Source organism: Homalodisca vitripennis, chromosome X (genome assembly GCF_021130785.1).
Source record: "Homalodisca vitripennis isolate AUS2020 chromosome X, UT_GWSS_2.1, whole genome shotgun sequence".
In the NCBI taxonomy this organism is placed as follows: Eukaryota; Metazoa; Arthropoda; class Insecta; order Hemiptera; family Cicadellidae; genus Homalodisca; species Homalodisca vitripennis.
Window position 1 is genome coordinate 24,239,554 of NC_060215.1, and position 128,791 is coordinate 24,368,344.

Below are 128,791 nucleotides of genomic sequence, written 5' to 3' on the forward strand. Positions count from 1 at the left end.
AAGTGAAAGGGATTGCCAAACTTTTCAACCACCACCTCATCCGACATTGTCACTTAATTCTGAGACGGCTTATATCCGCTGGAAGAAAACTAATCATTCTTTTGACAATGCAGTTGTTGATAATTGGAAACCCTCGTTACCTAAATTATCCTATGAATGACATAATTTTTGATGGACCTCAGAAGGTATGTTGTAACCATTCAGCAATCGAAGACTCATACACATCCGCTAAAACCGAGCCATGTGAACAGTTAACTGAAAGGCAATCTTATTCAGATGAACACAATCATCAAAATTTGGAAGAATCAAGAAATATATCACAGGTTAGTGATAAACCCTTCTTCACACACTGCAACTGCAACAAAACACTTTAATTGCCGAGCAGAAAATGGGTAAAGGATGAAGAAATATGGGAATCGATTGTGTCCCATCTAAAATGTATGAAGACGACTTCCGTAGAATGGAAGAACTAGTTATTGGAAATTAATATGCCAATGGGAATTGTAAATAAAACAGATTATCAGGATAGCTGGCCTAACTATATGACAAAAAATTCTCAGCATTAGTATATACCGGGTTGGTAATCAATCCCATTGCATAAAAAGTTGCTGAATACGTCCAAAGTTCAGGTGTACAAAGAACCTAATGTTAATTTTTGCCTTAGGATGGTTGATGGCACAAGTTCATGCCCTGCAAGATATATAATCTTTTAAGTTGTAGGAAATCAATGACACAATGGGGATGCTACGTCTGTCCCCAAGTTTACTGAAGTCATATTTGGTTTGAGTTTGATTAAAGTCTTAAAGTTGGTTAATTTCACAATTCTATGCAGGTTAATTCGATATTTTCATGAAATATAGGAAAATACCACTATAAACATTACTGATTTTACCATGACTGGTATCAGACTATACCAGTTTTGGGATATGCCATTTGGGTCGACCTCAACCCCTGCTACTTTTGCAACGACTTCTTGATCAGATATTGTGAGCAGAACTTGAACTATGAACATTTACTTATCTTGACAACCTTACACTAACAAGCAATTTGTTTTCTGAACAAGTTAGATTTACTGAAACTTGTGTTCAAATGCTTAAGGAATGTTGGATTAGAATTAAACGCTGATAAATGCCATTTCTTTAAAACTGAACTTGTATTGAACACATAGCAAACAGGAACAGAATTGATACAGATCTTGAGAAAGTAAGTGTGATTCAAGAATCCTAAAGCCAACTAGTTTAAAACTCTGAGGAATTGTCTATGTTTAGTCCCTCCACCCAGCAGGGATCACTTCTGGCTGGTTTAGACCTTCCAGTTGAACCTACCACTGGGCACAGCAAAAACCGATGTGTCACTTAAATCTGGGCAACCTTATGAATGTCCAGATGCGACAAATCACTAACCACAAATGTTGAGATTCTGGGGTTCAAGGGTAATTCGATAGGTCTAGTCTACCCCTGTTGAAACTGGTGGGGTTTGTTCCCTAACATCAGAGGTACTTGCTAGCCTCAACAAGGGTTTGCCTATGCCTGCTTTGACTGGAGAGGCTGGTACAGAGCTGGCCTCCCCTTCTTTCAGGGATACATGACTTTGAGATGTAATTCTTCTTCAAGATCCATGGATCTTGATAGAAGGCGGCCCCTACTCCTTAACCTTGCCCATCCTGAATATCCTGTCACTCTGGTAGCAGCACTAAGGTTCTTATAGGACTAAATGCAATTTATAAGCTTCTTGTCCTAAGAGAACAAAAAAATGTTTAGTCCCCTAGTATAGAGTATTTATAGACAATTTTTCCACCATTATTGCACCTCTTGTGAATATTTTGGAGAAGAATCAGTGTATCAATGTATTTTTGACTTAGAGGAGCTAAACTCTAAAGATTTACGATATCATATGTAGTCAGGAATATTTTATACAATTTTTTGCTAGGGAATTACCAACATGGTCTTGAAACTCGTTTTAGCACCTGATGATATGCTCAAGGCCCTTCAAATGAAATCAAATCAGCTTTATTGCAGCGACAATATTACAATGTATAGCAAACGTCACAAATTTTAATCTAAAATTTCTTACATTCATGCCACAAAATTCTCATTTACACATACAATTTTACACTTATGCACCTTTCATCCTTCGCCAATATATCCCACTTTAAACAGCAGAATCAGTCGTGTAATTGGGCGGTCTCCCAGTTAAATGCTAAAAACTCCCCTGCATTATAAAATGCTCGTGACACCAAGAGGTGTTTAAGGCGCTTTTTGAACGCCTTGGGCGTTAGGGAATTTTTCATTGAATTTGGCAGTCTGTTAATAAAATTAACACCTGCCTGTGAGGGCAGGTGTTCAAAAACCACTGTTCTGTGGCTTGCAGTTCGTAGTAATTCTCTACCTCGTGTCTCATGCGTATGTATGTCCCGGCCTCTGGTTAAGGCACACTTATACATACAAAACAAAGTGGTTTCTAAAATGTACAGACACGGGAGAGTTAACAGCTGTAATTCCTTAAAAGCTTGCCTGCACGACTCTCTGAATTTTATTTTTGCAATTATTCGAATAGCTTTTTTTTGGAGCTTCATGAGTGTCATGACTGCAGGACACTTGGAAGTTTAAAAACATATTGCGAGCGTAGGATAATGATATTATTGTCCAGTTTGTAGACAACAAATCAAAGAGTACGTACGATATTTACAAAGTGGACTGAACTTGCTCAAATTTTAGCAGCCACCAAAAAGGTAGTTACATATAGTTGTAAGGTCATATCAATATGGCAATCCAGACTAACATTAACTAGTGTATTGAACACAGAGTGATGGTTCCTAGCAGTCTGTTGTCCAATCCCGTCGAGAGACAAAATACAATATACACAATTTGTACGGAACGATTATAAGATGTGGTATGAGCTCTCTTCAGAGAGTCAGGAAGACTGTTGATAAAGACAACACTGGCCTGAGAGGACAAACATGTAAAAACTGCTGATATGACCTGTGTTGTCCAATTCTTAAATGACCCCTGCCTCTAGTATCGTAAGTGTGTACAACTTGACCTCGTATGACACTAGCTTTAGTCATACGGTATAGAGTAGTTTCAAGTATGTAGAGGCAGGGTAAGGTCAATAGCCTCAGCTCTCTGAAAGCTGGCTTGAAAATGAAAAATGAAAATGAAATATGCCTTTATTCAAGAGGCGGAGTTAGGGCTATTTAGCCCTCTCTACCACTCAACCTCACATAATATACAGATATATATATACATATTTACATTTAATGACCTTAAAAACTATAACAAATTCCATTTTAAATTTCAATTTAACCAAAATATATACTACTATGTAATAATTAAAAATCAAATTTATCAGCTGAATATGTAGAACATTTTCAAACAAAGATAAATTAAAACTTAAATTAACAATTTACTTTTTAAATAATTTCTTGTTATTGCTACATTCATTATCTCAAACACACAGCCTGACCACAAGCACGCCACGAGCACCGCCATCCGCCACCCCTACAGCTATAACCCACAAAATTAAGAAGAGAGTGTGTTGGGCTTGCACACTCTCTTGGTTACAAAATGTTTAATGACCCGGACAGCTCCTTTTTTGCAGTCTAAAAACCTTGCGAATGCTGTGCCTGAACAGCCTCTGCAAAGTGCAACCCCGTACGGGAGGTAGGCATAAATAAGCAGCTAATAGTACTTGTCTTGTGCAGAACTTGGAGAACTTCCTCAAGACAAATATACCCGTGGAAACTTTTGCAATCAAACTCTCCACATGGTCATCCCAAGTCAACCCTCTATCTAGTGAATGACAAAGAACTTACACAGTTGTCCCCATGACACTAGTGTCATCTATCATTACTTTCAAGCCACACTCAAGAAAACTCGGTCTAAATCAGAATTTAAGACATTTTGATTTGGTTTCATTAGTTTTTAAGATTTTTCATTAAAATGGATGCAGCTGATCAGTTCAATAAACGTCAGCTTCTGTAAAGAATCATCATCAGAATTGATGGAGAGTTAGACAGGAAAGTCGTGTCATCGGCATACTGCATGAGGTGCCCTGAGTTCCGTTGATCACAATTCTAATAAATTCACACCGGCAAAACTATGTTTATGAAGAGAGCTCAAAGATCCAAAAGCAATAAGAATTTCCATTTTGTAATCCCCATGAGGAACTATGAGACATGGTCACGTACGGTTTGATCAAATGGATAAGGCACTTTCATGTGCAGCTATAGCTCAAGCACTAGCCTCTATCTGAACTTGTCCTACACAAGATTATCAATAGCCATAAAAAATATACTGTATATTTCTCGAGATACAGTTCTACAACAAGAATTGCTAGAACAACCATAATTTATTGCATTAAAGAGGTATAAAAGTGCACTGGATTCTTCGTTAAAAATATATATAATTTTAGAAGGTTTTAATTTAATGTAAATGGTTTGTATTTGTAACTATATTATTAATACCTATTGATGTTTAACAAATTTACTTTTATACAATAAATAAGAGAATACAATTTGCATTCTTCGTTGAAAGTTTGTTTTAGGCAATGCAAGTTATATGAAATAAAAAGGATTCTTTCGGACATTTGCCAGCTAACTGTTATGATTTTTACTTTAATCTAGATTGTACTTACGAGTTAGACTGAAAATCCACCTGTAGAAGAGATCAGATTGCAGATCTCGGAACCTATTTAATTTTCATATTTTAATTTAGTGTATGTAATAGTTTACAGGTGCTTTATATTTATTTCTTTATATTGTATTACATGTTTATAAGGATGGTTGATATTTATATTATATGTATATGAATGAGTTAACAATAAACCACGTTGAATGCTGCACAATACTTAAAACTTTGATTGATGATCGAATATAGACATAAAATGTTTAATGTCTATACACACTGAAAGTCAAATAAAATTGACAAAACCATGATATTTCCTTTCTTTGATTATACACCTACCTTTTTTATAAGCATTTAATCCAAATATAGTACAGAATAAATGTAAACAGTTATTACGTAACTTCCAATATATCAGGCTTGATTGGGATGTGTACAGGATGCTACTGACAGTAAAACGGTTCTGATCCTAGGATTCCATTGTGTAATATTATTATTATTATTATAAAATTCATAGTAGTATGTGGCCTGGAGAGTAGCCATGATCAAGTGTGTCAGTCAACCTCATTGCCTCATTAGAACTTTGAACTCCAAAATCATTTTGAGATATCACCTCACTTAGAATTAAGGTAATTTTTTCTTAGAATTAAGGTAATTAAGGTAGAGTTTTGACTAAAAACTCTATTGAATATAAAATAAAAACTATCACTTTTTGAGAACAGCTTGCTACAATAATAAATATGTTTTAAAATAGAATAATATGCAACTTACAAATATACTTAAAGCTATTATGTTATACAGTTCTTGTTTGACATCTAATTATTTCTCACAAAAATACAAAATCATACAAAAAAAATAAAACAATATTTAACAATTTTATTCTGAAAAACTATCAGCACAAATAAAAGAACAGATCATCCTAAAACAATAAAAAGAAGCAGAACGAAATTAACTTAACACGTACAAATACCAGAGGATAATGATTTTATTCACACTGATCAAGAAATAAAATAATATTTTCAAAGTTAAAAATAAATTGCAGTTAAAAATTAAATTCATAATTAGTTTCTATCTAAATTTCCAAGCAAAATTTATATAAATCCCTAATTTTCGCCAATCCCTACCATTTAAATACTCTTCAAATTTCTGCCTATCTATCTCTGCTTTCATAAAGACGTTTTTCTAATATTTAGCCAATAAGGACATCTAGCAACTTAATGATATACATCTTCTAACTCGTGCAAATAACAAAGCGAGCAATTATAGTTTTTACCAATTATCCACGGTTTATAATTTAAATCCACTATACCCACTCTCGCATTGAATATCTACTGCATAATATCAATGCCAACATTACCAGTAAGATAATGGCTCCCAGTTCAAGATCAAGCGAGGTGTATAAGGAGTGGTAGCATGACCCCTGTGCGGCTTGCAACAAAACTTCTTTACTCGTTCCCATCTCAGCCTCAACCACTCGCAACAGCTGAGTATGTAAACTGGCCTCCACCACCTCCCCAACACACCTCCATCCAAGATAGTTATACCATGTTTTTGGTTTAAAATCCCCTTTCTTTCCACCAAAATAGTTTTTCATTATAACTTTACGAGCTAGCATGTTGAGTAAACGTCTTTCAGGCGACAAAAGCACTTTAATTAGATAATTTAAATGTGCGGTGAGTGTATAAATATATTCCAAGTTAATGCCTGTTTCTAGATATAAAGCTTAATTAGGTGTGTTATTTTGCAGATGAAGCAATCCAAATATTAGTGGAACCTTATCATCACTGTATAACCTTTTCCAAATGCTATTAATTACAAGTTTTGCAGACGAATACTAACTTCTTAAATAGGTTTTCCACATCAGTTTTGAAGTAAATGTTATCCTTAAATATTTATATTCATTGAAAACCTCAATAACCTTCCTTCGAATCACTACCTCTCATTTGTTTTTAATTCTCCTCCCTTACGAAAAACAATTATTTTCGACTTATTTCAATTAAAAATAAATTCCAATTATCACAATACTTCTCGAGGTTATTAATCATTATTTGTAAACAGTTTGCTGAACTCGCTACCAATACAATATCATCCGCATAAAATAATAATTTTATTCTCTGTCCTCCAAACAAGCACCCTCCCTCCAATACATCTGCAATGTCATTAATAAATAACAAGAATAGGATCGGACTCAACTGCAACCTTGCCTTAAACCTATGCCAGTTTTAAAGCAATGAGTCACTCCACTTCTACACCAAATGCCTGCCTCAGTACCATTGTATAGATTTCTTAGAGTTGAGATCAAAGTACTGTCCACTATTTCCACGAGAAAAACCTGCTTAGATTCTTTTATACACACAGGTTACAGATTAAAAGTTGTTTTTAATATCAAATAATGAATTTTTTGTTACCTTTATTAACTGAAACCAAAGAAAAGCTTGGATGTATCTTCATTTAAAACCACCATAGATTTGTTTAAAAGTATGTTTTGTTCCCCTTTTAAAAAAATTACGTGGAAGGTTATCACACTATGATGTAGGAACTCCATTTAGTCCTATCATATAAGAAAGTATCATCACTGAATATAAAACCTCTTATAAGATTTTACCTTGCCCCAGTAAAATCCGGAAGACGATTAGACATGTTAATTATTCATATTCTTTGTTTTGAATTTTTTACATAAGAATTACCCTTTGTTTAAAGTTAGTTTTTTATGATAGAAGGATTGTGAAGGAAACAGGATTTTCCGGACATTTGCCATTGTTCAGTGATACAATACAACCAGTAACACTACATTTCGAGATCCGTAATCTGATCTCTTCTTCAGGTGAATGACTAAACTAGATAGTAGTCATGCATTAGTTTAGTTATTCAGCTGAGGAAGAGATCAGATTGCAGATCTCAAAACATAGTGTTACTGATTGAATTGTATCAGTGAATAACGGTAAATGTCCGGAAAAATCCTGTTTCCTTCAAGAATTACCAATTTTGTGAAGGGGGAATTTATTATTTTAACCCATTCAAGACCAAAAAAATTAGCCTGTTGACTGTACCACGAGACTGAATATTTTCCATGGTTGAAAATTTTTTTTAAATCAGGTGATTTTGGTCCAAAACATGTGTTTAACATTAATTCTTGTTTTTGAATAAAGACAGTGTTCTTAAAAAAAAACATATATTTACACTACTTAGCATTTATTTTTACAGCCCTTCATCATTCATTTCTTTGTTTAAAGTTTGTTTTTGACGAGGGAAGGATTGTGAAGGAAACAGGATTTTTCCGGACATTTCCCATTGTACTAACTGTTACTGATTTTTTGTATCACTGAATGATGGCAAATGTCCGGAAAAATCCTGTTTCCTTAATTATTCATACTATGAGACATTTCATGATTATTAATAATAGTACATTCTAATTTACTTTTACTTTGTTCACTGCCACTTTCATTCATAACATTTTTAATACACACTAAATATTCATTCGAATTTACTAAAGCACTGTATAGTCACGAGAAGCCATCTTGAACGTTATATTTATTAACCAACAGCTGCATAGAGTGAGCGACCTTTGCATTACATGAATGTTGAAATGCGATAAAAATAATCTTTATTCATGCACAAAGAATGGTGTCAATGTTAGATATTCTTCATCTAATAAAACAATCTAATCAATGTTTATCAAGACTACATATACAACAATATGGAGTACAGGTATGGGATGCCTTGCATTCATTAATACTTAGCAAGACTAGACATTCTGCAATATAAGGTACTTATATGCTACCATATAAAATAGTATAATAGAGGTTAAAAGAAAATTAAACATCAAATCACGTTACTCACTTTTATTACCAAACATGACAATTTATTATGAAGAACAACCCATAAGTATGAGAACATAAAAGGCACTTTGTTACATATTATGCAAGCTAATATTGTTGGCAGTACATAGAAAACAATAAAATTACGGCTTAGTAGTTAAGAGAACATTTACTTCTCTTCATTGGTCATATACAAAATATATAAAATTTGCAATCTATCACTGATTTTATTTTCAACCACTAGACACAAAATAAATAAGTTATTGGAGGTTATATTGCTTAAACCAAACACAAAAATTATCAACAAAAATTTCGTTGGGCTAAACTTACATCAACAAATGAACAAATACCTAAACTTTTGTTAGGTTTGTTATTTCTATACATGAACGAAAATACTGAAATAGGCCAAAAGCTTACTGAGAATATTTAATATTTACAGAATAATTTAAGAACACATTTCTTGCACAATTTAAATGATGAATTAACTGAAACCACTAACAACTTTTCCTTTAAAATGTTACATCATAGCTTCACATTTTGTATAAATTCAATACATTTTGAGTGAAAACAATTTTAACATCAAGGGACACAGGAAATCATTTCCTACATTGCTTAAAAATAAGTTAAACATCTCAAAACTTATACAGTACTAGAAATGGCTAGTAGATTTCGATTCATAAATTCAAGGTGTTAAAATAAATTGAGCTGGATTATTCAAATAACTTGGATAAAAAACGTACTCTATGAATTTTTGAAATTCTGTTTAGTTTAGTCTAGCTGTCATTTTGTATTTTTAGTAAAACAATTATAATTCCAGAATTTAACTATGGTACACAAAATTGGAGGTAATAGGTTTCTCTAAATATTACTTCATTAGTAAAAAAAAACGAAGTGACAACTAAGAGTTAAACTGAGTGGAATTAAAAAAAAATACTCATCAATTTAATTCAGATTAAGTGAAGAATTAAAAAAAATGTGTAACCAGCCTGACATTTTGTAACACTCAGTATTGATTTATGATTATTATGATTTATTATTTTATTTTTTTTGTCGATAATTTTGTAATAAACATACTGCATAATTTATTTGAGTTAGGATAGAAAAGAAACCAGTATCTTTATCTATATCCCAGCAGGGGTTCTCCAAGTAAGAAATTTATCTTTCAGCGTTCACCAGCACTTGTTGCCGAAAGTACAATACCGTCCGTTTCCTATTTCAAAACCACTTTTGACTGCCATTGAAAGCTGCAGGTTATCACTGACAAAGGGCTGTGTTTATCTGCCAGATTTCGAAATGCCATTATTACTGGGGAGTAGAAAAAGTGAAATAGCGAAAGAGAGTTGCTCCTAATACAGATTACAGTACAGTGATAGGACACTGCATGCAAATGCCTCATCATAATTTCTTTTATAAAGAACAAATCATAAAGGACTTTTTCATCATTAAAGTACGAATAACAATATTCAAATCCTAGGATGGCATAAGGGCAGCATGAAGCTAAATATGCCTCTGGCCAAGTCATACTTTGAAGACAGGTCGCAGATGACAAGGTTGGGAAATAAAACCTCAACTGACCTGTTTCACAGGAGTTACCTTGGACACGTACTCTTTAATGTGTACACATCTAAGGCATTTTTAATATTCTCTTGTTATCAGAAAGAAGTAGAGATAGTACCTATGAATCTGTTTGCGGGTATTAATCGAATGTATGAGTCACTAGGGGACCTCAGTACCTGTGTCAAGAGATTGGGTCTGACCCTGAAAACTGTCCTGACTTCTGGTAAGTGAGACTAGAGATTGGCCAGGAGAAATTTTTCTTATTATAGGTCAAAAATGCTTAATGTCGTTCCTAAGAGCTTCAAAATGTTATCTAATCTAGGTCTAAGCATGATTTCAAAATTAGTTTTAATATAAATAACTAGATATAGTTCTGGTTTGTTCTTATAGTTAAGTACACCTTATAGTAACAAATCCATGAACAATTCCAAGTGCATAATAAGTGAAATTACAGTTCAAAGGCTGTAGCTTTGATAGTTATTCAACTATCAATATGGACGATTTCTTGAATGTGATCAACCTTTTCATCTGCGTGAACCCAATCTCAAAGTCATCTCTGATGTTTGTTTGGCTGACTCATAAAAAAACCCTAAGTTTTACAATGTAATGATTACACACTGTTTTTAAGACAATATTCCGAAATCTGATAAATTAAAAACAGCCTTTGTCAGAAATGACCTACAACTCTAAAGTTGCATTTAAATGTTAGTTATATAAAAAAGTGATAACCATCTTAGCATGTTCATCCATCAGCAGTGCTGTCCATCACTGAGAGGGAGGATTTTCCCCTTAAGTGTTATAAGTATAATATGATTTATTTAGCATAATTATTAATCCTACAAGGAAATATTCTGAAAATTTCTCACCAATAGCAATTTAAAGCAGCTAAAAATTTCAGAATTGGTACAAAATTGTTTAAGAGGGATCAAACTTGACAGAAACTTTACAAATCAACATGAATAATAGTTTTTACTGTAAAAACATTTTGTTTTCGGCATTAGTTTTGATATAATTTTAAACAAAAATTCTCATACATTGAGATTCTGAGGTGTGGTCCAGTGTTTTATAAATATGTGTATAGAAATAAACAAATCTTATATTCATAGTTATTACTTGTCAAATTCCAATATTTAGAGATGTTACTTGTTTCAATGTTACTTGCTATGAGGTTACTATATACTTGTATTGCACTTAATAGCTCAAATATTCCCTTCCAATTTTGAATTCTGTGTATTTATTATATATTACACTTTATTATATTACGTTATATATACAAAGTAATTGATATATTCCAGTATAAAAAACCATATTCATTTATATTACTTTTAGTTTTAAAATATCTTCCCTTACCTATATCAATATTTCTTTCATACGATGTTGTAATTGTGAAAATACAATCTTAGATCATTAAACATCAATTCTCACATACGCTCGCTTCACTTCTCTAATGCAACTTGTATCCACAAAATAACATTCAAGTGGTTTGGAAAAATGCAAGTATTTACTAATAACACAGTTACAATAAACTGGATCACATTACAAATACAGAAGCCTACTGTAATATTCATTTGTGTCTAATGCAGCAAATTGAGATGATCAACCAAGATATACTTAAAAATTCAATGTTCCATTTTGAGTGATGCACAGAGCATATTATTACTTGAAACACTACATCAAAGATCTAAATAAAAGAACATTTTGTGATAGCCAGGAAACACAATATTGTGAATCTATTGAAGAGTAGAACATAATCTCTCCCACTTTTCACACAAATTACTCATTAATGACATACTATAATGCCACCTTGTTCTCTTGTCATCTTTAGTATGTTTTTATTTCTTTATACTGAACAGTCAATGAAACATATCATTACATTCCACTAATAGATTGAGTCAGTAGCATAAGCAACTACTTAGAGAATAAAACATTACACAAATGTGTTTTTTAGCATTACACAATTTGCAAGATCTAAAATTTCTGCTGAAGTCAGCAACAGTTTCAGTAGATACCATCATTCTTAAAAACTTACTATGGCCAGAATTCTGCATGATTGAGCTGAGACGTTGTGTATTCATTCATTCACTCACACAGCAATGAATCACAAATTCCCTCTCACCTTCGAACACATTGTATCTTTTACTTTTCAAATATTCTTCATAGTTAAAAAATAAGTTTTATCAAATTAATTTTACATTGATTTTTTTTAATCCTCACCAAGTGAACTTAGGATCATGGGGTGGTTTGATGATAATAAGGTGGTATAGTTGTCCGAGGCACAATTCATTAATTTCCTGATGTCTCCAAAAGGTGACAGAGCAAGTACATGATGCTTATAAAAAAAATAAATATAACTCTTTTAAATTACAGGGCTTTTTGTAAATGTAGAAAAGTCAAACTTTTTGCACATAAAAAAGTACCTAAAAGAATGACCTTTTTATGTCATAATGACTCTTTACCTTCTCGTGGGAATTGCCGATAAGAGGCCTGTGGAATTAACCAAGTAACCATAGCCCAAGTTGCATATTATAAAATATTGTAAAATTGAAACGGAATGGGTTTTTAGATTTTCTGGTAGTGTATCTATCTATCCACATGAGCTAGTACATCATTTATTAGGTACCAGGATTTGCAGTTGTAATTTTACTCCAACAATCCCTAATTTCTGAACTATTTGATAGCTAATGTGTGAGCAGTAATGTTTATTTATACTTGTTTAATTTATTATGTCATAGTACTGTGTTATAGTATATAAATGTTAATATATGAAAATACAGCTAGTTTATTGCACTGAAAAAATTAAAAAAAATTCATTGCACTTGACAAAGAAAGCAAAATAAGACTGTTAATTACCCTTATGTTAGGTTATGATTGAATTAGATTAGGTTCAAACTCTCAATCTGGAGATGAACAACTTCTTAAATCTGAACCATTACCAACAGGACAGGCTAAACATCACCAAGGCCAGGACCATATCTGTGACCACCCGTCTAATGAGTAACCACACTCATGAATCCATGATGTCTACTATCTACTAGCATACAATTAAGACAAGTTTTAAGCAATTAAAACACTTTGCCATTAAAATACTTAGTGTTAATCTGATTTAATAGTACGATTTGTTATTTTAAGAAAAGCTCATTTACGACTGTAATAAGTAAAACTAAAAATATTGACCATAAAATCTAGGGTGCGAAATATTAACCCTTTTAAGAACCGTGCGATTTATCGCTTGTCGTAACTTACACAAAAAAGACCAGCCTTACAATCTATTGCCGGCGGACGTTTATAATTTTTCGAAAAATATATTAATGATTTACAAGTCACAACGTTACTAATTTTGTACTCTATATGTATCCCTTTACTTGTTTATTTCATCTGAAAGACAGTCTCATATTCACGCAGGTATGTTTTCAGCTTTGTTTTCTTAAGTAGGCTGTAAGGTTTTATCTGTATTCATGATAAAAAAACTTTGTTTTAGCAAATATACCTGATTGGATTACGTATTCACAGATTATTCATTTGAAATATTAGAGCTTTAAAATTCCATACATTTATAAAAAACTACATGAAAAATCAAAATGTTACATTATCCATGTAGAAAACATCTTAAATTCAATGGTTTTTCAAACTTACATTTTCACACATTAAATTGATTTTTTCTACATACACACAATATATATAATGTATATATACACTCATTAAATTTTTATAAGTGGCAATAGCCAATTTAATTACAATAAACATTGAATCACAAAAGTACTTGCTCCGCCGAAACTCAAACCCGGATGTCTCTCTAGCCGGGTGACTGTGCTACCACTACACCACAGAGCCCTTACTTTTTACGATTCAATTATATATATATATATATATATATATATATATATATATTGTGTGTGTATATAGAAAAAATAAATATACAATACTATATATAAAAGTATTGTATACGCCTAACGCCTAAAACCAGAGCTGTTCGAATAAACAATTATGTTGATATAATTATTTTCCCAAAAGCATACAAAATCACACATTTTCCATGTATAAAATTTTTGGAATATTAAACAAAATATTAAAAAATGTTTTTTTTACACATAACATTTTGGCCTGCTCCTAAAATGGTTAAAGAAACACTCTATTATACAACTCCTTATCCTTATCTATTATACTGAATTGTTCAGTTAAAAATTTAAAATAATTTAAAAAGAAAGCACCAAAATGTAAGTAAAAATGAAAATATTATGTCTTTAGCACCTTCTGATAAATGAAAAATTAATTAAATTGACAACCCTTATAGATGGATTACAGAAAGTAAAATATGGTATAAAATTCGTCATAAGAGTGTGAGTGGGATCACTGGTTTATCACTATCTCCTGCGGCTCTGCAAGCAAAAGTTTAATTCAGCAGTGACTTGAATGGGCATAATAGCATCACTAAAGTCTAATTTATGCTCCAAGTAGAGTGTCCCTTTATATATTTCAACTTTAATTCAATTATTGATTTGAAATCAGTATCGTTTTAGAAATATAAAAAGGGATATATTTAAATTAGTTTAAATTTAGTTTGGATTAGTTTAAATGTAGTTGGAAACATTTATATCACTTTTTTATGAATATCTATTGTATTGAAATACAGATTCAACACAATACTGTACATCAAGAAACCAAAGAATAGAAAGTGATACTCAGTTTATCTATTCTCTTGTGAATTCAGAAAACCCAACTTAAATCTTAATTTTTCATATGTAGGCTGTTTTACTTTTGTATTGCAGAACACAATATATTTCAATCGAAAATTTATATTCCAATAATAAATAATTTCTTTAAAGGCATGATCGTTTCTAGTAATTTGACACTTCTTTTACAATATACAACTTTTAAAACAATAACAGTTCTCCACTGAAAGTAAATGACTAGATACTTAATAACTAAATAAATGAGAGTTTAGAAACTTAATTACATATAAAATGATAGGTATGTTAATTGATTGGTGGTGCATATTAACACATTGCTCTGGTACTGTATGAGTTGGTAATTGCACAATTTGTAAATTTAGTTTTTATTAAAAAGCACAATTTATTGCTGTATAGAATGTGTTCATTCTTGGACATGACAATTAAAATCATACCAACTTGTCAGAGAGGTTAACACCAATGAGATACAGGTAACTAACTCATGATACAATTAAGTTCATTATTCCGATTCTCGACACAGCTGTATGGAAATAAATTACAATCCATGCTAACTTATTGTATAATGAAATATAATTGAACATGTTACTTAGAACTGTTTATTAGATAACATAAAATTTGTTCTGAGTACTCTTTGGGATTCCTCTGTTCTAAAATTGTGGTGGAACTAAAGATTTTAAAATTAATACCCTTATTTTGTAACATTTGCCCATTCAAAACTGGGACTATTCACATTGGGAATATACAAATATATTTCTTGTTTATATTTATATATCTATAACATTAATTAAACAAAAATGAAAACATAAGAAATATCTTTATTGGACACAATAAAGTTTAATATGGAATTGATTTTGTCTCTCTTCACAAAGTAGAGTGGTCACTAAAAATTATGAAATAACCCACACATTGTGTTCCATTAGGTGAAAGAATACTAAACAAGTTCAATAACCACTTAAAAATTTGTTTCTTTTCAAAATCTTTTCGTGATAAAAAATAACAGTTAATTAAAAGTGGTCTATTCTGTTTGGTTTAGATATGTGGTTTATAAATAATTGTTACACATTTTAGGAATTGGATAACTTATTTCTATTTTGACATGATATTTAGTCCGATAAAAATCCATTTTAGAAGTACAAATAGAAAGCTTTTATTTGATTATTTTTAATGTACATTTTATTAGCTATGATTTGTAAGATGGATCTTTAATATTTACAGTAAAATATGACACTTCAAACTTTATATAATTATCATTTTTGGCTACAAGATAAGTGTGTCTTTCTAGAAATACAGGGTCTGTATAATAAGTAACCGGACTGAGCCTGCCCCGCTCCGTCAAAGCGTCTGCTAACTGGTATCTGGTGCTGTAGTGGTGGTGGGGGGTCTAGTGAAAGGGAACCGGGCTGCAGCAGTTGCCTCCAAGCGCTTGGAGAGTTAGTATCGAGCGAGAGCGAAGTGCATGTTCAGTTACCCCGTCGGAGTGAAAATGGAGAGTACGATCGAGCAACGTTTTAGCATTAAATTTTGTGTCAAACTCAAGAAAACGGCCCCGGAAACTCTTCAAATGATTCAAGAGGCTTACGGTGAGGATGCTCTGTCCAGAACTCAGGTGTTTCATTGGCACAAAAATTTCCGGGAGGGCAGCGATGACGTCCATGACAAACAGCGCGTCGGTCCTCCATCAACGAGTCACACAGACACAAATGTGCAAAAAGTACGTGATGTGTTGAACAGTGATTGTCGTCTGAGCATTCGGGCTATCTCAGATAAGGTCGGAATTGATAAGATGACCGTTCAAAACATTATTAAGAACACTCTGGGCATGAGGAAGATCTGCGCGAAGCTGGTACCCAAACACCTGACTGATGAGCAAAAGAAGCGTCGTGTTGCTGTCGCTTCGGAAATCCTTGATCGACTGCAAACCGAACCAGAGTTTTTCAACCACGTTATTACAGGAGAAGAGACGTGGGTTTTTGAATACGATCCTGAGACGAAGCGGCAGAGTTCGGAGTGGCACACACCGGTGTCACCACGACCGAAAAAAGCGCGCATGAGCAAATCGAAGGTGAAGTCGATGCTCATTGCTTTCTTTGACGTGAAAGGCATTGTTCACAAAGATTTGTACCACCCGGTCAAACTGTAAACGGCCAGTACTACAGAGAGGTGCTCCGTCGACTAACCGCCCGGGTTCACCGAGTCCGTCTGGAGATTGCCGATTCGTGGATTCTCCATCACGACAATGCACCGTCGCACACCTGCCTGCTCGTCACCGAACAGTTGGCAAAACAGTCGAGGGCAACGTTGCCACAGCCTCCTTACAGCCCGGATATGGCACCACCGGACTTCTTTCTGTTCCCCAAGATCAAGAGACACCTTAAGGGGACGCGGTTCGGGACTCTGGAAAACGTTAAACGTGCTACGATGAGGGCTCTAGACAACATCGAGGTTGCCGACTTCAGGGAGCGTTCAGGGATTGGAAAATATGGTATCAGCGTGTTATCGACTCCAATGGGGACTACTTTGAAGATTTCTAAAGAAAAATTGTACATATTTTGCCAATAAAAAATTTCCTGAAGTCAGTCCGGTTACTTATTATACAGACCCTGTAGCGTAGAATTTAGTTTTAAAATATAGTGTTGTTACCTCCCCCTCTATTTAATAAAAGGAGACAAAACCAATAAAGGAATTTAAAAACAAATAAAAACCTTTCTAAAAGAATTAGATTTTAACTTAAATATTAATAAGTGGAGAAGGGAATTACTTTACTTCCACCACGCATGTGGCTAAACAACTGCAACATAAAAATATAAGTACAAGCTCAGTATAGACTGGAAAAAACTTAATCCTTAATTCTACAACCACAAAAACTAAAATATAAAAATTCTGAAATCTTTGATGAAAAAATAACATAATTTTGTTATTAAGTAAGGATTCCTAACCAATTACAGTCACAAGAAGTACAATACACAATTCATGTAAAATAAATAAGTAAATAATACACAATAACCAAAACACTGACTTTGCTAATAAGAATGATATACTTTATTATCTACAGGTACTTGACTACGAAAGGAACTTTTAAGACTAAAATACATACATAAAACTATTCGTGCATTCCAGTATTAACCTTTTGAGTGCAAGTATCCAGGGTCATGTGATCAAATATGAGTCAAAATACTGCCAAAATCGTATATGTTTTTGAACACATGCTTGTCTAAAATATTAATATTTAAATATCAATCACATTGGTTTTTATGTCTTTGCTGAAGTCTGGATTTTATTGCTGTTTTTATCAATGTATTTTTCTGTCTGCTATTGCTCAATAATACAACATTACTTTATGACATTATGATACCAAACTGACATTTCAACACTAATAAGTCATACTGGGACTTTTTACAGCCTGTACAGTCTACCAAGGCCAATAATTGTATAAAATACAAGACTTATGTGAATATGCTCATTTATGAAAACATTAAACATGTTGAGACAAAATAAGAATTTTATCTGTTTATAACATGTTGATAAGTTGCACATTTTAACTCTTACATTTGCTTTTGGAGTATTATTTTTCTTTTAATTGCTTATAGAAATATTACAAAAACAATCGTGTTAATATTATAAAAAAGGAATTCTGAAAATATATTTAGATATTTTTAGTTGAATTTTATTCCAAATTTATAATGTATATTTTGTAAAGCAACATTAAAACTTAGTTTCTAAAACATATTGTAAAATAAAGTAGTTAGAAACTTTTACAAGATTTTACAGAAAACTGAGCACACTACATGGAAAAGTTACATTTACATTTACAGCACTCAAATGGCTAAATTAAAACATGACCTTCAACTTCAGAGCTGGTTGTAGTGGAAAGACCAGGAGTTTTACCTCATAAGAACAATAATAAACCTCAAACATTTCAACGCTCTTATTTTTGGCCATAGGTTTATGGAAGAAGTCTCATTTTAAAGATATAATAAATACACACTAAAAAACCTTTTAGTTTTTTTATAAACTTTATATTTTTTTAATTTTTAAACAATGAAGTGTAAACATGTTTGAGATTTTTTTAGTAACCTATACACATATTAAAAACCTAAAAATGCATTTGCATGTATATATATAAGATCTTTAAATCTGTTCTTAGCGTAAAAGGTGGTCAGAAGACATTTTGTATGGTAATATAAATACTATACAAAATCAGGAAACATTGATTCTCAACTAAAGATTTTTATAACTACCATTTCAGAATCATTTCACAATAATGTCTCTGTTGATTCAATACTGATTGTTCCTAAAATATTTCTGAATTTATTTACTGATACACATTTCTGGGTCTTGATCAATTTTGAAACAGATGATTTGTGAATTCTTTCTTATAAAAATGTAATTGTAAAGAGCTCATTCACATTAGTTCAGCCAGGGCATCTTTAAGTCTGATTACTGATAATTTATATAATTGCTTATGAATTCTTACATATTCATAATACAGTACATTTTTAAAACTATAAACTTATGTAGAGATTCATCCAATGATCCTGATCCAATTAAAACATGATTACATTTCCACTGAGTAAATTAATTTATCAGTCTACTACCACACTTTCCTGAACAAATGTTTGTCCCTCCAAGTCACCATCAAGGGAAATATCAAGTGATGAAATACAATAAAGATGCAGCTCACACACAGTATGCTACCCAAAGCATAAAGCATTTACAACCACAGCCACTATACTAAAGAACCACCAGTAATTGTTGCACACACATGCTGTAGCCTACATAAAATACTCGTGCAGTACCCTTGATTATGAATACTTCTGAGAAAATATATCATCCCTGCGGGATAGGTGTGAACAGACAGTGTAAGTGGTTCACCTACCCACCATCAGAGTCGCAACCATCGTTTCACCCATCAGCCCTTCCCTCCCCTAACTCCTCAAATGTTTGGGGTTGGTCGGTGGTAGTCGGAACTGCTCGGCTCTGTCTACCCGTTCTCTCGTTACGAGCCGTTGCCCATTTAAGGTCTCTGAAACAATATCCTGAGACACTCGTGCACGATTCTTGTGAATTGAATAGCTCACCCAGTCGCCAAGTGGCATTCCCCAGTCTGTATGTGTAAAGCGTAAGCCCAATTGCGCAATACCACATTTATTACACTGTGGCCACTGATGGATTAAGTAAACTAGATCTACGACACTCCGCTTGCCACTGCTCGCCAGTCACTAATAGCGAGTGTTTTTAGCGCTAGTCGCTAGGTGGCACATTCGTAGAGAGATTTCAAATGGAAACAACTTATAGCATTGAAAAGTTTCTCTGAAGGATTCATAATCAAGGCAGTACTCAGACAGATCGTTCTCCTTGAAGTTGTCAGAGGAAAATAATAAGTCCTCACGTATTTTCAGTTCAAAAATCTAAATAAAAACAAACATACTGAATTAGGAATGATAAATGTACGTTGTTAACTTCCACTCAACTCTAAGACAAAGCTGAAAATTCCTGACATACATGTAACCGGTTCAGTAACAAGCTCAGTACATTGAGCCAGTCTGTGCATCAAGTCTCGATACTTGTGGTAGTCAAGAGTAGTAGTAGTAGCAGTAGAGGCATATAAAACAGAATATTATTTAACCTTATCCATTTAAGCGTTTTTCTGACTTCCACCGAACCATGCATATGAATCAGTATATTGGAATCATATTAAAATACTTGTATCGATATTAAATTTTGGTAAAACCAACATCTGTGATATATGATTGCCACCACACTGAGATATATGACCTATAGAAATATAACTTTGAGCTTCCCTGACCTTATTAAGTTTAATATATATTTTCTACTGGATAGACAAAAATTAAACATGTACGTATATAACTCGTATATTAATATTTTTTTAAATGCTGGTCTTATCTTGAGGTTACAAAATCATATATTATCTTGCAACTGTATGTTTTGCACCGGCATCAATCAACTCATGCCAACTGGCTGTGCATTGGCTTTACGAGTAATTCTGTTTTGTCTTGCGAGTGTGAAATTATGTTAGGGATCAGTTCCATCACCAACTCTATTTTTCCAGTTGAGAAGTGGCATTAAACATCAACTTTACCACCAATTCTGTCTTACTGGTTATAAAGTGGTATTTGGGATCAGCTTCAACAACTGTTGCCACCTTTGCTATTCAATGTCTAAATTATCATCACAAACTCTTACACACCTAACAACACCAGTGGCATAGGTAGAAGGGTTGTGTGAGTCATAAAACTCCTCATGAGGTCTCAATACACAGCAGCAATCTGTTGCCAACAAGTTAAATTTTGTATTTGACACAATACAACTTATAATTCTGGGTTTTATTTTTATTGGGATTGTTTCATTCTCCATATGTAGAGACTCACGGAAAAACACCCTCTTTTGAAAATCCTCGCTATGCCTTTACTTAAATTGAAAAACATTAACTGTTACTAGGGCTGATATATATCAGTGGAGGGGTTTGTGATTTGTTGTATCTTCCTGAAATGTTTATTTTCTATCTACACTCAGTTACTCAGATGTGTGAATATATTATGAAAATTGTTGATCTGTGTTGGTAGCAAGTTATTATAAATAAAAACATCAAATACAATTAGATACAACTTTTATTTTTTCATTGAAGATGAGCTATTGTACTATTATAATGTATTTTTGTTAAACATTGTGTAATGGCTTTTAGTAATGAGAGGCTGTTAATCAAAAAGCAGTTTGTCCCACCCTCACGCTGTACTTATTTTTAGGAGTAGTATTACTAATTTAAGATGAATTTAATTTGAAAAACATGTTAAAGTACTTGTTATTTGTTATATACATAGTATTTTCATTCAATAAGTAATCTAGTAATTAAAATGTTCAATGCCACTGACTACAAATAGCAACATTATATAGGCTAGAACGTACCTTGTTCTATAGTCCAAACCTAAAATCGCTTACGTGTTTCGGTATGAATAAAATCAGTTACTTTGATATCATGGGGAGGCCACTATTTTTGGACGATTTTTCCTTCATTGGGGACCAAAATAAACTTCATTATATGTTACTAGTAGTTTCCATGTTTCATAATGAATCGAAAAATACACGATAAGTCATACTTCCTGTCACCAAACCACCTCCAAATAGGCCTAGATGAGCGACCCTTTGTTTTCATTGATTAAAAATAACAGACTTTATTTAACCTATTTCGAAATTTCCAAGTCATTACTGGAAGGGTAGGTACGGAGCTGACCTCCTCTTGTCTAAGGAGATTAATACCCAAAATCCTTTGTCATTTATCTCAAGCAAGAGGTGGCCTCTACTCCCAACCTTACCTATCCAAAATATCCTGTCACTCTGGAAGCAGTGCAAAGGTCCTTTCAGGACTATTGCAATTTCTCAGCTTCTTGTCCTAAGAGAACAAAAAGAAATAATGAATTACTTCTGTACTAATAATGAAAAAGAAATACTTCTGCAGGGAGACTGCTATACACAAAATTGTTGACTGTGAAACGATTATCCTGATCAGGAAGACAACTGCACACAGGATTTCTAAAACCTGCTGAGGTGGAATATTTCAAGATGACTGGTTGTCTAGATTTTAAGGTTAAGTCACAATAGATCCTCAGGGTCACGGTGACAGGGGATATTTTCTTGTCCTTTTGTCCCTTTAGTATTGTATCGTAACACAACACATTATTAGCCCTACAATATTAAAGTTTTACAAAACTCATGGTTTACACGTTTATCCGTTTCATTACTAAAAATGAAAATTAATAGTATAAACCTTTATAAATTCTTTGTTTGAAGTTTGTTTTTAACGATGGAAGGTTAAAAAAGATCTATAGGTATGAAATTAGAATAGCAAAGTTGTGAGCCAACAATAATTTTATAACTACTTCTGACAACAAGTGTAAGGCAGCTTGGAAGGTCATAAATTCAGAACTGGGGAGAGAGAGAGTAGCAAAGAAAATCATAGTTTTCCTTTCTCAGCTGAAAATTTTAACCATTACTTTGTAAATATTTGTAATGATATTATACCAAATGCAGACCCAGCCAATATTGTAAATGCAGACAAAATGCTAGAAACAACACATGTTAACATTGTAAATAATTTTAAATGGAATAATGTAACTGTACTTGATGTAGAAAGATGTATTAAAAAACTCAGTAGTTCAAAGTCCGAAGATTTTTATGGTTTATCAAATTATGTATTAAAGCAATGTTACAGTGTTTTGCTATGTCCTTTGGCCTATTTGATAAACTGGATGTTTTTGAGGGTATTTATCCTAAGTGTCTGAAACTTACCATTACAATACCTGTTTTTAAGAAGGAGTATTTAGTAAGTAGTAAGGAGATATTTACTCTCAAAGTAATTATCGTCCAATATCACTAGTCCCAGTTATGTCAAAAGTTGTAGAAGCTATAATTAAGGAACAACTCAATAAGTACTTTGAAATAAATAGATTTCTATCATAAAGTCAATGTGGTTTTAGGAATGGTCTTTCTACCATCAATGCTATAGAAAATATAGTGTCCTATGTATTTCAAGGATTTGAAGAAAAAAATTATACTCATGCAACCTTGTTGGACCTAAATAAAGCATTTGACAGTATGTCTCATGATATTCTTATCACAAAACTTTAATTTTATGGTATTGTGCAAAATGAGCTAAATCTATTAAGGTCATACTTGATGGATAGATATCAAATGGTTAAAACTGGTGAACAACAATCAAGCCTGCAAAAAGTATTAAACGGGGTTCCCCAGGCCTCAGTACTTGGACCATTTCTTTTTATTATTTTTACTAATGACCTCCCAAGTTTCTTATCCAGTAATTGTGTTTTATATGCTGATGACACAACATTGTTAAATGCAGGAAAAGATCTTAATATATTACTCGAAGACAGTGAAACCACATTTAAAAAGTCTTGCATATGGCTTGAAAATAATAAATTATTACTTAATAAAAATAAGACTGAAAGAATTGTTTTTTGGCTTAACAACACTGAGAATAGATCTGTTAAACTCCTAGGAATAAATCTAGACTGCAAGCTTAGTTGGAATGAACATACAAATAAATTGTGTAAAAAATTGGCTAAAGTTCTTTTCTTATTAAGGAAACTAAAAACATGTACCAGTAGGGAACTTATTTTAAATGCTTATTACTCTTTTTTTCACTGTCACCTATTATACGGTACAACTCTTTGGGGAAACTCCTCTGGGGCTCAACAGGTTTTTATATGGTAAAAGAAGTTGATTAGATGTATAGTGGGAATTGGGGACACTGAATTATGTAGACCGCATTTTATTGGTCTAAGTATTCTAACGTTACCCTGTGTGTTCATGTTTCAATCAATTATGTATGTTAAAGACCATTATGCAGAATTTAATTTAAGAAGCAGTAAACATGTATATAACACCAGAAATAAAAACCTTATTGATGAGAAATTTGTATGCCTAAGTAAGACGAAAAGTAATTACATACATATTGGCATAAAGCTTTTTAACAAATTACCTCTAAATGTAAAGTCTTTGTCTGTAAATAGTTTTAAATTAGTTCTTAAGAAATGGTTTTTAAAAAAAGCTTTTTATAGTTTAGACAAATTCTACAATGTTTCATTAGATGACATAATATTTTAGGTGTAATATTTATAAATCATAATTTATTCTCATATTTTGTAATTTTTTATTATTTGTTGTATTTATTGATTGTTAATTTTATTAATTGTTATGTTTGTTAATGTTATATTTGTTCATTGTTATATTTTGTTAATTGTTATATTTAGATTAAAACACATTGATAAACAACAAATTATTTTACATCAAATTTACACTGAAGTCAAATGTCTATTTTATTTATATAATTGTGCTACCATTTAATTGACTTATGTGACAAAGCCTATTTGTAACATATGTTATTTAACGGCAATAAACTAATTGAATTGAATTGAAACAGGATTTTTCTGGACATTTGCCATTGTACCGTTACTGATTTTTTGTATCACTGAACGATGGCTAATGTCCCGAAAAATCCTGTTTCCTTTATGAATTATACTTTTTCATCTGATTCTAAAAGGGAATTAGAGCCAATTGAAAGGATAATTTTGTCTATAACTTTTAAAATTAACTTCACACTTAAAAAAATGCAACAAACATTATATGAATGCTTAAATTTTTATTAATTCTGAACGACTTGATCAAAGCAGCTATCAACTAATACTTAAAAATAGAATTGGCAAGTCAAAACATTCCACACCAAACTGTCACAACACCCAGTAAAACTATCTATAAACAAAAATAAAAGCGAAGCAATGTTCTAATTAAAATAAATAAAATCATATACCACAAACAATATAACAAGATTTGTAACCAGACTGAGTTAGGTAACAGTGTTGCTCACCAAATCATCACATAAGCATATCTTTGTTACACCATTAAGCCACTAGTAACAAATCCGTGGAAGTGAAGACAACAACAAGCATAAACACCAAAAACTACAAAGCTATAAAATTAAGTTCATTCATGGCTTTGAAAAGTGTTTCGTACAGTTTATTACCTTGTTGTTGGACTGGCACTTTATATTTATTTCAATTAAGAGTTTACGTTGTTTATGCACTGGATACTGCATTCTCTGCAGCGAGTCTGGACTACACTCCAAACAGCCTTTGGGTATGTTTGAACCCTTTTCTTTCTCTTCTTTTCTTCTTTCTATTCTCTATTTTGGTATGTACTAATACCTCCCACTACCTACGAAGAGGATAGATTCAAACCCTCGAAATGTTGTGTTATGCCTTTTATAACCTATAAAGATGGCAAATGTCCGAAATCCTGTTATCCTTTCGAACCTTCCACTGTCAATAACAAACTTTAAACAAAGAACCGTCCTTAATTGGCAGGCATATTCTTTTTCTGAATATATGTAATTACAATGGACTCTTGAGTCTGATGGTTACAAGATCCGGATCGCCGAAAACATCAGTTTACCCAATGTTAGCTTCATTTTATTGAATTTCACTGCAAAAGTGAAGAAAATTCTATTTATGATGTACTGCGAAGTTCACTTCAACAATCAGAAGTAAAAGTAAACAATTAGGTGTTGTTTTTTACAAAAAGAATTGATTCAATCTAAAAGTTCAGGTTTTTGCGCTGTACTAATGGCTCATATACGAGAGATGGCTCGTAGCATCGAATTATCAAAAGATTTTAAATTAATGTTTCCATTTTAATGTTGTGTTTTTTCAATTCCTTACAACAATAGAAACTGATGTTAACCCTCTCCCGCTCGCAAGGCATGAATCGGCACGGCCACCACATAGCCACTGCAGCTTAAACGGCACAGATCGGCACGCACTGCTTTACCCACTATAGCCGATAAGTGCTGCTCTCGAGTAGCAACATGTTGTACTACTACGGGTTGTTTGCTATCAGGAGACCATTCACTTTACTTTTACAGTAGATTTATTCCATTATTTTGCTATTTGTATTAGTTGTGCGGAAACAATGGCGGGTTGTAGCCGTACACTTCGTGACAGTGAAATCGATCTCGTTATTAGTAGTTATTGCGACGATTCAAGTGAGTTTAGTGATGTACCAGAGCCTTGTGAAATGGTTGGTGGCATTGAGAATGTAGTTCGGAGTGATCACAGTGGCAGTGACGGCGAGCCAGACAATGACCTTCACCAAGTAACTGCGCAACAAACAATCCCGCGCCACCGGCACCCAGCTGTCCGTGTGCCCCCTCCCTGGTCTCGTACAGTCAACTTCATTGAACCAATATATAGTAAAATAATGAATATGTATAATTATAGTTAATTACAATGACAGAACGTATGTAAGTTGAGGCGTCACGTATTTTTACCGAGCGCGACCGGCAGAGCGAATTAATTGAGGTTAGAAGCACCGTGAGCGCCTGGAAACAATGCGAGCGGGAGAGAGTTAAAACATTCGGTTTTACAGGTCTGGAATATTTATAAAAATGTGACTATGTGGATAAGTCTTATACATTATAAAGTGGCAATATTATTTAGTCCCAGGTACCCGATTTGGAAATATTCCCTAATACAAACATTAAAATTTATAAATTCAATCACTCACTTATAACAAAATCGAGTTAAGCGATTTCATATCTAATTCGGAAACATTTAAAAGTAAAAATTCAACATAACGTTACTAAAACAAAAATTTTACAATAAATTAAAAAAGAAAACAAAAGAGTGGTTGTATTAGGTGTATTAAAAATATTTTTTAGTTTAACAACTTTTGTTTATTTACAAAAATACAATAGAAAAACTACACACTCTTTTGCTTAATGGACTGTGGATGAACCGTTTTTATTTTTATTTACATCAGTAATAGTTGACCAAGTTTTATACAATGGATAACAAACCCATTTGAAAATAAGGTTATAGAAGATTAATGAGTTCATCACAGTTTGATAACATTAATAAATTATTATCGGTTATGATCAGCAGTGCCTTGAGAAACTGGTAAAATAGCACTCAAATTCAAAATGCTTTCCCTATCTCATGGTTTGTATGAATGTTTTTCAATAATATCCCATTATTATTCTCTTTAAACGAGATTGCACATACCGAACATAGATTAACATTAGAACAGATACAGGGTTATCATAAAAGAAAAAAAAGGCTCTATTATGTATCTGGATATTATAAGCATGTAATTTGAGTTTTGTATGTTAAACTCTGTGAACTGTTGTTTTTGGAATACCTAACTCAACGCTTCAACAAGGGATGGACATCCCAGGACTTCTAATTGCTGATAGTTTAATTAGTTCAACCGTTTCTTCTGGTAAGTGTGGTATGCCGGTTAACTTCTGTTTCTTAAATGATCCAGTTTCTTGAAATTGTTTAACAATAAAACACACTTTGATTTATCTTTATCTGAGAATAAAATAACTCACTAAACTCACCACAACAACAATACAAGGACTGATTTTAAGGTTAGAACAGCTTGTAAACAAACTTTTGGGTTGGAGGCTTTCATAGATACTATTATAACATCTAGAAATTTCCCTACTATCTTCTTACGAATTACTGAAACCTGATTTCTTTTATAATAACCCTGTATAATAAATATGACACTCATGCTGTTAAAAACACAACAAATAAAGACTATTGTTAGTGTTGGCATTTCAGATCAAGGCACACACAACAAATGAAAGCTTTCCCCGTTATTTACGCTGAAAGAAAAATTCTTTGGAATGAACGTTTTAATTATAAAATGTAATAAACTCACATACAACAAATACATATTTATTTTAAATAAATATCACAATAATTAAATAACAAAGAATTTTTCTTCACAGATAGAAAAGTTATGTTGTTATTAAAAACATTAAACTTTTAAAATACTTCAATAATTTATGAAAACATGACAATGTTGATAACTTGAAAATTTTGATAATGAAAAATTGGGATAACAATGGTCCCTGGAAACTAATGTGAGATTGCGTGCTGTAGACTAGGCTTCTACAGGTCTACTTCCAGTTTGTGTCGTTTGAGATTCGCCTTGTCTGATCTCTTCTACAAACTGCATCGGCTGTTTTGGCTCCGGATCTGCTGTCTCCTGGTCTCTTTCCTTACGATCGCTCACTTGTTCTGTTTCTTCTATGGATTCTATCCCTGCACTCTCTGGAACACAAGAAAAATCACATCAAGATTAGTTTTTCAAATTTACATTTAATTAATCAGTAAGTAATTCAATTAAAAGGATTGGAAGGAAAATTTCTGGTAAATAAAAATCAATCAAAATTTGGAGACTTTTTGCATTTTTAATTTTTGTTATTTTAATATTTTATTTACAATGAAAAGATTCTTGGTTTTTACTGACAGTGTAATAAATTATAGTATAGTAAGCTAATCAATTCTGCTATAATTAAAATCAGTAAAGCTTATTTTAAATACTTCTGAAATATTTTCTTGTGAACCTGAAATATTAGAGCCATGACCTGAAGTTTGGTAAACTTTTATTTTATTTTATTTTTGTTATATTTCATAACATTTCTGGTTGAAACTTTACTAAACATGAATTGAATAACCGTTTGATAATTTCTCAAAGCAATGTCTGTAGATATATCCAATATTTGTTACAGAGAACACCTCTTGCTAGCGTTTTGCAAACTTCATAAAAATCTTGTAATTGTTTATTGTCTTGCTGCACTTTATTTATATAGTAAGAATTAGGACAAAGGTAAGTGTTTCTTACATGATTTCTACTTGTTTAAAACCTTTTTACATTACAATACAATATTAAAAATAAAAAAGTTATGTTTTTAATGATAAAACACAAAAGTTTTTTTAAAAGAAATTAGTCAGTGAAATAAATCATATAAAGACATTTGACATTTTCACACTATATGTACATATGATTTTATTAGACCATTCTTAAATACACTAAAAATATCCCAGAATGTTTCACAAAACATTTTTTTGCTCATGGCATCAAAAGGGTTAATACTTCTACTTTAAAGGGTTTGTGCAATATTTATATGAGTTGAATATGATTATATGAATGTAATGATGTGTAGTAGGATGAACTGAAGTCATCTCATTCTAAAAAAGAGTAATTAATGATAAGTCCAAACATAAAAGAAGTTAAAGAACTCCTAAAGTTTACAAGCATTCGAAACATGTATATATAAGTGAGCAATATACAGAAAGTCTTAATAGAATAATTTTAAAGTAATATACCTTTAAAGTAGGATAATTTTAACTTTGTTTAGTTTATACCTTGGAGGCTCCCCCAAAACAGAAAGAAGTAGGGGGAGAACAACATGATGTAAATGTGGCAAATAAAAAAAGAAAAGTGAAGAAATACATTTGGGGAAGACCAGGATAGAAAAGGTAAATGAACCATACTAGTGCAATCAAGGAAAGTGAAACTGCAATACAGAAGTGAATACTTCTATTGGCAGTTGTGGGAGTGGGGACATCAGTAGGTAAAGGTATAGAAATAATTACAACCAAGTTAGTGTTCATTCATTTATTTGGTTTTAAATATCGTACACAAGTTTGTGTATCACAACAATTGTGCTGTAAGCTCTCTGTCCAGACACTTTTCCATAACCATAATCATCTTCAGTTAATTGTTCCATTATAAAGACATTTCTGGAATACAGCTATACAGGATGTATTTGGTCTGATGAAAAGGATCTGCGAGTTCCTTCATATTATTTAATCTAGTGTATTTCGTGCACGCACGTCAATCAAGTTTGAGCTGTGTTAAAGAGATGAAAACACTTTGTCCGTGTATTCCGCTGAACACTAAACGCCGTAGCTCTGTTGAGGTTTTTATTCATTTTGTCACAGAATCGAGTACCGAGATCTTTCCATTTTATCTTGCACCCTACACCAACCTATAATTGGGTAAGTGATGTGCCTGTTAGCTGGAAATACCACTTCAGCTGTTAGTTCTCCATTGATAAATACTGTATCCTCTAAGAGAGCACTAAATTACAATTTACTCCAGAAAGTCTGCAACGTAGCTATACCACTGTCTCAGCATGATATATGAAGTTGTTGAATGAAATGAAATGAGGAAATATTACACAGGATCAATATTTAGTAACTCAGTGTCTCTGTCTCTCTTCATTGACAGACAAAATAACTTACCTGCGGAATTATCCAACTGTCTGATAAACTCGTCAAAAGGAATGGGAGTGGGAAATTTATAATCTTTACGTACAGACCTCCTCTTTTTTTGTGCTGGTTGTTTTGGTGTACTTGTAAAGATATTGCCAACTTTTGTAAAAAGACCTAACGACTTTTCTTTTACTGGTTCTGCAATTAAAGCAACATAACTTTTATTCAACAAAAATAAATCAATTAGATCATAACTAGTAAAACAGAGTTGTTTAAAGTAAACCATTCAACTCAAACAATATTTAATAGAATTTCAAATTTGGACTAATTTTATTGGTTGGCACCACCAACTAGTTCAATATTTATTTTAGTTAATAGCTGGCTCAGACTGTTGTATATTATTGAAATATCAATAGTGTTTAGTCTTTTTTGCAGACAAAGTAAAGAGTGACATAAATGTCACTTGATATTTAATGTGTTCAAAATAAACTCAAGGCTAGTCCAAAAAGTAAGTGCTGTTTTGTTGTAATGCTGCCGAAGTGCTCCTGTCAACACTACAGCTAAGCATACTTGTTTCTTTAGTTCATCAGCTCCACATTGACGTCATTACAGTTGATTAGTCTTGTGTTTACTATGGCCATTTCAAATGTTCAAAATAATTATGATGGTAATCCCACTGGCTGTGAGAATAGATGTATTTTTTTGGTTTTCTAATGCAAGGAATGTTAAGGCAGACAAAGTCCATAATAATGGAAGGATTGTAAAGGAAACAGGATTTTTCGGGACATTTGCTATTGTTCAGTGATAAAAAACAATCCATAACACTACAATTTGAGATCTCTAATCTGTTCTCTTCTTCAGGAGAGTACCAAACCTAACACATAACTACAATCTAGGTTATACTTCGCCTCTGATCAGTTCTGTGGTTGGTGAGTGGTAGCAGACAAATTGTGACCCGTTTTCTGTAGTTCAGTTTTAATAATTAGTGTTTTGATTTTACAAAATGGATGTTTTAGTTAGTCATGGAGTTGACACACAACATGGCTGTTGTGATTACTGACGTACACGTGTCACAATGCTCAGGTATGATTTGGTTATTTTAACCTAGTTTGTAGTTATATATTACGTTAGTTACTCGCCTGAGGAAGAGATCAAATTCCAGATCTCAAAACATAATGTTGCTGATTTTTTGTATCAGTGTACAATGGAAAATGTCTGGAAAAATCCTGTTTCCTTCACATACCTTGATTGATATTATGAAAAACTTCATTAATATTTTGTAATATACATTATTCTGTTTGACAATTAATAGTGTAGCAGGATATGTGCAGATCTTATTTAAATTTATTAATAAACAATTTAATTTAAGTAATGTCTTAGAACAGTATAAGGGTTACTTTCATAAAATGTCCCTGTAAGATATTTAATTAATTCTCTTCCTACTCCTTTCCAATTATTATCATGTGTGAAGACATTACTTTTATTTAATAATCTCAGATAACAATATGTAATAAATGTTAAACTGCAAGTCACTCACTTTCTCCAGCTAACACGAGTTTCCTATAACAGTTTGGGAAAATTAAATTAGTATGGAACAGTCAACAATTTAACTATGAACATCCATTAATAATATCCATAATTTATCCATTAATTATCAATTATGTCCGTAATTTTTCTTTATTTGTAAGGTAAGAATATATTTAGTTACTGATGAGTCACCTGTTCAGTGTATATTTTATATACTACATCATGTAATGTTATAAGACAATACATTTCTGATTCCGATATTACATCGTAAATACATATTACAAACGTAACAGTTGTAAAGCAATTCTAAAGATAGCAAAATTTAAAAGTTTGCATTGGTATTTAAGTAGCCATCTTTAACTCCCGACCCTTTAAAAGTTGATCTATGAAAAGTTTAGTTCATGAAATCGTGGTTGGTAAACTTGGTTACCACAAATTTTGTGCCAGGTGAGTTCCGAAAATCCGAACGTATGACCACAAAAAAAAAACAGAGGCTTGCTGCAGCACTGACATTTTGGGAAGACTATGACAAGAGTCGAAAACTAGTTATCGTTTGTATTGTAACCGGAGACTAGACTTGGGTAAAGCATGTCAACTGTAAAACAAAACACCAGTCAATGGAATGGGGACACACACGTTCGGCCAAGAAACTGAGTAAGTGTCTGCAAACGCTGTCAGCAAGAAAAATCATGAGTGCGGAAGTGGCGGGGTCTTCATACCCCAACACATGTGCCAAGCCAGAGCGTCCACGAAGCACACGCACAGCCACCTTCTCTCTTCTAAAGTGCTGTACTTTTCGTGCGCGTGCACCTGGGAACTGCCTGATCCAAACCTTGTCTTCTTTGATTATTCCGATCAGGCTGAGCTGATCTGGTGGCCTTTCCTTAAACTATCCTCACAACATTCATTTTTCTTTTCTTACTACTCTCACCTGTCGGGTAATCTTCGCAAAAATCTATCTATAACTATTCTAAATCTAGATTTCCTTTGTATCCAAGCCAAGGTGGAACAGCATTATGCCCAGGGGCTGCGTGATCAAGGGAATGCTTGGTCGTTAATATGCGAACTCTGGATACCTGGCAACCTCCAGTTTAAACCTAGCCTTCCTCAAGTAGAGCGGGACAATGCTTGGGGTGACCTTTAGATCTCCACTACTTGTGGGAACAAAAAATGAGTAAACAAATAAAAAATAATTAAACCAAACCAAAGAGTTCTTGTAGCACTCAAAAAGTGGATGAAAATTCACAAAACATAGAGGGATTGATGATGGGTTCCGACCCTAGCAATACTGAACAAACCCAAAAAACAGGCGGACTTCCTAGTAGAAGTCCTCAAACCTCCGACTCGGCTAGAGTCGAAACTGATGAAGAAGACTTGCGTCTACTGGAGGGCGATCACCAGAAGGAAGAGGGAGCAAAAGCCGAGAGGCTGCTCCCAGTACTGCCTAAACTATGTGGAGCCGCCAGGAAACGTATGATCTGGTTTCGGAAAAGAGGTTATTCTCAGGAAGAAGCCAGGGAATCGACCTTAAAACCAATTCCAGAAGAAAAAAATAAACAACTGATCAATCAAAAGGAGGGGAAATAATCAAAAAGACCTCACTCCGATGGATCAACACCGGAAGCTCATCGGAGAAAGAAAACAAAGAACGAAGAAAGACAGGGGGAACATAAGGAGCAATCTGCATAACCCCAGAAACCTTCTTATAAACAAGCAGTAGAAGGTATAAGGGTGGGGGTTCTACACTCCAATTTTCCTGAGACCCTACTCACGACGGAACAGATGGAGAAGATCCAGAGCTTCATCCTGGAAGCTATCTTGGAGGAACAGGAGGGTCCCTACTCTCCAAGATTCTAAAGTATCAACACGAGACAAGGGGTTCTGATCTTCACCTGTGAAAACACCGAAACAGCTGAATGGCTTAAGGGAAAGCAAGATTCCCTTAAGCCTTGGGAAGGGGCCAGTCTGAGGATTGTACCAGAGGAAGAAATTTCCACGTGCAAGAATTGCGACTGTCTATCTTCCTGATAGTATACATGAAACCACCGACAAGATAATGAAGTTCTTGAAGGTACATAACAAAGAGCTCTCTGTCAGAGAATGGAACGTTCTGCGTAGAAGCGACGAGAGAAAGTCAGTACTACTTACCCTGGCAGTTGACTGCGCCACAGCATACAAACTTGAGAAGGAGGGTCCATGGATTGGCTACAAGTTTGAGAAAATTCAGCTTAGACTGAAAAAGAAACACCAAGGTAACACAGAAAACCCTACAATGGTAGAGGAGATTTCAGAGAAATCTGAGACGGTCACCACTGAAAAAAGCATCTCTGAAGAGATGGAAGTGGAGGAGACCACGAAGGTGTCAGAGCAATCTGTACATACCTTACCTGAAAGGTCTACTCCACAAGCCAGTGCAGCGGTCGAAAGTGAAAAACCAACCTGTTCCCTCTTCTTGAAGAGGGGACCCTCTCTTAAAGGACCATCCGTCTCAGCCCGAGGAAGAAAAGGGGACAGCGTCTCCAAACAATCCAAAAGAAGGGACGGGGATGGACCACCAGGGGGAGGTGGGGAAAAAGGCGTAAGTATGCGCCTAATACAGATATTAGGCACCTTCACCATGCTAAGGGCTGATTTATCTTGGGAAGGAGGTTTATCTCAACAGACCTGGATATCGCCCTAATCCAGGAACCTTGGATCAATAGAGGTTGCATCAGAGGATTGACGACTCAGGTAGGTAATCTCATATATGATCGATCAATTGAAAACCCCAGAACTTGTATTCTAACTTCAAAACTAATAACAGCCTTTCCTATTACAGATCTTATAACAAGAGATCTGGTGGCGGCTACAGTGAAAGTGGCATCACTGCAAGGGGTTAGAGAGGTTACTATAGCCTCAGCCTATTTCGCCAACTCGTCAACAAGCTGCCCACCAAAAGAGATAGAAAGACTATTGCAGAGCTGCAGAGACAGAGGTTCAGCCCTCATTCTCAGTTGCGACTGAAATGCTCACCATACATACTGGGGAAGCACAAACATAAACCAAAGAGGTGAGGAACTTCTACAGTTTATGTTCAGCAATGATTTAGTATTAGAAAATAGAGGTTCAAGTCCAACCTTTATAACTAGAACTAGGAAAGAAGTCCTAGACATAACCCTGTCCACAGGACTCAAAAACATAAACATTGTAAGGTGGCACGTCTCTAAGGAGGCCTCACTATCGGACCACTGCCCTATTAGGTTCGACATAGAGGAGATAGGGGAAAAATACGTGACCCACAGGGTTCCTAAATCTACCTACTGGAAAGGATACCGAGTGTCCCTAGTAGAAGAGTAGGAAGAAATAGGACCCTTCCAGAAGAATGAATTTGAATTACAAAGGTCTGCACAAATAGTAGAGCAAGCTATAATAAAGGCCTACGAGAAAAACTGCCCTCCCAGGCAAAACAGGTTGAAGATGGACGTGCCGTGGTGGACTGGGAGGTTGGAGACATTAAGAAATAAAACTAGGAAACTATTAAAATGGGCAAAAAGGACAGACGATTGGCTCCCTTATCTACATGCCCAAAATGAATATAAAAAAGAACTTAGAATGAATAGAAGAAGAACCTGGAGAAATTTTTGTAAAAACATTAACAGCCTTCCTGAGGCAACCAGGCTTCAAACAACTCTCCAAACGGAGCACACTAACCCTATGGGGACCCTAGTAAAGGATAATGGTGACCTAACAGTGAACAGGAAGGAGATCTTAGAACTGCTTCTGGAGACGCACTTCCTGGGGGGTCACCTGACTCGAAATGAGGATACTTATTCTCTAATCGGGGGGGGGGGGGAATCCAGCTGGGGGGTTGCTAAAGCCAGACAGCGGTCTAACAGACTATTTACACATGAAAGAATTAAAAAGGCTATAAGATCATTTAAATCTCCTGGGGCAGATGGAGTTTATCCAGCCCTTCTTCAAGAGGGGCTGGACATACTTTTAAATACTCTTAGCATTCTGTTTAGAAGTAGTTTCGCCTTAGGATACATACCAAAGAACTGGAGGACAGCACTAGTGGTGTTTGTACAGAAAAACGACAGGGATCCGACAAAACCCAACTCGTACAGACCCATAAGCCTAACCTCCTTCATGGTGAAAACTATGGAAAAAAATAATAAACAGACACATAAGGGACATAATATTACTAGATCACCCATTTAGTCCCACACAACACACCTACATAGAAGGTAAATCAACCACCACTGCTCTCCACAGCTTAGTGGGAGAGGTGGAGAACACCTTCGAAAAAAAGGAAGCCCTAGTCAGCGTCTTTATGGACATTGAAGGAGCTTTCGACCGAGTAGCATATCAATCCATGGAGACTGCGATGGAACGTTTTGGAGTTTCCCCAGATGTAGTCAAATGGATAGTAGCCCTCCTAAAAAACAGACAAGTAAAAGCAAAGTACGGAGACGAATCTGCTGCAATCACGAGCCAGAAAGGCTGCCCCCAGGGGGGAGTTTTTGTGATGGTAGTGGATGATCTCCTAAGCAAAGCAGAGAAGAGGGGAAACTAGGCTACTATGTTATGCGGACGACCTAGTGCTTATGATCAAAGGAAAAAACAAAGGCATGCTGGAACGCCTAATACAAACAGAACTGAACTTCATAAGCAACTGGTGTCATGGGGAAGGTCTACGGATCAACGCATCTAAAACAAATATGATTACCTTTACCAGGAAAAGAAAATTCCAGCTAACACAACCTGTTCTGGAGGGAATCAGCATCAACCAAACAAAGGAAAGTGAAATACTTGGGTTTAATTCTGGATGAAAAGCTCACTTGGAACTTCCATATTGGAAACAGGATATCCAAAGCAATAATGGCCCTTGGGGCCTGTAAGAGACTTTTTGGATTTAAATGGGGACTTAAACCCAAAATAAGATATTGGATTTACAAAACCATAATAAAACCAATGGTCACATATGCTGCCTTAGTGTGGTGGCCGAAAGTAGAACAAACAACAGCTGCTAAAAGGCTACAGAGTCTTCAAAGGCTAGCTTGCTTAAGCATCACGGGAGCGATGAGCTCCTGCCCAACACTAGCAATTGAAGCGGTCCTGGGTTACACTCCTCTTGGGCAGGAGGTGATGAGAACAGCCGCTATAAGTGCAATGAAGCTTCTAGGAACAAAGGTAATAAATGCTACCTCCTTAGAAGGCCACATGAAAATATTGCAAAAATTTCCTGAGGCTGAAATGCTAACCAAAGTGTCAGATGCAATGGTTAAGAAATACTCCTATGACAAACCATATACGGTCTCTATCGGAAGTAGGGAGAAATGGATTAAAAAGGAGGCCTACCCTACAAAAGGAGTCCTGAAGTTTTACACTGATGGTTCACGCCTTGACTCTAGGGCAGGATACGGAATACACGGACCTGGAGTTGACATGGCTGTGCCCCTAGGAAGACATGCCACGGTTTTTCAGGCGGAGGTCATGGCAATAGACTCATGTTCCAGAAGACTCATACAAATGAGGACAAAAGGATTATCATACCTAATACTTTCTGATAGTCAGACTGCACTGAAGGCACTGAAGGAATGCTCTAGCAGAGCTGACAATGAATAACAGAGTAACACTCGGTTGGGTACCGGGTCATGAAAGGTATTCATGGGAATAAAAAAGCAGACATCCTCGCCAAAAAGGGAGCGGAATCCACATTGGTGGGGCCTGAGCCAGGTTGTGGGATAGCCTTCTCCAACATTAAAGCTCTGGTCAAAGATTGGGAAAAGAGGACACGACACAATAATTGGAGTAGAGCCTCAGGATTAAGACTATCCAAATTGTTTATCTCTCCTTACGTTAAAGGGTGGACAGCTCTCCTAGACCAGAATAAGGAGGATATAAGACTGATATTAGGAATGTTGACAGGACATGGCCCTCTGAGGAAGCACCTTATGAAGGTAGGCCTCAGTCAGAGCAGCGAATGTAGACTCTGTGGAGAAGAGGAGGAGTCAGCGGAGCACATTTGGTTAGATTGTCCTGCCATCGTAGAGACTCGGGAAAGATTCCTGGGAGCATATCTCCTCAGCCCCAAGGACATTAGAGAACAGGAGCCCTTAAATCTGATTGGTTTTTGCAAAAGCCTCGGCACAAAATTAAAGTAAGGGAGGCGCAAAGGTCCTTTTAGGACTAAGCGTGGGAACAAACTGTCCTTTTCCCTCAGGAAGGAAAAAAAAAGAAAAATCATGGCTACTGTATTTTGTGACACTCAGAGAGTGATTCTCATTGATTTTGTTGATTGTGGCCAAACTGTTGAACTCAAGAGTGGTATTACCAAACACTCTGAAACTTAAGACATGTGATACAAAACGAGTGTCATGGAAAACTCAGTAAGAAAGTTCTGTTTATCTATAAAAACGCTCATCCACACAGCCAATCGTACTCAAAAGCTCTTGGATGGCAAGTTTTCAATTGTCTGCCGTACAGCCCGGATTTGGCCACTAGCGACTACCACCTGTTCCTAGCAATGAAAACGTGGCTAGCTACGCAATAATTTGGCACTGACGCTGAACTGCATGCCGGTGTAAACTGACAATATTATCTTTTAATATTAGTGTTGTTATTTTTTTGGAAGATTATTCCACCAATACAAGTTCACCTGCTTACAACAAAACAATCTAAAAGTATTGAAAACTCCCTACTGTCTTTCACTGTCATTATTGAAAAACAAAAGCTTACCTCGCCATTTTCTATAGTCTCTTGTAAATCTATCTACATGAGCTAGATCATCATCACTATCACCACTATAATCACTACTATCACTATCATCACTGTCATCTCTGTCATGTTGCTCTGTGATAGATTTATTAGAGGACCTACTATTTTTAAGTGGTACATTAGTTTTGGAGTTCCGGGCTAAACTTTTCTGTCTTTGGGTTTCTGTAATGAGAATGTAAACATACACAATGAATAATTAACTTTAGACATTTGCTGGTACATTATAGGAATTGTTACAAGAATATTATGGAATGTTCTTGTGGCTAGATCTATTTATTGCCAGTCATGTTTGGTAACTAAGCCTCTAGTATTATTCACATATTCCTGAGTATATGTGAGGAAAAGTTGGGATGTTTCCAGATAATCAAAATGTCAAAGAAAACTACAATGTGTATAATAGGATATACCCATCATCCCAACCACAGAATCATGCAGTTACTTCTTCACTGCATCTGGACTCAGCTGACAGATGTAACAAGCCTACTCTGCAGTGCTCATGGAAGATTAGTGAAAGGAATTCAAGTTCTTTAACTGACTGGAAACTGAACTGGCAAGATGTGTATAATTGTTTTAAGATTGATGATTTATTTATATTCTTTCTTAGTATATTATTGTGCTCTGTCAACTTTGCCTTTCCTGTTGTTACTAACAACTGTTGTGTAAAATATTCTACTAAAAAACGGCTCTCACTCGAACAAATAGTTTTGAAAAAAACTTGTCTCCATTGCTTTGTAAAACTACAGGATCCCATATTTTGAAAGAAAGATATAACAAATTTAAAATCCTCTAGTGCAAATAATAATAATAATAAAAGAGGCAAAGCTTACTGGTTTGGCAGACATTAAGAATAACTTGAGTGTTCAATGCAAGATCACTAAACTACCACAATAGCTTACTGACTGCTGAAGGATTTAACAGTTATTTTGTAAATAGCATAACAAATTTGATGTCAATATTCCAAACCGTAATCTTGATGTTGGTTCTTATCTCTCTATCATACCAAACACCACTGTGAAATTCTTTTTCTTATGTATTGGTTCCATAGGTTCATAAACCAGTAATGTCACTAAGTAACAGTAATTGCCTAGATATCTTTGACTTTACCAGTAATATAATCAAACTAAGTAGTTATTTTACATCTGAATTATTAACTTACATTATCAATAAATGTATAAGACACTGGTGAATTCTCTAGCAAATTAAAAATTAAATTAAAAACTATAGTGATACATAAGAAAGATAATAAAGACGTGTATTGCAACTACTAGTCGATTGCTCTGGTTCCCACACTCTTGAAGGCCTTTCTTTGAGAGACTAATAAGAGAGCAAATCATTACATACTTGGGAATCTAATAATCTTCTTTTATGATTCATAAAAATTCATACTACTTGTGATGTCGTACTTGTTTTTATAACAGACTGCTTAGATGGCCTTGAAAACAACCTTTTTGTGGCTGCTAAGTGTTTGACCTCTCAAAGACCTTCTACACTGTATTACACTCTCACCTACTTATTAAGATCAAGGCATTAGATTTCCTTGAAATTCAAAAGACCTGATTAATTTGTATCTTACCGATAGATCTTAACTTGTGTATTATAGAAATAAGTACTCAAGTGTAAGGTTAGTAAATCAGGGTAAACCTCAGGGAGCTATTTTAGGACCATTATTTTTGTGAATGATTTACCTTTTGCATAACGATGTGGTTAAGCATTACATGTATGCGGATGATCTAAAAAAAAGTGTAAGATCTAGTCTTTCTTCAGCTGGTAATGTCCCGACAGCTAAACCCAACTTAGTTATTGACTGGTGTTATGCAAATTTGCTCTCCTTAAACTTAAATAAAACTCAAGATCTTCTTGTATCTCTTTGTAGTAATAGTACTGTACAAACTGTTACGTTTCTAAGGATTATGGTACAGTCAAACTTAAAGGGCAGTCCCAGATAGAATCTGTAATACCAAAGCTAACCAGAGAGATTTTCATGATTAGGAGACTAGATAAACCCATATCAATGCACTTACTACTATCTATTTAGTGGAGCTATATACATTGTCATTGTCACAGTATAAGGTACCAGTTTCAGATCTTTATTCATTCGAAATAATATTATGACTCACCCTTTTTTTATATTTTTCAATGTACACCAGGAAAAACTTGAATAATTTTAAATGTAATAACTATATACATAATAATGATACCAGAAATAAATTGAAGTTGAGGACCTATTATCTAACTCGCTGCTCTGGCCAGGATAGTTTTAGGTACACAGCCATAAAAATTTACAACAACCTACCTATTAATATTAAGAATTTAGATTATAATAGTTTCAAGTCTAGGCTTAGGACCATTGTTACACAATGTTGTTTTTGATAAAATAGATGATTTTTATAAATCTAAGTTAGAATAGCTTAACTATATGTTTAAACTTAATTTTTTGGCGTAGCAGTTAATAGTTTTGTAATTGTTTTTTCACAATAAAGATTCTTGACTTTTTGTGACGAAAGATCTTAAACTATTCTAAAAGATGAAATAAAAAACTGTATAGAGTAATTACACAAACATATAAATCGCAAATAGCTAATCTCATACTATAATTCCACGTATAAAATAGATTGAGGATATATATTCTCAATCTACTTCATACATGGAATTACAGTATGAGATTAGCTTACATAACATTATGTTGGAGGCTGAAAAGACTATTCACACTGTGATAGAGGAGACGGAGGAGTGGCCTCCCCATGAGATAACGTTCCGTCCATTTCCGGAAACATCTTTTGGAATAGCTAATACTGTTTTTGGTCCCTTTCAAGAGTAGTTTAAATGTCACATGTTTTACTATGAAATCACAGACACAAAGGTATTTGGAGATTGAGATTTCTCCAAAGATCACCACTAAACCAATGAATAATCGGGATGCCGTTTGAAACTGGTTTTGTACACGAAGGTATTTGGAGATTGAGATTTCTCCAAAGATCACCACTAAACCAATGAATAATCGGGATGCCGTTTGAAACTGGTTTTGTACACGAAGGTATTTGGAGATTGACATTTCTCCAAAGATCACCACTAAACCAATGAATAATCGGGATGCCGTTTGAAACTGGTTTGTTACACTCCTGTTACATTACAAGTAAAGTTAGCAACATTGTAGATGGCTACAGACTGGCTATAAAAGAATAACAGTAATATTGTTAAAAGAAAGTAAAAAAATCCTAAGCCAGAAAATAGAAGAAAGAGACGCAAGTTACTTTTACATTAAGATGGTGCAATTTATGATTAGTTGGGACTTAATTAAAGATTAGTCAAACTTTTAAATACATTTCCTGAAGACAGGAAACATATAAACAATATTTTGCATCATTCAAAGATGAATTGTATGCATTACAAGTGTTATTTGAGGGCATCTTGTAATCACACCAACAGAAAAACAGCTGAAGATAATAAAATGAAATTTTCACAGTATTTATACAAAAGATGAATGATAAAAATATCATGTTTTTTATTTCACAGTAAATTTTCTTAATAATATTTTACTATGAAATACACAATTTTCTTGAATTGTATTTCATTACAATTTAATTTCTTTGTCATAAATTATTAAAAAACATATAATTCCTTGAATCCATAAAAATAAAGTAAATAATTCACATACTAATCATTCAGCTATTTTACTCGGGCCTGGCTACAGCACTATTTACAATCCCTACAATTCCTCTTCAAGTAATAATTTTTTTTTAACACCGAGGAGTAACTTTAAAGGACTGTAAATTAAAGAGGCATTAACTCAACCAAAACAATTGCACCATCTTAATTCCAGTAAATGGCCCAAGATTAAGAAAGAAAATTATAAGATTAAGCTGACATTATTAAACAGCTTCTACACACACAACACGTTTATAAAATCCACACAAAACACAACATAAAAATTACTTAAGGCTTCAAAAATTTGTCATTAAGTACACAAAATTAAAAGTTGATTTGGAATAACCTGATATAAAATAACTGTTTAAGTTGGGGTGAAATAACAAACCTTTAACACAAAAGTTGCTTAACACTGCCCGACTGAAAAGTAGGAAATAATCAACTACCATTGATCCTACACAGTGTCACATTAAAATGAAATCTCTTACCATCTTTAATAAACATCTAACTACAAAACTTACAAAACAGTGAATAACCAAGAAGAAAGCTCAAATAAAAATCTGAATTGCAGAGACAAATCCAACCATAGCAACTACATAGAGACCAACGTAATTCATTCTCTTTCATCTCCATTATTTTAGTGTTGTTTCTTGTCTAGTACTGTATGGGAATAATATTTGTGGTTAAAGTAGTTATTTTCATTGCAAAATATTTAAAAATTAATCTGTTTGATTCTCTGTACATAGTTTGAAGTTTGTCATTGATTATCGTGAAAATCCTTTGACATACATTTATGTAAAAAAACTTGTGGAACATTTCCTAAGTCAAACTTATTATACGCTTTATGCAATGGCTAGTGACTGTAATGCTGCAGCAGAAAAGTGGTTGTCCACTGCATCTTATTTCCACTACCAAGTCCCTTGGCACATAACGTTTTGTAGACAACAAAATGAACTGAGTAATGTTCAATTCTTTCATGTCAGTCCCAATGAACCATATGGTGTATCCTTTGACAGGTGCACTTATGCAGATGAATTGCTGTATTTTTGTAATCTTTTTTTTACTTTGATGGAGTAACACACAAATTGTCCATCTGCGACACCTACAAAATTATGATCTTGGCTTGGTTCTTTTATTCACCAAAAGCCGTTTGGTATTTGATTTATTTAATTTGAGAAACAAATCTCATAACAACCTGTAAACATGGTAGTTTTATAAATGGTTCAAATTTTTCAGAGCATTTCAATACTATTGAACCTGTTTCATTCCTTGGCATTTATAAAGTCAATCAGTTGTTTCTGTAGAAGTTTTGAGATTTAACATCAGTATCGCTACTGTTTCTAAATAATGTCACACCAATAAAATCTTTTCGTACAAGCAAATGTTTAACTGGGGTGTTGATAATTCGGAGGTGTCTTCAAATTTTCAATATTAAAAATTGGAAATAACTTACCTCGCCACCGTTTATTAAAGTCTCTCATAAAATTATCTAGAACAGCTTTTTCGTCAACCTCACTATCGTGATGCTCTGAAACTGATTTGGAAGAGTTGGTATCAAAAACAGCTGATTCACATGATGTTTTAATCTCTTGCATGAAATCTGTTTTTGTTCTGTGACTGAGAATTAACAGGTCCTCTTTCTTTAATTGAATGCCTGTAATGGAAAATAAGAGTGAATAAATAAATATACGGTTCTTTATTACATTTATTATTGACAATTGATGATTTGAAAGGATAACAAGATTCATGACATTCACCATCTTTACGTAAACAAGAACTGAAACAACATTTTGAGAAATTATATCAGCCTTCTTCTTCAGGTATCAAATCCTCAAAACTAACTCTCAGGATTTGTAATCTTAAAAATAGGGCATATAGATATATGTTCTCAAAACATGCTTTAGTTGTTGTAACATTTCAACAATGACAAATGTCTGTAATCATGTTATAGTTTTTAAATATACATATTGTATAAATTCTTTCCGAAACTGTCTTAATAAACTTTTACTAAACTGGAGAAAAATCAAGAAATGCCCTGCCTGTGGAGATGAAGAAGACAGAGGAAGGGAAAGGGAAGTTAAGTGCCCTTCCCTTTTGGTGTTGCATTTATAATGTTGCTTAAACCAAACCAAACCAAACAAATATATTATAAAAAACTAGAAACTACGATTTGTACATTTATTAGGCGTAAAAAATTGAAAACTAATTTAACTTAAACTTTTTTACATAAAATGGGTGATTCTCTTTTGTTGGTAATATTGTTCTTGCTACATTTTTCCTAATATTTCTGGCTCTGGAAAAAAATGTTTTTGACTCATTTCAATTTAAAAAAATCACAAGTTAACAAATTAGGCCAAATTTAATGTCTTTATTCATTTACAGTTTGATATCTGCATACTAATTAGTTTCCATTCAATCTCTGAATGGGAGGAGAAATTTATTGCTTGAATGAGCTATATTGATTTGTAAAGAGTGTTTATAAAAGTCCAAAAGAACACTTATTGGATTATGGAAAAAAAACAGGTAGTTTGCGTACTGGCGATCTATTGTTGTCCACAACGCAGCAGACTCGCAACAATGCACTAAGATAAATATATAAAATAAATTACAATACAAAAATTATTTGTTAAACTACAGTAATATGTTAATTTTGTTATCTATCTAAATTTTTTCAAACAGAAAGTAAAAAATGTACAGCCGAACAGCTGTTGTCTGCGAATAGACTTATTTGGATTCAAGATTCAGCTTCCATACTTTATAAGTTGTAATATTGTGAAATTGTAATTTTCAAAGTGTATTTTCAACTTTTCTGTTTGTATCAAAATCATGTGAAAAGAGTAAAAATCCTTCCCTAGTAAAAATTCCAAGATTATAAAAGTTCAAGCATAATCCACGTTTTTCCTGATTATCATCGTTATTTGCAACCCTGGTTACAGTTCTGTGACAGTATCTGGGTCCGAATATATGCCACTGCTGACCAACACATGAAGAATGCATCAGAAAGTTATCTGCTACAGAAATTACTTAAGTGCAGTTAATTTATGATCTATAGAATAAGTAGACACCAGTACAGAACAGAACTTTCCATAATTGCCCCAGAATACGAACACGATTAGTGTTATCAATTATTGGCTCTTAAATATTTTGTGTTGCCCTTTAAAATAATACAAGAATAGAATCACGACAACACAAGTACAAAATGAATAAATACAAGAAAGGCTGTGGTTTAAGTCACAACGTGGTTACGTTATAGTCATAGTCATTACCAAACAACATTTGCTCCTCATATACATTGGACAATTTTTTTGAACAGTTCAAATATGGTCTGACCGATCGTCACGTATGCGAAGAAGTTGTTCAGATGAATAGTTAATCGGAGAACTCATCGGACTTCTACCAGTCGTCGTCCAGCCAATACCACTGTGACGACGAAAACTGATGTGCCTTATAGATTCAGACGGGTGGCCGTCTGCAGACTCGCGATAATATTAGACTGAATTTATACTGACAAGTAGTAAAGTTGTGAGAGAATTTTTTCAACTACTGTCGCATAATGTGGACAAGATATGTAACACTACTAGCGAGAACTGTCGCAAGAACTTTATGCGGGTGAATTGCTGGTTGTTGCAGGAGTCAATACAAAGTCTGTTTATACAAGGCAGCGATGTCTCTGCAATGTTTATAATTGAAATTTTAATGGCCGACACTGCTCTCTAGTTCTTGCAAACAACTGTTAAGACACTGGTTACGGCAGCGGTCGCGAGAGCTCTTGCACCTGTTTAGACAAGCAATTATTACTGTCAGACAGAAAGATTGAGCAACTTTTTGCCAGTGCAAAGGCAACTAGTTCAGTCGAGATTTGGACATGACCATGATAGCAAAACATAACATAACTTTTTTTGTTTTAACCTATGTAATCTGACACACAATCGAAATGTGTGTGTGTGTATGTGTGAGGAGCAATCATTCATAGACCAACAAAAGGTCTCGGCCACGATACAAGCGGTTAAGTGTTGGGGGATGATTTAAAAGTTTAATGTTTGTACTGCACAAACGGAGAACGCTCAACACTAGACACAACAGTCATGAACAACAGGACGGTATCATATAGTGCTACTGATCCGCTACCAATTCCAGACATTAAATTTTTCTTCTGCCGCTCAGCCCTCTGCTCATTCTGTCATTGCTGTGTTTCATGTCAGACCCAAACATCCCCTCTCAGCATTACTTGTTGCAAACCCACTATATTCTTCTCCAAAAGGTGTCTTATTAGATCTGGTAAAAATTCAACTAACATTCTGGTGTACTCAAAAACCCGGGAAGCATCAAACCAAATTTTTATTGCTTATTGACAATTACATGCAAAATTGTCATAACCGTATAGTATTTATACAAACGATATTATATGTAATATTATTTATACATGCCATTTCAAATTTAATCAAATCTGAAAAAATTAGCATAGCTATTCAAAATACATTTTAATAAACTTACGCCGTCAGGAAAAAGCCTTCCAAGAATTCCTCCAAGGTATAACAGGCTCGGCTCATGACATAATTGTTTAGTTCTTTTTAATATATTGAAAGGGTCTCACTCGTTTTTATAAATTCTGGTAGAGCATTAAAAAGTTTTGGCTCAAGTTATGTGGTTGTAATTTAAAAAACTCATGGTGCTGCATTGTGCACCGTTTATCCCACTCGTACAGTCAAACAGTAGCTTAGTACCGAGGTCGCTTATTTTACTGAATTTTACTTGTTGCCTCGGTGACTACCAGGGAGCGCGGTGGTAGGTTGCGTTGACCAAACCGCACGCTGCATGAACCACGGCGCAGTCAGTGTTAGGGCAGGACCAGTACTAAATAAAAAATTGAAATGATTTTTAAACTGAAGAAAGTACAATAATTACTCCTGCAGTCAAGTAAAATCATAATCCCATTAAAATTGTACTAAAAGTAAATAAGGGTGAATGTTAATAAACAACATATATTTATAAAAAAACAAAAAAGTGGGACTTGATGATTGATTATCCACATATACTATACATTATTTTCTTTCTTAAATCATATCTAAGTAGTTTAATACTAATAAAATATATTATTATAAAATCTTAGTGGATATTATTTCAATTGAATTATGAATCGGATTGAATGTAAGGGAAATTACTTTACTCTTACAAGCAAAGTCTGATAAAAGTTTGTAGATATAACACAGTAGAAACCCATTTAATATTCTAAAAAAATAGATCATCCAAATGAGGTTTTCAACGCATAGTCTTCTACTTTGCAATAAAAGAAAAATAGTGTATTAACTCACCTTTCAAACCTGCGTAACTTATCATAAATTCATCAAAACTAGTATCAGGTTTAGCACAGAGTTCATTTCTACTACATGCTACATCTACTTTTGTTTCATGCATCTTATCTGTAAAAGAAAATAGAATAACCTGTTAAAAAAAAAATACACATGCAGGGGGTTTAAAAACTGATAATGTGGCCATTTACAGACACAAAAATGAGAACTATGAGATAATTTTAAGAAACTTGGGGTTAGACCTAGTTAGTAGCCATCACTCACCTACAGTAATGACAAACTTCTAGTTTCATTATTCTTAACCCAAAAACAGGGAATGGCAAATGAGGAAACTTGTAGATAGACCAAAATTACAAAGCAAGCCAAAATGTGTACGTTGTCCTTACCAAAGTCAAAATACAGGGGTTTCACAAGACTTTCCTTGTTTTCATTTTTTTGAGTTGCACATATATTGATTTATGTAAGGCTCATATTTTCCACGTGTCAATAAAAAAACCAACGCCCCCCCCCCTGTGACACACAAATGCATATTTACGTATTTATTAACATGAAAATGTGTTTTTGAGAGTTAAATAGAATTTAAATTCAGTACAGTATAAAAGGATACTTTGCATAAAATAAATAATGTAAAAAAATGTTCTGTATGAAAGAGAATTTAAATGCTCAAACTGAATATTGCTAAACAATGCAGGCCAATATCAAGGTCATTACGTGAAAGAGTAACACTTTTTAGTTTCAATAACTACAGGGTATCCTGTCTATATGAAAAGTGAAATTGAGTAAGAGGCGTCTTTAATTTTATGTATCATTAGTCCAAAAGATCCTTAATGAATGTGTTATCTCGTGCAATATACATACCTTCTTAAGATAACTGACCCTGGTTCCAAACAATCCACCATCTAAAGTCAGTATCCAATATGCACTCCAACAATAAACATGGCGTTAAAAAAGGAGTTGTTAGTTTAATATTCGACAGTAATGTGCTAAGTCTTTCTAAAATATACCTTTGAATAGGATTTACACGGCATGTTTTAATTAATTAAAAAAAGAGTTGTGAATAAGTGTTAAAAGTAAAAAAGGTAATTTTGTGATCCAGAAAATGAGAAGTAAAGTTGCTTTTATGTCAATTTCTTAAGTCTTTTTCAAACAACAATTCATACTACCTAGCTCACAGTTTTTATAAATATTAGTAACAGTTTCAGAGTTTTAGTTGTTTAATGACATTTCCACATAACCTTTCCAAAGAAAAGTTAGCTAGTGGTTGTTTTCATTGTCTATTGAGAATGCAGAGGTCTACAAAATATGGGCGGACAATCTGACGTGTTCCGCCAACCCTCCTTCCATCATCCATTATCACTACAAGAGGCCAATTTTAATGGTTTGCAATCCTGTTAATCTTGTTGCTTATATATACTATTGAAACCTTTTTTTCAACTGCTAATCTTTATTGTTTTAACACTAACTATCTACACAGCCAATTCGCCAACCTCACTATTATGATGCTCAATTAATTCAGAAGTGTTGATATCACAACTAAATAATTCAGTTGATTTGTTGATCAAGTTACCTGATTGTGTGTTATCTGTTCTTGTGTTACTGGAAACTAACATTTCCTCTTTCTTAATATGAATGCCTGTAATGGAAAATAAGAGTGAATAAATAAATATACAGTTCTTTATTACATATTTTGTTATTGGCAATGGATAATTTGAAAGGATAACAAGATTCATGACATTCACCATCTTTTTGTAAACAAGAACTGAAACATAACATTTTGAGAAATTATATCAGCCTTCTTCTTCAGGTATCAAATCCTCAAAACTAACTTTCAGGATTTTTAATCTTAAAAATAGGGCATATAGATATATGTTCTCAAAACATGCTTTAGTTGTTGTAACATTCAACAATGACAAATGTCTGTAATCATGTTATATTTTTAAATATACATATTGTATAAATTCTTCCCGAAATTGTCTTAATATTAACTTTTACTAAACTGGAGATAAATCAAGAAATGCCCTGCCTGTGAAGATGAAGAAGAGAGGAAGGGAGAGGGAAGTTAAGTGGTGTTGCATTTATAATGCTTCTTAAACCAAACCAAACCAAACCAAACAAATAAATTATAAAAAACTAGAAACTACGATTTGCACATTTATTAGGCGTCAAAAAATTGAAAACTAATTTAACTTAAAACTTTTTTACATAAAATGGGTGATTCTATTTTGTTTGGTAATATTGTTTTTGCTACATTTTTCCTAATATTTCTGGCTCTGGAAAAAAATGTTTTTGACTCATTTAAATTTTTTAAAATCACAAGTTAACAAATTAGGCCACATTTAATGTCTTTATTCATTTACAGTTTGATATCTGCATACTAATTAGTTTCCATTCAATCTCTGAATGGGAGGAAAAATTTATTGCTTGAACGTGCTATATTGATTGTAAAGGGTGTTTATAATAAGTCCAAAAGAACATTATTGGATATTTTGTTGTGTGAAAATAGATTTTCAAGTAGTAAAATATCAAAATTTCACTATATGAATCACTGCAGCCATGTCAAGTAACTTGAAAAGATCCTAGTCAAAACAGAGCAAAGACAATCAATTTCAAATACGGTACAAATACAATAAATGGATACTGTACAATATACATATACCCTTAATTTATTCTCTTAAAGATGTGTTTTAGAGAGCATATCATTTATACTACTCAAAAGGTGAAATAAAAATACTGATACGGTATTGTACAAAATAGAACATTTCTCAATCTATAATATCAATCTAATAGTGTCCCCCTCATTGTCAGATTCCCATGAAAAATCATCAAACACACCCAAACTGTGTTAAGGATGGCTGCACCTTAGTGGCTAAATTTATTTTTCACTTGATTTAAATTTGTTTAAACTCATTTTCAAAGTGAGACATGCAAAGAATTTTATGTAGGGAAGCATAAAAATTGTTTTATTTATAGTAACAAAATGATTGTATATAACTTCTATTCAAAGTTGAACATTTGCAAGAAAACTATATTGTGGGCAAGAATTTTTCCAGAATTTTGATATTTTTTTCTTTCAAAATAGTTTGATCAGAATTTTTTTACCGGTTATTTCCTGTATATAGCCGCGCCGTGCCTCCCAACAGTCCTTGATTCTCACTTAGCACAACTTAACAACTGCAACTGGTAACAATTTTTACTAGTACATATTAGCATACACGTCGACCACAGCAATCAACAGCATCTCCACAAACTCCGTACCAGATCACAGCAAGTTAAGGGCCAAAAATAAGTCTGAGGCCTTCCACTTACATAACAAAATATGATTCAGGAAGATTGACAGTCAACATGTACTAGTGTGTATGTTTTTGCGAGGCGGAGTACAGGTCCAGGTTATATAAGGGATATCTCCGTGTCAAATGTGAACTAATACACAAGTATAAGATCACAAATAGTCAAGTCGTAGTCTTGGGCTTTATCAAATATATTGTTTGTAGTAATTAAGGTCTGGTGGATTAAATATAATATCTTGATGGGATCGGAATGTTACGGTGTTTGAGACGGAGGGGTGATAAGAGTTCAGAAGCCATGAAATAACTTATTGATTATTGTGAAATGCAATTCTTATCAAACCGTAAAAACCGATCTTAATTATAAATATCCCTTCCGGCTTAGTTTGAGGTAAGGTAGTTTTCACATGTGGCTGTCATCTCAAAGTGTCAAACTATAGATGCATTATTAATCAACACTTTTAATATATACATGAGACTGGTGGTAGGATGACTAAAAGTTTTCATGTTAATGTACTGCAAAACGATCAAATATTTAGAAACCTTACAAGATAACAATCATGATAAGCTTATAAATGTTCATGTAAAATTATGAAAGTGATTCAATACAATCTATCCAAAATTTTATCCGTAAAAATATTCAATTATAACAAGTTATTGTATACTTTTAGAACCTTTGAACACCCACCATCTTGAAATCTTAGAGTCATCACACAATTTGTCACAATAAACATTACTTTAAAACTAACAGTTTTATAAAAGGTTTTATAACCTTATATATGACTTAAATTGAAATAGTATAGTGCTATAAATTAAATATTACGTCAGATTAGAATTTTCAAAGCCGTTGGTATCAAATAATTTGAGACAAAAATGTTTTATTTGAACGAAAACATCAACCCTTTATTTGAGTACATACACCACTACTATAAATAAAAAAAAGCAAAAATATTAATTAATTAATTAATTTTATTTGTTTGATGTTTTTGATTAGAATTTTAAAACTAATAAAAATATGTTATTCTTTCACACATTCGCAAACAAGGGAACTGGAGGCGGAGGATTATGACACTCGTAATACCAGGCACTGGTAGCCAAACTAACATTGTATACTACAGCTACAGGCAGCATACTAACATACAAGTTCATTTAACAGTTTTGAGAAAGTGAAAAATCACTCACTAATAAAATAAAACAATTATATTTCAGTTTTGCTGCGCAAAAATTCAAATGGATACTGTTAGTAGGAATTTATAGAACTCCAAAGTTTGAAAATTCACAGTTTTTTAAATCGTCTCAACCATCTGATTGAATCATTGATAAGGAACGAAAAGCATCTGATTATTGTGGATGTCTTTGTCAGGTGACATTTAAAAATTCACCTGAATGGAAGGAGTTCAAAAATATTCTTTTAAGACATGGAATGGCTTATTTAGTTGACTTTCCAACTCGAGTCATGTCTACCTCTAAAAACAATTCACAGATAACATACTGATGAACATAAGTAAGGATCTAGTAAAGATTGAAGGAGTCATAACAGCATGATCAGACCATGATCAGCAAACTTATGGAATTATATGTTTTTCCGAGTAAAGTAAATTATTCTAAATTAAAATGCTGGGATAGAAATTTTTCATCAGAAAACACAAAATTATTCAAGTCACTACCTGAAAAGGAAAGCTGGATAACCCTTTTTAATTATGCTGTAAAAAGTAAATATTATGATGTTTTTCATAATATTTTGTAATTATTATTTTAATTTATCTTTTCCAAAAGTACATACAAAAATTAGGAAAGACCAAAATAGCTGGATTACTGATCATAGGAAGGAAAAGATTGACCTTATTCATCTGAAAAAATTAGCCAAAGATTCGGGTACGGAATCCCTGAAAAATCAGTTAAAAAATAAATATCAACAATATATGTTTAAGGTTATGGATGCAAAACGAAAACATTACAATATAAAAATTTAAAATCTGAAAACGTAGAAAAGACTGCATGGGACATCATTAATAAAGAGACAAAGAAAGTCACTACTAAGTTAGAAAATAAGTTTGTTCTGAATATTTATAATGACTCTGTTTCAGATCCTTTGCACATTGCCAATAGTTTTAATTATTATTTTGTTAATATTATTGAAGACATATTGTACAAAATCTCATCAACCAATCATGTAAATATAAGAAGAGAGCAGATTCCCAACTTTAGGTGTCCCCCAGCTTGATAAAGAGGAGTTGAACAGCATTTTTGACTCTCTTAAAAATTAATGGTCTAGCGATTATGATGAGGTACCAATAAGTACGAGGGGTATCCAAAAAGTAAGTTTCCATTAATTATGAAAAAGTTAAAAAAGACTCAAAAAATAACTGAAACCACATTTATTCAACTTTTTACATCATACCTTATTTTTTCTACATAGTTACCATCCCTTTCTAAGCACTCTTGGTATCTAGGAAGTAGTTTTTTTTATTCCAGCATCACAAAATTCACCCGCCAAATTTTTAAAAGCCAAGTAATAATAATAATAATACTTTTTATTGTGTCAACAATTATAAAAATTGCCTACAATCGTCAAATTAGATTATTTTGAAATATGTACATCTATTTTAAATTGCACTCATTCATACCCGGTCATATACAGTCCACATTCATTCCTAAGACTCATACTTACAGCCATACGTTTTAAAATCTTCTAAATTTTACCACCAGAAATAGAGGATGATCCAATTACTTTAAATTTCATCCCAGCGGCTCATCATGAACTCTTCCACTGAGTAAAACACCCTCGACACCAAAAAGTGTCTCAATCGAGCTTTAAATTTTGTTGGTTCATTCAAATTTTTGATTTCATCAGGGAGCTTGTTGATCAGCTTAACACCAACCTCGGATGGCAAACGTTTAAATGCGGTTGTTTCTGTGAGGATGTAACCGAAGGTTGTCCCTGCCTCTTGTCCCGTATTGATGGACGTCCCTGCCCCGGACCAACTCGCACTTAAATCGGCAGTACAGGGCGACATCGAGGATGTAGAGACAGGGCAAAGTTAGCAATCCAAGCTCCCTAAAGGCATCTCTGCATGAATTTTGGGATTTCAATTTTGAAATGATGCGGACAGCTTTCTTTTGACTTCTAAATACTCGCTCAAAAATTTGTATTTAGAACAGCTGCCCCATAGCCTCAACCCGTACGTTAGATGGGGGTGTACAAGGCCGAAGTAGGCCATTTTTAGTACATCCCGGGAGCAAAATTTTTGAAAGGTTCCGTAGAGCATAAATGGCCGGAAGAAACCTTTGAGCAGGTACTTTCAATGTGATCGTCCCAAGTCAGACCTCGATCAAGGTACATTCCGAGGAACTTGGTGGAATCAGTTTCCTCTATGAGGATATCGTCCGCCATCACAGCAGCGCGATCCTCAATCTCTCTTTGCCGCAAACAGAAATTTAGTGTATTTGATTTGGAGTTGTTGGTCCTCAGATTTAATTTAGAAAAAAAACTGAATGCACGAATTCAGTTCTAAAAAGGAAATTATTTCTAATTCATGTTTTGTTGGAGCTTTAATACAAAGCGTTGTATCGTCAGCATATTGGACCATTTTCCCTCTCAGGAGCGATGAGTTCAGCCTGTTGACGTACACAAGGAACAAGACTGGTCCAAGTATAGATCCCTGTGGGACTCCATAGGCCATTCTAAACTTTTTCTGACAGGGAAATTCGCAATCTGCACACACTGGCTTCTATCCCTGAGGTAAGACGAGAGCCATTCATGTGGCAGACCTCGAACCCCGCACGTCTTCAACTGGTACAAACAATGTATCATGATGTACACAGTCAAATGCTTTAGATAGGTCGAGAAATATGCTTAGCACATGTTCTCCTGCTTCTCCAATCCATCGACAACTGTTTCAATCAAATTTGTGACGGCATCGATAGTGGATTTGTTCTTCTGAAGCCGAACTGCTCATGACAAAGAATTTGATACCTGCCAAGGAACAGCTCAAATCTCTTCAGAAAAACCACTTCAAAAATTTTGCTCATGACCGGAAGGATTAAAATGGGGCGGTAATTTTCCGCAAGGCAGGGATCATCTTTTTTTGAAAATGGGTTGTGACTTTCGCCAATTTCAAAAGGGAAGGGAAGATGCCTTGAGCGAAAGACAAGTTGGATAAAATTTGTGAGTGGTGTCAAAATATGCTTATAGCAACGTTTGAGCAGCCACACAGACATGCCGTTAATGTCACAAGATTTTTTTGGTTTGAGTCCCTGTGTCCCACCTCATTTTTTGAAGGTCATCGCTGTTGGCAAATCGCCGACCACCAAGGTGTCTTTTCAGCTCCGGAAACAGATGAAAAATCGCTAGGCGCAAGATCTGGTGAGTATGGAGGATGACCAAAAAAAATCCCACTTAAATTTCCTCAAAAGTTCCATTGTTGCACGAGCAGCGTGTGGTCGGGCGTTATCTTGAATAAGCAGAAACCGTGCGCGACAAAAGTCTGCGCCGTTTATTCTGTATTGCCCCCCGAAGTCTGGTGAGAAACTTCACAATACCTTTCTGCATTTATGGTTTCGCCACGAGGAAGATAGTCAATCAATAAACACTCCACGGCAGTCCCAAAAAACTGTAGCCATTACCTTTCCTGCCGACTCAAAAAACTTTGGCTTTTTGAGGAGCTGCCTCTCCTTTTTTTTGCCACACCATACTCGGGCGTTTGGTCTCTGGAGTTGAGTGGTGCATCCATGTTTCATCACCAGTGACTATTCTACTGAAAAGGTTTTCATCTTCATCGTCAAAACAATCGCAAGAAAGACTGGGCAGCAGCCATTCGTTGTTGTTTATGGGCATTGCTCAATAAGCGAGACACCCATCTTGCACACACTTTTGCAAGCTGAAGATCTTCTGTCATGATATTGTGCACAGATGACCGGCTAACTTCAACACTTGACGGCAGTTTTATCCATAATTTCATCGAGAGTCACTCGCTTATCATTGTCAATAACTGCTCGTACACCATTAATGACGTCAGGTTGCCGAGAAATTGGCCGGTCGGCCACTACGCTCAATCGTCATGAACATTTTCTCTTCCTTCCAAAAACAATGCACGCCAACGACGGACCATCTGAACGGACATAACATGTTCACCATACACTTGACACAAACTGACGATGAATTTCAAACGGCAGTTTCGTTTTTGGCGGTCCAAGAAACGAATAACACTACGGACTTCGCAACTGGCGGCAGAACGCAGTGGAGTCTCCATGATGTTTGGGCAGCAACTGGACTGAGAAGCGTGACAATGGGCCAGTGACCGGCGCACCTGTTGCCAACCGAACCGCGCTACATATCCCCGCCCACAGCTGCACGCTGTGTTACGTACGCGTCTTTTTACAGAACAGGGAAACTTACTTTTTGGATACCCCTCGTATTATTATACTTACTAGAGAATAATTATTAAAGCTCATCATGCATGTAGTAAATGCTTCTTTTATCTCTGGAATCTTATCTACATAGCTGAATGTTTCTAAGGTGATCCCAAAATATAAAAAGAGAGAAGAAACGAACATTCAAAATTACCATCCAATTTCAATTTTGCCCTCTCTATCTAAAGTTTTTGAGCTGGCCATGCATTTAAGGTTAGCAAAATATTTGGAAATATATGATTTCTATGATCATGAACAACATGGTTTTTCAAAAGGATAAATCCACAATTACTGCCCTAAAAGTTTTATTGAATCGTTAGGCAAAAAATAATTGCTATGGCTAAAAATACATAACTATGGCATAATAATGTAATTGCAATAATGAGATAGTTTCCGGTTCTCAAACAGATGTGCAATGAAATTTATTTTATCAGTTGACGGCATCTGAACAATTTTTTAGCAAGAGACGAGGATCGCTAATGCCAGGAGCCACGGCGTCGCTGCAGTAGGCCGGGCAGTGACGCATACTTAAGAGATCAAAACACCAGAACAAAAAAAAATGGGATTCTGATTGAACCACTAATACCCAAACAATGACTAACTACAAATTTTCATTGTTACATTCAAATAGAAGTTCTGTACAGTAATTTTGTTATTATAGATAAAATATTTTTCTGCTTCCATACATCAAATTCTATGATAGGGGCTACAAAAAAGTGTAGTTGGCATAATGCATCAACTGCCGCCTGGCACGGCGCGCTGCGCTGCGGCCGACACAGACCGTTTGACCGTCACAGTGTTGTACTGTACAAACCTCAAACTAACGTAGTTAATTAGTTAGCTCAGTCCTCATTGGCTGCTCCAAGGTCACGTGCCAAATAGGCCCCTTCCTCTACTGCACTCTCTGGTGATCCATACTGTAGTTTACAAATCACTTTAAAAAATTAATACTGTCGAAAAATAAGGGGAAAACAGAAAAATATATCTGCTTCATTTTGGTGCTGCTCCATGGTGGCTCAGTTTGGAAAACTCCCGGCACGTTTAGTCATAATGATCAGAATTAAAAGACCAAACCTATCATGGCTGTGAAAAAAAGTGGGTGTCTAAAACACGTAAATGAAGAAATTTGTGTGCGTTACTTACAGTCTCAAAGGTAAAGAATTAACATTTATTATTTTAAAGGTGAGAGTAAAAACCAAATAGGTCTATAGGTAACCTCTTCAATGTTAACCAGACAGATTTATTAGATTAAGCAGAAATTGTTAAATTAAAGTGATCTTTAAAACAAACTACACAGATACAAAAATTGTTACAAAAATACAACAACAATAATTTACACAAGACATCAAAATGTATTTAAAGGAGTGTATACAAAAAGACAAGTCTCTCTGTCACCTCTCATAAAAAATGTAACCAGAAAACCAAAAGAACAAGAAAACTCAGATGTAGAAATATCATAAACCTACATGAATAACCATCCTCCATCTCTACTGTTGTTGGTTGTAACTCCCCTCCCCCTCCCACTCCCATCCCCTCTCCCCCTTCTTATTCATTTCTTATGAAAATGTCTGATAAAAGTTTGTAGACATGATACAGTAGAAACCCACTTATAATTCCCCACTTTGACGGCCCACATCAACGCTGTAAGCGGAAAACTTTGTAGGTGACAAAGAGTGTTCTGCTGTTCACTCTATCGTGCTCTAGCTCACTGCCGCTCTTGACACGACTACAACTCACAATCCAAATGACTCATCTGACACTGACCCTCCAATGTCTCCGATACGCACATATCCGCCTTACCCCAGCATAGCTCCCATCCCGTTCCCTGGTGAACTCCCGACAATGGCAGGTTGGTGTCCTTGGTGGGGCAGCTGCCATCATAGCAGGTAGCCCTCGTGCTGGGGCGACACCGCCCCGCAATCCTGCCATCCCACCACCTCAACCTTACACAAGTCAAGTGTACATAACACACAGAGTTTTAAATATGTAGTGATTTTCAGTGTAAAATATCACAAATGATCAAAATATTTTGTAACAAGCACTGCATAAGCGGGAAAGCTTTATAACAGTCTTTTTTGCGCTGAAATAGCCTGATTTTATTCGGAAACACTATAAATGAAATGTTACAGCACAGAAAACGTTGTATGTTGGAGATGTTATAGGTGGGTTTCTCTGTATAAATAATATTGTTTTGATAAAATATTATTCCAGCGTTGGTATGATTGTTTATATAAAATGAAATAAGTTTTACTAACAAAAATTTCATACTGATCACATCTGTAAAACACTATTATTAAAAAATATATCATCCAAATGAGGTTTTGAATGCATAGTTGTCTTCTGCTTTGCAATAAAAGAAAAAGATGTACATTAACTCACCTTTCTTCCTTATATAATTTTGCAAAAATTCTATAAATTTCTGATCTTGTCTACTACGTGCTATGTTTATCTCTGTTTGACATGTACTATCTGTAAAGGAAAATAGAATAATCTGTTACATACATGCACATGCAGGGGGTTTAAAAATGATAATGGCCATTTACAGACATAAAATCAGATATGGTGATAATATTGAGACACTTGGGGTTAGACCTAGTCAGTAGCCATCACTCACCTAAAGTAATGACAAACTTTTAGTTTCATTATTCTTAACCCAAAAACAGGGAATGGCAAATGAGAACATTTGTACCCAGACCAAAATTACAAAGTAACCCAAAATGTGTAGGTTGTCCTTACCAAAGTCAAAATACAGTGGTTTCACAAGACTTTCTTTGTTTTCAGGTGAGTTACACAGATTATCGATTTATGTAAGGCTCATGTTTTCCATGTGTCAATAAAAAAAAACCAACCCACCCCCTGTGACACACGCACGCACACACCCACACACACGCACGTGCACGCACGCACACACACACACACACACACACACACACAAATGCATTAAAAGTGGCACTCAAGGCACTCCAAAAAATGTAGCTGGCATAAAAAGAATCCTTTTCAATGCACATGTGATAGAAATAATTACTGAAGGCTCAACAATGCTAGTCTGAAATTTATCCGATGTTTTGAAATAATCTGCTTTTAAATAAAACTCAAATGTATTAAGCTAAAAATCAATTTAAATTAACCCTTTCTGATCTCTCTCGTGTCGCACCACAACCACAAAACATAAAGAACAGATAACTCCTTTATACATAAAATAATGTGAAGGACGATGGTTCCTGGTACCTAGGTGGAGGAGAAGAGTTTTTTTCTTCATTCCCAACTTTACTGATGTTGTTTACTAACCTCTTTCTTTCAGAATGACTGGTGAATCACACAAAGTAGCTTTTGATGTACATGTATTAACTAAAACGCCACCTTTTACCGATGAAATGACATAGCCATGACTGCCATTTTTGGAGATCTACACATTGAGATAGGATGAAATATTAATTTGTTAAGTGTAGAATTCCAAACAGAACTCAGAAGAAGTTTGTTTACAATGTGGTGGATTTTTAGTTCGTACTGAGCACTGAAAGTTTACATACATTTGCCAAGGAATCAATTCTTTTTTACTCTAAAAAATGTGGTGTTACATGTCATCTTGTAATATAATTAAACAATATTTTGTTTGACTGATAATTACATGAAAACAACTATGTGATATTTTTCAAATTGGTGTAATATACCTAAATATGAAAAACACCACAAACCTACTTCTATAATAAAAATATCCAGATTACCCTTTTTTACCTTGTAATAAATAGCTTTTAATCGTTTTATTTCACTTGCCTGATGATAACAGTCATTATTGTTTTAACTGGTAGTTTTTTATTTTAACAATATGCGATAATTTTACTATTTTGATTCAGTTGTAAGAAATAGGTGTTTTTACTGCTTCAAATAAAAACATTGTTATACAAGCACAGACTTTGTTAATTTTAGTAATTTATCTACATTGACAAGATTAATGGTAACTAATGTTACACTTTTCAAAACCATTTTATGACTTAGTTAAAAACCACAATAAATGTGGCTGAGAGTTGATTCTTGAATTCCACTTTCCTCCTTGTTACTGTTTGATAAGATCCTCACGCAGGTCAATGCCATGAGGACGGACACTCTATCTTACACAGATTTAATCAAGTATGTATTCAGCTCAGATTTAGATTTGTTACATTCAGATTTTCTAATCAAATTTCAGACGTGATTTTAGAGAGCAAAGCTTCTCTAACTCCCATATTGCTATAATCTTATCCATGCAATTCAGTTGAAGATTAAGAGAGTCAACTTTAAAAAGCTTCCCTGCAGCTTAGTAAATGTTAAAATTACAAAAATTAAGTACCAGGAGTCAGGGTTAAAATTAAGTTGCTGGCAACCCCAATTAAGACAGGATGGGATACATGTAGGGCCACGCACGTCCTCCAAACATTAATAAAGATATGTTACTTGAATTATACTTTCTTGTTTTTATTGGTGACTAGTTGAATAAATGACTAATGACGCATTTTCAACAAACTTATTTATTTGTTGTTATATATATTTAAGAGAATTTCTTTTTTTTCCAGACCAATCTTGTACAGTTTTTATTTGCCTGATAAAAGTTTCTTTTTACATACACTTAATAATTTTTGCCTTAAAAGCCAAAAACTTATAAAGCAAAATATAAATACTCTTCATAGCGCAGAGAGAATCAACAGAATTTCTAACAAGTTCTGGAATTCACTCACGTAGATTTGTAAAATTTCTAGTCACCAGATCCAAATCATTTCTGTATTAAACAGTAATATTTTCATTTCATGGAGCACTACTCTACAAATTCTATTGAAAAATAAGCAAAGTGGTCCTCTGTCAGTGTCATATTTTAATTTCGTGGAGCACTACTCTACAAATTCCATTGAAAAATAAGCTAAGTGGTCCTCTGTCAGTGTCATATTTTAATTTCGTGGAGTACTACTCTACAAATTCTATTGAAAAATAAGCAAAGTGGTCCTCTGTTTTATTTTTCTTGGGAGCTACTCAACTAATCCCGTTATCTAATAGCAGAGCAGACTTCTGCAGGAGCATGGTATTCCTTTTTTGTCTGGAGCACTATTCCACCACTTCCAAGCAGAGAAGTACTCTGTGAGAATGTGGTTTTTATTTTTTTGGAGCAGTTTTCCCACTGTAAAATAGTAGCAGAACATTCCTCTCCCACGATATATAATGCTATACAGTAAGTATAGTGCTTTACTGGCTAATGATAGATTAACATTAAGTATCTATTAGCTATTAAGCCTAGAGCTTTTTTTTCCAACTAGTTGTATTAAGCTAAATTAAGCTGAGCTCTGCCAAATTAAGTCACTTCTTACTTTGGGAAGTATTATTCCTCAAACCGTTCGTGATTTATTTAAATTAATATAGAGTGGCTTTGATGCAACATATTTGAAGACTATCTCTGTTTTTTGGCATGTTTAGATAATTTACGAGATTGAGGCTAACGAAATCGATCCCTGGAATGATTCCAGTGGGCAGCTATTCTGCAAGTCAGCTAAGAGATCAAACCAACCCAATTCTATAGCTATAAGAAGAATATCACACATTGGGCATTATTTTGTACACCTATTAAAATACTCCCTAATGTCAAAAATGGTAAAGTGAAAGCTTTTGTTTTCTCCAACATAGCCGACGTTCTCGTTTTAATGCTCTTAGATCTACTCCCCTTCAAATTTTGAGTTCTTGGTTTTAATATCACCCTGCAATTTAACTTTTGTGTGTTTTATAGCTCACACACCATCATAGCCAACATATTCTTTGAGTGAGAAAACCCTTTTTTCTCACTGAATCAATGGCTTTTTACGTAGAAAATTCAACATAAAAGGTATTTTTAGGACTTAAATGCCGCTATACCTGTCTGAAACTCAAAATCTCATTTCAATTGCTGTAAGAGAAGAGTTTGAAAGAAGGAAAAAATCTTGAAAGCAGATGAAGACAAAGATCCATCTTTCATTATTATGTTTACTGACACTGTTCAATTCAATTTCTTTGTCGGTGACACAAGCTGCAATGCTGTTGTACTACATACACCAATCACGCACTAATTATACACTATTAACTCACGTGAAACAACCAAACTAGTTTATAATAACACAAGACAACACTGATGTGACACACTAGTGCCAAATTACACTGGCATATTAGAGCAATGAGCGCAGTAGTGTTGGGCCTCTTTTAAGATTTTACTTCTGAGATTATTTGTCGGCTCTGCTTGACTATGGTATAGTATTAGATATGGGTTACCAAGTTAACTGATGGGTTTGATGTATAAGGTTAAAAATTAATCTTTTGAAATGAAAGAACAAATCTACACCAAAATGAACTGTCTATCCCACACTATCTGACTAATACTACTGGAGGAGAACTCCCAAGACTTTATACACCAAAAAATATAGCTTTTCTTGAAAATATTTAACTGCAAACCTGCTTTTATTCTAATAAATTTGATAATGTGCCTTCTAATCATGAAACAATTATAGTATATGACTAAAAAGTAAATTTTCTATTCTTTAAATATTAATTTGCATTTTCATGTTAATTTTGTTTATATGCCTCAAAGGAATTAAGGTAGAAAAATTTTATTTAAATATCAACATGAATGAATTTTGTACAATTTAAACCTTCAAGGCGGGAGTATTTAAATGCAAGCCGGACCCTGCTGCGGGACTATTTTTCCAGATCGCGCCATATTTTCGCAAGCAAAACAAAAACCTTTTTTTCTCGGGCTGTAGACACTTTATCAACACAATTGTTTTATTGAATTACAAAAAGAAAAATTCAATGCAATAACACTCCCGAAAATAACCTCACTCTAACCAAACAAAGATATATATATATACCCAACACGTTGCTGCACATTTCACAATAACCTACATTATAAATGTAAGTTATACACACTCCTACGTGATTCTAAAGTTACAACACTGATTGGGATAACTATAAAATGTAGCTTGCCATTATATTATTCAACAAAATAATATTAAAAACACAAGACAACAATCACAGAACGCATTGCATAGCAACAAGTTGCACCGGCGCGAACGAACTGAGTACGCACAATGTCAAGGTCAGATGCTCAGTTTTGTAAACAATACAGCTGTCTCTGTCGCACTCATTTTCGACTGCAAACAGCTGCAAAAGATCGACCAACTCATAGACAACGTATTCCATATAGCCCAAGTCCGATATAGTTCACCAAAATAACGACAGGTTTCACCACATGACGGAATGTCGTCATGACGTTAAATACACGTCAAACCGCAGCTGAATACACTTTTGGGATGACGTTTTATACACGTCAAACCAGCTTGAAGGGTTAAACACCATTAATTTTTTAAAAAATTAATTAAAAATTAAATAAAATTTGTGTAAGTGTAAAAAGGTTTTTTTAAAAATCTATTTGTCTATATCTATTAGTACCTGTTAGATTGGCTTCTTCAGTCTTATTTTGCGTAGTACTCTCCAAGTTTTCCAAATGTTCCCCAGAAGCTAAAACGTTAACATTATTATATAAGTAAATGGTATATATCCGGCTGATTCTGAATACATGGTTTAGGTTAGATAAATATGCAAATAAAGTAAATATACAACAGGGACTAATGAATACTACTGTCATTGAAAGCTACATGGGACGCCACCAGCACATTCGCCATGGAGGTGCTGAAAGAGCTAAGGTCTATTGAAAGGCAGAGGTACAAACTCCGCAATAACTAGACGAGAAGAAATGACTTCAACCACCTGATGAAAGAGCAGAAATGCTAGATTCTCTCCCTGCGATGTAATGCCTAACGGCGGTTTCCACAGGGATTCAGAGACTGGAGTATAGGGGAAGTTTTTTAGTCGGTATTAGCATTGGCTACAGTCACCAGCCAATGTTCGAGCCCGACATACCCAGGCAAAACACCTAAGCCTGGCATGCGGAAATGCATTTTTTTTTCACAACCCCTAAAAAAAAAAAAAAAAAAAAAAAACACACACCTTAAAAAACTTATAGCTGATAAGACAGATATGCGATCGAAAAATCATCTGTTGCCATAATCTAAATTTTGCCCAATGAACTAAGATGGTATTCAAGGGGAGAAGGATAATTGGAAAAGTTAGCTTTTGTTGTCAAATGTTCATACGTTTTAGTTCTGACATTTGTCTCTCTTCCCATGTACTTCATATACAGTAATTATCGGGATATTCATAATTAATTTTTCTATCAGTTCAGCCATTACGGTTAACCCACAATATGTATGTCTACTCTTGGATAATCAGTATTTAGAAACATATCAATGTTCAATTTAGTACATTTACAGACAGTAGGAGCGCACTAGTTTCTTTTTGCAGGTTGTTAAAACCATGAATAACTTAAAATGTATTTGAGTAAAAAATCATACTTGATTGTATATGCTGTGACGACTGGGGAGGTTGGTCATCTGGTGTCTCACTTTGCAGCTGAGCAGGTTGAACATCTTGTGTCTCAGTTGGTGGCTGAGCAGGTTGGACATCTTGTGTCTCAGTTGGTGGCTGAGCAGGTTGAACATCTTGTGTCTCAGTTGAAAGTCTAGGTGCCAACGGTCTCTTGGTGCGTGATGCATTGAACTCGAGACAGTAGCAGCAAGAGTAAGCTGAAATATGTTTACTTACATTACTCAACAGAATAAGGATATAGAAATGCTAAAGCCTTACACTTACAAATGCACGTTACAAAATTACATTACAAATAGAAGGTAAGATAGAGACGCCAGTGGAATTTTGTAAATTCAAAGTGAAAATTTTTAAAACATTAGTGAAAATTACATTCACGTTTTTTTAAGGTTCAAGTACACTAACTCCCGTAAAAAATAATCAAAATAAACGGTCTTTATATTCAAAATACCCGTTTTGATTCTGTTCACAATCAAAAACTTGCAAAGTAACTGAATAACAACACTCAAATAATTTGCAAATTATAAATTGACACAAAAATATTCCAGAAAAATTACAAATATGAATAACCTAAGATTATTAAAGCCCATTAACACTTTAGGTACGAAGCAACTCAGTGGATCATACTTGAAGTATCACCAAATATTACTACTGTAAGCTACGACAGCAAATGTGTAGTATATCAGTACCATTCTAGCAGTAGTATACAATGCTAACACTTTTGTTACCGAACAAGTCAATATCTCTTAGTCAAATACAGTAAACATATTGTTTTCCCACTGATACGGCTCCTGCTCCGACCATGTAAGCAAGAAACTCCATAAGCAAACTCGGGACTTCCATTAGCTTTTTCTCATCAAATGACTGTTTTAGACATTTTAACCCTTAAAGCGCCGTACAAAATTAGCTAATTTCCCTTTAGAGCTTATTTATTGAAATAAAGCCACAGTTAATTTTTGCGAACATCTTTTTTATATTTGTAATCTTTATGAAAAGTTAGAAAAAACATAAATTTTTAAAATATTTCTGGGTTTAAATGCCTATATTTTGTTTTATTACTATTTATTTTATTATTGTTATATTATTTTATAAAATCGTTGAACTCAGGATCATCGGAGTTTAACATGGTTTTGACGTGGTGTGAACCGGTAAACTTAGATAAAAGTCATGGCAATGGCCACAGAAGCCATATGGCTGACCATTTTATTTTTCTGAAGTGGTTAATTGAAACTGGAACTGGTACGTCTCAATGCTCTACAGCTTTAATAGTTTTTGAACCTTTGCAGCATAAAATTTAGACAGTTCCATTTAAAACTGCTGTGACAAAGCAACAAGGGGTATTGTAAAGCAACCTGCTGCAGAAGAGCGATAAATGAACTGCTGAAATAACCATAGCAGCAACAAATACAGTGAATAATTCTATCTTCTTTCTATTTAATAGCAGCGACAAAGTGCTATCACAAATAAACAAAGCATCCAGTTTCCAATATAGAGCTTGGTTTTATTTTCTCTCTGATAATATGGCAAAATGTTATGTACTACTACTAAATAGTACATTCTCGTTTTATATTGCACACACTTGATAATTGATTCTGCACCCTTTAAATTTGTTGGTACAAAAATACAAGTAATAGTGTACATCATTATCAACTAGAGTTCTCATGCCATTTTATTACCAGAGGTATTGAACAAAATGACCAATCAACTTTTCCGAAAAAAACAGCCTAGATCAGCATGACTATACTGTTCACCACTACTTCAAGAGGTTACTTTCTGAACTATATTAACAATATGGTTTTAACTGTTGGGTAACACCAAAAAAACACTTAATTTCAATTTATTATTGATAAAAAAGCATAAATCACCAGTAAAATTTGCACCTAAAAATTAATTACCACTAAAAACACTAAGCAGAAAACTAGAGTACATTAAAAAAAAGCATTGAAAAGAATAATAAACATTATTGGTGTTTTTATTAATTACAGGGTCTCTTAAAAAGAATGCTGAGATTTTGAACGGCCACTACTTAACACTATTTAAGATGACTATACGATTTAAACGTCAAATTGAATAGAAAAAAAATTTGGTTTCCACTCCTTAATACATTTCTATGTGAGCTCTACAGATATCAAAGCGGTATTCGATTTCTCGCAAAGTGTTATGTAGCTTCTCTGGTGTCACAGTTGCAGTGACTTCCAAAATTCGCCCACACACATGTATCAAATCACGAATATTTACAGCAAAAACAATGTTCTTTATGTAACGCTACAAAAAAAGTCCACAGGGGTCAAATCCGGATGTACGGGCCAGTTGAATAAGAATTCAACACATCTCCTGTGCCACAAAACTGGTTAAACCAGCGATGAATTGCTTTATCATCTGGAATTTTGACCTTGATGAGTAACTGGAAACCGACACTGCACACTAACAATCAATTTTAATCAATTCTGCGAACCACAGAACACACTGTGCCTTCCGTTGCATCGTAAACACCGTACTCGTGACAAGCCAGGGTCGTGACGTGCCAGGGGTGTCAGTCACAACAGTGGACTGCCACCGCGCAGCTGTTCTCCGCATGCCAAGGTCAACGTTCCCTCCTATTCTATACAGCAAACAAAACTAAGTTATTTCATCTTCAATTTGACATTTAACTCGTTTAGTTATCTTGAATATTTTTTAAGTAATGACAGTTCAAAATCACGGCAATACTTTAATATATAAAATAAATAGAAATTTACTTACAAATGAATTGAAACTCTTCTTTAAGAGCCATCCCATTATGTCCGTTGCAAAATTTGCAGATTAGGGCATACCTATTTTCAGGTCCATCCCCAATCAGATAATCAACTAGCTTTTCTGACAGAGTCCGATTCTTCTTGAATAGAGGCTGAGGAATTTGCCTAGCCTCAAAAGCTAAACAAACAAAAAATTATAATTACTCACAAGACCAGCTTCCTTCCTATATAAAGAAGTGATCATCCAGCAAGCCAACTGGTTCTTTGTACAAGAAACAGTATGTAAAGCTCCATTTATAAATGATCCAACTGAATATATACGAGCATTAATACATTGTATTTTGTAAACAATTTCAGTGTCAGAGTTTTCTATGATTCCACAACTCCGAGGCAGGCTTTTTTTCAAACTACTAATTTAAAAATGACTCAAATAATTTTTTGTAGCTGCTACCTCAACAAGTTATGCCAATGCCATGTTTTCTGAAATATTCAATTTTTTTCATTTGTGAAAATAATGTTTTCTTCATGTATTCGTCAGAAAAATATTACAATAAAACCTGTCATATTTGACTCTGTGGTATACAGCCTGGTAGGAAACTATAAAATGTTTTGTAACTTATAGCTTTATGAACAAGGAATACCACACTGGCAAACACAATCACTTTCACCCACACGATGGAAGGGAGCTTTGTTTCATGTTACCATGTCACCCGTGCTACTTTTGAAAATAATGACCATGGTGATTCTGTGATATCTGTTTTTTATGTCAGCTTTCATATATGCATTAGAACATGTTGTAGTAGTGAGCTATTTACTTTCTAATTTTTCAATAAGTAAAGATCTAAATTTTTATCTATGTATATTATTGAATGTTTAATTTTTTCTAGAACAAATTTGTATTTATAGCCCCTTTACAATTTCGTTTTAGTTTACATGCTCAATTGAAAAAGAAATAAAAAATACCCAGTCCATTAGTTAATAGTATTAATAGTAGTATTGTGTATCTGTTACACTGACCAGCTACTTGTTTTTGGTCAGTGACTTCCTAAGTTTTTCATTTATTTGTAAACATGAATGTAAATGTTGGAAAATAAATATTTATTTAGTTTAGTTTTTACTGAGGGTATTCTTTGACTACAGCTGTTAAAAAATCATTGACAATTTATTAATGTGAGTGATTTCTTTCGCTGCATCTTGAAAACAAGTTGTTCCCATTTTATGTACAAATCATTAGATATCCAGAAACAATTGGAAAGTGTTTTCGTAGTAATAAAATCAATGCTCGAAAAGGAATTTGGTCTTAAAAGGATTACACAGAAAACTTAATTGTGTATTAATTTTGATCAGCCATTATAACCACTCATTCCAATGTTTCATACTGAAATTTCAAACTGCCGTTCATCCACACTTTGCACAAATGTTCTTATAAACAATTCTACAGCTAACAATTCACTATTCCCCAATAAATTATGTTTCCAGGTGGCAATCACACAAATAATAATTGATTCACTACACTGTCACTACTTCATTTGCTATAATATGAGATATTTACATTATTTGTACACCTTTCACCTTTAAAAATGTCAGTATATGTGCAGTCTACAGACATTGTGAACAAAAAAGTTTACAATTTTATACAATGATAAATTCTGCAGTTATTATCTATATTGAACCATCCAGAATACCTGTTTAAAAACTGTGTGAACTTTGGTGTGTTAAGTAATTTAATATCATGTTGTCCTAATCATAAAAAATATTTCCTAAACAAAAAATATAAATGTTAAGAAAACAAAATTTCAAAAACAAAGCCCCATTGTTTTGCGTAAATATTTTTTTTTCACTTTTGTATAAATTACGAACTGTGAATAAGAATTTATATATATATATATATATATATCATTATATAATTATTTGTCTAGTTCATCTTCCTTTTGGTAAGAATAATATACGAGGGTGGTCTGAAAAGTTTCGGACCTCAACGTGAAGATGGCAGTAATCGTAAAAAAAAGCTACTGAATTTCGTTGTTCATCTGTTGATTCACCAAAGTTTCAGCTATTTTGGATGCACAGGTTTTATGTAACAGTAGTTAGAGTGAGTTGATGTGAGTTTTTTTGTGAAAAAGGACAAAATCAAGTATTGAGCTGTCAAAATATTTCTTTTTGAAAGGAAAATCGCTTTTGCAAATCAAAGATGAGTTGGATTCTGTGTATGGGGACTCTGCACCATCATTGACCACAGTGAAATTTAGGACTGCTGAATTAAAAAATGGCCATAAGAGCTTGGGAGACGATGAACGTTCAAGACATCCAAAAACTGCAATTACCAACAAAAATATCACCAAAGTTCACCAAATGGTGCTAGACGACCACCGAATTAAATTGAGAGAGGTAGCAGAGGTTATAAACATGTCAAAAGAACGTGTTTGTCACATATTAAATCAACAATTAGGCATGAGAAAGCTGTCCACGCGCGTAGGGCGTCGTGTTTGCTTACGTTAGTCCAAAAACATGTTCGAATGAACACTTCTAATGCTATTTTGGGGCAGTTTAGTCGAAAAAATACAAATTTTTGTGCCGATTAAATATTGTAGATGAAACTTTTATACACCTGAAACAAAAATACAGTCCAAACAGTGGACAGCAAAGGGGGAACTGGCTCCAAAAAAAACATTTGCAACAAAGTTTGTCCCACACCTCAGTGGTTGCCATGGTGAAAAATCCACGAATTACGATTTGAACTGCTAGACCATCCACCTTACTCACCAGATCCAGCCCTAAGTGGTTTCTTTTTGTTCCCTATCTTAAAAGTGCGTTCAGAGGACATTCATGAACGATTATTTTGCAGAAAAAAATGCCGAGCACTATTTGGACAGGTTACTGAGATGGGAGCATCCCTGGGAAAAATGTGTAGAGTTACAAGGAGACTATGTTGAAAATTTTTTAAATGTTCAGAAAATACATCTTGTATCTTTATGTTACGTTGGAAACTTTTCAGACCAACTTCGTATTATACACAATATGCTGTTCTTGTAAGTTCAGTAAATAGTCAAATCATAAATATATTACAATTCATGTTTACACAGTAACTCAGCAGTCATGAAATATATTAGTTTTTATTACTCACAGCCCCTGATCACAGTAGTATAATAGCTTCCAAATAAAATAAACAAATGAAAACAAGTCGGTAAATATGTAAAATTAAACATAATAATTATAGTGTGACACACTTTCAGATAAGGAGAATACACGGTAATGTCATGTCAGGGAAGAATGAGAGGGAAAATAGGCCTGGTAAAATATCATTTAGACTAATGTTCTTTGATGAGTCATTTTTATTAGTATTGACTTATTGTATTACTTCATTTTCATTTATCAGTAATAAAACTTAACATTGTACAATCACTAGTTTTTTTACTTAATGTACCGTATTTACTTTGAATAATTTGATATTTTATTCTAATGAAATATTATAATAGGCGGTTATAAATGTGTGTGGGTATAATAAACCCTTTAGGAACCCAAAATAGCCTGAGACTGTTTATGTATACAGGGTGTTCTGAAAAAAGGTGCCCATAAGTCAGGGCTTGATTCCTCACATCAAAATAAGAAAAAAAAGGTCTAATTAACATAGGTCCGAAAATGCTTAGTTACCAAGTTATACAGGGTGAAAGATTTCGTCTGAATTTCAGTTCCCCTGCTGCAACGAAGCCCTACGGGTATTTGTTGGCTGTTAATTAAGATGTACAATTTAGCGTACTTTATGTAAAATGAACTGAAAAATTGAATAAAACCGTTTCCAGACCTGTAGCTACAGTAATTTTTAAGATATGTGACGAAATACGGCGAAACTTGGTCCCGAAAAACAAGTTACATTTAGGTTTGAAGCAGATTTACTATGTTAAATGTACAATAAACACAAAATATTTTTTCACGGTAACTTGTAGAAAAATTTAATTTTCGAAGAGAAAGATGTAAAATAAGTCTATAATAGACAAACGCAAACTTTAAAAAAATAATCCTTAATTACATACAAAACGCATGAAAAATAGACAAAATCTGTTAAGCTCTCTACAAATGTAATATTGAAATTAAAACAGCTGTTTTATTAAAATATTTGATTTGATAAACAAAATAATTTCTATTTAAAACATATGTTTTAACAATGTAACATTGTTTATAATAATTTAAATAAACATTACAAGCAGCTATTTTTCCATTGCTCATTAAGTGCGTGTGTGTTGATCTGTACTTTAATACAAGTTAGTGCGAGTGCCGTTGAAGTTAATTTTTGATAGCTAATAATATCTTATTCATCATGGCAGGTAATATGAATATTATGTACACTAATGTGAAATGGCAGACATGCATTTAATGTACGGTCTTGCACATTGCAACAGTCGTCAGGCTAGACGACTCTATCAGGAACATTTTCCTCATAGACAGTTACCGACTCATAAAATGTTTTCTTTCCATTCATAGAAGGCTAAGCGAGACGGGAACCTTTAAATCTGGAAAAGTTGGTAGATCAGGACGGCCACGTACAACGTGTACAGCTGAATTGGAGGAGGGCGTGTTGGACGGAAATAGAGAATCATCCTGGAAGAAGTACTAGAGAACTAGCCTTGGATTTCGGTGTTAGTAATTCAATTGTCTGGAAGATTTTTACACGAGCAGCAGTTGCATTCTTATCACTATCAAAGGGTCCAGGCTCTTTTGCCTCGAGATTACTTTCCTCGTGTTCAGCTATGCCAATGGCTTATCCAAAGGTGCAGAAATCCACATTTTTTAAATTACATTATCTTTACTGATGAAGCAAAATTTTCAAGAATGGCTATTCTTAACACCCACAATACTCACATGTGGGCAATTGAAAATCCACGTGCTATTTCAGAGAACCGTCACCAATATCAGTTTTTCTATAAACGTTATGGGCTGCTATTCTGGGTGATAAAATTTTTATTAGTTTTTTTACCAGATACGCTCAATGGTGAAAATTATTTACATTTCTTGACGACTAATCTGGAATGAGTTACTCGAATATGTGCCACTATACACACGCAACAACATGTGGTTCATGCAGGATGGAGCTCCAGCTCATTACACATTACAAGTAAGAGAATTTTTAAATGAAGCATATCCAAACAGATGGATTGGTCGAGGAGCCCCAGTAGCATGGCCTGCAAGGTCACCTGACCTCAATCCTCTAGACTTTTTCTTATGGGGACATTTAAAGACGCTTGTCTACGACTCGCCTGTGGATACCATAGAAGAGTTGCGAATAAGGATTGTTAACGGGATTCAAAGGATACGTGAGACACCTGGGGATCTTCGAAAGAGTTCGGCAGTCTATGAGAAGTCGGCTGGATGCTTGTATTTTGAATGAGTGGAAACATTTTGAACATCTACTGTGACGTGGTTAGTTTTTTAGGACAAGCGTAAACTTTTTTGTTTGAATGATAATTCAGATAACTTTTTTATGTATGATAATGTTATGATTGTTAAAAATATTTACTTGATAAAAAATAATAGTAACTCATTAATTTGTTTTAATAAAACAGCTGTTTTAATTTCAATATTACATTTGTAGAGAGACTTAACAGATTTTGTCTATTTTTCATGCGTTTTGTATGTAATTAAGGATTATTTTTTAAAAGTTTGCGTTTGTCTATTATAGACTTATTTTACATCTTTCTCTTCGAAATTAAATTTTTCTACAAGTTACCGTGAAAAAATATTTTGTGTTTATTGTACATTTAACATAGTAAATCTGCTTCAAACCTAAATGTAACTTGTTTTTCTCGGGACCAAGTTTCGCGTATTTTGTCACATATCTTAAAAATTACTGTAGCTGCAGGTCTGGAAACGGTTTTAATTCAATTTTTTCAGTTCATTTTACATAAAGTACGCTAAATTGTACATCTTAATTAACAGCCAACAAATACCCGTAGGGCTTCGTTTGCAGCAGGGGAACTGAAATTCAGACGAAATCTTTCACCCTGTATAACTTGGTAACTAAGCATTTTCGGACCTATGTTAATTAGACCTTTTTTTCTTATTTTGATGTGAGGAATCAAGCCCTGACTTATGGGCACCTTTTTTCAGAACACCCTGTATATAACCTTAATCTACTGTGCCACTAGCAACGGCAATATTAGACTAAACATGTGGTACTGACTTGCTAGCCTCAGCAGTAAAGAAAAATAGTATTTTAAGACAATGAGTGAAAGAAAGAAATACAAAGCATTATTAGTGTTTTTATTCCATATTCCATTACAAAACACTATCAATACCCTCTTCCTCCTTTTTTCTTTAGTGTTTCAGATTCAATCAATCTTACTATTATAACGATTATTATTACACACTTACAAGGATTCTGGAGTTTCTGCTTTAAGTTATTAATCTCCATCTTTAAGACAGCTGGTGGCTTGGGCATATTTTGCAATGCTGTAGTAGAGGTTGTAACATTTACGATGTTCCGTTGCCGTAAATCCGTTGTTGATGTTTTAGCTACAGTTTTTTCTGGCGTTAAATACGGATTTTGCAACTATAACAAGAAAATAGAGAAATTAGACTTTTAAATCCTGAATTTAATCCACAAAAGGAAGAAACGATCAAATACTTTACTATAATCCATTACAACATGAATTGTATTAAAGCCTTTGAAATATTTCCTAAAATTGATTTATTTAAAGACATGATGAATGGGATAAAGGGGTGGGTTTTGCCCTGTCCTATGCAACTTTTATTAAGCAAGCAGGAAAGTCAGTTGTTAGCTGAACTATATTCTGTTATCAACAACCCTAAGATGTTACAAACTTAATCATTGTATAAATGTATCGTACAAGAAGAATTTTATTTCAGAGCTTTACACAGAAAGCAGCTTTGGAAAGTCAAAATAACAATAACTAAAGGCAATTTGACAACTCCAAGGCCTGATATTTCTGTTTAAAAAACTGGTTGACTACAATTTTCTTTATACCTTTATTGTTTATTTCCTTAATACTTAGTACATATTAAATTATACAAAATAAATAATAATTTATATATGTTTTTAATTTAAACTTATATAAATGTAGTTGTTTTTATTATTTGTATAAAGCTTTCTAGATTAAATATCATGAGTTAAATGAGTAGAAATCTACCTGGTATTCTTACTGCAACTGAGAATGAAGGCACTTAAAAATGATTCAAATACAACAATATTATTAGTTTATATAGATAGTCAGATTGGTTTTAGGTATCTTATCTAAAACTCGATGAAATAGGACTTAGAACTAATTATTTTCCTGATACGAAATAGAAAGAAAACTACTTATGTGGTGATAAAAGTTAGCTAAAGTTAACCACAGATCAAAAAAAGGATTAAAAGCCAAACAGCAGTCTTGTTTTCATCCAAGTTACATCTAACGAGATTGTTAAAGTACTATGGGATACCAGCAGACACTTTATTAACCTGTAAAGTGAAGACAACAAGATGGAATGAGAATATTGTGAGACAGAGGAGGAAAGGGTTGAGCTCCCCCGGTGTCAAAGGCTGTTTCATAATGCTGGGCTAAAACTGCCCATCTTTCCTTTTTTCGAGTTAACAATTGTTGAGGCCGATATTGTCTCCATATCACCACATGGTTCTGATTCATGGGCTTATGGAAGGAGACAATATTAGTCCCCCTACCCATCACTCTTAACCCATTGTGGGTGACAAAACACTTCAACGTGAACACCCAGCGGCTTGAGTTGTTAACAGCGGTAGGCTGTTGATCACTTCTCCGCTACGCGTACACAGTTTACTTGAGGTAATTTTAACTCCACTATTTTAACATATTATATATTTTTTATGTAATACTATATTCACAACTTTATTTTTACACGATATACACACATTACATAAAAACTATATAACACTATATACACATTTTTCATCTTTTTAATATAGCAATTTTGTTTCTAGGACAAACATTGCTACAAACTAATTCATTGTAAAACAAATCATCGTTGTCACTATATTCTCCGTCACTGCAAGTTTCTAATAACAATGTGTCAAGTTCTGAAGAACACAGGTTATTGTCCATTGTAAACAACAAATACGACCAGCCGTCATTTATTACAAACAAAACTGAAAGTAAAGATCATATTAGTAACAGCTGATCCCATTCCAGCCGATATTATTTTTAGGCTACTACTGCGAAAACAATAAGAGTATCAAGAGACCCCAAGCGCATTCTAGTGGAAAAAGCACAAAATAAACAGTAATTGCTAAATGGCAAACAGAGGATGGTAGCGCACGTCTTTGTGCGTTTTTCGCCTGCAGTTAGTTAGCCTATCAGCCTCATTTTGGAAGCCTATCTTTAAAGAATATAAAATTTTGAGTGTAACAAGCCTAATAATTTTCAAAACCCTACTAATAGTGCATGACAACCTTTGTAATGAAAACCATAAACACAATCACTATACAAGGTATAAAACTATTTTTCAATAACCCAGACATCATCTGAAAGTGGTGGAAAAAAAACAATCCTACATGGGGAAAATTTTTTAGAAAATTAATTACCTTTAAGGTTCAAGGATTGATGTATTCATGTGCATTCAGAGATAATATTAAAGATCTGTAATTTAAAAAAGTACTATTATGTAAGTGAGTTTTTAAATGAAGTTCTTTAAGTTTTAAGCAGTGCACTCGTATTACTGTTTGTTAATGTTGATTTTTATATTATATTTTAAGTAGATCTATAAGTTGACATAATTGCTTTCCTATTAGTCAATTAATACTCTGTTTTATTGTTGTATTGTGTGTTTCATTGTTTGGAAATGTTATTTACTCATACAAGAATAGTGTAGTTTATATTTGACAATGTCATCTGTTTTATAGCTGTGCTATAATGTGAAACATTTGTGACAATAAAGATTTATTTATTTAAAAATATGCTTTGATTTTCTTATGCTACCAGGTTGCGTCATTGTTTATTTTTACACTCCGGAGAGCCATGATTATTTATAAACAATAAAGTTTTATAAGGTTATGATAATTAACCCGATACCAACAGATTAAAATACACAGTTGTCATTCTGCAATTTATAATACTGTCATATTTATTGTAAACCACAATAATATTGCTGCAAGAATCTGTTGTCATAAAAATATTATTAAAAATTACATTCTTAACATAAAGGAGCTATGGTGGGAAGGGCTGATTCGATGTGAATGTTGAATTTAGCTCCAGTTCACCTTCCTCTTAGTGCAGCATCTGAAGTCTGATACTGTTGCAGACTTAACTCTTCACCTAGATTGCACTACTTTATGTAGTCTGGGTGTCTCTGATGTCGAAACGATACGGGGGGGGGGGGGGGGGGGGGGGGGGGTTAATTTTGAACTACTTCGTTCTTCATCACAGACTATTTTTGGATTCCTTCAGACGAACACGACTCCAGATTTCAGGAGTCTAGTCTGCAACAGCATCCGATTTCAAATACTGCATGTAAGAGGAAGGTGAACTGGAGCTAAATTCTACATTCACATATTAACATAACATCCTTAATAATAAATTTAAGTTATTAATTTTATTTTCTCAAAAATATCCACAGAAACAATGCAATGCTTAATGTTCTGGAACAATCTAAAATTACCTATTTTGGTTTATAAAAACACTACTTAAAAATCAATTTTAATCTAAGTTTAATAAAACGTGAGTGTAGAAAAGTGTGAACATACCTTTTTGTCGAGACGTTCTGGAGCGTATTTTACCAATATTTCCCTTGCTTTGTTAAATGTCTCAGTCTCCATTACATTGTCTATGAGGTTTTTCTTCTTTTTTTGTAAGTTTTCATAGTCCTCATTGGCTCTGACCATTTTGTTGTGGAAATACTTTGAAATAAAACGTTTCATTCGGTAGATTCTGAAACAGAATGTTTTTACGATGTGATTTTTTTAGCAGAAGTATATTATCACGAAAGCATGAAGAAGTTTGGAAATGTCCTAGTACACAGTATCTCAAGATTTCTTGGGTCACAGCACTCCACACAACTTAGCTAGAACTATCAATAACTGTACTGTTTTTAATTACTGGCAACATTACAGAACTGGTGGGAAAGAAAGAAACTTTCAATTGAGTCTAAAGATGATAAAGGTGCACAATAGCAACTTGGAACTTCAAAATGTTTTGATTCTACAAAACTTCACCAATTTGGATGGTTCAAGTATTTAACACATTCAGTGCTGACGATGCGTAAACGCGTCTTCAGGTAACCAAGTCATGTGCAGGGGATGCGTAAACGTGTCCTTGCGCGCGCACCTGCTTCCTCGAAATTGGTAGCTTAGCTGATTGGTTTATTGTAAATCAGAGGTTACAACAGTGAAGGTTATAGGTTACCCTTTTCAAAAGTTAGTTTCATTTTTTATTTATGTGATTTTTAAGTGTTCATGAGTGACAAAGATCCAACATATTTTCGTAATCCTGATAATTTAACTATCAGTGAAATCGGCAGATATGCTCTATACGACTCTCAATCTGACGGGTATAGTAGTGGCGATAGTTTTAGGCAGAGTGGAAATGAATCAAGTGATGAAGATGAGTTTGATAACACCACGCTTTAGAACAGTTCTGTCCTTGATATTACTTGTCGAGCCCAATAATGCATTGCCAGTGATAAAGATATCGCTATACCTGGTCCTAGCCATACAAACAGTCTACCCTCAGCTAACCCAACTTCTCCTTGAGGGAAAAAAGCTCCTTGTCCTGTTTTGCAATGGAGTGAATTGCCCTAATTAAAAATATTTTTATTTAATGAACCAACGGGTTTAAGAATTCCTCCACCAGGTAATAAACCAATAGATTGGTTTAGACTTATTATTGATGATGTGTTTCTTCAAAGTATTGTCAAAGAAACCAACAGTTACGCAGAAAAGGTGTTCTTATCTGAATAAACCAAAGAAAAGTCACGAATATGTCAATGGAAAGATCTGACTTTGGAGGAATTTAACATATTCCTTGGTCTTTTGTTCCATACTGGAATTGTCCGTTTGCCACAACTACAACATTATTGGAGTACAGACAAGTTATTCAAAACATTTTTTGGTGAGTACATGTCACGAGACCGATTTTTGTTAATTTTAAGATGTTTACATGTTGTTTTCTGTGATGAATACAATGATCGTTTACATAAAATTAAACCTGCTGTTGACTATTTCAACAACAAAATGTTGTGTATATACTCACCCAGTAAAGAGTTGTTGGAGAGGCAGACTTAAGTTTAAACAATACATTAAGAATAAAAGACAAATATGGAGTAAAGCTACACATACTTGCTGAACCAAATGGACTGGTAATTGCTGTGTATGCAGGCGCTATGGACATTTTGTCTGGAGAAGGACATGCCGAAAAAGTAGTATTACACTTGATGGAACCATGGCTCGGAAAAGGGTATTCAATTTTTGCTGACAATTTCTACAACAGTATTTCTCTGACAAAATCTCTTACAGAAAAAAGAACCTACATTACAGGAACCCTACGATCAGACAGAGTAGGTGTATCAAAAGATGTGATAACTAAAAAACTTAAGAAACGTGAAACGGTGGCAAAATACCATAATGGTAGTATAATGGTAGGGAAGTGGAAGGATGTAAGAGAGGTTGTTTATATAAGTAACCAATATGAAAATGACATGAATCTGTCCGTGAACCGATGGGTAAAGAAAAAATTAAGCCCTTACCTATAATAGAATATAATAATAATTACATGAGTGGAGTCGATAGGAAGGATCAGCTCATGAGCTACTATCCATGTGAGCAGAAGACCATGCGATGGCACAAAAAGCTGCTCATCCACATTTTACAAATGGGTATCCTCAATGCTTTTATTTTGTATAACAAGTTTGTTATTGGCAAGAAAATGACAGTGCTGGACTTTAGATTGGATATCGTGAAAAACCTTCTAGGGCCTGACAGGAAACATCAACATGAAGAAGAGGAAGACAACGAGGGGGAAGTGAAGCACCTACCTACAAAGCTGCCTTTGAATGACCAAGGAATCAGGGCAAGAAAAAAGTGTAAAGTGTGAACTCGTAACGGACGAAGAAAGGATACAACGTACCAGTGCAAAGCTTGTCCAGAAACACCAGCTTTGTGTCTTCAAGACTGTTTTGCTAGTTATCACGCCTAGAAAAAAATGTTCTGTATATAGTGTAAATATTTGCGATGAATTTATTATTGTGTTTCCATCCAGAGATGTAAATATATGGTAAGTGAAACAAATTCCATTTCTATTATTATTATTACATCAAGTGCTATTTGTCACTTAAAGCTCCTGGACTCGTTAACGCGTCTTCAGCACATAGTGTCAATATGTGATGCTACATGCTGCCAACGCGTTTACGAGTCCATTATTATTTTTTTTTAGTGTCTACACTTCGAAAAGTAAAATTTTTCTTTTCAGCACAGCCCAACTCATAGGTAAAATTGGTAAGCAGTGAATGTGTTGACTGAGTTTTAGACAATTCAGAAATAAAATTGATTGACCAACTAAGTTATTGCCTCCAGCATTACAAAAGAAAATTAAACTGAGATAAAATGACAAATTCACAGTAATTAAATTTTGACCTCAACATGAGAAGAAACAAATCAGCTGTGACCATATATAAAGTACTATCAGAATAAACAAATTTCATACAATTTCTTGAAATGTTCACTGAATGAATTTACCTAGATTAGCAATGTTGATGTTTGTAGTATTATAACTTGTAGCATATAGTCTACTTAATCTAACAATATACTGTTCTCTGGTAGCCAGAAAAATCGACTCTCTGATAAAACACAAAATCCAAACCCAACTATTATGAGGTAGATTAAAACGTCTTTTGATAGTGAATGCATTCCCTCGGTTGATGAGTTTATGGAAGATCGGGCATTGGGACAATAACTAACCTAATGTCGTGTGTGATTGACTGATTAAGTTTTTTAGTGATGAATGTCTCAGTGACTCGATTAGGATTTAAATTTACAATTTGTACAAAGTTTAATATTACATAAATTTATACATTTCCTATCAAAAATGTAAAGAGAAGAAACACTAACTTCTGAGACCATTTCATGATTGAGACAAGTTCTAAATTTAAAACTTACGTACTATTTCGCAATTCAGCTTGAAAGTTAAAAAAAGTTTTCTATAGCATCATGTTACCTGTGGTTGACGCAATAATTCTAATGTTCACTAAGAGTGAATATTAATTGGTAAAACTACACACTGATAACATTAAAAAACCGCTTCTTTAATTTACCAGAATAACTTAAAGGAAAGATTATCTTTAGATGGAAATAAATAAGAAACAAACAATTATTAAAGAACCAAGTATTCAAATATGTGCACAATGGCATGTCCAGATTACAGTAATGGTAGAACACTGTGAAATTGAAGATAGTCTTGGTTCAAATCCTGCCTGGACCTATCAACCATCTCATAAACAATAAAAAAGGTTAGGAATTTAGACATGTGCTTCATGTATGACTTGAATTTCAGTGTTTCTTTCTTTTGATTTAAAATATGATTTAAGTCCTAAGAAAATTTTGAATAAGGTAAAAGATTTCAAAAGTTACAAGTTAATTACATTTTAAGATAAAATTCAATATTAATAAATTATTAAGAGTTTTTCACCTATACTATTATAAATTATTGTTTTTAAACATTCTGTTATTTAATTTGTGTTATGACTTTACTATTTTGTGTTTATTTATTATTGTTTTTACAACATTTAAAAAATTCAATTAGCTTTTTAAGCTAGTTATTGTTTTATCTAATGTATTTATTATTAGAATGGAGGTAAAATACATAGAATGGAATATAATAAAATATAACAAAATACATTTATAGAAATATTTTTTCAACTTTACCTCTCTCATGAGTATTAATCTTATGAGTAAATATTTTCAACAAATAAGGCAATCAAGCAATGATTAAAAAAATCCGAAAACTAATTTGGAAGTTTGAAATTTGCTAACCACAACAAAACTTTAGCGGAGTTGGTGGTGTATTCTAATACTGTATATTGCTGGAATCTCTCATTTAACAGTGAAACGTGTCAACTTAAAACATTAACATGTAATAGAGGCCATTTTTAATCTCAGCATATAGTCTCAATAGATACTAGTAGTCCGGTGAAAGGTTGAACTGCATACAAAGGAGAAGGAACTGTTGACTGTTTGACAGTTGCAAAGGCTGAGATTGATGAACATGCAGATGCTAGACAACAAAAGCTTTTATTTCTGGTACTCCCCCCCCCCACCTGCCCACAACAAATTCCCTACTTCACTTCTATTGTGAAGTGGCTTATAAATAAACTAGTGGTCATGATAAATATCAGAACCAAGGAGTGTTCCTTTCTTATTCCAGTGTTGGGCAACCTTTCCCTTCTTGACATCATTTCCAACTTTTCGGTCTCAGAGCCTTGGTGCATTTGTTGTATGTTTATTGACACCTTGAAATGTGAAAAGTGTGTATTTCATTCTCCATTACTTTTCATGTACTTCTATATCGCAAAGAGATAGAACATGTCGTGATGTCTATCACGATCTTCTTAACCAGGAAAGTTTCAGTAGTTGAGTTTAGTATCTTACACTGGCTGAGAATGTACTCGAAGAGAGAGCAAGCTCTCAATCTTTGAATAGTGTCAATTTAATGAAAAAAGTAGTCAAATTACAATATATAATTATTATGTAAAGTTTATAATTTAATTTTAACAGATATCTAACAAGTATTAAACAGTATGCACTTATTACAAAAATTAATATTAAGATCTTATGGGAAATTCAAATTCTTCAGAAGAATATAAAGTTAACTCTACCAAAAACTCTTTTAACTTTCTTTTAAAACAAGTAAATTTACCCTCACTTTTTATATAATCAGGGATATTTCTTAAACATTTAATTCCTAAATATTATGTTTTTTTTTTTTTTTTGTTTTTTTTTTTTTTTTTTTTTGTTATATAAATCCCAACGATGACAAGGGTTTACAAATTCATTTTTATATTTTTTAATTTGTTACTATGTTACAGTGTACTCAGATGAAGATTGAGAGCTTGCTCTCTCTTTGAGTACATTCTCAGCCAGTGTAGGAGACTAAACTATTTCTATATACTGCACCATTGCTTTATTAAAATCTATTTTGAAGTAGCCTACATATAATACTTGATACTGTGCTACTGTCTATTGTCTATTGTTCTACTAGGAACACTATCTGAGATTGAACACGTCCTTTTTTTCTTGATTGAATATGAAATAGGCTAATCATAATACAATCAAAATAAAAAGATTATACACATTTGTTTGGTTTTAGTTTACACAATTCCAACATTTTGCTGCTTTGTAAAACCTTAAAAATAAAACAAATTTAATAAATCCTTAGTAAAAAAACATTATATTACACTAAAATTTATTTTATAAATGATACATTTTATAGTTATAAACACTGAGAAATAGTCTAAGCAGAATCATAATTATCAAAATATTACTCAGAGATTACTAAACACGTGTTGGTGGGTTGTAAACAAACACTATCGTTTAACTAACACTGTTATTAAGTAGCGTACAACTACAGTTGATATTGTAACTTGTGAAACTCTCTCTTTTTACATACACTGTGTAATAACTACATATACTCATAAATCTTTTTACATTTTTAGTTCACTAATTATAATCACAATTTTAAATATTGTTTACCTATGCAGTGCTCAATTTCTACACCTCGAGGTGGCAGGACTCTTAACTTTCTCGGGTTTGAGAGATGTGGAACATCACCCAAGAGATAAATTTCAGGACAATATGCAGTTTGAAAACTGTATTTTTACATATTTCTGAGGTGCAGGGGTAAGGTTTTTGGAGAAAATAAAGTCCCTATTTTTTCAGAGATAAGTACTGGAATGCCATTACATTGTGTTCGGCCTCAAATCGAGTACTGTTTATATATGTGTTTGGATGTATATAGTTAATAAGAGAATTAAATATTGTATTTACAATCATGATGCCATTCATCTGTAAACCATGTGTAAAAATGAATAAAGATGATTCTTATTAGTTAAGCTTAATTCTGTAAGCTTCTGAGTAAAGATAAGATAAAGGTATGACAGTAATAAAATGAGTAATGACAGAGATTAGGTATGGTAGTACATCAATACAATACCAGTTTTATGACATCAAGGTTGCAATTATATATATTATATATATATATATATATATATATATATATATATATATATATATCAGAATATATATTCTGATATGTGAAAAAGTTAAACGTTGTGATTCCTTGTAGGTCAAAATAGTAGCAGTTGCAATTTTTTAATTGTACGAGGGCTGTTTTTTAAGTAAGGGCCGTTCTCCTCTCCCGTACACGGTAGTAGTTCGCGTTCCTGCCGTAACGAGCGTGCGCCCCACCTCCCGGCATTCTTAGCAAACAACTTCATGCCAGTTGCAGCTCTGTAGCTAACCTGTATGCATTACTGTGGATCTTTAAAATGTTTAAGATTATCGAATCACCCGCCGCGTGTGAGATTCGGTCAGTGATACGATTTTTGACCTGCAAGAAACATGTCGGCTGCTGACATTCACCGTCAGCTTTGTGAGGTGTATGGTGCCAAGGCAATGAGTGAAGGTAAAGTGCGGAAATGGGTCCGAGAATTTAAAGATGGCCGCGAAAATGTCCACGATGAAGATCGCTCAGGGGGCCGGCCATCTGTGATCACGGGAGATTTGATTACTGCAGTTGACGCAAAAATTCATGAGGACCGACGGTTCACAATAATCACTCTCTCTATGGAATTTCCTCAAGTGTCCAGGTCAGTATCTGTACAAAAATTGTGTCAGAAAACCTAAACTTTAAAAATTGTGCTCAAGATGGGTACCCAAACTCCTCACTGAGGATCACAAAAAAAAGAGATTAAGCAGTTCTTTGACTTTCTTGACCCGCTACGACGAGGAAGGAGACGACATGTTGAGTCGAATTGTCACAGGAGATGAAACATGGGTATCCCATATCACTCCATGAATCAAAGCAACAGTCCATGATAAATGGCGGCACACAACATCTCCAGTCAAAGTCAAAGCCAAGCAAACGCTGTGGCCGGGATTGTCGCGGCGCAAAGTTATGGCAACTGTGTTCTGGGACAGGCGCGGTGTTTTGCTAGTGGACTTTATATGCCGCGAGGAATGACGATTAACTCAGAAAGGCCTACTGCGCAACCCTGGCCAGTATCTCCGACGCGGCCATTCAGAACAAAAGACGCGGCATGCTGACAAAGGGAATTCTGCTCCTCCACGACAAATGCAAGGCCTCACACCGCTGCTCGTAGACACAGGAAATGAATCGACTCTTTTGGCTGGGAAGTTTTGAATCATCCGCCGTACAGCCCCGACCTTGCTCCGAGCGATTTCCACCTTTTTCGTTACTTGAAAAATCATCTTGGCGGGAAGCGCTACAATGACGTGACGACGAAGAAGTCTAGGCGCCGTGAACTCCTGGTTGTCAGAGCAGGCGGCAGATTTCTTTGAAGAGGGATTTCAAAACTTAGTTTTAAGATATGATAAGTGCCTTAACAAACAAGGCAACTATGTAGAAAAATAAAAGAAAAGTATGCAGATTCTGAAAATAAATGTATTTTGAAAAAAATAATTGTTGTTTATTTACAAAAAAAAAAACGGCCCTTACTTAAAAAAACAGCCCTCGTACAATAATCTTAATCAGCTTAAACAAAACAGATACAAAGTAGGCATGTTCAAATTACTGAATAAGTGTTAAGTGTACAAAGCTTAAACACTAGAATCAAATAAAAAAATTGGAAACAAATAAAATCAAACTAATTGAAATTAAATTGATAACTAGCAAAAGTTTACACTGCCTCAAAAAATAATTCTTGAGCTAATCTCATATCAAAGATCAGACTCCATTGCTTTATACCTATTAATTTAAACACTATCAAAAGATCCATCGGATGGTTTTAAAATTACTTAAATCAAAATTCCACAATAAGATTGTTATGATAAAAATTTAAAAAAAATTTTATGAAAACATTATGACAGACTTATACATGCCAATCCACAGTTCCATGCTGGTATTAATATTTCACTCGCTTCCTGGGACTCACCACACTTACGCAACCTCTACTTTGTGCTAGTTTATTCTGACATTATAATAAAACAGCTTTCTAAATGACAATAATTTCTTCCTACACAAATTATAGAAGGAAGTTACTTTAATGGTCTAAAAAACAGAGTTTTAATTGGCAATGAAATATTTGTGAATGTGAGTTGAGCTCCAGTTCACCTTCCTCTTAGTGTAGTGTCTAAAATCTGACACTGTCACAGACTTGACTCCTGAAATCTGGAGGCATGTTTGTCTCAAGTGATCCAAAAAAAAAGTCGGTGACAAAGAAGCTCAAAATGAACTCTTTACATCGTTTCGACATCAGATATACCTGTACTACAAAATATAATGCAATATAGGTGAAGAGGTATTCTCATTGTCTCATCAGTAGTACACTCTAGTTCACTACGATAATTTAGACATGAACTCTTAAGCACAGTGGAGCAACCGAGTTAGCTTCAGACGAACATGAGTCCGGAATCCTGGAGTCATGTCTGAGATAGCATTAGATTCCTGAAGCTGCACTAAGAGAAGGTGGACAATGCTTAACTCAACATTCTCAATGATTCAACCCTTCCCACCATAACTAATTTTAAAGTAATTCAAATTATAACTCAAATCTCCTCAGAAAAAATTAAGTATTTTTACATTTGATCATTTATAGATTCAATAAATCATGAATTTACCCACAAAAAAATCTTTTTCTGCCCAGCAGTGTGTTGTCTGCAAGAGGCTGGAATTCCTACAATCCTAGTATGTGCAGCGGCTAGTTGGACATCAAGCCCCTCACTGCACCCTGACTGATTGCCTCAGTGTTAGCCCAATAATGGGCAGAAAGGTTTTGTTGCTCACTGCATGTAGAGCCAGTTTCACTGTTCCTTTTCACGTAAACCGTTCTCTAATTACCATCTTGGTTTACTTTCTCTGATGTGTGTTGTGTAGTCACTTGTTTTTAAATGGAGAAGAATCTGACTCAAGTTTAGACAATTCCGATGACACCATTTTTGAACACAGTGCTCTCAAGTGAATATTGTTCAGCTGAACAATCAGCTGAGTATTGAGTACGGACTGGGTGAGGGCCAGCTCCAGTGTTGCCGGGCTGACATTTCAACCCCCGAATGAAATTAATAATTCCCAATCAACAAATCAAAATAAAATAATAAATAAAACCATTTGTACTCTTTCACATTTTTGTTCACACGTTGGCTCATTTCCCACAGTGAATTGGGTTAATCAAATATTAATAGGTTAAACATGGCATAAACCCCAGCTGCATGTAAGTTCTCTTGAAAAACTATTAACTCTGATTTTGAGTGAAATATAACTAAAATGATAGGCGCCCAAATAATTTCTCAATCTAAACTTTGAATCTGGTAGTGTGAAAACAGGTAAGAACAATACAGAATTTAAGTGTAATATTTTAGCATTGTTTATTAGTTTTTAAGCAATCCACTCATTAGCAAACATTTTCTGATTCTCAATTATTGTGTGCAGTGACTAAAGAGAGCTAACTAGAGAAACACCTTCACTGCTGGTCTAAACTGAGTGCCGAACAATGGACTCAGTCTCTGTGCCATAAGGCATCACTGCCGCATTCAACATACTAAATACTGCTCCCAAGTAAACAACTTTAGTATTTTAGTATTTATCATAGCAATATAAAGGCTGCTTTTAATAGAGACTGTATGTTTTTAAACGAAGTTTTACATTAATTGAAAGAATATTATTAAGTGTAGTTACAAGTGCACTGTCTTGCTACACAAAAATATGGTTATGAATTTATGTTAATTTTACACAAGTTTGTTTTGTTTTTCATGAAACATAATTTTGATTATTTATGACCATGGTGTACTTTTTGTTTTTACAACAAACTGTACAATTAAATAATATATAACCGAAACAAAACATAAATGAACAATTAGTGCAAGGTTGAGTTACTCACATGAACGGCACCAGTACCAGAGGAACAAGCAAACCTAATCTGACCAGCCAAGACTCCGGCAGATACCAGACGAACACAATCACACAAGCCAAGATGTACAGAGCTGCGCCGTAGATCAGCACATTGGCAACTGCTTTTTTCTGAGACCTTTCTGTGTGTCTCTTGTAGTCTTCAATTTTTATAAGACTCTAAAACAAGTCAAATATAAGATCAGAATTAATCTATATAAAATACTACAACTTACAGGAAATTTATGTTAAAAGTTTCATATTAACACTATGAAAATATTATTGATCCATAAACAAAATGTTTTATTGTTTTTTTTAAGTTAGATCAAATCATTTCAAAACCATATCTTTCTCGGTAGATACTTAGTGTTTATTTGCACCTAATGTATAAGATTTGAATTCTCTAACCCTTGTTAGTTTGGGGATCTTATGGTTATGACAATGCATTAAATACATATATAGGTCATTCTCCAGATAAGGACAAATCATAGTCACCAACACTAATTTTGCTGATACAAAATAAAATAAAATAGGTTAATTTAATATTTTGAACAATTAATGCACTGCCTATTATCGTAGATTTAGTTTCACAGTCGGTAAAACTCTATTGGAAGCCAAGAAACAATAAGACATTTTCTGCTAGGAATATAAGCAACACCTTTCCTAACACCAAGGTACAGAGTGGGCCAGATAAAACCGGTCCCGAGCGAGTTTACGTAATACTCATACAATGCGTACAGGAAACTGAAAAAGTGACTAGGCGAAATAAAAAAAATACATAATATTAAGTAAAATGAAATTTTATTTTGTCTATTTTACAACATGTACATTTAAGGATTTACAGTCTCTGTTCAAAATGGGAGCCACCAACTTGTATGCAAATTTCAGCACGGCGAATCATGTTCAGGAAAACAGTCTGCAATTCTTCTACTGGAATGTTGGCAATTTCTTGTCGTATGTTTTGCTTCAATTCTTCTAAAGTCCGTGGGTTGTTGTGATAGACATTACCTTTGAGACGGCCCCAGAGATAAAAATCGCAAGGCGATAGGTCGGGCGATCTGGCTGGCCACAAGTCTTTACTGATGGTTCTCTCTTTAGTAAAATCACTGTGGATTCGAGCGAGAGATCGATCAGAAGTGTGACAGGTTGCCCCATCTTGTTGGAAGTACGCATATGACACTTCTTCTTCTGGATTCAGTTGTGTAACAAATTCTTCATAGATCCGTAGATAAACGTCTGTATTAACTGTCTCCTCGAAGAATATTGGTCCAATGATCCGGCGACCAGACATTGCGCACCAAAACACCAATTTTAAAGTCATGCAATGGTTTCTCATGGGTTACATGAGGATTGTGTGTTGCCCAATACCGCGTATTTTGAGAATTTACATACCCTGATAAGTGGAACCATGCTTCGTCTGTAGAAATGAATAAAAATGGATCCACGTTACCTTCTGCAATTTCTTGAAGAACCCATTGACAGTAACGTACACGTCTAGCCAAATCAACCTCTTTCAATTCCCTGAATAACACTCACACGATAGGCATGCATTTTTAATCCATGCAGTATACGCCGACAAGATGTTCGAGAAATTCCGACTTGTTGCGATAAATCGTCGTGTTGACTTTGAAGGACTCCTTCCAATAATGGTCTGTACATTGGCCACAGCTTCTGGTGTTCGTACAGTTGGTTGTTTGTCTCTCTTCATATTGGACACATTGCCTGTTGTACGCCACTTTTTAATTAAATCCTGAATGGTTGATTTAGCAGGAACTCGACCTTCAGGATACTTCTCAAGAAACTTTTCACGGACCGACATTATTGAAGTTGTACGAACATATTCCTCCACTATGAAAACACGCTGTTCTATTGAATACGGCATGATCCACACTGCTCGGTCAAACACTCAAGCTACACTGACGTGGACAGATAGACAGGACAGGAACGGACGGCAGACAGTAGTGGAAGGGGAAAGGTCAATGTCCCGTCATGCTGTACATCGGCGCGCCTACGCCTCTCGGGACCGGTTTTTATCTGGCCCACTCTGTATAATTAAATGTGTTCAGGTGTTAAAGGTGTGTTTAAATATGTATCATTTTAGGTACGTGCCCAGCCTTCTGTTTAATAGAGAAAGAAAAAAATAAATAAGCGTTGGCCTGGATGAGAAATAAAGATGTGCCGGAAGGAGAGGCCATGAGAATTCTGTCCAATTGGAAGGATCTGGTCCGACTCGTGACAATGGCAAGAATAGCACCCTACACGGCGGCGTGTCGACTTCAGGGAACTACCATTCATCTCAACTTCCATTATAGCCTTCAGTGACTTCATAAGTCTTAACTATTCTTTGTGGTTTGCTATCAGGTATGCAAATTTAATTAGCAAACTAAAAAGCCCTTTTTTTATTTAACTCTATAACTGACATTGGTATCATGGTATCACTCTGTACTGACGGCTCTATTTCAACAGAAACGCAGATTTTTTTTATAATGTATTACAATTTCATGACTGTCAGTCCAAATTTACACAATTACAAGTAATTTTATTCACAAATATTGGGAGAATATTGTAGTAACAATAACCCATTGTTAGTTTCCATGCTGCAAACAAATTATTAGTTTCCTAATAATTTGTTTGCAGCAAAATTTAAAAACTATTTTTGTAAATATTCAGCTCTGTGCAACTGCTTAGCAATGAGTTTTACATCAAAACTGTAAATGCATAACTTATTATAAATTTTGTGCCAATTCCAGAAATATATAGTTATTCTAACATTTACCTCAAAAGTTATTTCTATAAAAAAGTACAAGCACTTACACTTTTTTGTTTTTTTAATAGATTGTTCTCTAAGAAATAATATTTTTCATGGGTAAACATAATCTTATGACTGCAATAAATTATGTTTATGTACGTATTAAGTTAAAACAAAAATAAAATGAAAAACTAAATTTGAATCCTATTTTAATTATATATGTACACCATATACATAGTTTCATCTTTCACTCAGAGTCACTGGATTCCACCCTACACTTGCAGGCTCCATGTCAAACTGGTCTGGCATAGTATTCGAACAGATGGTAGGACTTAGGGTGATCTCCACATTTACATACAGGGTAAAAGAAATTAGTTTTCTTTTTCGAGTTTTCACACTCACATACAAGTGACAGTTAGTGTTTGGGGAGTTCATGAGCAAGACCAAGGACATCACCAGGTGGAAGAACAATTTCTCTGTATGACTCCCACGATTGCGAGCGAACACTTACTAGCCAACACATCCATTACGTGGTCTGTCAGGTTTACCTGATCACTAGAAATACGATGATATAAAACGAGTTTTGTTCGGTCGGTCTCAAAGATTTCACCCATAATGAACAATTAAAACTATAAACTAAGAAAGCTAACCACAGTAATAACAACACTAAAAACACTACAAAATACATTTTTCAACAAATATTATTGCATTTGTATCTCCAAACACAATATCCAGCACTTGTTTACAGTTTCACAACATGGTGAAAATGTTGTATGATAATCAATGTAAGAACAATAAATTGGTACTATAGTTAATGCTCTGACAGAATAAAAAAATAAATAAAAATCATTTATATGACCCTAAACACTTAAAAATTTAAATAACTGTACACATCTACTTTAGCAACGATTATTCGTCGTTAACAAATCAGACAGACCTTTGACCACAAAAATTCTTTTCATGCCAGTTGTAGGGTTAAATAAAGCATGGTAAATTATTTTTTAGGTTTAAAATACCAAATTTATATTTAAGTTAATTTAACAAATATATTTATTTTACATTAGTGGAAAAGGTGTTTATGTTATTGAGGAGTGGATGCTGTTTCAATTTGTACACTTTTTTCTCATATATTTAGCATGCTGTAAAACCACTAAAAAAATTGTTATTTATTTGTTTTGTGTGTAAGAGCTTTACTTTGTTTTCATTATCCTAATATTGGAATGATTGAACCAAATGCATTTAATTTTTTAATCTGTGTTAGTAACAAAGTTATCTATCTAGGAATCACAGGAAGGCTGTCTAGGAATCACAGTTGTGACTCACTACATATCAATTGTTAAATTCACCAGGATGAATGATACAGAGTGCATTATGAAAGGAATGCACATTTTCTAATAAAGATAGGTTTGTTCATCCGATTGCTAGAAATGGTATAAATTCTTCAAAATAGTTTCCTCCTGTACTAGTACTCCTGTGGAAATGATTCTGCCATACCTGTAAGCACTCTGGAGCTCCTTCACTAGAATGCCTCTCAAGAACCTTGTTACGTGAGTTTGGATGTTCTGCATTGACTCCCAGTGCTTTCTCATCATCTCTCTATTCAGTCGGGGGAACAAAAAATATTCATATGGAGCAAAGTCAGGGCTGTAAGGAAGCTGTGGTACCACAGGGGCCTTGTTCTGGATCAGGAAGTGAGTAACGACAAAGGCCGTGTGGCTGTAGACATAATCGTGGTAGAGCTTGAAGATGTCTTTTTTGTCGGACGCACGCGCCAGTTGGCCTTTCAGTCTCTTGAGCACCTCCAGGTAAAAGGCTGCGTTGACAGTTTGTACTTGCGGTACAAACTCAAAATGGATGATCCTCAGACATCAAAGAAGAATACCAGCATTGTTTTGATCCGAGAGTTCCTCATGGACGCCTTTTTAGGACTGGGAGAAGAATGTGTGTTGTGTGTGCCAACTTCTGCATTGGTATCCCGAAATAAATTGCTCCTCAAAGGCCTCTTGAAGCATTTGATAAGTTTCCGTTGCATTCTTCCCAAGCCGCAAATAAAACTTGATCGTGTACCGCTGTTCCGGCGAACGCTCTATCACGCCGTGACACAATACAAAAACACACTTCATGCAGACACATCCTACCACTCTTACTGCTTGAAGCGAACTGAGACTGGGTGCGTTTTGGAAGAGCAGAAGACCCACCACTTATCCGGGCCGCTCTGAGATCGCTGTGATAAATAGTAGCGTCACAATAAAATCATATGCATTACTTTCATAACGCACCCTGTTAAATTTTAAAATACTATTACATTTGTCTTATTTTATATTTGTAATGAATTTACATTCATATGTCCAACAAAATAACAATTTTAATTTACTACATGGGTTGTTACACAGAATAAATCCTCAATTGGCTATTGCTTTTCTTGTAATCTATATTTAAGTACTAACAGCAAATGAAGTTATTGAGCTCATTGTCATTATCATCAGAGAACTCTGATCTTACAAAACATGTACAAATATTGTACTCACGAATAAAATATATAGAAATAATTAATTCTGCTGATGTTAATATGTAAAAAATAAGATATTCTTTCAATTATTGTAAAATTTAAACAAATTTGGTTCTATAACCCGTAAGTTCATTTTTAACATACCTAAGCACTATTAGAAATATTAAATGTTTAGGTGAAAAATCAACACCTGGTTTTGACTAAGTGCTCTCGGAATCGGTGTTTACAAGAAATACTTTCTTGCGTTTAGAATGATATCTGCGGATTATACTAGTGTTTTTGATGCAAATCAGGTATTTAAAAATAGTTCCAACTAAAGAGTTTAGTGGCTTTAACAAGTCAAATTTTTAATGAAATAAACATAACAATTAACATAAACATTTAAGTACTTACATCTTCAATTGTTTGTAACTGTTCCATGGTTGTAGGCTTTTTCTGAAAAAAAAAAAACAAATAAATAATGTACCATCAACGTACTAACAGTCTAACCTACAGAAATGTGGGCGAACATGTAAACTACACAATAAGTAAATAGGTACTATGTATTCACATGTTTTGAGCAGAACAGGTTATCCAAGCTAAAAATGTTAATAATTAATTGTCTCTTTAGTGACATGGACTTTAAATTTGGCTATGAAGAAAGCCCTCTTCACTCATACCGAGTCATTATTTACACCACTATCTACGACAATTCTCAAGGCGCTTTTATTTTTATCACTCTTTTAAGTTGGTATTTCTCACAGATTCTGAAAAATTTCCTTGGCCACATTGGGCCATGGAGCTCATTCTAATATTTTAAACACAAAGAACACTTGGAGACTTGTTGACCCCCTTAGTGCCAATGTCCGATTGATCGGACGACTGCGGTACTACCAAAAAGTGCTGTTTGTTCAATTGTATGTTCAGAATTTATTTTTTTCCCAACGCCAAATATTTAATAGAGCTGTAATCCGGTAATATCCTTCACAAGATGTAGGTTTAAATGAATAACTTTTAACGTCCGCTGAAAATCTTTTCCTTTTTGTTATTTTAAAGGAAAATACCGGTCGGCTATTGCCAGCTGTTGTCAGTGTACATCTGTTTGTTGCATGTTACGGTGTTCACCTTTTTCCACTGTTGTCTGTCTATTTCTGTGTTTACATTGATATAGTTAGTGGGTGTTTTACTTTGAAAACATGAGCCATTCACCTATTAATGAAAATACAATCTAACATATTATAGACAGCAATGAGTTTCTTAGTGAAAGTGAATTTGATGATATGAATTCTGAAGATAGCTCTACTAAGAGTAGCGTTATGGATGATTCGGATGCTGAACCACTTTCAATCCTGACATAACCAGTACATCAGGCCTTCAAAGTAGCTTATCATCATCTGTAAACAGATCTCTGCTAACCTCATCTGATGAAAACTCGCCACCTGTAGGTAGGCCTAGGGAACTTGTACCGGAACAAATAGAAACAAGGTGGAAAGAGAAAAACCAAGATAGGTGTTCATCCTCTGTAGATTTTTGTCGCACCAAATATATTTTAGGTAAAAATTTAAGAGATAATAAAAGATCATTAAAAATTACCTAATAAACCTTTTGTATTTACATATCAAAACTTTTAGTCTAAATAATATTCAGAATCAATAGAAATTTTTTACTGATTTTTACCGTCCAATAACAAAATACGCTCAAAATGTTATTCAATAATATTGTCTTAATAGGAAGTTGTACCCCAGCAAATATCATGAAAGGCGCATAGTATTTGATCAAACATTGGCATCAAAAGAAAACTTTATGTTTCCATTGACAAACTTCAATTTTTTCCAACTGTCAATTGTATCCAAAATATATCTGGTTGTCTTTGGTATTAAAATGATGGTAAAAGACCAGTAGGGTTCAGATATGTCACTTTAACTTCATGTTCTTCTTCGTTCTTCTCCAACACATAGGCTAACCACCAATCTCGGTCTTTAACAACGGTTATATATCCATTAACATCAGGGTATTTTTGGATATTCACTGTATCTATTGTGTCTGTTGTGTCTTCAGAGAATAGTTTACACACATATTTCATACTCTTAAATTTACAGTAACAAAAGCATGATATTGCTATGTTCCTTTCATAGTTACTACTTGGCTGAAACGACTATTAAAAAAATTTAAACTCAACATACTTAAATCTTGAACCCCTCATCTTGAGTGGAGAAGGTCAAATTTATTCCAGATAAATTTTCAATTGAAATTCAAAGTTGAATAGGAATTAAAATTTGGTCATCATCCCTAGACATTGTAGTTCATTAGAGGCCATTACTTAAATACCATACACATGATATAACTTTGTTTGAATTAACAACACAACAAAGCGCACGTTTGTTGTTGATTGTGTATTTGTTTGTGTGTACATTTGTTGTGTGTTAGAGTTTGTCTGTTTGGAACAATAACGCCTAATCGAATTAAATTATAGGCTTATAAGATTGTATTAAACAATACTGTTATTCTAAAAAATGAAAAGGCTGGCAGTTGTTCACTATAAATATCAATACAGTAGAACCCCTCATATCCGGCCTCGGTTTTATCGCACCTCGGTTTATCCAGCCACTTCCCGGAAGCCAATATCGAAATTTATTTACCACGGCTTGCAGACGCACAGTTGCACGCACTAGTCTCCCACGACTCTTGCGTTATTTTGGTGTATCTATTTGTTTACATTTTCCTGTTTTGTCCTCAGTTGAGCTAGTAGGTTTAACCTGTAAACAGTTCGTTGATTATTTCCAGTGCGGTTAGTACAGTACAGTACAATTGTTTTGTATCGTCAAATGTTGTGTACTGTAGGTTGGTTTATCCGGCCGAATCATTATCCGGCCAGGGGCTCGGTCCCGTGGTGGCCGGATATGAGGAGTTCTACTGTATGTCAAATATTTTTATTTTTTATATTTTAGGTATTTTTAATTTATTTGATTGTTGTTGCTTATTATACTGCAGCCTGTTACTATACCATAGTTATCTCTACATTCCCCTGAAAAAATAATATAGTGATATTTATGTAAAATTGTGTTTACAGTGTAATAAATAAATAAATATATTACTCAAATACATTTATAGTAAAAGTGTATTTTGTACAAAATTTGTGTAAGAATGGGTATAAAACACTCAAAAATAGCCTGTTAACTAAGAGAAAAAGTGTGTGGTTAATACATTGGGTAATTATCATATTAACGGCTGGAGCGGAAAAATACGAGTTTTGCGTTATTAACTTATTGGAATCGTCGTATAGAACAAAAAAAAAAATAAGGTTTGATGGGGTGTAAATGAGAAATAACGAAGTTCTAGAACATTAAAAAAATGGAACAACTGTTCACGCACGGAGTAATATTTCCATGTTGTACATCCACGTCGAGCGTCACGTGACCTTTTGTGACCATGATTCAACCTCATGATGACGTCATCGGATGCGTCGCCATCTTTGCAAACGTAAATGAAAAATAATACTGAAATGAGCAGAATTTTGATCCAAATGAACAATGTTTTTCTTAATTTCGAGCTACAAATTAATTATTTGTTATCGAAATGAGACGAGTGCCTCTGACCATCAGCGCGGGCTTCGGCTGCCCAGCGCTGATGTCAATGAAAGAAAAACATCCCTCGAGATAGTACCTATCAGTAAAATATCAAATTCTAGAGGGGCTGATCAGAAATATAAATTGGAATGTAATACAAAGGCAATTATGTAGGCTTAAGTGAAAAAAACTTAATAAATCATGAAAAACTGTAATATAAATATATAGATGGATATTAACAGAGAACACTTACTTTTTCTAATTTTCCTATCGCAACGAAACAACAAAGTCTCCCGGTTTAAAAAAACAACACGCGACCGCACGACGAACAAATACACTTATTATTAAAAATTCCATGTTCAATTAAAAAGGAAGTAATTTCGTTTAGGTTAAAACGTAAACTCTTTACGTGCCCTACTAAACACTCAGACAAACACAATTCACTAGGGTTGGTCGAACTAGTGGATGGTTGATTCATAATTGTAATGTACTCACTCAATCCAACCTACTGAACACGATATCTTATGAAGCACTGACTCATGCCCCGGAGAACTCAGATAACATATACGCTATCAGTCCCGGCCGCAGATAATATTCAAGTAAACAGATTATCCAGACACAGCACACAAACTGAACATTAAAAAACATTAGAAACTTACCTACTTATGAATATACCCCCTAAAATCATGTTGTCATTTGCACCCCCTAGTACTATATATATTTTTTGTTCAGGAGGGTGAGCAGAATACTTTGATAACGTCAAATTCGTGATTTGCCGCCTCGGCCTTTAATCATATAATAACCATACATTATTATCATCTTGGTAGATGGCTAATTTCAGTTAGTTTCCAAATGCACTATTTTAAGATAAGATTATACCATAGTTCACTAGAAAAGAACAGAAAAGTCAACAGTTCTGTAAACGCCCACACTATCAAATTTTAAAGCATGAATCCTGAATATTGTATTAAACACCACAAATGTACTATGCCTAAACTTTCATCAACTTCACCTAACTCTTATTATAATATTCAATGTGATTGTGTATGTTAATCTATAGGCCTATTCAATATGTTAACTAATGCAACTACATTGAGAAACACTGCAAAGATATGTATACTTACTCTAAATCTGGAAAGTAGGGAACCCATTATGAAAGCTTAGAAAATTTTAATAAAACAGGGCCTAGGGTGGTAGGTTTTAATTTTACTTCCAAATCTCTTCTGCAACTACTGCTTTATTTAAAAATTATACCAGTCAAACTGTTGTTGAATTATTTTAAAAACAATATTTGCACAAATAATTATGACAAAAAACCATAATCAAACTGATAATTTTACATCGTATTTTGTTAATCCACTCTATCGGCCGGAACCAAAAATGTTTCAAAGCTACTTTACACTGTTACAATATTATTTTTTAATTTAGTATTTTCGCTTTACCTTTAAACATTGAATCACAGCCATCAAAATCTACATTGATTAAAAGACAGTACTGTATGAAAAATATTAGCTTAACTTGTTCATAGTATGTATTTTAGGGCCTAATAAAGTTGTTTTCCTTTATAATTGCTTTTTGTTATTAATTATTTATAATTTTTATATATAATATTTATATAAATGTATGTTATATTTTCAGTTAGTACGGTGAGGCGTTGCACATATTTTATTTTAATCATTAATACTTATTACTCTTGCGATATTGTTACATTTTTTGTTATCTGTTGCAGAGATTTAATATGGTAAAATTTGAACTCATAATTTTAAACTTCCTTACTTAAAGACAATGTATAGTATACATTGGTGTCCATAAGTTAATTATGTCTTAATTTACATAATGTATGATGACTATCTAAAATGTAATTTACTTTTACTTGTACGTTACATTACTTTTTCTTTCATAATAGTGATTTGAATAGTTTTCAAGTTTCACAGTGTGTCAATGTTTGTGTATTAGGTGGTATTCCTGGCCCGCCTAGACTTCAGTTTTCCCCTAACCGGTATCTTGCTTATGTATTTGCCTTTGAACATACAGGTATTTCTGTACATTGATTTCAATTTGCATTTTCCAGCTGGCAGAATGTTTTCTAACGTTGGCAGTATGATTGCACGGAGTATGTAAGCTTTGTATTTATAGACGTTTTAAGTCAGGACTAAATCAAATTCAGGCAAGAGTATGAATCTTTTGTAAGTACATTCTTTTGCACGTATCTTTAAGATTTCGAATGTCTACTACAACACAATTTCAAACTACTAAACATGATTTGAGTCTATCTTATGCATGCTGCTTTGAATTGCTCCTTATAATCATGCATTACTTCTGAATTGTTATTATGAATCTCAAAATGTGCCGTACTAGCTGCGACTCTGTATAGTGCCTAAACTCATTTACCATATATCTTAGAAGAGCACTATAACAACTGCTTTTATTTTCTCTCTTCCTATTTCTCCCCGCTGGTAGATCGAGTAGCTCAATAACTCATTCATTCAACCAAAGTAACAAAATTACATGCATTGGTCATGTCAGATAACTTCTTACAACAGATTACAATGGTCAATCAAATAACTAAAACTACTTGAACTCTTAAGATATTATTTTAAAACTACCAGGTTATCCAATTAGCCGTCAGTCAGGAATTCACGGACGCTGTGAAAACATTTATCAAGGAGAAATAACTTAGGTCTTTTTATACATTTTAAATGGTTTGACTCTGTTTTGAGGTGCATAGGGAGTTTGTTCAACAGATTAATAATTGCATTGTAACGGAGATTTGTTTGGAAGAAAGCTGTGTGATCTGCAGGGACCTGAAGGTTGTTAGACATTTTAAAATTATACTGATGGTTACGAGGAATGTTGAAATGTTCATTGTATTGAGTTAGAAAAGATACAGTTTCGTAAATATATAGATATGGAAAATTTAAAATATTGGAAGGCTTAAAAATCGGTTTACAAAATTGACGCCGATTAAAGCGATCGTTAGCTGTAAGAATTCTGTTCACATGATCACCAAGGCTGCTACCAGGAAGTTTCTACGAGGGCTTGAAGACAATTTTTCTAGAGTTTCTATCAGTCGCGACAGATCCAGAAATGAAGCTGAGCACCTTAAAAGCCTTAGGGCAGAGCGGTCTCGTCGATCAGAATCTGGAGAGAACAATCTCACCATTAAATATATTAATAGAACTCCAAAAATCGTAATCTTTACTTGTGCAATTTACAGAGCTATACATGTTGAACTAATCACATCACTCTCAACAAATAATGGTTTTATGTTAGGTATTAAAGGTGTGTAGTAAGAAGAGGCATACCAAAGACAGTGAACAGTGACACTTGGAGTAATTTTGTTGGGATGGAAAATCTGTTTATATCTATCGACTGGAAATGTATAGAAAGAGAATCAACGATATCAAGAATTCAGTGGAGATTCATCCCCAACGGTTGCTTAGTGGGGTGGATGGTGGGCGAGAATGATACAAATGATTAAGAACTTATTAAAGAGAGTATTGGGTAAAGTTTCACTTAACTATGAAGGGCTTACTAGTATACCATGTGACTGTAAAGCTGTTATAAATTCCAGACGAATGACTTACATATCTAACGAGATTAAAGATTTCATCGCTTTGATACCCGCAATGTTTTAGCAAGATCTCAGCGAAACAGGCATTCCGAACTTAGATATGATTGACAGCAATGTGTTATATAGAAGATTTAACTATCAACGACGCATAACAGAAGAACTCAGAAGAAGATTTAGAAGTGAATATTTAAGCCAGCTTATTCTAAAACCAAATAAGAAAAACAATTCAAAATTTGTAGAAGGTGGTGTAGTCCTCCTTGGAAGTGATGTGGAAACGAGTTGACTGCCCACTAGAAAGAATAATTCAAATGTACCCTGGGAAAGATGGCAAGACTAGAGTTGTAAAATTGAGAACCGCTACAGAAGAGTTTATAAGACCGAACCAAAGAATATTCGCCTTGGAGATAAAAAACATTCAAATTTCGGCCATAATGGAAAAGAGAAAAAGTGGAGACCTTTTCAGAAGAGAAGAGTGGAAACGTAGAAATACGAACAAAAAGTGTTAAACATTAATCTCCTATAAAAAGTTTTAGACTTTGAAGTTTATAATTTGTTGTGTTGCCTTTGTTTTTTGTATTGTAAATAGTTTATAATTAGAATTCCTACTCTAATTAGGTGGGGTGTATGTTAACAAAGAACCATATTAATTTCTTATAGTTGTGTGATGAAATGTTATAATCAAGATATTGTGTGTGATATTGTGTTATAGTCAAGATAATGAAATCTTTAAACTAATAAGCTGTTTTCTTATGAGTAAAAAGAATAAAATGTTAGTGGTGTTGTAAAAAATGTAGTATAGATGGAGTAAGATAAAACAATAAAGTAGTAGTATTTCATTTAAGTTAGTCTTCTATTTAAACATGAAGTGAGGCTACTATAGAAAGTACAGCGCTTCTATAACAGGCTTCTCGCTGTTAACAAACGAGATTATAGTGCTATTTACGAAACGTGAAAAAAACTCTTGAAGCCAATATAAGTTTTCACCAGAAAGTGTTTTGTCACAGAAGCGACACTTGGATTCAGGGTATATTGTCTTCTCAATATTAAGAGTCTAGGACTTTCTTAGGTGTACCACTGAGTGCTAATGGATTTGCTGTATCTGGCTTGAACGAGTTTTTGTGAAATACTACATCTTGTTATCATGCGAATGTGATGCCGCAAAAACAAAGAAAGAAATATACTTGTTAATACTTTTCCGTTTAAAAGTGAACGTAAATTTAAAAAAAATCCCTCGATTAATTAATCCCTCAGATGATTTCAAAATTTAAGGTAAAACGCAGTGTCTATTTAGATAAATCTCTTGCATTATAGTAGTAAGCTTCCACACTCAACTTCCCAAACTTGGATAAAGTTAGAAAAATTTCCTTTTAAATATGAAAACAGTCCCTTATTGCTATAGCGTGGTCAGTGTCGCATATCTAATAAGGCAGTCAGTCCCGAGCTAAGAACGGCTACTTTAAATTTAGTGGTGAACTGACCTTTACGTAGCATAACTTCAATCATTTGCCGCAAAAATTTAGCAATTTAAAGATGTCTTCACTGACGTTCATGCCATCTTATAAGTAATCGGTTGTCAGCTTTGTAGCTTGAGCTCCAGGCTATAACTGAAGAACGAATGGACCTCGTCACAGCTGCCTTTGAGGCTAACTAGTTGAAGCAAATTCGCAAAAACGGTGTGTTGTACTAGGATGGAATTAGAACGGCAACGCTAAATATGGGCCTAACTGCGTGGTGGGGTATATGATTCCGTCATTTTAATTAGATTTTATACTACACATACTTAATAAATTGTGTAAAATCTAGAACAATGCCATTGACGAGGTCGATTTTTTTTAATAATAATAAAATAAATAAAATATAACCAGTTCCTATATAATTATTGTATATACCTTAATACGTATATCATATTATGAAAGTATACAAACTTGTTTGTGTACTGCACATTAAAACATTGTGAATGTTTATATTAATGTACAGTTGTTTGTACTGTATCAACTACCGTACACTAACTGTCTTGCTATAATGCATGTAGCTAATACCTACAATTTATGGACCCCTGAATTTAAACATAGGATAATGAGTAAATCCTGCTCTCAAATAAAAAAATACATGTTATAAAGTTAATCCTTTGAAATCAATTATTTGATAAAGGAATTTAAAATATTTAATCCCACAACGAAGTTGTAGGACAGTACGAGTTATTCATTATTAATCTGCTGTTTATTAATTTATGCTATTACACTTTTAAATCTTTTTAAGCAGAAAATAACTGAATTATCTGTCACAATTTCCCCTTCCAATACTGGCATTCCAGTAGCTTGTTGTAAACAAACACCAATCCAAACCATATTACAAATATGGCTGGAGTGTTCGTTAGGAGTGATAAAAGATTCTCTATTGACGATGCATTTGAAGAAGAAAACGATGAAGCCATTAAAATATATGGATCAACAACAGAAAGATCGCCTCTTAAACCTAAAAATCGAAGTATAGCTTCAGATGAAAGTATAATTGTCCAAATTGATGATGCAAATCACCGTTCTCACTCAACAAGGTTAACTTTTGCCGATGATGTATGTATTATATTATATTATATTGGGTTTATTTCGATTTTACTAAGTTAATATTACTTTACTATTTTTGTTTTATTTTTTAATATTTTACTTGTGTTTTCTGTCGTATTTGACTTGAGTTAATTGCCATAAGAGGTACATTATAGAAATGTTCACAGGTTAGGTTAATTTATCATAGTTAAGTGACTTGGGACATTTTTGTAGATTCATCTATGATAATAACATTTTAATATCAGAATTTAGTATTTTGTTAATATTATATTTTTTTCAGAAATAACAAATTTGTGCTGTACCTAACTTAGTTTCTATAGGCTATATTTGTTTATGAATTTGTACATCTATTTCTTTGGATATTTACATTAGCTACGCTACCTAAAACAATCGAAAATCATGTATAAACATTTCTTAAACAACAGCATATATACTTGTCTTTTAAATTTACTTTTGGAGGACTTTTCTTTAGAAAAACAAAACAAAATAATGTGTTGGCTAAAATTTTGTTTATTGCTGAATTTCTTTTCTCTTATCTTAAAGTTATACAGGGAGTTAAAGTCTTACCATCCGAGTCTACTATAAAGAGTGTAGTAGATTACCTGGGCCACTATCAGTGAAATTATTTTAAAGTCCATTCATTACATGCATAAAAATAATACTTTTGGTATTTTACACCTTATTTTTAAGGTCCCTGATTATTTCAGCAAAAGTCTTTTAAAACTACAGTTAGCCATTTCTAAAGGTTGTACCAAAACATTTTAAAAGACTGTTTTTAACACTTTAATTTATTGTAACTGCTCCTTCGTACATTGTAGAAAAACAAAATTATTTAGAATACCTAATAGATTTTCCAAAATATGCTTTTTAAAAATTATAAAGTAGGCTACGGAAATTTTTGCCATTTTCAAATTTGTGACCTAAAGAAAATTATAACTTTTGGCAAAGTCAACATTTTAAAATAGTAATCTATACTGTATTGCACATATAACTTTTTTTATTCTCTTAGGACAAGAAGCTTATAAATTGCACCTAGTCCTATAAGGACCTATGCGCTACTTCCTGAGTGACAGGATATTTAGGATGCGTAAGTTGGTAGGGGGTGCCTCCTATCGAGATCCATGATGAAGAATTTAGGGCACTAATCTCAAATCATGTCCCCTCGAAAGAAGGGGAAGCCAGCTCTGAACCAGCTGCTCCAATCAAAGCAGGCAGGGGGTGGCACACCCTTGTTCAGGTTAACAAGAACCTCGTGATGCTTAAGCAACGAACCCCACCAACTCCAACAGTCATCTCCGCAGTAGACTAAACCTATCGAATTACCCTTGCACCCCAGAATCTCGACATTTGCGGTTAGTGATGTGTTACACATCGGTTTTTGCTGTGCTCAGTGGTAGGTTCAACTGGAAGGTATAAACCAGCCAGAAGTTATCCCTGCTGGGTCTGCTTACTTAAAAAGTTATAAAGCACAATTAAAAGTTAATAAAAAAAAAGAAACTAATTTCTGTTTTACTGTATTTCCTAAAGTATTTCCAAGTACATTTGGAAAAAAGTTATAGAATAATTTATTTGTTTTAACCAAAGCATTCAGTACATTTGCATTAGTCAGCAGTTGCAACTTGGTTTCATATGCTTAAAAGTGATCAAGTGTCTACCTTCAACTTCAATAGAACATTCTACTTAGGCACCAAATTCATCAGTGGTTGGATTTCTTCTTCAGAAATAGGCAGTAAATTATTGCTTCCCTTATCCTCCCCTCCATATCTCTTCTAGTCGTTGGTCTTAAGCTATCCATCAGTTCTAATTACTACACAATGGATATGTATTTGTATAACCAGTATTTGTTGTTATTGGAATGCGAACTGGAATCATTTGAAGAACCCAGGGGATAAATGTAATTTGTACATTTTTGTAACTTTGTACAGGACAGCAGTTTTAAATTTAAAAATAATATAAATCACATGGATATTTATAAATTTATTGACTGTTCCATCACTTTATATATATATGAGTTCTTAATGTATACCCATAAAAACTTAAGTACCTAATAATATCACCACAAAAGATCATAATCACAATACAAGACATATAGACAGAGTTACATACCCAATCCATAGAACTAAATTATTTGAAATGTCCCCTTATTATAAAAGACTAACATTTTACAATAAAATTCCAATATCTCTATCCTCTTTACCTCTAGAAAGGTTCTCTATAAAATAATTAAAAAAAATATATCTTAATAGAGAAAGAATATTCAGAAAATGATTTTCTAATTGATGCAACCTTCATTGAATAATTTACTCTCCAACCATTTCAAAACTTGTTAATGTATATTAATTCCACTGTATTTATTTTATCACTCATTATTTTGAAATGTGTTTTATGTATTGTAAATTATTTTATTTTAGGATAAAAATAGCTACATCTAGCTTTATTTAATTTTATGAATAAAATATGACCTTGTACCTGTACTGTTAGAATTTGATTTTTTATATGTGCTTATACAGTATGGTAAAAAAGTCCCGGAACGGTTTGATATATTTTTTATCAATATAGATAAAGTAATGAGACTTGGTATATCAATAACAGCCATAAATGTTTAGTTTTTTAAGGTATTAAAACTTTTTTATCCCTTATGGGGGACGGCCCACGAGGAGTCAGACAAAATTCTTAAATAGCAGCATAGGTCGAGTTTTATATCAAATTAAAGGTCTTAGTTAGTAGAATACATTGCCGCAAACCGGACCTCAAAAGGTTCACTCTAACTGAAATGGCGGCGTTTTAAAGTTATTCGTCATTTATCCAAATAAGTCATTCTCTTACATTAAGATAACATTAATTTAATGATTAGAATTGAAAATTTAGTACTTACAGTTATAGAAAGTGTTCAAAATGTTGTCCAAGTTTCTCTTGGCAATAGCCCAATCTGTGGTAGAAGCCTTCAATAACTTTTTGAATCATCTCAGGAGGTATTTGATGAGTTTCCTCTGTTATGCGGTGAATTAGTTCTTCTTCTGTGTTGGCAGGCTTAGTTAAAAAAACCCTTTGTTTTAAATAACCCCATAAAAAGAAATCAAGAGGATTTACATCAGGTGATCTAGGTGGCCACTCTATTGCTCCCCTACGTCCTATCCAACGATTGCGAAACTCTCTGTCAAGCAGGGCTCGTACTTGTAAAGCATAATGAGGTGGTGCACCACCCTGTTGAAACCATACTGTGTTATAACTTCGACCCAACACAGCACGTAAAGCCGGTATAATGGTTTCTCTCAACATCAATTCATATGTCACCCCATTCAAATTTCCATTGATTATGAAAGGTCCAACAATATGATTGCCAACAATCCCAGCCCACACGTTAACTTTTTCAGGTTTCTGGGTATGGCTTTCCCTCATCCAGTGAGGATTGTCGTCGCTCCAATAACAACAGTTATGCCTACTTACATCGCCATGAAGTGTAAAGGTAGCTTCGTCTGAAAATACAACTTTTGCTAAGAAATTTCGATCTTGTACATATCTATTCATCATTGTCTCACAAAATTCCACTCTTCTGTCAAAATCGTCTTCCGAAAGCTCCTGGACCAATCTGACCTTATACGGATAATAGTGGTTTTGTTTTAAAACGTTTAACACTGAAACATGGCTTATTCCGTGATTAGTTGCTGCAGTTTTTGTTTATGTGTGTGGCTCTTCGATGAAACTTTGTAATACTTCTATGGATGTATTTTCGTCAGTAGCAGATAAAGGTCTACCACTTCTTGGACGGTCTTTAACATTGCCGGTATCTAGAAATCGTTGGACAGTTCTACAGACGGTAGACTTTGATATTGGTGGCCGGTCCGGAAATGTGTCATTAAATAAATGCACAGCTTCGTCATATGATCGTACACGGTCACCATACCCCCTCATCATAAGCAGGTTTATTCTCTCAGTCTCAGTCAGAGACATCCCTATCACAAGATTCACAACTAGTCACTGTTAACAATTAAATTAAACCCAATCTACACTTTACAAATCTTAACTTAAGATCGACTTTGTAGCAGCTCATGAGGAAAATTAGGTTTCCTGTCTAACCGCATTCTACCCTCAGAATGATAAGATACACAGTTAATGATCCTGCAGTTGGACTTTCAACAGGAATGTCAAAAACAAATTTCACTGAATAGAAAGGATGTAAACACTAATGAGTTTTCAAGACCAATACACTATCCCGGAAATCCCATTGTTGCAATCAATGTTGCCAACACAGAAGAACTAATTCATCGCATCACAGATAAATGACGAATAACTTTAAAACGCCGCCATTTCAGTTAGAGTGAACCTTTTGAGGTCCGGTTTGCAGCAATGTGTTCTACTAACTAAGACCTTTAATTTAATATAAAACTCGACCTATGCTGCTATTTAAGAATTTTGTCTGACTCCTCGTGGGCCGTCCCCCATAAGGGATAAAAAAGTTTTAATACCTTAAAAAACTAGACATTTATGGCTATTATTGATATACCAAGTCTCATTACTTTATCTATATTGGTAAAAAATATATTAAACCGTTCCGGGACTTTTTTACCATACTGTATATATATATTATATATATATATATATATATATATGTATGTATATATACATACTGGATCACTATTTGTGTGATTGATATCAATATTATTATTTATCAATGAAATATTAATTATGTTTATACATTTTTTAGGATAAGTATATTTTAAATTATATTGACGAGTCACCTGTTCATTGTAGATCTTATCTTCTACAATTATATAATGTTACGTGACAATACATTTCTGTTTCTGATATTATAAATTTCATATTAGTTTAAATTTTTGGTAAGGTCAAAATTAATGGTTTGAACAAATATTGAAGATATCACCTTGAAAATTAAGGGTTATTAGGTTAAATTATATTTTTGAGTACAAGTCCCAAATTTACAGGAGGAAAACGTTTCTTTGTACATTAATTTCTGTTAATTCTTTAAATGGACCAGACTTTTCATGGGCTGCAGTATAATAAGTGGCCACCACTACAATCGAATCATGATTATCGAATCATAGATATTCATGGGTATTGAATCCTCAGTATTCATGACTATCTAAAAATACTGAAAAAGTCAAAGTCAAATTCTTTATTGCCATAAACACATTGTATACATGTATGACATCGTCAATATTTAAACAGTGATACTAATAAATGTATTTAATAATTAGTACAATATAAAATGAACTCTTTTACATCATAGATACTTAATTCAATCAACAATGACTTAAGCTTAATTTTAAATTTATTGTCATCTAAGCATTTAATTTCCCTAGGTAACATATTATAAATGTTAATCCCTATTTCATATGTTGATTTAATGGTTGCTTGGTAATTGCATTGCCTGATTCTAAGCAAGTTTCTTTGTCTAGTATCATGATCATGAATTGAACTATTTGTAGGTAAAACATTTAAATTTATCCTAACATGCAATAATAACTGTAGTATATACAATGATGTAACACTCAGAATACCTAAATCTTTAAATAAAGGCTTACAGTGAGTCCTACAGCTAGCATTGCACATAATTCTTAAAACTCTCTTTTGCAAGATTAAAAGTTTTTTTTATATTACTATCACAGCCCCAAACAATGATTCCATAAGATAAATGACTTTGTATGTATGCATAATATACTGACAATAATACATCTAGAGTTACATATTGTTTCAGTCTTCTAATCATAAAGGTACCTTTAGAAATCTTATTACAGACATTTACAATATGAGCCTCCCATTTAATATTTGACTGCAACAACACACCCTGTTGAACAAAATTATGTATTAAGTCATTAAAAATAATAATATAATTCTGCTAGTTTTTAAATTTAAAAATTAATATATTAACGATAAATAAAAAACTGTCTATGCGATCTATGTTTATAAAATATTACAAACAAAACAATGTAACATTTAATTACTTTTTACTATTTTCAAGGATATATATTGCTGACTCTCAGTGACACAAAAAACATATATGTATATTGTCATTGTAATTGCCGCAATTAATCAAATACCAAATACATGGTTTTACTTCGAATTAATTTGGTGTAATAATGTCGAAGTGAATTATGTTTTAGGTTTTTAAAATTGTATTACAGTGAAGTAATACTTTTAAAATGTAAAAGAATTGTATTTGTTTTAGATTATTTAAAATAACTAAACTTGATTTAAACTATTTTTGAGCGGCGTAGTACTTACAATTGTTTTAGCCAATCTAAAATGGTATTTCTGTAGATACTGTTGCCGGCAAAACTACATTCATTAATTAAAAAGTCATAGTTTGTTTGGTTCCAACTAAAATAGTACATGATTTTCAATATATTCTTAATACCAAATTTAGAATGTTCAATAAAAGTCTTCTGAAGTACGTTTTTTGTAAAGTTGTGTTCTGATTTTTCTTTCCATGAAACACCATTTGATCTCCACCTTTAATTCTAGTTTTCATCTCCTCAGTACAAAGTGGACACTTTGGATTTAAAGGAGCAATATCATTATCTTATAACCATTTAAAACAATTAAGAGTTTAAAAATACTTTTTGAGACAATAATTTCATGTTCATCGCCATCGTTCTTGTTGATGTCACTAATCTACTTATTATGTAAATGAAATAAAAACAGCTGGCAATGATTAATTATGAATATCTGTAGGTCAATGTTGTATTCAATAGTTTCGGTATTTCTAATTGATAATCATGATCTGATTGTGGTGGTGGCCGCTTATTCATGGAAGGAAAACGTTACAGACAAACAACAATTTATACTCTATTAAATCAATCCAATACAATTAATATTGAATTGAGTTTTGCCTCATATTAATTGATGTCCTTTATTTTTTGTAGGTTTTTTCTTACATGATTTTTCTTGTTGTAAATTGCAGTAGTATTCCTTTGCTTTATTTTTAATATAAAATTGTTTTAAATGGTTACCATCCATTGTCATGCGTTGTCATATGATAGCAAAATTACTGTATCAGCTGTAGGCTACCAGGAATAAAGCAGTTGAAACAGTGAGGACAAAGGAGGGTTTTCCCAAGTTGTCTGGACAAAGTAAATTTGTCCCCAGAGTGCAAATATTAAAAACTGTGATATTTTTCTGACAAATTACTTGTTCCCTTGACCAATTTGTTTATATAAAATGGAGTCCAGAAGATGAAAAATAAAGTAAATATCCAACGTGTAATTTATGTTTTATTTAACTTATTACTTGAATCCAATTGCTTATGATAATATTCAAGAAACCCTTTTTATAGATGTGCAACGTTTAAGAAATAGGTTCAGACCATTAAAGGAAAATAAAAACGATCCTATAAACATAGGTCGTACCTCACATTGTTTAGTGTGTATTGGTTTTTGTTTTTTACTTAAAAATTCATATCTGAAACCAGGTTGGATTGGGCCGGAGTTTCATAGAGCGTGGTGGTGTGCAAACTGCACCATTGAGTAGACCAAACCTCTGTTCACTATTTCAGCCTTAACATGCGTAAACCACCATATGTGTCATGTTAAATCCTTGTGCAGCTGACCAGGTCTGATTGTGTGTGGAGATTGGAGAAACAGCTTTAGTTAATAGATCATTCTTATTTGACAGGGGGATATTTATATTATCAACATCTAACTTTGTATCAGAAACTTAAAGAAAGATTGTGACTGAAAATATAAATGTTTTAAATTTCCATTGTTCAACTTTCACAAAAACTAATTAAAAAATAAAAATTATAATCGGTTTAAAATAACACAAAGCAGATAAATCGTTTAGTTATTTGTAGATGAACAGTAATTAACAAAATGTATTTTTGTTGCTGTTGTGCAACTCACTGAAGAGCTTATGAAAGGTTTATGTTAAGTTGTTGCTGGTGATATTTATTTTAATAACTAAATTCTACCTAAGTAGTGACTAAAATTTAATGAAAAACAAGTAACATAAATTGTATCGCTTATCTCGCAGACTGTTCCAGAGGTTAGCAGAATCATCATTTGTAAATTAAGAGCCGGCTGTAGTGAAACGAACTTTAGTTTTCCCCAATAAGAGCAATGTTATTTCTCATGCCTTTTTACACCCTTATTTTTCATTGTGGTTTTATGTAACATGTCTAGTTTTAAATATATAATTAATACACATCCAAACAGTGCAGTTTTTTGTGAAGTGTATACTTTTTTAGTATTTCAACAGTTAAATACAAAAAAGTTTGACATTTTTTCTTTCCATTTCTATGATTCTAAATAAGGTTGTAAAAGTGCGTGAGACTTAACATTGTTCTTATGGAGATAAATGAAGATTGTCGCCCGTATAGTCGGCTCTTAATGTGCTCCTGTTACCCTCTTAATGTGCTCCTGTTACCCTCTTAATGTGCTCCTGTTACCCTCTTAATGTGCTCCTGTTACCCTCTTAAATGTTTCTCAAACAAGTGCTACTGTAGCCCTGCAAATTCTGATGCATTTCATATTTTTACAGTCTCTAGGAAAATTTGTTGGTAGTGTTAAAAATAACAAATACAAAATAACATTAAAACTAATAATTTATGCAATGATTTCATATATAATTTAATTGAAAAAATTGGTTGCAGACTTTGTCAAGAGACAGCGATTCGCTGATTCATGATGGAGGTTACCACACTGGCTTCTTTGATCCGTCCCAGGCTTGTTGGCACCATCCGAAAATCAGGGAGAACTGGAAAATGGTCTTAGCTGCTGTTAATCTATTGATTGTGGGAATAGGTAAATCATTGTGTACACTTATTTTATTGCAGTCTAGGTGGTCTTTCAATAAATATATATTAAAAATTATATAAATGTCTGTATACCATTCAGCAAGAGATGTTATGTGATGAAAATTCTGGTTCTTGTATTATACAATTGTGAGAAAAATTACAACTTCCTGATCGATTTGATTTTGAAAACGTCTTTGCAATTGTACTCATAATGGTTATAAATTTACTTATGATGGTATTTAATACAGGGCATTTCAAAAAGGACTTTACAACTTTGAAAATTTGTATAAATTGTATTAAACAAGGTACAGAGCTGGTTTTGGTGTTATTTTAAAGGAAAAAACTTCAAGTTTTTTTACCTTAAATTAAAGATGTTCTATGTGGCTTCCGTTGGTTATTCTGCAGACATCCCATCGGTAGCCAATTTTACCAGACTCGCACTAGCATTTCAGGTTAACTTGCTCAGCAGCAGCGTAAATTCTTGCTCCAAGTTCAGGTAGAGTGGCCGGCAAAGGAGGGTACTTACACCATATCTTTTATGAAACCCCAGAAGAAAAAAATCTAGCGGTGTCAGGTCTGGGGAACGGGGAGGCCATGCAATTGGCGCATCATGGCCAATCCATTGACCTGGGAAGTGGTCATTTAGAAAATTCCGGACGTCAGTCACATAATGTGGTGGTGCGCCGTCTTGCGTAAAGAAAACATTTCGTTCTCGGTCATCCTCATCGATCTGTGGTATTAAAAATTGTTGCAACATATCAAGGTACACTATCCCATTGATGGTTCTCTCTTGGAAAAAAAAGGGGCCGTACACTTTCCTCTTGCCCAACGCACAAAAAACGTTCACTTTAGGGCTATCACGAACATGTTGTAATGTTTCATGTGGATTTTCGCTGCCCCAAATCCTACAGTTATGAGTTATGTGTTTACCTTGCCACTTAAGTGAAAAGTGGACTTGTCTGAAAAGATGATGTTGTCCAAGAAATGTTCATCATCATCCACTCGATTTAACATATCCACACAGAATTTCCTACGGGCAATCTTATCAGTGTCTTATTTGCTTGTAAAAGCGAATATCGGTATGGTTTTAAGTGCAAACGTTTTCTTAACACACGCCAAACCGTTGTATGTGGTACTTGCAGCTCACGAGATGCACGCCGGGTCGATTTCGTAGGGCTATTTACAAAACATTGTCTCACTTGCTCAACGACCTCGTCAGATGTGCTTGGACGACCTGAGGATTTTTTATGTTTTACTGAGCACCCTGTTTCTACAAAACAACTTTGCCACTCATAAATTGTAGGCCTACTAGGAGGATCTTTAGCGTACTTAGTACAAAAATTACGCTGAACTGTTGTCGCAGACTTCGATTCTTCAAACCAAAACACACAACTAGCACGCTCCGGTCCAGTGAAGGCAGCCATGTTTAACGTAACTGTCACTAGCGCTTGTGTGGCGTGATTAGGTACTAGCGGACTATGCAAATCAAAACTTGGACTGTTTTCCTTTAAAACAACACCAAAACCAGCTCTGTACCTTGTTTAATAAATTTTATACGAATTTTCAAAGTTGTAAAGTCCTTTTTGAAACGCCCTGTGTTATAAAATGTGTGTTCTTTGATTTGTATTAAAACTGATAACAAGAGGTTTGTCCAGTCAAGGTTTCTTTAAAATTTTAATTTAAAATGACATACAAGTAGACATTTAAAAACTGAGCCTTTCAGGACATGTGGTTTCTTTAATTTTTCATTAATAACAGTATTCCAAAGTAGTTTGTATGAGAAAATGAAAAAGAATATGTGTGCTCACCTAAGGCTTAAAATTATTTAGTACTAGACTGAAGAATTAGCAAGAATACTTTGTTCACTTCATTTAAGTAATAGCTATTCCATCCGGGGAAAATATAAGTTAAAACTAGAGGATTATTTACTGTTGTGTTTTATTCACATTGAAACTAGTAGAACTTAAAAATAGTTAAGTATTAGCAATAACTACTTTTTAATCACTTGATTGATTGTATTATTGGATAGATATTTCCTCATTTTCTATACCTGGTTATCAAATGATTTCTAATTGCTGAAACACATTAAAATTTAAACTGTTTTTTACAATATATGTACATTGAGAACTGTCATGACAATTATGTTTCAAAATTTTAAAATAATGTTCTAAATTTTTTACACTTTAAATTACTTTTTAAGACTATCACACTTCTCAAATAACAAACTACATCACTTAAATTTTGAATATAAAAATTAATACTTACGCAAACAATAAAAATCTTGATTTTGGTAAATGTGGACTTTTCTAATGTAACACGAACAGCCCAGCATAGTACTTAATTTCCTCTTATATCAATAGGAGTGCATGTGATTCTAATACTTCATTAACCTGGCATTCAGACCCTGTAGTATGCTTTTTTTTTGTATGAAGTAAATTTTAATGCCTATTTATTAATCCATTCTATTAAGAATTATTTTATATCATTTTGTTATTAAATATTTTACTTGTAAAGTAAAATGCTGGCTTTTATTATTTGTAACTTTTATAATAAGGGAATACAATTTTAAAAATTTAAAAGCATTTTAGTTGTGAGTATTCTTAGTTTTCAAATATAGTACATATGCAAACTTCATAAATATGAAAACTTACCTATAATATAAATATGAACTATGTAGTTTTAGCCATTGGTATAAATTTCTATAGTATTCTTCAGTTTAGATGTAAAAATGATGCAGTGGTTTTGGTGGTAATTCATTAAATTCATGTCATTTTGACAAATCTTTCTTAAAATGAATTTGTATTAAAATATTTTAAATCTGTACTTATCTAAACTAATGATCATTGATGGAAAACACTTCACACACAGCAAAGGTTTCTATCTAATGTTTCATCAAGCAAACATAGTCTGTTAATATTTTTAGTAACAAATGTATAAATGTGTTTGCAATGTTATCAAAAGTAATGTTAAACATTAAGTTAAGTTCTTAAGTAACATCTGAGAATTTAACATCACATCTGATAATTGCTGAGGTATCATCTACATATTGAAAATGTCAGTAATTAACACAGTCCTGACTGAATTAATATTGTGTTGTAAATAACTTTAACAAAAATCTAAGAGTTTGAGAGACTAGCCATAAAATTTACCTGATATAATATCGCATTCAGATTTTCACCAAAACATGTATTAACATCCTATGTAATAATTAAGTTAAAGTATGTTTTAAAATTGGTAATGTTATATTTACTCTAAAAACAGTGTAAGCTGTACTTCCTTATTACTAAAAAAACTTAAAGTCTTTTGCCATACACACATTTCAACACATTTTTTTGGCCACATTTGAAGTCATGAGGTCTCAAATGTGGCGAAAACTTATTTCTCACTCAGCTCGGATTTAGTATCTGGTGGTTGTTCTCAGCTCGCAGGGCTACGCATAGTGCCCGACTCTGTTCTGCGTCTTGGCGCTTGCGTAATCATGTACTCGGATTTATCTGCCAGTATTTAACCTTCGGTTCTTTAAATGTCTCATATTTAAATGAAATTGTCAAATAATTTACTAAGGTTTTTAGCTTCAAGTATAAAACTTTATCAATTGGTTATTTATTATTTGCTTTTAAACAAACCTCAATTAGGTCTCTAGTATCAACAGAATATATACTTTATCCATATTTTGAGCTTTGTCTCCACCAAATGCACTAGTATTTTAATTAGTGGATGGGATACACTCTAGCAGCTACAGTGACACTGATAGTCGGATAAAATATAATTCTGAACAATGTTTAATGTGGTATGTGCTGCAAATAGAGAAATATTAATTTAGTTACTTATTTGGTCAAGAGATTGCAGCACTCTCCAGCCACAATTGGATAACGATTGAATTTTATAACTGCCCAATACAGAGGACCACACATAGTGGCCTGATGAGCTGAACAGCAAAACAGCGAGGGCCCCCCTAGCGAAGGGATAGGACTTGGTCATAAATGAATGATCTGAGCCAGAGAACAGCCATGGTCACTGTAGAGGTCAATCGTATGAATTTAATGCTGATCCCAAAGGGTTAAACTTACCATATTACCAATTAATTGATAAATAATCATATTATGATGATTTTTTTGAAACTGTGCATCTCAAAAGTTTTGTTTTACAGCAAGACGCCAATCTTGTGTTCAGTTGATAAATATTTTCCTAGACGCTACAGAGTATGTTACCACACAATATAATGGGAAAACTAAACTACAGGGCTATAAGTAAAATGATTTTTGAAGGTGTTTTGAGTTCTGCAAGAAAAGTAAGAAAATTTGTGATTTCAAGAAAAATTACAACATTGCTCAAAACTAGATGAAACATAAGATTTCTGAACGTTCTTCCTGAACATTAAAAAAACCTATATTACCTTCTTGACAGCTACTTCAATGAACCAATTTTCTGTGCAGGTTTGTTGTTAACGAGTATTGTTGTCATCTTCATTCCTGACACAGGACTACAAGGGTTTGTGTTTTTCGTTGCCGGTAGCATCTGTTTCATCCCTGGGGCATACCACGTTGTCTACATCTATCTGGCTGTGAAAGGAAAGCGTGGTTATGACTTTTATCACTTACCATTATTTAACTGAATCGTAAACTGTTAAATTATTGATATTATTTATTGCTAGTCACCCTCTCCATTACATGTTAACTTACAATAAAATATTCCTTTGTATTAAACTATAATAATGTTTTAATTTGTAAATAGTATTCAATTCTGTCAATATTTCTGTAAAATTCACTTGTATCTTTCTTCTTTACACTTAATATTCATGTAGGATAGAAACGTTTGAAGTTAAGTTCTACTAGTGTTCTAATACTTTTATTCTGAATGGATGTATTTATATAATCCTGTTGATAACTAATGAGCTCTGAGCTGTTATAGATTTAATATATTAAAATAATGCTAAAGGACTGTCTCTCAAGAATTTGTTATGTAAAATTTTATTTCTTTTAAGAAGTTTTATAATTGTAATGTAATATATAGATAAACAATTATTTTATTATTTGTAAAATGTAATTCAATACACAGTGAACACCATACATAACCTTCCCGCGTGTGACAAAAATTGTTGTCTATCCCTTGAAATTTTCCTACCTGTGGAAAATTGTACCTAACAGTGAATCTCATTGTAATGAAAACTTATTTATAAAGAATAATATTTCAGGCCCTTCGAGCAAGCACATGAGCACATTCATCAAAATGCAGTGGAACCTGAATGAAACGTGGATAATTTGAACTTATATCTTGGTCCCTTGACATTCATATTGTAAAAATTTGGTTAGCATTTCAAATTTTGTTTTGGTTACTTGAAAAGTGATGTCTATTGTACATTATTTCTTAGCTGGGATTTATAAAAATGGATGAGACAGCATTAAATTTCATCATCTACATACTTGGCTCACTATAACAGTGCACGATGGTACAGACTGTGCTGAGTACATTAAGCTATGTCATGTCTAGCCTCTCTCCACCAAATAATCTTTGCATCCATCATGTCTGTTGTAAATATGCAATTTTGCAATATGTGCAATCTGTATCACTGTTAAGGTCAGTGTCCTGTCCCTTACAAGGACCCTCCGAAATAAGGGAGAAAACCTTTGTGTTTTCCGTCATTGTCACAGTGCATCATTTAAGGTAAATGTTTAGGAGCGGCGTTTAGTAAAATTTTCATATTGCTTGAGACATATTTTTATTTTGTTTATTTTTGGTTTAATGATTGTGTGTGACAAATGATGTTTCAAACAGCGTAACTAAAGAAAGGAAATAATCTTTGACATCTCAGTTTCTGATACAGTACAGTTATTTTTATGAAAGTCATGAACATAATATAATATAGCCATTAACTACCTGGAAGTGTTCATTTGTTAATACAAAAACATGCTAATTTTTAACATTCAATTTTAAAACTTATTATACACGGATTTAATTCCAAGTTGTGCATTATAAGAAGTACACCACAGTGAAACGTTATCACTTTAGGGTCTAATGTGTAAGGTACTTTAAAAGCTAGTAAATTTACTTCATTGCAAAATACTAAATATAAAACACAAAGAACTTAATGATGTATAGTTGTAGCTTTTAGTAAAATAGGATTGAAGTGGCTTGACTAACTGATAGACTGGCGAAGTACTAAGCTGAAATGATGAAGGGTTGGCAAGACGAAAGTGATGCCCTAGGACCAGGCGGGGAAACACCAAGTACATTTCCCTTCACCGACAATCACACTGAGCATTTACTGCCTTTTTTTTTGCTAATCTACTAATATATTATGTCTACAATTGTGTAAACTTAGTTTGTGTGTGGTGTTGTAAAGTTTACGTAGTATTGTCTAAATAAAATTTGGACGAATATTGTTTTAATTGATATTACCGTACCATGTCAGATACTTGAAGGTCAAATCAATACAACTGTACTGTACTCACTGAGACCTTGTTTTGGACTGCTCTCTTCATACCTCTTTCATGAGGTTTGCCAACGATATGATCCACGTCACACGTGTAAAGTGACTTGCACTCAAAAATTACAGGTTCAGACAGAGATGTCTCTTCTGACACCACAGCTTGCCATAGAGTTTTGTCATCTCTGACCATTAAATATTTCTTAGTCTTAGCATCACATCTAGGTTGCTTAGCAAAACCGAGCGAGATGAGGTTAATAGATCGAATAAAGAGCCACCAGATTTGTAAGTGCTACGCAGTCAGGCACTGCATCCGTCCATCCCATTTGCATCTGTAGTGTGAATTAAGAGGATTCAGATGTTTATACTATTGACCTTCCCATCTATTTTTGTTTTATTATTAATTTTTTATCTATATTTTTGTCTATCCTATTCACTATTTTCTATAATTACAGGTTCTATATATTGCGGGCAATAAATAAATATATACATATATAATATATGATATAAAATATAAACGTAATCAAATACTAAAACTTCTAAATCCTTGGCTTCATGTAGGTGTTCTTGGATAACTTTTTGAACAGCTACATTGTATTCTTATAGAATATAATAATTCGTAACTTATTTGTAATTATGTATAATTTAAATTTCTTCACTTTCATATGAGTTGGTTATACCCATTACATAGCTATTTATTTATATTTCCTGAGCCAACACTTCTTGTTAATTGCTTTGTGAAGTAATCAACACAGTTTTAGCTCTGTACTCTTTGTAAAAAGAATTCTACACACATCACAATTCTTCACTACACATATAAAGATGATCCGCTTACTGTTATAATCTTGTAATTATTCGAAAAAGGCTGAATAATTTTAATTTAAGCTATATACATATAGACTGTTTTTTGCCATTAGGAAATAAGATTAATTTTGTTGTTAATATCATTACTTCTCATCAACTGTACTACAGTACTATTGTATGTTATGTTTTGATTGTAATAGACTAATAATCTGTATATAGTATATCTATGTGTGTATGTGTACAGGGTGTGAACCAAATAAAATACATAAAATCAATTTTTACTCATGTTTGAATAAAAGTTGAATTGCAAAATTAATTTAAGGTGATGAGATTAAAAAATATAAATTGTGTGTCACAGTTGGAGGTTCTATAAAGTTACTTCAGCTTCCTAGAATCACTATCCTAGAAGTCACATAAAATATTTGTTGAATGAAAATCTTATTCATACACTTTATACTTGATTTATCTTGTCCAAAATCCATTACAATAAGGAGATTCAAAATTATGGCGTTTATTTAATATTCAGTAGCTGAAGACTTTTTTCCATATTATTTTCTTGTCTCATCAAAATCCCCCTCAGTGGCCACCAGCTGAGCCCAAGTATGGGAACTGTCGTCGCTGATGCCATGCACGTCGCTGTGCCATGCACGTTGCTGTGCCATGCACGTCGCTGATGCCATGCACGTTGTTTGTTTGGTCGTAAATTGTGCACAGTTTTACTTTATATAATATGAAGACAATTATTTTAGAGATCTCGTACTTTAGAAAACACCCTGTATACTGTTGTAATAAACAAATATATGTATATTCTGTTGTTTACCACAAAACCGTTGCTTGCTGTTTAGTTTATGAAATAACAAACACTAAATTGGAAGAGGGTGAAATCAATTGTTTTAATTTGTTTACAATTTTATATAATGTGATGAATGGTATCGCAGTAAACAGTTTTTATATGCCATAATAATATAACTAGTATAGTTTTGTACTGAGGACACTTGTGATATAGACTGTATGATCTCTGTGCAATATTAAAACATTATTTTTCTGTTTATCTTTATTCTATCCTTCATTTATTTACCCTTTTAGCTATCAAAGTACACCATCATTAAAAATCTGGTTAGCAACAGTAGTTTTAAACATGTCTTTTATTATTTTTTAAAGATCCATTTTGATGATGAATGAATTTTGAAGTTCATAATTAAAGAATATGGAATTATTATGTCAATGGAATTATTGACATCCATCATGTGTGAAAACAACTGGAAGATGATATGATTGGTGTGTGTTTCTTGTCAAAAGCTAATACCTGACTCACAACTTTTCTATTATTGAGTTTGCCTTGGGTATGTCCATTGCAATGATCTTTTATATAACTTTCTTCCATGTTTAATTTCATGTTATTAGGTTTGACACTTTAAGAAGAGAGCAGATATCAGTTCTTGAAACATGTTGTTCAGGATCTCTTTATTGTCATTTGTCAATTTTACATTGCTATAGACAACATCGACAAATAAAGTGTGTAGTACATGCAATATACAAGCCACAGATACAATACATTATGTTAATTTTAAAAACAATAATATAATTAGCCTAAACATATTCAATAATTTAATAATAAGTAAGTGTAAGTCTAAGGAAAGGTCCATACTTTCCAAGTGCCTGTACCATCCAAGACACACACATTGCAGTGCTCAAAGAAAACATGAAAAAAAATTAATTGACAATGCTGGTCAGGCAGGCTAAACAGAAAAAGCCATCCCCAGAAACTGCTACCCATCCACATGATCAAAGTAAGATATTAGTTGTCAGAAATTCCTCATGTGAATAAAATGTCTTACAAGCCAGCATGACAATTCAGCTGCATACAGTTAAGTTCTAAGCTTCTGAACTCTTGAGGTAGTTTGTTCAAACACTTAATTTGCAAATATCTATCTAAGACTAGGTATTGTCTTCTGCAGCCTGGAAGATGGCATAATAATATCCTGTGCCCTTTGAGTATTTTAGTCGTGAACCTTGTTAAAACAAACAAAATCATTTCAATTTTTATTAACATGTATTACATTTTCAATATAAAAGTGAAAAACTGTCATCATATTATAATCAATGAAACATTGCTTACAATAATCCTGGTAATCTAAATTGACCAAAATTCTCACTGCCTTCCTTTGCCATGTGAAAATCTGGCTAGCACTACTATTTTCCCAAAGCATTGCAGCATATAGCAAGCGAGAGTGAAATTCGCTAGAGTAAGAAATAAGCATCATATTTTCACCAACACAAGGTTCTAATTTTATTATTAGAAAACAGGCCTTATTGTTTTGAAATTACTGTGTTTATGTGAGCCTCTCAAGAAAGGTTCTGGTCAAAAGTCACTCCAAATAACCTCACAACACCACTCATTGCTCTCACTGGTTTAGAACAATTTTCCTACTCAATTTTTTCAATGTGAAGCAAATTGATTCTGTTTTATCAGTATTAACTCCTAGGATGTTACAATTAAACCAAGAATTAGCAACCTCCATTACCTCATTGAGTAATTTATCAGTAACTATAAATGAAGTGCCATCGGCATAGAGAGTAGTATTACTTGATTGAACATTAAAAGGCAAATCGTTTATACAGGGTGGAGCACAGGAAATGCATGTTTTTTGAACCGCTAGTATGCGGTGACGAGAGGGGGTATTGACCTTGAATGAATGTTGCCAGACTGCAATGTAGTTTCAGTCACTCCGGAGCATTGGAGTTGTCGAGCAGCATTTTAGAAACAAAGTTTCTGTAGTCATAGTGCAACGTTGTTTCTGTCTAAATTTTAGTTAGACGTCGAGATGCAATGCCTGATCAAAATACTGTACTCTGATGAGTTACAGGGTTTAGAAGTACTGGATCTGTGATGAGAAAGAAACCACCAGGTCTTCCCTGTTCAGTTCGTACTCCTGAAAATGTAGACCATGTGAGAACATCAGTTCTTGATAGTCCGAAATGACAGGTACTACAGCACTGGGTATGTCACGTCATTCACCACATTTTACAAGATGATCTTAAGTTTCACCCACAAGATAATGTTCCTCTAGGAACTTAGTGAAGGGATTTTGAGCAGCGCAGAGAATTTTATCACGTAATGGATGAAATTTTTATGGAGAATGTAGATGCTACAGTCCTCATGAGCGATGAAGCTCATTTTTATCTAGACAGTTACGTCAATGTTCAAAATTGTAGGTATTGAGCACCGGAGAACCCTCATGAACTACACCAAAGACCTCTTCACAGTTTAAAAGTAACAGTGTGATTCTGCATTTCAAAGATGGGGATTGTTGGACCCTATTTTTTTGAAGAAGAAGGAACTGCAGTTACTGTGACATCAGCGCGCTATGTTGTAATGAAACCACTTTCTTTGTCCACAACTTGAAAGGTGTGAAGTGAACATGAGAGAAATATGGTTTCAGCAGGACGGTGCTACACACTGCGAGAGCATCCAGACAAATCAAATCAAATTACTCTTTATTTTCAAATATACAATAATTACAATTTCATGATTATTATTATGAAAATACCGTCACATGGGCCGAGGCCTGTGCGTGATGGCGAGCTCTTATTTAAAACAAATTTAATAGAACAGACTTTTTTATAAATCCATATAATAAGCAAAATTCAGCTCACACAATCAGTCCCACAAAATAAAATAAAAGTTACTAAAAAAAAATATATCTAAGCAAGCGGTTGAACATGTTGTATATGCTGACACGACGGCAAAGCAACTGAAAGTAGTTATAGTAAAATGTAGTTAATAACGGTAAGTGGGAGTGAGGAGAGACTCAGCGTTATCAGAGCCGACCATACGCAGCCAGGTAGTAATCAGTCGTTTGAACAGACCGGTTGGTTCGGCCCGCAGGTTCCTTATCACTGGATGCAAGCGCCTGTACAATGTACTCACCACGTAGTATGCGTTCGTCAGGTTCACAGTCATCTCGATGACATGAGCCCGCACACCACCCCCCACAGCGGCCCTGGTAGAGTAGCTGTGAGTGGTTCGACCGAGTACCGCCTCCCTGTGCCTATAGGTGTAGACCATATATAACATTCCTAATATATAACTGACGGATCGTGAGAATATCTGATTCTATGAACAACTGATTTGATGAAAAACGTTTAGGTTTATTTAGAGCTGCCTTGAGTATATATTTCTGAATAACATTTAATGGATCAATGATAGTTTTGAACGCCCCTCCCCACGCTATGATTCCATACTGTAAAATAGACTGAACATATGCAAAATAAACAGTTTTTTAATTCATTATAATTTAAAATTTGCCCTAACTGGTAAAACACGTATATCATTTTTCTAAGTTTAGGTTTTAAATAATTAATGTGAGGTTCCCATCTAAGTTTTTTATCAATAATTATACCTAGGTACTTGTACTGGTCCGCCCTCTTGATAGGCTGGCAGTGACAGGCGGTGTTAGCTGAATCGCCGCACGAGTACAGTACTAATTGCAGCTCCGCGGGTGGCTCACTCACATTCCTTGATGTGATTGGTAAAAAATTTGTTTTACTGACGTTCATGGTTAGAATGAAATCAATTTTTTATTTGCGTTAGCTCGTTTGAATCAACCTGATAAACTTCTTGCCAGGTTCTTCCTTTGAAAACAATTACTGTGTCATCGGCGAACAGTTGTAACATTCCAGTAATATTTAGCTTTACTATGTTGTTTATATAAACGAAAAAGAGTAATGGACCAAGTGTACTTCCTTGAACGACGCCGTAATTTACTTCCAATGGACTACTATTTCGATTATTTATTGTTACAAATTGCTTCCGATCAGTTAAATAACTTTCGAACCATTGTAATGCAATTCCTCTTACACCAACATATTGTAATTATTTATTAATCAACAAATTTCTGTCAATTGAATCAAAGGCTTTAGCTAAGTCCACGAAAACTAAGAGAATTTTAAAATGTTCATTTAGTAAATGCATTATTTGTTTATTAATTTTGAAAAAAGGCGTCTGAAGTATTTGTTCCCTGTCTAAAACCAAACTGTAATTCCGATATTAAGTTGTTAGATTCTAAGTAATTTTGAAATTGATTTTTTACACATTTCTCAAGCACTTTACCGATTACACTAAGCAAGGAGATAGGTCTATAGTTGTTCATGTCCGATTTGCTGTCACACAGGTTCAGCAAATGTTCCCAGGGCATGTAATTTCGAGATATGGTGATGTTTACTGGTCCCCTCACTCACCTGATTTGTCGATATGCAACTTTTTTTGTGGGGATATTTAAAATCAAAAGTCTACATGAACAAGCCTCGCACAATCGATGACCTGAAGAATTCCATTTGTCAGAAAATTGAAGCATTGCCAAATGAAATGTTGGAGAGAGCCATGCGTAACTTTGGAGAGAGGATCCAAATTTGTATTCAGCAAGAAGTAATATCATCTCCAAAACATCATTTTTCAAACCTAATTAGTATGTATATTTCATACTGCATTAAAACTCATTCATGCTTGTTTTTATTATTTTTACCAAACCATGTCCCAGTCATTCAATAGTAAAAAACATGGTTTCCTCAGTTCCACCCTGTATATGTAATAAACAAAAGCGGACCCAGAACAGATCCCTGTAGAACCCCAGCAAGGACCTCTCGAAATATGGACTCTATACCGACAACTGAGACAATGCTTTCAGCCACAAAGATAAGTTTTAAAAAAGTGCAATGGTTCATCGATAATACAGTAAAATTTCAATTTACTGGGAAGAGTGGGGAAGTACTATCAAAGGCCTTGCTCAGGTCCACAAGTCATGTTAGCTTACTCACATTTCTCAAATATACTAGTTAAAACTTCATTCACAGTTTTTGTTGTTGATCGACCAGGGCGGAATTCAAACTAATTATTACTTAAAATATACATATCAAAAAATTTTAAAACTTGGTTTTTAACATATTTTTTCTATTATTTTTGAAAAAATTGAGACTATGTATATTACTCTATAATTATGTATATCTGTCTGATCTATTACCTTTTTTAAAAAGTGACATAGGCTACTCTTGGAAATTTTTAATCAGTTTGGGAAAGTAGAACAGCAGAAAGAATGATTGCTCAAAAATGTTAAGGGCCCAACAACAAAATTAGCAATATGTTTAACCACTCTGTTACTAAAACTAAAAACAACCTAACGCCTGAAAGACTAAGGATCTCATAATATTACAGATGAGCTGCTTTGAAAGCGACCTGTTAAGTGACCAGTGAAGGGCGAGGGGGGGGGGTGAGAGAGAGACAGAGATGTGAAGAAAAAGAAGAAGAAACTAGGATTCGCTTCTCCCTTCACATTCCTTATCAACCACTCCTCAGTCGCCACTTTACCACTCGTAGGGTATGTGTTACATAACAGCTGTTTTCAAACCCAGTAATAATAACAGCTGTTGACAGTAAACATTTGTTAAAATGCTTCTTATGTATACTAACATATTAAATAGATGCAATGGACTATTCTTAACATAAATAATATTTGTTATTCCATAACAACGAGAATAACTAAACATAGCGTGATGCTCCAAAACACCAACGCAGGGAAGCAAAGCACTCGGTTCCCACGTGTCTTGTAAAGGAAACAGATTGAATAGTGAAAGAGGGGGTGGCGGTATGCGTGGCCAAGCTCCTGCTCCTTCCTCCCCTTATGCACAATAAATCTTTGTGCAGGTCGCTTTCAAAACGTCTCATCTATAACAACCTCAAACTCACTAACATCCTTCAAGTGAAAGTTTTCTGAGAGCCTTTCAAATTTACTCAGGAAAAACATATGACTTAAATTGCTATTATTTACTGTGCTAGCACAATGAACTATCCTTTCCCTAATGCTTATATAATGGCTATTAAATTCTTCAGCTGTAATGGGTGGCGTCAGATTTTCTCGTTTATAGTAGTTATCAGCCTCTGATTTCATTACATGCCGCTGAAGATTTATTTTTTTAATTTTGTATTATGTTCTCATTGTATATGAATTTTGCTTTTTTAATTTTAGATTTATAGGGTTTTATTTTTTTAGCTATGTAGCAATTTTTTTAGTAACATGTTATTTTTATAATTTGGTATTCCAAACATATTCTGTAGCAGGATTAATGTATTCCTCATCTTTCTTAAACTGTCATCAAACTAGAATTGTGCTTGTTTTGTTTTCTTTATTAAACATTTTTAGTTTTCCTTGGACAACTGTGATTGAACACAACTGACAGTCTATTTACAAAATATTCGTACGCACTATTTACAACAAACCATGTCATACAACAAAGTCCAACTCAAGGAAGAGCTTGTTTCTACAAAAGTATTGAACGTTTTCTGTATGAATTATTTTTAGGCTGAGAAAAGTAAATAATACAGTGATCTGAAATTCTCACCTTTCATATACAACTGCTGTACGAATTCTTATTTAAATCAGTGGCCTATATTGTCTATACACTTTTTTCTAGTTAGGAGTTTGTTTACACAGTACAGATTGAATGATTTTAGATTATTAATAAACATTATTATGTCATAATTAGTACTCTTTAAAATGTCAATGTTAAATACGTACTTAGTAAGTCATCAAGGTATGTAAGAAATATTGTGCAATTAGAGGTGGGCGTCCTATATACAGGTATAAAAATTACATTATAAATATTGACACAAAACTTCAAGAAAGCCTAAATGGGTCAAATGAGATATATCAATCTCAAAAGGAATACGATTATTTACAAGAATAGAAGCACCCCCATAAGCATTCTCTCCGCAGAAAGATGTAGCTAATTTAAAACCTATAGGAACACACAAAGGGGCTTCATTTTCGTGCATCCAGCGCTCACTAATAAGAACAATGTTAAAGTTAGGTTCATTTAAAACTACAGCTAAATCATTTAATTTGTTTCTTATTGATTGAATATTCAAAAATGCATAGATTATTTCAGCACTGCTTTTAGTGAGTTCCCTTTCTTGTATTGCAGTTCTTGTGGTTCCGGATGGTGAATCAAATCACACAGCTTCGTATAATTCACAATTTCTGATATTGTAATGGTGAATACTTCTGATTCTTAACAGATCTTCTCCATCAGCATACATTACAACTTCTAGTATATATAGAGTAACTATTGTCATAATTTTCAAGGATTTGAAAGCATCACTGCAACTTTTCAGGTGATGTAGACTGGCTAGTTTTCTTTATTATTTATTAAATACTTCATTTGACCAAGAGCTGATACTTGATACTCAAAAAACATTTTTGTCATTAAAATTCCTTAATTTAGTGTAGCCAAAGCCTTACAACTCCAAAATCGTGTTCTCTATCTTTTTGAACGGTTTTAAATTTCAATATCAATACAGCTAAGTAATATTTGGATGAACTTATCAGGCCTTTTTTTGTATTTCTATAAGACCATTCTTTTACACAGTAAAGGTTTCCAAAACTTATTGCATTTTTTTTAACCTGGAATAACTGCTGCTAAACCAAAATAAATTCAATTGTGTCAGTATTTGGTATGGTATCAGTTTTAACAGTCCCAACGATTATTGCAATACAGTAGAACCCCTCATATCCGGCCACCACGGGACCGAGCCCCTGGCCTGGCCGGATAACGATTCGGCCGGATAAACCAACCTACAGTACACAGCACTTGACGAAACAAAACAATTGTACTGTACTGTACTAACCGCACTGGAAATAATCAACGAACTGTTTACAGGTTAAACCTATTAGCTCAACTGAGAACAACACAGGAAAATGTAAACAAATAGATACACCAAAATAACGCAAGAGTCGTGGGAGACTAGTGCGTGCAACTGCGCGTCTGCAAGCCATGGTAAATAAATTTAGATATTGGCTTCCGGGAAGTGGCCGGATAAACCGAGGTGCGGTAAAACCGAGGCCGGATATGAGGGGTTCTACTGTATACATCATTGCATTGGCTAAAATGGTTCATTAGTTAAAATGAACTGAACAAACCTTGGCTCTTTGAAGTTAACCTTGTATTTCCTGACACAAGCATGTATTCATTACCTCGCTAAATTTTAATTTTTCAGTATGTACTGTAATACTTTCAATCAGTTCCTTTTGTGTAATTTATTACAACAGAACAGTTATCTGGAATATTATGAATGTATGTTTTGAATTAAAATAATAATAAAAAAAAGACATGAATAATACTAAAGAACTGTTGAAAATTATACTTAACAGTAGCTACCCATATGGAACAAGCACCAGGTAGTTTTTAATCCAGATATGTAACAGGACCTAGACTGCCAACCTCCCCATTGCTATAGAATGAAATTTGTTCACAAACTAAACGTTTATTCGATAATTATTCTGTCCTCAAATTACATTGGGAGACATCTTTTTGTAGGATTATAAATTGTTTTTATAACTAAAGGGTACAAGCAATTTTCTGTGAAACAACTTCGATAATTATTCTGTCCTCAAATTACATTGGGAGACATCTTTTTGTAGGATTATAAATTGTTTTTATAACTAAAGGGTACAAGCAAATTTTCTGTGAAACAACTCTCCTACATTTTAATGTTTTAATTTAGTTTTACTCTAGTTATTATTTGCAACATAGCTTTTATATCAGAGAAAAATTTCAATTGTTCAGCAAGGGATAAACTAGTCAAACTGTGTAGAACTTTTTATTATGGGCATACTCAAAAGTATAAGGATTTAAAATGCGTTATCAAAGATAAACATTTTCAGATATTTCTATCAGAAATTATTTCAAAAGGGTGTAGGTCACTTGTTTGACATCATTATAATAGATCCCCACATCTTTTGGAGAAAAGATTAAAATAGGGATCTGAGGTGTGAAAATTATGTAGTGTTTATGTAGCGTACCTTTCTTAAGAAAATAGGAATGGTTTGTTGGGTACAAACTCATAAACATACATGTTTTTCCACCAACAAAACAGCCAGGTAAGTTGGTTTCATTACAGTTCTTAAAAATATTGAAAAAATGTGTAAACATCCAAAACTTGAACTTTGTGTTTTATATATTAACGTTTTTAATGAATAGATAAAAATGTATTTAGCAGTGCGATTGATTCCAAATAAATTATTTATATTAAGTAACAAATAAAATAAATAATAATAATAACCTATTACGTAACAATACAAAATTAATTATTTATGCTGTTATTAAAAGTGATATTATTAGGAGCATGTACATAATGTATTGAGAATTGGTTCTGTCATTTTTAAACTAACAGATGATGATGATGATTGGTAATCCAGTTTTTCTTACTTGTCTTTTTGTTCATATACTTGACGTGAATACCATTGTCTAAGAATATGTAAATAAAATAACGTCATTGTAAAATTTTGCCAAATAAAAAAAATAGGGACTCACAGGAAAAACAGGGACCTGCTAGACTCTAAATATGTGATGTGAATGTGT

General features: G+C 33.7%; 2 protein-coding genes across 6 annotated transcripts; one reads left to right on the forward strand and one right to left on the reverse strand.

Moving 5' to 3' along the window:
* Positions 1–27,940: 27,940 nt before the first annotated feature.
* LOC124368794 (endoplasmic reticulum junction formation protein lunapark-B) lies at positions 27,941–97,672 on the reverse strand. Of its 5 annotated transcripts, XM_046826169.1 has the most exons (15): positions 97,382–97,672; positions 93,106–93,147; positions 87,447–87,634; positions 77,092–77,275; positions 73,752–73,929; positions 67,393–67,563; positions 64,620–64,850; positions 63,658–63,726; positions 58,600–58,689; positions 49,092–49,157; positions 47,528–47,635; positions 43,669–43,869; positions 38,532–38,732; positions 30,315–30,482; positions 27,941–28,334 (listed from the first exon to the last, which is right to left on the reverse strand). In XM_046826169.1, the coding sequence occupies exons 1-15, from the start codon at positions 97,406–97,408 to the stop codon at positions 28,165–28,167; spliced, it is 2,094 nt and encodes a 697-aa protein (XP_046682125.1). In that variant the 5' UTR covers positions 97,409–97,672; the 3' UTR covers positions 27,941–28,164. The 5 variants fall into 5 exon arrangements, with proteins under 5 accessions (XP_046682125.1, XP_046682126.1, XP_046682127.1 ...); XM_046826170.1 differs by lacking the exon at positions 58,600–58,689 and having other exon boundaries at positions 97,382–97,671; XM_046826171.1 differs by lacking the exons at positions 49,092–49,157; positions 58,600–58,689 and having other exon boundaries at positions 97,382–97,671.
* A 4,464-nt stretch (positions 97,673–102,136) lies between these two features.
* On the forward strand, positions 102,137–119,429 carry LOC124368795. Its single transcript, XM_046826174.1, has 3 exons — positions 102,137–102,404; positions 111,004–111,154; positions 115,584–119,429. Exons 1-3 carry the CDS (start codon positions 102,189–102,191, stop codon positions 115,760–115,762), a joined length of 546 nt encoding a protein of 181 aa, XP_046682130.1. The 5' UTR covers positions 102,137–102,188; the 3' UTR covers positions 115,763–119,429.
* Positions 119,430–128,791: the final 9,362 nt, after the last annotated feature.

Coding starts and splice junctions, on each gene's coding strand:
- LOC124368794 (XM_046826169.1), bottom strand. CDS start 97,408: ATGGGTTCCCTACTTTCCAGATTTAGA. Junction 87,635..93,105: donor AGTTACAAACAATTGAAGAT/GTAAGTACTTAA, acceptor GACTTGTTTTAG/AGTCTTATAAAAATTGAAGA. Junction 63,727..64,619: donor GTCACAGCATATACAATCAA/GTATGATTTTTT, acceptor TTAACGTTTTAG/CTTCTGGGGAACATTTGGAA.
- LOC124368795 (XM_046826174.1), top strand. CDS start 102,189: ATGGCTGGAGTGTTCGTTAGGAGTGATAAAAGATTCTCTATTGACGAT. Junction 102,405..111,003: donor GGTTAACTTTTGCCGATGAT/GTATGTATTATA, acceptor AATTGGTTGCAG/ACTTTGTCAAGAGACAGCGA. Junction 111,155..115,583: donor TCTATTGATTGTGGGAATAG/GTAAATCATTGT, acceptor TTTTCTGTGCAG/GTTTGTTGTTAACGAGTATT.